This window comes from Triturus cristatus, chromosome 7 (genome assembly GCF_964204655.1).
Source record: "Triturus cristatus chromosome 7, aTriCri1.1, whole genome shotgun sequence".
NCBI classification, from domain to species: domain Eukaryota; kingdom Metazoa; phylum Chordata; class Amphibia; order Caudata; family Salamandridae; genus Triturus; species Triturus cristatus.
Genome location: NC_140590.1, coordinates 222,788,443 through 222,932,621, shown reverse-complemented (window position 1 = coordinate 222,932,621; position 144,179 = coordinate 222,788,443). Strand labels below are relative to the sequence as shown.

General features: G+C 44.1%; 2 protein-coding genes across 2 annotated transcripts; one reads left to right on the top strand and one right to left on the bottom strand.

Moving 5' to 3' along the window:
- The first annotated feature begins 48,254 nt into the window (after positions 1-48,254).
- Positions 48,255-107,505, top strand: LOC146809267 (alpha-tectorin-like). Its single transcript, XM_085616085.1, has 11 exons — positions 48,255-48,286; positions 60,756-60,818; positions 61,876-62,133; positions 64,723-64,764; positions 66,269-66,310; positions 69,968-70,027; positions 80,784-80,914; positions 85,409-85,687; positions 95,936-96,076; positions 105,464-105,623; positions 106,297-107,505. Exons 2-11 carry the CDS (start codon positions 60,782-60,784, stop codon positions 106,467-106,469), a joined length of 1,323 nt encoding a protein of 440 aa, XP_085472211.1. The 5' UTR covers positions 48,255-48,286; positions 60,756-60,781; the 3' UTR covers positions 106,470-107,505.
- A 1,851-nt stretch (positions 107,506-109,356) lies between these two features.
- LOC146809266 (uncharacterized) lies at positions 109,357-117,957 on the bottom strand. Its single transcript, XM_085614328.1, has 2 exons — positions 117,523-117,957; positions 109,357-111,939 (listed from the first exon to the last, which is right to left on the bottom strand). The coding sequence occupies exon 2, from the start codon at positions 111,523-111,525 to the stop codon at positions 109,885-109,887; it is 1,641 nt and encodes a 546-aa protein (XP_085470454.1). The 5' UTR covers positions 111,526-111,939; positions 117,523-117,957; the 3' UTR covers positions 109,357-109,884.
- Positions 117,958-144,179: the final 26,222 nt, after the last annotated feature.

Sequence of the window (144,179 nt, the reverse complement as noted above, 5' to 3'; positions counted from 1 at the left end):
TCACCTGCACTCACCCTCGGCAAGGAACAAAAGATCTCCGCCAAAGAGCCCCATCTCTGGGTGCCCGTCGGGAATTGCAGCGCCGACCCGACGAGGAGCAAAACCCAGATGATGAAGCATGACACCTAGCTTGCTGGGTGTGTGAGGGTTTTAGTTCCACCAATGTGGGTTCCCACACCCCACTCAGTCCTATACTCTCTGGGCTCATTTAACACTACTCCCCACTTAGTCTAACCCTGAGGAGATTACATTTTTCTGACTTAGCCATGATATCCTATGGAAGGAGGATATCATGGCTAAGTTTGCCTGTCCCTATCAACAAGGTAACATGAGATTATCGCTGGGTTTCCAGCGATAATCTCACGTTAGCCTGTTAGCGTGAGGATTTTTATCGCTATTGAGATAAGCGTTGCTAATAGCACGCTATCTCAGCGATAAAAATTCACGCTAGCCGGCGATAATTATCCTAGCGCTAAATGCGCTTTGCGATAATTATCGCCGGTTGTTGTTGATATGCCCCCAAACATGCTTAGGTCAGGTTTTGACCAGACGATAGGATCCAGCGATAGTCGCGGTTAACGGGACTTAATATCGCTTCGCAAGACCAGGGCCGCCTTGTTAATACAGCGCTGTTGTGTTAGCGCCCTCTTTCATGTTATTTTTTTTAAGGAACGCCTACTTTGCATCTCATTAGCGATGTTTATCGCTGGCATGAGATGCGTTACAAAATCGGCTGCTAACATGCACTAATGCATGTTAGCGACACCTTGTAAATAGGGCGATAAAAATATCGCCACTTTAGCGGCAAAAAGTGCCAATAAAGCGGCGATACTGCCCTTGATAATATGCCCCTCTGAGTTAGTGCATGGGCTACAGACATCAAAGCTGAAGAACACAGCAGTAGAGGGGCATAGCTTCCATCGGTGCAGCAAGTGCAGTGCTACCCGGACCCAGAGCTGTGTGGGGCCCCCTGAACCCTGCTTATTGCTGTGTTTCACAATTCAGTCGGCAGCCGGGGAGGGCATTTCCAACCTTGCAATGGGGCCCATGACACACTGACGACAACACTCAGGCAGTAGCTGCCTCTGTGTTTCCCAGCTCTGCAACCACAAAACATGCACTAACTGATACAATTTGTGAGGTAACATACACATGAACGATGCGAAAGAGAAATGCGCAGATCCATTCTGTCATGGCTCAGTTTAGAAAAGGGGATCCCTGCACGGGGCAGTTTCATGACGGGCTGTGCTGGTGGAGAGCAAACAATGACCCTCAGCTCTGCACTCACCCTGCGCAGCCCTCCATGATACCACGCCAGGAGTTTGCTTTTTCTTGAAATACACGGTGAAGTGAACTGTTCACAAACTCATCGCACCTTCCTTTGGATGTTAATTGCTAAAAGTAATTTTGGAAAGCAACATTTTCATAATTTTTAAAGGTCTTTATCAACCTATAATAGTGCTCGTAAGAGACCACGGACCGTATCATGAACTGCGCAGTGATCAGCGTAGAGCCTAGCGCTAGTTGTTTTACATTTGAAATGTCTAAAGTTCACACATATTCCACAGCATTTCTGAGGTAATGCACAAGCTTCAGAAGGCACAAGTAAAAAAACCAGAGGCAATCACTGTTCACCATTTCAGACTTGGGATGTCTGAATTTAATTCATTAACAGAGACAAATTCCGAATTATATGTATGAACATTAGACACTTCAGACACAAAAAACAGATACTCGGCTCTGCAGTGAGCCTGCCTAGCATGTCATCATGAGGCCCCAAATGCAGTGTAAGATATTTGACTTTAAACAAGTCATTAAGCTTAAGCCCTGCCCACTCAACGCCCTCTTTAAGTACCTGGGCCCATGCCCGGGGTGCCCTGCGCTGGGCGACGACACTCATTTAACTCAGTTAAAGCTCACCAGGAGCAGACCGGGTCCGTCACCAGGAGCAGATCGGGTCAGTCACCCTATTACAGTTCATGGTGTGCCCAACTGCAATCTTGACGGTGTGCCTGCCATGGAAGCAGCCGATTTGTGAAAAGCTGACCAGCAGTGTGAAGCAGTGGTCCTTCTTTTCCTTGTAAGTGGCAACGCTGCCTGCCTGTCAAACAAGCATTTACAATGCAATGGTCTCGGTATTGTTAAAGTTTGAGCTATTGGCATTGTTCATGACATTATTTTTGTTTATGTTTTTGTTTTTAAAACATTTAAAGAAACGGCATTGTTATTTACAATGTCAATAGCTTAATCACTCTCAAATGCGAGACCTATTGCATTTGCACCCACACACAGAGCTTCACACACAAAGCCACCCACACACACAGAGCCACCCACAGAGCCACTCACATAGAGCAACCCACACACAAATAGAGCCACCCACAGAGCCACCTACATACACACACGCAGTAGCCCACTGACCTATTTACATTATGTGCACTTTGTGATCTGCATGGTACATGTTCTTTGCTGCAGGCACATTAACGCTATGTGCTACCTTTCCAGGAGTCAAAACTTCCACTAGACAAAACTCCGATCTCTCTCTAGGAAGAACATTAAACACCAGAGTCATCATGACATTTTTATTGTTGCCGAAAATTGCTGGAGGCCAGGAAGGAGGCAGCAAGCACTTTTAAAACCTTAATTTAGTTGCAAACATAATGTCTCCACCCAAAGTCAGTGCACAGTCACACCGGTTGCACTGCCCTAGAGCTGGCCCTTCTCAAGGGTCCTGTGACCTCAGTGACAGAGTCACTGTTGTTCTTGGCTGTGCAGCATCATAGGCCTGCCCGCAAGACTGGAGGTGAACTTCAATATGGATTGTGGTGGACAAACCTTGAAGGTTAACCCAGACTTTCCAGTGCTAGGGTCCACCTGCTGGTGCTAAGACACCAGCGCTTCTAAGGTCTTGCAAAGCCTTCTAAGGTCTAGCATGGGATTGTGCTCTCTCAGGAGAGTCGTCTGGTGGACTGGTTATTAAGGCTGAACCTGGTTCCCCAGTTCCAAATTCAGCAGCTCTGGCCATAGTGCCACATCGTCTCCCCCACTGAACCCCATACTGCCCCACTGAGAAAAACTCACACTGCCTTCAACTACAACCCAATTGCTGCCGGCTATAAACACCTGGATGAGGCTCAATTTAGATAACGCAATAGACAATAGCAATATGCGGCCTACAGAAAAAAGTAACATAATCCTGGAAAAAGCAAACACTCATAGGGGAATGCAAAATTTAGCAAACCATGTGAAATGCAAGCAGGAACAACATTGTTACCTTAACGCTTTTACACTCACGATTCAGAAATCAGTGTGTGCTTTTGCCTGAAAGGGGCCTTGAATGGTCCCATTTCAATGTCCATGGCTGATATCCTTACAAAATGTTAGCAGTATGGTAAAAAGACCACATCCCTGGACGCAGAGCCGCAGTACACATTTGGTTTTCCAATCCACACTTTGCAGTACCTCCAGGATTGGTGCACTAGTTGCAAGCCCCGGGAAAACAAAGACAAGGAAAAAAAAAAATAGCGCTTCACTGGCAAACTCTGTAAAAGTGGCGCTAATGTGTTTGGGTGTGAATAAAATCAATCTGGCCAGTTTGCTACCACTGTCTTACTTTATTTAGTTATTTTTCATATTTTTAACCTTTTATTCCAGATGCTGCACCTTAGAATTAAAATACGACATTTCCAGCAAAAATGATTTTCTTTTTTGGATCCATTTCACAGGGGAGCAAATAAAAGAAAGTAGAGGAAAGAGAGTGAGAACCCCATCTTGAAGCCAAGGTTTTCAGTGAGAGAAGAACTGCCGGGCTAGCAGGCGAGAGGCCTCAGCTTGTACACAGAGCTGCTGTGCCTGAAAGTCTTCTTCGCAGGCATCCCGACAACTCAAAAGATGGCCCCACAACTCGGTGATCAGAGGCAGGCAACCTCGCTCCGCACTGCCTTCGCCCTCCCCCTGCGCCCTGCTGGGTGTCACCCCATGTGAGGGTGTCACCCGGTGCGGTCCACACCCCCGCACCCCCATAGTGACGCCGCTGTGTCCAGGATCCGTGGGAGGGAAGGTAGAAGTTAGTTCAATAGTTAATAACATCCCGCGACCAAGCTCTGAACAAAGCCTGCCCCACCACATCTCCCTGCTCCCTTGTTGAATTCCCTTGGGGAGGGAAAAACGGCATCTCCGGGGTGATGTCACTGGCCGTGCGGGGCCAGGCAAACCCAGGCAGGTAGATAAACTTTTGCACAAACAGGAATTGCCTGTTCTCGGAGCTAAAACTGTCCCTACTTGTCACCGTCTCGGCCATGTGAGGTGCTGGCGCCTGTGTTTGTAGTCAGGGGAATTGTAACAAAGCACAGAGACGTGCGGGATCAAAGCTCTAGAAGACTTATGAGAGGGTGGGAGAGGACAAGTGAGGAAAAGGAACGAGGAGCTAGCGATGTGCAGGGCAGGCCGTAGATTCAGGGAGAAGGTTGGAAGTGGGCAGGAGGGGAGATGGGGAAATGGGGGGAGGAGGGAGGGGATTGGGCCAGGCGAGGGGGAGGAGACAGAAGGTGAGATTTGTGGTGACGGGGCGAGTGAGGTGGAGATAGGAGAGACGGGGTGGGGGAGGCAGAATGAGGGAGACCCTAACAAGGAGGAGAGATGGAGAAACAGACAGGTGGGGGAGGGAGACAAATAGAAGGAATTGATAAAGGCGGCAGGGAGGTGGTCATTGGAAAAAAAGGCAGAAAGGGGCGATGCGGTCAAGAATGGAAGAGAGCGAGGGGCAGCGAAGCGAAGGAGCAAGTGTGAGAGACGAAACCGGGTGGAAGGCTCGAGCACTATGTAAATGACAGGAATGGAAGAGAGCGAGGGGCAGTGAAGCGAAGGAGCAAGTGTGAGAGACGAAACCATGTGGAAGGCTCGAGCACTATGTAAATGACAGGAATGGAAGAGAGCGAGGGGCAGTAAAGCGAAGGAGCAAGTGTGAGAGACGAAACCGGGTGGAAGGCTCGAGCACTATGTAAATGACAAGAATGGAAGAGAGCGAGGGGCTGCGAAGCGAAGGAGCAAGTGTGAGAGATGAAACCGGGTGGAAGGCTCGAACCCTATCTAAATGAATATAATACTGTTCTGTAGTGGCATACGGTTCTGAGCAGCAGCTATATTAGCACACACTGCAGCAAGGAAGAGGCGACCCCACGTCCCGCTCCGTTCCGACCGCGCACAAAATGGCCAAACCTTCCGACGGTAAAAAAATAATAATAATAAAACACGCCCACCATGCGTAAAAGGGGCAGGGAGTAAAAAATGAGAAAGAAGCGAAAAAACACGCCCCCGAATCCGAAAAAGACGGGGCTTGTAATGACGGACAAAGCTCTTCTCCAATGGCTGACCAGCATTTAAGAGGCCAGCCAATGGAGAAGAGGGGCTGTTGAAAATTGAAATAGCGGTGTGAGTAAGCATTTACTAAAGACATGAATTCCCCTTATATGATCGAGTTTCTCTCCTAATGTTGACTAAAGTCTGGACTCCATTTTGTATTGTCATGCCTCCACGTGCGTAGCACGAGAAGAGTCCTATCTTCGTGTTAGTTGCTCTTGCAATCTGCCTAGTAACAGTCTATAAATAGCTCCTTTGTCCGTCTGGCGCATGCCCAGGCTTGACCTCATCTGTTATCAGTTAGTCCTTGCTTGACCATGTTTTCGCGGGCTCAAGGAGTGTGTCGACTCCGCCCACATATTGATTCTGTATTGAAAATGTCCATAAAAGGCAATATTCCTTGCTTCGTGTTGTATCCACCCACTTATGAGCCCCTCCATTGTGTATAAAAGGGGACCGTGTACGCAAGTTCTTTGTGCTACTCTATGCAATACTGAAGGGTGTTGTATGGATTGTAGGACCACCCTTAAGGGTTAATAAACTTTGTCTTTGTACTTTGCAGTTTCCGTGCCAACTTCCTTGTAGATTCCATTTGCAGGAGAGCGAACCCTTGTGTCCTGCTGGCCTAGCTGGGGCCTGTATTCATCAATTGGCGCCCGTCACGTGGGGCTCATCGGCGACTCAGATGCTCGAAGGATTGGTCGTGACGAAGGTGAGGAATTTGGCCGGGGATGTGATCACTGCCAGAGGCACTTTAGTCCTGGCATCCCGGGGTTTTCTTCCTTCCCTTCCGAGCTGACCATCTGGGTGGCGCCGGTCCTCGACTGAGACCTCTTCTGTCGGTCCTGCCGTGACAGCCGTTTGGGCGAATTGTGGAGCTTGGCAGTTGGAATCTGGACACTCTTGATTGGTAAGAACCGCTATACGGTACTTGCTCCGAGTTTTTGAAGCCGGGTTTGGCTATTTGAGTTTGATTCGTGATGACCGGTCATATCTTGTATTGATTATTGTGAGAATATATGCGTTGCAACACATATAGGCAGGTAATGTGGAGATATTTCTCCGGAGCTGTGTAACTTTGAACGGCACAACGTTTAAGTGCCATTTTTTTGATAATACTGCATATTTTGCATTATTCTTGAGCATGCCTGCTTTTAGCGCACTCCGTAAGTGGTGCTGCTGCTTTGGAAACCGGTTAAACCTCGAGGAATCTGCTCCAGCTCCCCCAGAGGGGACTCCTAATAGGGATATGTATGTGAAGCATGGTCTTTCTTCCATAATGTACAGCACAGTATGGAGGAAATATACCAGAAAGGATCCTGAGTTACGATGGCCTTTGTATGGGTCGTTTGATATGCGTAAGATTGAGTATGTGGAACAATGTATGTGTAAACGGCGTGCTCGTCAAGACATGTTTGAATGTGTGCGATTATGGGTGAAGGAAGTGCGTGAGCGAGAGAAACGTGAGAAAGCGCTGTTTGATAAAGAGCAACGGAAGAATGATCATGTGCGAGCACAGGAAGCGAAGCGTCGGGAGGAAAGAGAACAGACGGAGAGACAAGAGAAAGAGCGTAGGTTGCAAGTCTCGGGTCAATATGCTGTCCGTCAGTCACTTTATCCTGTCCTTAATAATCCTGACGATGATTTTTATTTACTAGATCGTTCTCCGCCCCCTTATGTTGGCGCGTCTGCCCCGGGGCCACAGGATTCTGGATCGGCGTCGGGTAAGGTAGACACGTGGTCCATGTTATCGGTTGACCGAATGGGTGAGCTTCGGCAAGTTTCCTATCGTGCACTTAAGGGCAAGTTATCCCTCGCTGAATTGTTGGACTCTTGGGAAACGTGGCAGGATAGAGAGAAGTTGTATTTTTTGGGCCACTTTTCTGATGAAGTGATTACTGTCTTTCGGAAATATTCGGCAGTTTTTGAGCCTGATGATGTAATATTAGATGCTAAAGCATTGCGTAACAGTGTTTTTTCTCCCTCTAAGGCGCCTGATGCGGCTCGACGGCTGTTTGCATTGCGGGACGCAGCGAGTGACCTTAAAGAGAGAGCGCGCCTAAAAGCAGAGGAGGAAAAGCAGTCGGCTTCACGTGTCGGTGATGACCAATCATCTACCTCCCACTCAGATAAGAGCGATCTAGTGCATGCTAAACCAATGCGAGAGGCGGCACCTTTGTATGTTCCTCTTAAAGGAGCGGGAACTAGTGCGGATATTACCTCCGCTGACGCTAAAGGATATTTTGTGTACAATTGGGTTTATACTCCCTGGCATAGGGCTGACGTTATGGCATTAAAGAATGCGTTGCCTGATCCCCGCAAGAACCCAGCGGCCTTTTACGAAGAAGTCGAGGGGGCCTTGAATTCTTGTACTATGACCTTAGCAGATATAGATCTGTTCTTTGGGCTTATTTTACCACCGGATATGTGGCGATCCGTACGGAAGGTGGACGATGTTGCCGCTTTTAAGGCTCGGTGGTCTGAACTTGAGGATGAGGATAGGGAGAGGAAGCCCGCGCAGAAACCACCTCAGATTATCTTAGATCTCCCCGCTGCTATTTTGACCAAATTAAAAACAATCATTCCCCCTAAAAAGATTGACTGGAACATGTTAGCCTCGTGTAAGCAGAAAGTCGATGAATCAGTTGCAGATTTCTTTACGCGCTTTGAGGAGACGTTTCATGATTTTAGTGGTCAGTCACTTACGGATGATACGGGTGGGCACCTCTTTGCTGATAAATATGTGGCGAATTTGTTACCGGCAATAGCGGCCCGCCTAAAAGCGAGTTAAAGTTCTTGGTCCACCGCGTCCCCGACAGCCCTCCTGACTATAGCTCAGTATTATGAACGTCAGGAGCAGGAAGCGAAGGGGCAGGAGGAGAAGAAGTCGAAAGATTTAAAAACGAAGGTGATGTTAGTGCAAGTGTATGGTCCGCCTCGTCGGGGCATCAATAGAGGTAGGGGAGGATCTTATGGTCCTCCTTTGGGCCGATCTGATTTGAATAGGAATCAATGTGCGTATTGTAAACAATCTGGACACTGGGCCAGAGATTGCCCGACGTTGTATGCATCGCGTCAGGGGCATAATCAGGGTGGACCGAGAGGTAGAGGGGGTTTTTCGAATTTTCGAGGGAATTCTAATGATCACGCCCGCTTTGAACCTACCGGGCAGCAACGAAATAGACCTAATGTCTTTGATCGACAGAACCAGTACCAAGTGTCAGGGACCGACCGCTCTGGGTACCATGATTCACAGCATGCATAGGAATGCGTTGGATGGGGGTTAGAATCAGTTGAGGTGCCGGTTGATCAGAAGGGTCCTTATGTATCAGCGGAGGTTTTGGGTTCTACTGATCAGTTCCTAGTAGATACAGGAGCGACTCGTAGTGCGCTGTCTAAACAATTGGTTCCGAGGGCTCCCCCATCTGGCTTAATGGTTACATCGGTAGGGTTTGACGGTACACTCTGCCGAAGCCCTCTTTCTCAACCCCTCACATTTCAGGTTGATTCTTTTTCTGCACCCTGTTCGTTTTTGCTTGCCCCGAACACGCCGGACAACATTATGGGTCTTGATATGCTAAAGCACTTCAGAGCTACGATCCGCTGCTCTCCCGCTGGTGTGCGTGTGATATTAAATGATAATCACCCTCTGTCTGAACGGATGTGTGTGGTTGCAGAGGATACCGTGTTAGCAACTCTCCCCGTACTTTGTGGGCCGTTTCGGATACCGATGTAGGACAGATGGTGATTCCGCCTGTCCATATTAGTGTCAAGGAGGGGGCGGTGTTACCACGCCTCCCGCAGTATCGTATTTCCCAGGAGGGGGAGGAGGCCCTTATACAGATTGTGCAGGATTTGATTAAGGTGGGAGTAGTGGAGGAGGTTCCCTACAACGTCTGTAATAGTCCGATTCTACCCATTTTGAAAAAGGATACGGATGCCAAAATTTATCGGTTCATAATTGATTTGAGGGAAGTAAACAAGATCGTGATACCTCAGTATCCAGTGGTTTCTGATATCACGACGTTGCTTACTTTGGTCCCGCCTACGGCGACGACGTTTTCAGTCATTGATTCGAAAAATGCTTTCTTTTCGATTCCTATTCATCCCGATAGTCGATACCTTTTTGGTTTCACTCTGAATAATAGGTCTTATCGATTTTGTAGAGTTCCTCAGGGCTACACAGAAAGCCCTAGCATTTACAGTCAAGCTTTGAAAAGACAATTGGATTCTTTTGTTCTGCCCGAGGGTGTCGCCCTCATTCAATATGTCGATGACATCTTGTTGGCGGCTGACACTCCGGAGTTGTGTGAGAAGAGTACGTTGTCCTTGCTTTCCTTTTTGGCATCCCACAATCACAAAGTATCGCGGAAGAAATTGCAGTTCTGTAGACCAAAGGTGACTTATCTGGGTCACCTTTTGTCTAAGGAGGGGCGTGCACTCACACCAGATCGTATTCAAGTAATTTTGGACACGCCAGTGCCTTCCACGCAGAAGGATGTGCGTGCATTTTTGGGTCTTGTTTCTTTTTGTAGGCAATGGATACTGGGTTTTTCACATATAGCCAAACCATTGTTAGCCCTTTTGATAAAAGACACACCTATTCCGCTTCCTTGGTCAAATGAGTCTGACGCTGCTTTCCAGCAATTACGACAGGCCCTTTGTTCAGCACCAGTGTTAGGGACCCCTGATTATACAAAACCTTTTTCGCTGTATGTGCATGAGAAAGATGGATGTGCATTATCAGTTTTAGTACAGATGCACGGCGACAAGCAGCGCCCTTGTGCATATTTTTCGGCTGTACTTGATCCTGTTGCCCGAGCATTGCCTGGTTGTTTTCGCTCGGTTGCGGCGACAGCTGTGTCAATACGCCAAAGCGAGGGAATCGTGTTATCTCATAAGCTGCTGGTATTAGTCCCCCATGCTGTTGATGCCCTGCTTAATCAGACAAAGACGCAGCATTTGACCAGTGCCCGTTTAACGGGATATGAGTTGACGCTTTTGGCTCCTCATATTACGTTAAAGAGGTGTGTAACGTTAAACCCGGCTACATTGTTGCCGTTCCCGGAAGCTCAGTCTGAGGCACGGAAAGCACATGATTGTATTCTTGTGACTGAGGAACAAACAAAGGGTCGTATTGATCTCCAGGATACGCCCTTTCCAGATGTAGATGGAGAACTGTGGGTGGACGGATCATGCCTGAAGCTACCAGATGGTACGACTTCAGCAGCGTATGCAATTACCACATTGCAAACAGTAGTGGAGACAGCACGCATACCACAGAAATCAGCTCAAGCAGCAGAACTGATAGCATTAACACGAGCATGTGAGCTCAGTACAGGACTGTGTGTGAATGTTTATACAGATAGCCGATATGCTTTCGGAGTAGCGCACGATTTCGGCCTACTCTGGAAGGAGAGAGGGTTTCTAACGTCGCATGGAGTACAAATAATGCATGGAGAGTTAGTTCACAACCTTTTGACTGCATTGACATATCCGAGGAAAATTGCTATCATTAAATGTAGTGCCCATAAGAAAGTGGTTGATAAAGTCGGAGAAGGAAATGCTTTGGCAGACCGGGTGGCACGGGAGACTGCGATGCAGCCCGGTGCTACTGCCATGTATGTAGTAAAGTCGCAGGTAGAAAGATGGTACGATGCGAAAAGAGAGGTGCTGGAAATACAGAGGACCGCTTCTGACAAAGAACGGGAGCAATGGTCCAATGATGGAGAATTGGATGATGCGGGTTGTTGGAGAAATAAGCAGATGGATGGATGGAAGCTACCCACAGCTTTTGTACAACCTATGGTTCAGATGGCACATGGGCTAGCACATGTTGGAGCTTCCGCAATTGTAAAATTGCTTACCCAAGTCTGGGAGCATCCAGAGATTGCTAGCACGGCAAAGAGGGTAGTGCAGACCTGTATGATTTGCCTGAGGTACAACCCAGGAAAGGGTACTCGAACTCCAGCAGGAGGATTTGCGACACCTACTGCACCCTTTGAGGTTTTGCAGATGGATTACATCCAGCTTGAGCGCTGTAACAATTTGAAGGATGTTCTAGTAGTGGTATGTGCCTTTAGTAAATGGGTCGAGGCATACCCTACAAAAGACAATACTGCAATGACTACCGCCAAGATGCTATTGAAGGAGTTCTTCCCTCGATAGGGCGTTTGTAGACTGCTGTGGAGTGATAACGGACCCCACTTTATAGCGGATGTTATAAAGTATGTTCTGAAGGGTCTGGGCATCACCCAGAAGTTTCACGCAGTGTTTCACCCTCAGTCTGCAGGACTAGTCGAGAAGTATAATGGTACATTGAAGCTCAAGATCGCTAAAATCCAAGCTTCGACGTCTTTGACTTGGCCAGATGCTCTACCGCTGGCATTATTGTCAATTAGATTGATACCGCACTCTCGAACTGGTCTTACACCGTACGAGATTGTCTTTGGACGCCCAATGAATATTTGGGGTCCACCACGACCTAAGGCTGTGTATGATGTACCTTGTGTAATGATGAATGATTATCTGGCACAGTTAACGGATAACTTGGTTTCTATTCATCAACAGGTCCGGGAGGCGCTCCCTGATCGGTCCACCGGCGAAGGTCACAGTCTCCGGCCTGGAGACTATGTCATGGTGAAGATTTTTGAAAAGACGAACAGCTTGGAGCCGAGATGGGTTGGTCCTGAGCAGGTCCTACTTGCAACAAGGACGGCTGTGCGGGTTTCCAACAGAAAGAATTGGATCCATTCCCTGCACTGTCGCAAAGTACCGCCCGGATTGGTGGAGCCTGCTGTATTGACCGACCATCGAGAAATTCTGACTGCAGAGAAAGGCCGTGCTGTGGAACCGAACGACACTAAGGAGCTCTTTCCGGACCACGTGATTCCTGGAGGAAGGCGATATCATCTCAGACCGAGGAAGTGAATTCTTCAGTTTCAGGACACGTTGTCAGAACGGCCCTTGGGTTAGTGAAACGGAGAGCCGATGAGGCAAGGGGGGGGATCAGCCCTGCATTAGTGTAGCGACACCCGTCTTGGCCCGTTGGTGAAGAAATCAACCGCTGCCTAAGGGGAAGAGTTCTGACAACCTTTTAGTTTCAGGAAGATATTGATTTTTTATTCTGACATGGAGAAAAAGAAAATCCTTTGTGCAACAGGTTTTATGTTTACAGTAGCTATTGTTGGGATAACCACATGGTTTGTGGAGGATGTGACTCCTGCTCGAAAGTTACTTGTCTTGACTACTCCAGTCCCTGAGGAGCACTATTTCTATACACTGCCGTATCAAGAGTTGAAGCATCGTCAGTCTTATTTGAATAACACTTTCATCCAGATGTTGCATCACACCCATGTTGCCACCAATGCTACGAACTGTTGGATATGTGGTATGATGCCAGCTCACCAGAAGAAAGGAGGAACTCCGTTCATACCTCTTCCTTTCTCTCATAACGGCTCCTGTAGAGCATGGTACACTTTGCTTTTTGCCACCCGGAAACCTACAGTGGGACGATTACTCTTCAGACTTAATAGGGAATGTCATCAGGCTAAAGATGGATATCCGCAAGCGAATGGGACAATTTGGGAATGGGAAGAGTATCGACCAGACAATGAATCGATTCCCTATATTTTCACGAACACCAGAGACACTGCGGGGAAAGACCGATTTGTGATTCAAGTGGCACAAGCTCAAGCGGACCTGTGTGTCCAGAGTGTGGGTTATATTCCTGTTGGTGTTAGTGATTGCATCACTATTTTAAACATCGACGGATTGAATAACAGTACCTTCTTAGCATCCCATAATACATACTTCGTATGTGGAAATAAAGGTTATGACCGTTTGCCAGCCGGTTGGTCTGGAGTATGTTATGTGGCATTTCTATTGCCTCCCGTATTCTTGGCACCTGCATCTTATCATAAGGATTTGAAGTTGTTAAATAATGTGACTGTAAATAGGTATAAACGTACTCTATCGATTGATGACGTGGACCAGACTGACACCAGTCTGCAGCAGTATATCGATTTTAATTTAGGATTGTTTTTCTTTGTTGGAGCTGCCCTAAATAGTAGGAAAGTTCGAAGGTTAACAAGAGTGGTAGAGGCTGTGACAAATCAAACCGCTGCTGCTCTTGGGAATCTTACGGAAGAATTACAAATTACTAGAATTGTTGCATTGCAGAATCGCATGGTGTTAGATGTTATGTTAGCTGACCGAGGTGGAGCTTGTAAAATTATCGGAAGTAGTTGTTGCGTGTTTATTCCTGACCACACACCATCAGTTTATAATGCTATTAATAAACTGCATAAAATTGCAGCTGAAATCCATACAGAAAATGGTACTTGGACCTTTTCTGGATGGTTCTTGGCGTTGATCACCACATGGGGGTGGAAGGTCTTAACTGGTCTCTGTATCATTGTGGCAGTTCTGTTTTCTTGTTGCATTTGTATTCAATGTGGTCCTTTACTCTGTTCCTTATGTGTGTCACTCTGCGTTCCTGATAATAAAGCTATTGCCAATGTCACCTACCAGAAACATCTGACTAAAGAAATAGAAGAAATGATGAAGATTGATATATACGATGATTATCCTAACAAACCGGATGTCTTCAGTAAATGCTGAAAGGGTCGTCTGTTGAAAATTGAAATAGCGGTGTGAGTAAGCATTTACTAAAGACATGAATTCCCCTTATATGACCGAGTTTCTCTCCTAATGTTGACTAAAGTCTGGACTCCATTTTGTATTGTCATGCCTCCACGTGCGTAGCACGAGAAGAGTCCTATCTTCGTGTTAGTTGCTCTTGCAATCTGCCTAGTAACAGTCTATAAATAGCTCCTTTGTCCGTCTGGCGCATGCCCAGGCTTGACCTCATCTGTTATCAGTTAGTCCTTGCTTGACCATGTTTTCGCGGGCTCAAGGAGTGTGTCGACTCCGCCCACATATTGATTCTGTATTGAAAATGTCCATAAAAGGCAATATTCCTTGCTTCGTGTTGTATCCACCCACTTATGAGCCCCTCCGTTGTGTATAAAAGGGGACCGTGTACGCAAGTTCTTTGTGCTACTCTATGCAATACTGAAGGGTGTTGTATGGATTGTAGGACCACCCTTAAGGGTTAATAAACTTTGTCTTTGTACTTTGCAGTTTCCGTGCCAACTTCCTTGTAGATTCCATTTGCAGGAGAGCGAACCCTTGTGTCCTGCTGGCCTAGCTGGGGCCTGTATTCATCAGGACGGGTTCAATCCCCACTTCTGAAAAACGTTAAATCTCGCGAGCGAGACTGCGCAAGCGCAGCCTTCGCTAGCCGAGACCTAAAAAGGGATAGAGGTCCCCTCCAGACAAGCGCATTGTATAGGGATGCCTGGGGTTCCATGCAATCCCCTTCCACTGTTTTCAGGAAAAGCCTTCAAGAGGCCAATGGACTGTGCGCTGCCTGATAAGAGGAGCACAACCAGTGCATTCCCCGATAACTCTTATGCCTCTGTGCCTGTGTCTATAATGCATTGTGGGTGTTGAGGCAAATTGTGCCCTTATTTGCAAGGGGCCACTCTCCCATGCAAATGAGAGAACACACCCTTGGGTTCAAGGCAGCGCTACATGTCCACCAGCAGGATCTGTATTACCAAAGGGCCTGCATCAGCATCTCTTCTGCAATATCAAAGTGTTCCAGGGGTGCAACAATTTGAGCTGATGCATCCTCGGGTCGCTTTCCATCATAGGGTCCCTAGTGCAGACAAAGTATTATTCTTTTTCTGTGGCATAGAGCACATTAAAGGGTCACAGGAGCATCAGCAATACTTCTCTGTCTTTTTCACAAGTTCAATTTAGGAGCAACAGGAAGAAGTATATGCTTTTGTAAATCTTCAGAACAATTTCTCTTGATAGTTTAACAGAAAAGACAATCAGTTTCCTTGGCTAGACTAAATGTTAGAAATAGTCCTACTAACAAATCTCGAGAACTGCTTGACGTCACACAAAAGATCACAGGGTACGGAAAGTCTATTCAAGTGGCGCTGAGATTCTTGGAAAAGGTTGGCAATAAAATACAGGTTGGATCAATGGTATCGTATCATAGGATGAAAAATACGAAAATATGCTAAAATATCATTGTCTACAAAGGCTTGGACTGGAGGTAGGTTTGCAGGCTACAGCTTAGTGAACATCTCAGGGTAGGAATAGGTCCGTTCAAGGAGAAGCTTCAGCGCATCTAGGATTGTGACAGACCACTTCTGTGAAGTGAAAGAGCTGAAACTGTGCATTCATTCAAGCGTGATAACATCACAGAGGAACACACTCCTGCCCGTCAGCAAGCGAGCCATGGGAGCAAGGTCCCTCTTAAGGTGGTGCCATATCAAATGAACACTGGAGAAGTGTGCTCACTATGGGGCATATCAGCAAGAGCCGGCGATAATTATTGCTCAGCGCTCTTAGCGTGAGGATAGTTATCGCCGGCCAACTCTGAATTTTATCGCGGAGATAGTGTGCTATCAGCAACGCTTATCTCCAAAGCGATAACATTCAGAGCGCAAGCTGACAATTGTGAGATTATCGCTGGAAATACAGCGATAATCCCACAAGGTTTGGCGATAGCTTGCTGATAGGGATAGACATACTTAGCCATGATATCCACCTTACATAGGATATCATGGCTAAATCAGAAAAATACCAGACGTAAAAAAGCAGCGTCAACCGCGGTTAGCGCTCCTTTTTTTATCGCTAACAGGGTTAACGATATCCTTGATAATAGGAGAAATGTCGCTTAGCGACATTTTTCCTAATATTTTAGTCTGGAATGCCCCCTTTGCATCTCATTAGATATGCAAGGGGAAGCGTAGAGTGAGAGGGTGCTAACATGCAAATTTGCGTGTTAGCACCCTGTTGATGATAGGGCGCTAGTTTTATCTCTGCTTTTTTGCCTTTTAAAGCCAAAAAAGCAGAATTAAAGCCTTTGTTGATATGCCCCTATGAATGAGATACCACGAGAGCCAGATGACGTCACCTGCACTGTTTTCTAGCACAAGTGTTACAGTATTTCTACAGGTCGCACCAGTAACCTGTGCAAAAAGACATTTACATTGGCAGACCGCCGTAAAAATATTGTGTACGGTTCGGCCTGGGAGAATGTTGTGTCCAAATCAATGAGCATTTGGCCTGGTATTTTTCAGACTTAGCACCCAACATTTTAGAATTATTGAAAAAGATCATATATCAAAAGGTTGTGTAACACTTGCAACAGTAATCCAGCAACCCTTTGATATCAGTCACAGTTTGTGCCCTTGATGGAGCAGGTAAAGCAACATTTTGTATACCTCCTCTATTCTGCATGAAATTATTAATAATTTAACCAACTTATATAATAACTTAAATTAACCGTGTGCTGTGTTATACTGATAAACTATTTGCACCCTTTTGTAAACACTAATTGCAAATTATTAATAATTATTAATTACACGTGGCACTTATTGCTTATTGCATGTCAGAATAACCTTAATAACTAACTGTGGTATACATATTAATAGTAGTACGTGTGGTAATAGAATATCGCATGATTTATGACGCTTTTGTGATGTTTGCATTCCCGATCTGGACCGAAGGATGAGTTTTGTTGCTTTGAATGTTGCCAGAAGCTAGGAAAACACTAATACATAAAGGGATTAGGGAGGGTATAACATTCGAATTTTCATTTCCGTGTATTAATTATTCTTTTGTGTTTGTTTCGCTTAAGTTGGCATTTGGGCCTTCCAAAAATGGCGTCCAAAATGGAGTTCGGAAGTGGCCACCGTATCGTGAGTGCGATGCCTACTGCGCAGACTCGGATGGCTTCGTACACCTCCCGGCAACCTCCGGCCTGAGGCACAGTGTTCCTGGTCAAGGATAGGAACATGGAGGACTGCCAAACTTCAGTCAGTAAATGCTGGTCTAAATGAACAATTGGGACATACAAGCAAAACTTTTACATTGTTGCATAAGGGCAACATGGTCAGAGGAATTGAACCTGCAAAATCCATGAGAACCCTAAGTAATGTAAAATCGGACGTTTCCTAATAGCCAATCATCTACCTTCTTAGCCTAAGGATGTTTCATGTTATCCCGAAATTCATTATTAAAAGGGCAGTAGAATAGGGAGGAGTTTAGAATGGAGATCGATTGCTGACCGCACATCCCTACCGACCCCGCTTTATTGGGACAATCGAGCAGCTAATTTTGATTAATGCAGAGCCAATTAAATTAGAAAAGTCCCACTAGCCAGAATAGGTAAATATAAAATGTCATGCGATTTGTGCTGATTGATTAAATTACTGAAATATGATTGACCAAAATGCTAATATTAATTGCAAACAATATTTAGATAAACAAATAATTGATTGACCAAATTTATGAGTTTGTGGTTTGTCGACCAGGTGATTATAGGTTTCTGAAGCTTAAATGTGTTTTAGCTGGTTCTAAATCACCATCAACCAGTCCAACTAATTGGTCTGTCGATCAAGTGGTGGAGTGTTTTGATGTTAGGGATAGGATCCTACGGTGATGCAAATGTATATTTTGTAAATAACTTTTCTTCCCTATAGGTGATAAGGTACTCCCCCACATGTCCAGTGCTTTATTATCATCCCTCCTGTGTGCAGACTCGTGAGGTATGACATATGAGTGTTGGTGTTATGGGCCCCACCAATGAATGCGTGAGTGAATTAATTAGTGTGATGGTAGGTCTGTGATGCAGGGAGGATAGTTTGGGTTTTTCCCCGGCTTTGTGCTGGATCAGTTTTTCTGGTAGCAGAATGATGGTTATTATTGGCTAGTTTGGTGATTATTGCTTATTGATTTTTGATTTTTTGATTATTGATTATTGATTGTAGCTGATGGATGAGTATTGATTTATGTACTAACCTTCTATGTTGAGTCGCGTTGTGTTCTATGTTTTTTTTTAAGACTTCTGGGATATAGGAAGTCGGATGGCCTGTGGCAAATTAAGTCACATGGTGAATTGTTTGTTGCGCTGTAGGTACACGGGGAAAACGTGTGACGATTTGAGTCGTACGATGGATTGTCTGGGTTCGATTTGGTAACATTGTCGTGTGTTATCGTTAGGGACATATCTGTATGAAAGAGATGTATGGGTAGCGAAGGCCACCTGTGAAATTTTGGTCTTAAGTAACAGGAGTCCAAGTGAACTCTGATTACGCTTATCACTGGAAAGGTAATAGGTGTTCCCTAAGCTTGCTAGAATTCTGTAGTAGGGCAGAGGTAAGCACTGCTCTAGAGAAAGACAGGATTCTGTGTGAATGTATTACATTTTCCGTATGAATGTGTATAAATGAAATAAAATTCGACTTAATTGTGAAACCCTGGTTTTAATTCTCAGGAGCAGTGCGTCTCCAACAGGTGTTTTATCTCCAGAGAAACGGTTAGTTAATGCTTGCTAGAAGGGTAAGGTAGAGGGAAGTGCTACTTTATCGGCTAATGTAATAATTCCGTAGTAGAGCAGAGGTAAGCGCTGTTCTAGGGAAAGGCGGAATTCTTGTGAAAAAGGTCAATAAGTATTCTTTTGTTAGCGAAACAGATAATGGTGGTGTTTTTATGTCATTACTAACAGTTTTTGAGTAAAAGAAAGCGTAAGAGAAAGTTTGCCGAAAACTTTTGTAAAGGAGGGGTCAGCAGAAACAGGAGTAGCGAGAACAGCTGACATCAGAAAGACCGTGCTGGGATTGGCCAGCTGTAGAGTGACGTAGACGCACAGGATTGGTGCGTTAGTGTACGCCGCGCTAGGAGTGGAGAAGTAACAGGGTGACGAAGACGCTCCGGATTGGTGCGTTGGTGTGAGTCTCGCTGGGATTGGATAAGACAACAGAATAGTCGTAGGGAAATCTAGCGATACACAGAATAGAGAAAATGATGTATTACGAGCAACCAGAAAAAGAGAAAAAGTCCTGGTTTGGAAAAATTAAGAGCTTGTTCAAAAAGGACAAACCGATTGTGACTAGAGAGGTACAGTTGCTTCCTCCACCGAAATCGCCCGCATCCTTCATGGTTGCGAAATACGGATATCATACATGTATTTGGTTAGACAATTAAGTAAAGTACACAAAAGATGATGGAGTTCTAGCATTTCCAGTACATGGTTCATTCAATTTGGCGGTATTAAGGAATTTAAGAGAAAAAATGATGAGATTAGAACCGAGACCTAGACCTACTCAGTTTGAAGCATTGACAGAATGGGAAGATGAAGTGTATGAAAGAGAGCGACAGCGGAGTGGCGGAAGATATAAGTACATGTTTGGTAGACCGTGTGTACAGGAAAATCATGATGACAGAATGAGGAGATGGCGAAGTGCTAATATGACTGATGGGATGTTCCCTATGAGAAATGTTGAAGGAGCCAGTAGTAGAAAATGTACAGAAAAGAAAAATAATACAGGATCAGAAGGTTACAAGTATGGTGTGCATGAGTCAGAGAATGATGTACTGGAGGACATGTTTTATAAAAATCCACCCCCGTATCAACCAAATTCCACGTTATTGACACCAAGTGCCCCAATAAAAGAGACCCCACAAAATATAACATTTGAATCGATGCCACCTGATGTAGGAAGAAATAATCCTTTTAGAGAAGCAGAAAATATACAACCTGGTAAAATTACAAATGAAAATTCAGCTGAATTAGCCAGAACTACTTTAGAGTTAACTGAAAAGATTAGAGAATTGACTAAAAATATGGAAGCTGTAACTGTTCCTGTAACAATAGGACCCGTAATGCCTATTTTTGATAAACAGAAGGATAGTGAGCATTGTCTAACAATTCCTTATAACAGTAATAAGCAAGCTAAATCAGAAAAAAGAGACACAGGAGAAAATCCATGGAGACTAGGCCTGGGCTAAAATTCCGTAAATTCCGGAAATTGCGATAATTTGACATTTTCGCGTTCCACGGAGAGCGCGAAAATGTCAAAATTTCCGCAATCCGCATTTTACCGGAAATTTTTGCTTGCTCGCGCTGTAAAATAATACATTCTCACGTGCGCGCGATCGCCTTACCTGAATCCCCGCGTTCGCGGACAAGTTTTCCTGGTCCGGTCGCGTTCTCCACGAGATGTTGGATTGTTGGAAGCCATTTGCGCTGTCGCGCGACAGTTCGCGCCTGCAGTAACGTCATTCGTCGCGCGATCACGTCTTTCTTCTCGCGATCATGCACCGCGAGACAAGTGAAAACAAGATGGCCGCGCCCGCGAGCAACCGCATGGGTAAGTTGGCGAGCCGCGACCACGCAGAAAATACCGCGAACAGGCGGGAAAAAAGTTCCACATCTTCGCGATATATCCGCGTGTTTGCGGAGATTTTTAACATTTTCGCGATAATTTGCGAAAGTGAATTTCGCAAATTCCGCCCACCCCTAATGGAGACCTGTGACAGGAACTTCTGGGTTAAGTACACCTAAAAATCTGACAGTGAATCCTAGTGAATAAGGCAATAATGACAACAGAATCAGTACCAGGGACACCAAAAAGTTTAGAACAAACAAGAAATGAACCAAATTCCGTAGGTCCTACTTCAGAAGAACTAAGTGAATGGTTGAGGAGTTTACAGCGAAAGGATGCAGAACCCCAACCTTTAGATGTGGCAAAATTAAAAATTGTCTAGGAAGAATTAATAGTAGGGACTATCCCCACGGAAAAATTAAAAGCATATCAGGATGAAGAGCTATTGTTTTTATGTAAAAGTATAACTTGGCGAGCAAGAAATTTGCATGAAAGATTGGAAGAAGTGGCAAGTGAGATGGATATCGAATTTGAAAAAATAAAATCATTGCAAAAGCCATACAGAGTAGATTTTGCCGAGAAAGACATTGAGAATTTAAATACAGCAGGAAGAATAATGCAAATTAAACACTTAATTGTTTTACTGAGAAAATGGGACGATGTAGATAAATGGAAAAGTAGGTGGTTTCGGAAAGGAGACGATGCAACAGATAAAACATTTGCAGCCTTCCCAGTAAGAGAAAAAGAAAAGGTAGTAACTGAATGTCCCATGAGGGAGATTCCAGGTGGAGGCTATGTACTTGTCCCCTGGACTAGACAAGACATTTTATCATTCACCAATGACTTTCCTCGCTTGCGCGAGAAGCCGGTTGAATGGTACAGGCAGGTAGACAGGTTTGTAAAATTATCAAAAGTACTATGGGGGGGCGTGGCCAAGATGGCGGGGTGAGCGGACGCTTCCTCCCGTGGCTCCTCCGGCCCGGCCAAGCTTGAGCCCTTTTCTTACGCTTCTCTCCCCCTGCTGAGGCTCAGCGCGGGAGAGGAGAGTGGCGGAGCACCAGGGGTGCATATTGGTGCTGTTTTGGTTCGGATCGCCTCGGGGGAACCCCCCCAAAAGTTCGATCGAGTTCAAGGGACGACGGCGAGCCCGAGGGGCGGAGCGCATTGGAGTGCTGTCCGGACACCGCGGTTGGGCCTGGTGCTGAAAGTTGCGATTTGGAGGGGATCTGGCCCGCCGCTCGACGGAGATTGAAGGAGCCTTGCGGGAGAGGACCCGATGGTGCGGAAGGCTTGAGACGGGCGCCCCGACACTCAGACTTGGGACGGCGACACCTCGTACTGCGGGGGGCCCTAACTCCTAGCCGAGGTACAGCGGACTCCCTGACGGGGTTGGACCATTTGGGCCCTGTGCGTGACGGACTGGGGCTGGTGGTGGAACTTGTTTGACTGTGGGGTGCTTCAGGGGCCCCGGCGGTGTCGTCGGGCCTGGTCATTTTGGCCTGCTCCGCCCTGCCGCCATTTTGTCCCCGAAGGAGCAGTGGTGGCAGCCTTCGCCGGAGTCCTGGCAGCTGGATGCAGGTGCCCCCGCTGCTGCTGGGCTGACTCTCGGAGGGATGTGCTGATGAGACCCCCCCGCTGCGGCCCCCTTGGTTGTCTCGCACGGGCTCCCGCGGCTGACGGTGACTGGACTGGGCCGCCATTTTGTCACCTGTGACGCAGCGACTTCGCTCGTGGGGGATACCCACGTCGAGGGCTTGCCGGCAGCTGAGCACCCCTGGGGCGCCTGGATCTGTGCTCGACTGCGGAGCTAACGATGTCTGGAAGAGGCGGCCCGAAGAAAGGGGACCGTACCCTGCCGGACATGCTTGGCAGGGCCCAGCAATTGCGGGACAGGACGCAGCCCTCGCCGGGGTCCTTCCGGGCTCCGGCAGATGTGACTGGGGGGGAGCCACCCGTCACGAGGGCCTTTATGGAGGAACTGTTTAGCTCCCTCAGGGAGGACTTCCAGACACTGAAGCGGGAGGTGGCCAGCGAGGTCCGAGAAGTGCGCAGGGAGGTGGAGGGCCTAGGCGAACGTGTTGAAGCGGTGGAGACGGAGGGCCAACATCGAGCGGAGGAGATAGTCCACCTACAGCAGGATGTTCTCCGCCTCCGTGAGCAGTGTGTGGAGCTCCAGGCCCACTCTGAGGACCTTGAGAACAGATCTCGGAGAAACAACATCCGAGTGCGTGGTGTGCCGACTGCGGATGAGGGGTCCGATCTGGGGGGCTACCTGCAGGCCCTGTTCCGAGAGATCCTGGGGGAAGCTGCGGACTTTCCCATCAGCATTGATAGGGCGCATAGGGTCGGCCGGCAGCGCCAGTCATCGGCACCCCCACCGGACATTCTGGCCTTCCTGCCCGACTTTCCACTGAAGGAACGCATCATGGCTGAGGCCCGCAGGAAACAGCCCCTGACTTTCCGGGATCGGCCGGTGGCGCTTTACCAGGACCTCTCCGCCATCACGCTGCAGAAACGCAGGTCCTTTAGGATTGCCACTGACTTTTTGCGCGAACACGAGACGCCGTACTCTTGGGGTCACCCCTTCCGCCTGATTTTTCGGTGGAATGGGGTGTTACACCAGCTACGCTCCTTGCAAGACATTTGTGGTGTCCTGGGGCTCACGGCGGCGGAGGAAGAAGGAGCTACGCCGTCATGGAGGTCCTCGGAGAGACGGAACCGGCGGAGGTCAACGAGGCGGCGCTCAGCGGCCAGCGTGGGGCGTCCGGACTCCCCTACCATCAGGGCGGACATGGCCGACGCTCTGAGGGCGGCGGCCGGGGACTCGACCGGCTCCTCTGGCGTGGCCTTGACGGCCTAACACACACTCCGGGGGGAGATGTCTTTAGCTTCTCTACATGCTTGGTACGGGGCGGGGGGGTTGGGGGGGGGCGGACGGAGGTGAGTGGCTGGACGTCCACTTCGTTTCTTTCTACGGACTTGCCCGTCTTGGGGCTTGACTGAGACAATGGGGTGTTTGAGTTTGTGGGTGGCTAGTTGCCAGGGTTGTGTTTGGGGTGGGGGAGGGGGTTGTTTTGGGGTTGGGAAGGTCCCGTCCGATGTTGTCTATGCCCGCTTTGTTTTGGCTTGTCCTGCGCGGCGGCCCCGCGCGCCCCACCCGCTGATTCCCTGCCCATTGCATGGCGCTCCCGATCCCCGCGAGGAATGCCGGGCCTAAAGGTAGTGACCCTTAATGTTCAGGGTCTGAATAACCCGGTGAAGCGCAGAGCGATCCTATCGTTGCTGGAGGGGACGCAGGCGGACATTTGCCTTTTGCAGGAGACACACTTATTGCCCCGAGATTGCCATAGGATGCGGTCTGCCAAGTTCCCCACCCAGTTCTTTTCCTCGGCAGCGAACAAGACGGCGGGGGTGGCCATTCTCCTAGCGAGCTCCTTTCGGGGGGAGGTTTTGCATAAGTGTGCTGAACAGAAGGGGAGGCTCCTTGCGTATCGCATGCGCCTGGGAGGCATAGCATTTACGGTCGGCTCCGTTTATAGCCCAAATGATCACCAAGAGCGCTTCCTAGACTCCGCGCTGGTGGATGTCACTGCTTCCCCCGACCGCCACATTATCTTGGGGGGGGACCTTAACATTGTCTTCGATTCTGTGATGGACAGATCGGCGCAGCGCTTCCCGCAGACGGGGGAACTGTCCCAGGCTGGGAGGGCCCGGATTGCGGAAATGGACTTGCACGACCTTTGGCGCTCCATGCACCCCACGGATAGGGACTACTCTTATTTTTCGCACGCACACCGAACCTACTCACGGCTGGACTACCTCCTGGTGAGTGGACCGATGCGTGCCGCTGCCACGGCGGCGGACATCGGGGTCCTGACCTTGTCTGACCACTCCCCAGTCACCGGCGTTTTCCAGTGGCCGGCGGCCTGCCCCTCTCGGGGGGTGTGGCGCCTCCGGGATACCCTTCTACACAAGAAGTCGGTGGTGCAACGCATCGGGGAGGTCATACGGGACTATCTCACCCACAATAGCAACACTGACACCTCGCAGGCGACACAGTGGGCGGCATTGAAGGCAGTCCTCCGGGGGGAATTTATCTCTATCTCTGCAGCTGAAAATAAGGAGCGGCAACTGAAGAGGGATGAGCTGACAGCTCAGGTCCGGGAGCTTGAGCAGGTCCACCGCCGCACGGGGGCGCCGAGGGTGTGGAGGCAGTTGAAGGCAGCGAGGAAGCTCCTGTCGGCGCTGGATCTTGACAGGGCGGAGTATGCCGCCCTGCGCTTGAAACATGCCTACTACACTGGGGGGGACAGATGTGGCAAGCTCCTAGCACACCGGCTCCGGGTCGCGCAACAGCGTAGCGTTGTGAAAGAATTAGTGGGCACGGACAGGGGGGTTGTCTCCGGGGACGCGGAGGTAGCGGAATCTTTCCGCGGCTTCTACGAGGCGCTGTATGCTGAGGAGCCCTCCTCGCCACGGGATGCCGACGGCTATTTGGAGTCGGTGACCCTCCCGGTACTGGATCCGGCTCAGGCGGACCACCTGGAGCGGGACATCCATGTTGAGGAAGTGATTTCAGCTATCGCGCGGCTGAAACATGGCAAGGCCCCGGGCCCGGACGGGTACACGTCGCTATTTTACAAGACTTTTTGCACGGCTGTGGCCCCTGTCCTTACTCGGCTATTTAATTCTTTCTCCGAACCGGGAGCCATCCCTCCGGATCTCCTGAGGGCGACGGTCACGGTAATCCCGAAACCTGGGAAGGACCGGGCCCTCTGCGGCTCGTACCGACCCATCTCGCTTTTAAATGTCGACCTCAAGTTGTACACGGGGATTCTCGCGTCCAGGCTGAGTCCACACCTCCCCGGTCTGGTGGAGGCGGACCAGGCTGGTTTTGTGCCCGGCAGACAGACGGTTGACAACACCAAGCGGGTGACGCATGTTCTGGAGAAGGCCTCAAGGATCTCGGGGGAGCGGATGTTGCTGTCCGTCGATGCGGAGAAGGCCTTCGACAGAGTCCACTGGTCGTATCTTGAGCTGGTCCTCAAGAAATTGGGAATCGGCGATAAGTTCCGCACCATGGTATTCAACTGCTATAAGCATCCTTCAGCGTCGGTGCGGGTCAACGGGTGTAGCTCCGGTGGCTTTGCCATCGAGCGCGGCACGCGGCAGGGCTGCCCTCTTTCGCCGCTCTTGTTTGCCCTCTACATGGAGCCGTTTGCTCAGAGGATTCGTAATAATCCGGATGCTGTCGGGGTCCGGATGGGCCAGTACGTCCACACCATCAGTCTCTACGCGGATGATGTCCTGTTGACCTTGGACGACCCTGGGAGGTCGCTGCCTGCTTGCCTCCGGGAACTGGACGCCTTTGCGGGGGTGGCCGGCTTCAAAATGAATATGAGCAAGTCGATGGCGTTAGACGTGTCCCTGGCTGCGGATACCAGGAGGGATCTTCAGCGGCTCTTCCCCATGCAGTGGTCCTCGTCCACGGTGCCGTACCTGGGGATCCTACTGGCGCCTACATTACCGGAGATGGTTACGGCCAATTATGCCTCCCTCAGCAGGAAGATCAAGGACGAGCTTGGCCGCTGGAACAAAGGCCTGCTGTCCTGGCTGGGGCGAATCGCGGCGGTCAAGATGACGGTGTTGCCCCAGATACTATATCTTTTCCGGGCCCTCCCGCTCCAACCCCCGGTGGGCTGGATACGACAAATGCAGGCTGACATCTCCCGCTTTGTCTGGCAGGGCCGCAGGCCACGCATGAAGAGGGTCCTCTCCACGCTTGCTCCGTAGGCGGGGGGTCTCGACATTCCAGACCTCCATAAATACTTTCAGGCGGCACAGCTACGCTATCTGGTGGAGTGGAGCAGGTGGGAGTCCGACAAACATTGGCTCTTTCAAGACCAGGCAGTGGCGGGCCGCACCTTACAAGAGGTTCCATTCCTGCGCCGCGCGCATCGCCCCCCTAATCTTTACGCTTCCTTTGTTACGCGGGTCCCCTTGCGTGTGTGGGACGCGGTCTGTGAGGCCCGGGGCCTTACCACCTTCCCTTCGCCGCTCAAGCCCATTGTGGGCAACCCGGACTTCTCCCCAGGGATGGAGCCGGGGGTTTTCTCCCACTGGGTGCAGGCGGGCTGCAGGGCACTCTTCCAGATCTATGGCCCGGAAGGAGTGGTTCCTTTTCAGCAACTCCGCCAGGAGTTCGGCCTGACGGAGCTGGACAGATTGCGCTACATGCAGGTTCGTCATTGGGCCCTCCAGCCCCAGGTGCGTGCCACCGCCGCCCGTCCCATTACACCGTATGAGAGGTGGCTGGCTACTCGGACCTCCGACGCTAAGCTAATTACCGATCTGTACAAATACCTACAACCCCCGACGTTTCACTATTACAACCCGGGGAGGGAGCGCTGGCACAGGGAATTGGGTAGGACACTCAGCCACAAGGAATGGGACAAAATTGCGTATCGGGCGCGGCACTCTGCATATCACACGGGCCTTACGGAGACCTTTACTAAGGTGTCCACATACTGGTACTACACCCCGGAGAGATTGTATGAAATGCATAAACACACTGACAGGGGGTGCTGGCGGAGCTGCGGGCAGGAAGGTACCCTTTCACACATTCTTTGGGATTGCCCAGTGCTGACCGCCTACTGGAAGGAAGTTCTGGACGAGGTGGATAAGCACTTTGGGATAGAGCTGCCGCGACTCCCGGCGTATGTCCTGTTGGGCCTCCCCAATGACCTAATGTACCCACTGAAGTCCCGTAGGGGTAGGCAGATCGCAATTGCGCTGGGGTCTGCGGTTCAGAACATTCTAATCCACTGGCGCACAGCCACCGTCCCCTCCATCACCGGTTGGTTGCATAGGCTTTGGCATGTGCTGGGGATGGAGAAGCTGTCGCTTACGGTTGCGGGGGAGATAGACCAATTTGAAGAGCTGTGGCAACCCTTTCTAGCGCTGCTGTCCACTGAATTCCGGGAGCTCACCTGCCCGAGGTATCTTAGGCTTCTCAGGCTGACGCCGCCGGTGACCCCGGCGGACTAGTTTACATGTGAGGCGGGGACCTCCCAGGGAGGGGGGGGGGGGTGCGGGGCTTCCTGGTGCGGATTACTCTGGTGCGGGACCATAGGACAGGGGGTGGGGGGTGTGGGGGGGGGGGGGGGGGTTCGTTACCGGGAGGATGGGGGATGGGGGGGGGGGATTGTGTTCTGTTGAGTTGCTGATGGCTTTCATTGCTTAGATTTGGGGTGTTGGATACGCGGGCGGGGATTCCATAGCTTGCATTTCTAGCCTTCATTTACCGTGTTTTTTCCCCTGACTTACTGCGCTACCTATTGCCAACCCTCTGGAGTTGCACCCTTTTTCTTTGACTGTATTCTATGTATCCTGACCTCCTATCCCCCTCCCCCATGGTTTGTTTTTGTCTCAATAAAAACGTTTTAAACATAAAAGTACTATGGATTGATTTCAACAGTTTATTTGACATAATTGTGCCAGCAGATCTATGGGCAGAATGCAAAATTACAATAGGTTGGCCTACTCAAGAATACCCTAGAGATCCAAAGACAGGTGCTCCTGATACAGAAGTAATGAGAAAATATGAACAGGTAGTTACTTTTCTGAAAAATAAAGTGTCCCCTAAAGAAACTGTTTGGGTAAAAATTGATAGAACTCACCAAGAAGTAAAAGAATCTGTACATGCCTATTATGAGCGATTACTATTAGCTTTTAAACAATACAGTGGTGATGAAAATTTGAGCGAAAAAGATTTGAGTCATTTTGTATATCGATTTGTGTATGGGTTGCGTCCTGAAGTAAGTGAAATGATTAAGCAGCATACAGTAGATTGTCAAAATAAAAAGATAGATGAAGTATTGAGACATGCAAAATATTTTAGTGACGAAATTGAAGCCAAGCAGCGTAAATTAAAAGAAAAAGCCATGTGGGCTCAAGTAAAAGTGGCAGAAAGGCAGGAAGCCCAACTGATTGAAGAAGCAAATGGTACAAATATGAAACAAAGACCCAATATTGGGAAAGGGAAAGGACAGATTAGTTTAGAAGAAGCCAAAAAGAAGTGGCCATGTCATAATTGCGGAAGAATAGGGCATTGGAGAATCAAGTGTAAATTTCCTCCATGTGCTAATGGCGATAACGCATCATTGAATCCACAGGTGCAGAATGAGGTGAGCTGTCAACCGCAGCGACAGCAGCAGATTGTTGCCCAACAGTGTCAGGTGCCAAAACCGCCTTTTCCACAGAGTGTAACTCCTCAGAAATACAGTAATGAGACAGGATTCTACAACGAAGAACAGGTAACTAAGCTGCTGTGTGCAAGTGCTGTTTCGTAGTATTGGCTACAACACGATGAGAGTGAGTCAGAAGAAAGCTATTGACGGTGCCGAAGGCAGGAAGAAGAGGGCGTACTTGGCGCATCTCTAGAAGTAGACCAGACAGGCCCTTTTGTGTTTCGAAATATAAATGATGAAAACATTACTTTGCTAGTAGATACTGGTGCTACTCGTTCAACTGTTAGGTCAGCTGATGTCAAAAATCTTCCTCTCTCGGATGAAACAATCCAAGTAGTTGGAGTATCCAACAGACAGATAAAAACGTATCTTACTGAACCAGTTAAAGTTAAAATAGGGAAATTTACCGAAATGCACCGCTTTGTTGTGTGCGATTCAAGCCCTGTAAATTTGTTAGGGAGAGATTTACTGTGCAAAATGAACTGCACAATTTTCTGTACTGCCTTTGAGATTCCTGATGAGGACATACTGTACAAAATGACTATAGCTAATATGGAACCTGAAATTTGATCCTGAGGGATTGCCTCAAGAATTGAAGAAAATAGGGAAAACGGAGGTATGGGATTTCACAGGAGAAGATGTGGGATTAATGAAAAATGTAGATCCCGTAAAAATTTCTGTAAAAGAAGGAGTAAGTTATCCAAATATTCCACATTATAAATTGACACCTGAGATAATTGCCGGAGTTACTCTATTACAACTATTATAGAGTTATTATAGAGTTACTATAATAGACAGGATGATTGAACAAGGTATTTTGAGGGAAATAATGAGCAGTCCATGTAATTCACCAATTATCGGACTGAAAAAGCCTACTGGAACTTTCAGGATAGTACAAGACCTGAGAAAAGCAAATAAAACCGTTGTATCATGTTGCCCCATTGTACCAAACCCTTTTGTGATATTATATCAGATTCCTCATGATGCAGAATGGTACACAGTCATTGATTTGTGTCATGCTTTCTTTTCCATTCCTTTGTACCCTGACAGCCAACAGATTTTTGTGTTCCGGTTTGGCGAACGTACTTTGGCATGGTGCCGAATCCCACAGGGATATACAGAGAGTCCCTCGATATTTAATCAGATCCTGAAAAAGTCCCTAGAAGATTTAAAAATGCCCGAAAGTTCAGTGCTAGTCCAATATATCGATGACCTGCTTATGGCATCGAGAACTCGAGAAGCTTGTGCAGTGGAGACTGTTGCATTGCTAAATCATTTGGCAGAGGGAGGACTTAAAGTATCCCCATCAAAATTACAATTCTGTCAGAAAGAAGTGCAATATTTGGGCCATAAAATTGAAAAAGGGCTAAGGAAAGTGACTGCAGAAAGAATCAGAATACTAAAAGGTATGAGAACACCAATGACTCAGGCAGAAGTGAGGATGTTTCTTGGAATGGTTGGATATTGCCACCAGTGGATTAGTAATTTCTCATTGATTGCAAAGCCTTTAGTGCGCTTAACAAAGAGTGATGTAAAAGACCCCATTGAGTTATATAAAGAAGGGCTGAAGGCTTTTAAACAATTGAGAGATGGTTTGTGTGAAGCACCAGCTCTTGGGATGCCTGACTATGAAAAAGAGTTTGAACTCTATTGCAGCGAAAGAAATGGATGTGCACTTTCTGTATAAATACAGAAGCACGGAAAACTGAGAAGACCAATTGCATATTTTTCAGCTATGCTAGACCCTGTAGCTGTAGCATTGCCTGGTTGTTAGAAAGCTGTAGCTGCCACTTGTAAGAGTCTGGAACAGAGGGAAGGAATTGTGATGGGATACCCTGTGAGAGTGTTTGTACCTCATGATGTGGCGATCCTTTTAACTCAGTTTATGACACACAGTCGTCTAACAAAATATGAGAAAGTCATATTAGGTGCAACAAATGTGAGCCTTGGGAGATGTCTGAATTAGGGGTGGGCGCAATTTGCGAAATCCACTTTCGCAAATTATCGCGAAAATGTTAAAAATTATCGCAAACACGCGGAAATATCGCGAAGATGCGGAAGTTTTTTTCCCGCATGTGCGCGAGATTTTCTGCATGGTTGTGGCTCGCCAACTTACCCATGTGGTTGCTCGCGGGCGCGGCCATCTTGTTTTCAGTTGTCTCACGGTGCATGATCGCGAGAAGAAAGACGTGATCGCGCGACGCATGACGTCACTGCGGGCGCGAACTGTCGCGAGACAGCGCAAATGGCTAAAAACAATACAACATCTCATGGAGAACACAACCAGATCAAGAAAACTTGTCGGCGAACGCAGGGATTCAGGTAAGGCGATCGCGCGCGCGCGAGAATGTATTATTTTACAGCGCGAGCAAGAACCAAATTATCGCTAAGCTGCGGAAAGCGGAAATTTTGACATTTTCGCGCTTTCCGCGGAACGCGAAAATGTCAAATTATCGCAATTTCCGCGAACGGAACTAAATTTTCGCCCAGGCCTAGTCTGAATGTGAACCCTTCTACACTGTTACCTGATGCTGAGAATGTGGAAGTCAGAGATGATGTGGATCATGACTGGTTGGAAGTGCTTGATTTTTGTACCAAGCCACGTCCTGATATAAAAGATGTACCATTGACAGAAAGTGACTACGTGATGTTTGTGGATGGATCATGCCTGAGAACAGACGAGGGAATTTTGAGTGCAGCATATGCAGTATGTATGGTAGCAGCTGTACTGGAAGCATCTTGTCTGAAAGGAGTAAGATCAGCCCAGGTTGCTGAACTTTTTGCGTTGACACGAGCATGCAAGTTGGGAAAGAATCTGAGAGTGACTGTGATCACCGATAGTCAGTATGGCTTTGGTGTTGTGCAGGACTTTGGGCAAATTTAGTCCTAAAGAGGGTTTTTGACATCAAGTGGAACTCCTATAAGGAATGCTGAAGTGGTTGAAAAGTTGCTTGAGGCGATACAGCTGCCTAGGCAATTGGCAGTAGTAAAATGTGCGGCGCACTCGAAGTCTGCTGATTATATCTCAGCGGGGAACGAGTTTGCCAACGATATGGCACAGTATTGCGCACGAAATCAGAACTGTGTCAATCGTGGGAGAGAAAAAGAAATGAATTAATGTCCCTTGCTGTTTACTAACACTGTGAATACATGGGAAGAAGTGAGGCAGTTACAGGAAGAAGCAGGAGATGAGGAAAGGAGACAGTGGGTAAAAGCAGGATGTGCACCACGGGAAACAGATCATGTGTGGGTGTATCGGGATGGAAGATCAGTCATGCCTGATAGCATGGTTTCTACCATGGCACAAATGTATCATGGACAAGCACATGTAGGGAGAGATGCTATGATCAGACTTTTCAAACAGACATGGTATAATGCAAAATTCAGACTTGTAGCTGAGAGCTTTTGTCAGAGATGCCTTATATGTCAGCAATACAATCCCGGAAGAAAAACAGTAGTACGTCTAGGAACGATAGGACGAGAAGGAGGGCCTTTCACAAGAATGCAGATTGACTTCATTGAAATGCCCCCCTGCAATAGGTTGAGGTATGTCCTAGTGATAGTTTGTCTGTTCTGCTAAATAAAGAAGTTCAGTACTTTCATTTTCTTCTTTATATTCTAGCCGTACACTCTCAATCTTTCATCACAACTGTGATGTATTCTCTCTTCGAGAATTCCCCAAGAAAGTCTTTACCAATTGTACTAATTCTGGAAAAAATAGTGTGTTATCAATTGAATCTGTGTGTTCATAATTTTATCTCTCAAGTTTTCCATACTTTAATTATTTGTATGGTCTACATCCTTGAAAACCACCTGTAAGAAACTCAGGGTATTAGTTGGAGTGGAGGGATTGGGGTACATACCCACCTCAAGTTATAATCACAGTGCTTGTTAGGCTGACTCACTAAAGTCTCTAAATAAACCTGTGCTCAACCCCAGAGTAGCTATGGCACACAGCGACAGGCTTAGCTTGGAGGCAATATGTGAAGTATTTATGCAGTGCCAAACAGTAATAAATTCAAAACACAACATAATGCTGTATTGTTCAACTTTTAGACCTTATCACATAACATGTAAAGCGCTCTGATATCTTCGGGTCTAGCTGCTCGTATAAAGCTTGAAAAGAGTAATAATAAGCAGAAAATTCCTTAACCAATTTAGAAAAATAGAGTACATTTTAATAAATAAAATGTCCCTAAAATAACAAACATCCAATCAGTAGAACATTTGGTTGTTCTTGACACGACAGTCAAACATTAAGGCTGATCACAAAGGGGCATTGGTTGGATGCAAGGCCCAGTGAAAAGTTTTACCTTCAGACTTAGTCAAAGGTATGGAAATAGAATGGAGGTCAAACATTGCCAGTGAGGAAAGCAGCAAGTTGTGGCTGAAGTGGGCTCCACAGATAGTTGATGGATGATGTTACAGTGAAGTGGTTGATTTTTTGGCAGGAAAGCTCTGAGCGGGACAAATGTGAATTTCACGGTCAGAGAAGATCCATCATCGTCCGAATTATTTTTACTCATTCGGAAGGTGGATATTTCTACCCTTCATTTTTTTGGGTGCTCTGATCTTTCCAGTGGGAAAGGCAAAGAAGCCACAAGGTCAGACATCTTCTCTGTGAGTTCCTGCTGAATCAGTTTGTTACTGAAGAGAAAAAAGTACCAGGAGCAACTTGAATCTTTGGCCCAGCTGCACTGCACCTTCATGGGCTTCGCTTGGCAGGTTGGACCTGGTTCCCCTCTGGTTCTCACAGCAAAAAGTTGACAAAAGGTTTTTAAATCCAAGGTTTCGGGGCATTTCAAGAGGAGTACAATTTGATACTAGCCAAGGGTCAATGACCTTGGGGACAGCACTTGTGGGTCAAGACACACTGCAGCAGAGGCCAGCAGCAGGTTCCTGGGCAGGTCCAGTTGGAACTGGTCAGCGGTGAACACATAATTAGGGCCTCTTGGAGCTGGTTGCATCCCTGTGGCCCAAACAGGGGGTCAGCTGTGTGACCCGTGGAGTCCACTTTATTGCTCTAGGTACAAGAGGGATAGCAGATCCAGTCTTCAAGGCTCTTCTCGAAACACAGACAGCAGGTCCAGCCCTCTAATGTTCTTCCAAAGGTACAAATGTGTTCTGAGGAGGGTACTGGGAATGCCATATTTATAGAAAGTGCCCTCCGCTGTGTAGGGTAAACACCTAGTGGGGTAAACTCCTGGCCAATCCCAAACCAAGGGGGGAAGAATTACCAGGTCTAACCCTACCCACTTTTGCAGCACATCCTGTGTGTTTTACTGCAAACTATCCCACAGTGCCCCTCTCTACCTAAATGCAACATGGCAAAACCCTTCTTCTCCTGGTCAGGGCTACCTGTGCCAAGCCAGAGGTGTGGCAATGATAATGGGCAAATCCTCTCTTGTGGTCAAACCAAACCTGTTCTGGGGCATCTCCCTTCTCCCACTGGGTTTGGAGCCAAACTGACTAGGCAGACAAAGTGAGCCAGACTTTGGAATGAGCTACATCTGCCAGTGACAGGATGGCACAGTTTGAAGCTCAGGAAGGGGCTAGGCACAACCCACCAAGCTTTCCAGCTCAATTAAGAAAAACACTTCTCCAAACCCAAACCGGTTGTCCACTATCTGGGAGCAATAAACACCCCAGGAGAGCCATTAACAGTCAGGCATCACTGGATAGTCGCAGAAAGGCATATTTGGTTTAGACAGAGGCATGGCAACTTTCTAAAAGTTTAATTTATAAATCAGTAATATAAAACCTGACTTGACCATTAATTTGGATTTAAATTACTATTAAAATGAGTACTAGAATCATGGTTCCAGCTTCTCCCAAACTGAAGCATTGTAAATCTTGATAATGTAACATTAGGACATATTTACAAGGGGATTATGTCACAGGAACGACACGTTTACCTATGTCCCTGTGGTGCAGTATCCTGCTCCTTATTAGAAAGTGCAGATAAGCCACTTTTGTGACTCAACAACGCTTTTTAAATATGGTACACTTTCACACAGTTTTCTGCATGAAAGTGGTGTGCAATGCGTGTTGCTGTGGGTGTTTCACTGCAGGGTCCATTGCTTTTTGATGCTGTTTCAGATTTACAAGAGTGTAAATATGAGGCAGTGCCAAAAACCCCATGAAATAGCTGGCGTTAGATTGGCGCAACTAGGAAATATACTTTTATTTCTTCTAGTTGTTTCTTCTCCATGCGCACTGCATTCTGCAGCACACATAGAAAGATCAAAATGCCATTAAACATTAATTAATGACAATTTTCAACTTATATGTGTGCTGCAGAATGCAGCAAACATAGAAGTATCACATTGCCATTATTGGTTGTTTATGTGCTGCAGAAAGGGACACCTTCCTGCTCATAAACATTCATTCCCTGCAACTCAGGCACCCTTGCACTATGGTGCAAGAGATTCTATGTTGGTAGTAAGCAGCTAATTTTAGCACCAGCACTAGGGAAAACACAGGTGTGTGCCCTTTTGTTGTAAATACGACGCATCCCTGCGTTTTGGAAATGACAGAGCGCGGCGTGGCAAATTCTGCTGCACCTCCGAAATTACTTTGTAAATATGACCCTCGGTGCTTTCTAGTGGGAGGGCTAGCACTACTTCAGTGAAAAATGACTTTTGAAGTTTTACACTGCCAGGACATGTAAAACATTTGTACATGCCTACAATTTAAAGACTGTTCACCCTGCCCTATGGACATTTAGGAACTAGCTTAGGTGTGACCTATAAGTAATAAAAAGGTGTACTTTGCCAGGTAGAATTGGCTGTTTAAAACTGCACACACATTCTGCAGGGTCAGGCCCCCAGACATGTTTTATAGTGCTACATTGGTGGTTACCACAATGAGTGCTGCAGCCTATTAGTAACATTTAATTTACAGGTCCCATGTACATGTAGTATTTATTTATTTTATAGCTTTATAGAGTGTGAACCAGACACGTGAGGGTATCAGAGCGCTTTACAGGATTTAGGGGGAGGAATGCAAAACATCAGGATGGGAGGGATCAGATTGGGAGAGATAGGGATACATTATACAGGAGAAGCACGCAGTCTAAAGTCCAAGCTACATATGGGAGAAAATTAAAGCAGGTAGATAAAAAAATACAAGAAGGCTACCTAATACAGGAGGTAGTTACAATATAGAAGAAGGTATCATATACTAGGGACTTATAAGTAAATTAAATGTGCCATTTAGGTATATGACATTTACCTATGTTTAGAAGGGAGACCTCTAGGACTTTACCTCCGGTGGGAGGAGTAAAGTGCACAGAGTCCTAGGGCCAGCAAAAACGGGTCTAAAACAGCTAGAACATCCCTAGTAACAGGTAAAGTAATAAAAATGACAATCAAACCAGTCCATGAAAATGGGAATTTACAGAACCTATAAAGAAAATTTAAAAAAAATACTAAGAATTTCACATTAAAACACACACACACCCAAATGGGAAACTGAAATAAAATTAGAAGAACATAACTAGGGGTAGCACAAGGCCATTGGGCACAAAACAGCAACACCATAATACTGTGGCTTCCATTTTCCTTTCCCTGAGGGTCCGATAGGACAGGACCATTACTTCCACACTTGAATAGTGAGTTTCGAGCCAAAGTCCTCGAAAAGGCCATCAACCACCAACTCACGGAACACCTAGAGAACAACAACCTTCTGGACACTGCTCAATTCGAATGCCGCACTGTTAGAAATTGGGTCTCTAGTTGGCAGAGGTATGCACCCTGTCCAAGTAGGGACCACAATCATAGTCAGGGTAAGCTAGATACACACTAAAAGATAACCTGTGCTCACCCGCTGGTAGCTTGGCACAGAGCAGTCAGGCTTATCTGAAGAGGCAATGTGTAAAGTATTTGTGTAACACACACACAGTAACACAATGAAGTACACACACAAATACTCCACACATTTCGAAAATAATTTTTTTTATGAGTAAAACAAGACCAAACTGTACAAAATCCTATATATAGAACCGAAGCAATGAATTTGAAAAGATTAAATCACAACCCAGTGCTTAGAGTCAAATAGTGTTTATGGGTTACTTGAGCTCCTTCTGGACCAGGGTGGATCCAAAGTTCAGGCTCAATGCATTGGAGGGCAGGCCGGCTACAGGACTAATTCTGATCCCTCTGAAAAGGTGCCTTGGAAGGAGCAAGCGTCAGCGTCAAGTCTCAATGTGTCGGCTCCGATTCAGGCGTCGGGTAGATGTGCTGTCATCGAGCCTCGCAGTCGGGTCCAGCATCTTTGTCAAACCCCTTGTTGATGCAGGAACTGCATCGTCGTTGAACCTTGCAGTTGGGTCCCATGTTGTGTTCGAACCCTTTACGATGCAGGCACTGTGTGGTCGTAAAACTTCGCAGTTGGTTCCCCCGTCTTCGTCGACCAATGCTGGAATGTCCTCAGATCAGCACTACGTCGGCATCGAAGGGCACTGTGTCAGTTTTGAATTGTGCAAAGTTGTCACAGTGTGGATTTTGATTGTTCTGGATTGCAAAAATCACCTTTCAAGGGACCAGGACTGGACTGACACCACTGGGAATGGCAGGACTCACAGATGGCAGAATCCAGGTGCAGAGTTGTAGGAAGTCTTTGATGGCCCTGAGACTTCAGAACAGGGGACAAGCCAGCAAGCAATTGGAGTCACTCTGGGTTCAAGTGAGATGGGTCCAGTCCTTGCCCTCAGCAGGGTAAAGATCAGCAGGCAGCAGGGCAGCACAGCAAAGCAGAAAAGCAGTTCTCCAAGACCAGCAGTCAAGCAGTGTGGCAATCCTTGTAGCACAGAAATCTTTACTCCTGGTAGAGTTCTTCACAGGTCCAGTAGAGTGCTCTTTTGGTAGGGTCAAAGCCCCAGTACTTATAATTAAATGTGCCTGTGAAGTGGGAGTGACTTCAAAGTAGGCCATTGCCAAACGCCTCCATCTTGAAGGATTCAGCACTGTTCTGGAAGGTTGTGAATCGGCCTTTCTTTTCAGGGTATGAGAAACCCTCCACAAATACTGACATTCCAGTGGAGGCTTGGGTTGCTCACCACAATAGTACATTTAATCCTGATAATGGAACCCCGACTCAAGAGATTGAAGAGATAACACTCGGGTGTAGAGTCAAATCAGCTCTTCCAGAGATGTGAATGCTTCAAATGAATTCCTCACCTCTACGTTGTAGATTGAATTCAGGGCACCCTGGTGATGTTCGTTTACTTTCCTGCGCCATGCAGAAAGAACCTCAGGCCTGTAGAAGTAATCTAAAGGTAATTCCTGGAAATGGATTGAGAATGCTTGCTAAAAAACCTCAAAATTAATCTGGCAGTGTGGGGTGACTTAAATAAAAATATTACGCAAACCTCAGCCACTTCCTTTGTACCCGGACCCCCCAGGGGACCTTCTGACCATTCTAACATCACACAACCACCCCATACCTGACCCAAGCCAATGGGTTACTTTGCCTTTCAGTGCCAAGTGATATTCTCTTTGGATGGATTTTAGGGTTGGTACATTCGTCAGAACTATCACATAGGGGGTACTCTCTGATGGAAGCTGGGTAAAGGGGTAGCTTGTCTGGGCGTGGTTGCGGGCAGAGGCTTGAGGGTTACTCACTTGTTCTGTAAACCTGTCGGGACCTCTTCCCGCCACATTTACATTTGAAATTAGCACCCTTACTTCTGAGGGCCCTGCTCCCTGGGAAGTATGGTACCTGTTCCTAATTGGAATTAGTGATCTCTGGGGGGGTGGAGGCTAAGACTGATGAGGGAAGGAGCTGATCACTACAGGCCCTGGGGCAGAAGGAGCCCCTTTTACCAAAGCCTGTGGCAGCTGGGCAGACAAACATGAACCCAACTTGGTTAATTCACTTCCAATACTCCTCAGACGAGCCAGAATGGAATCAAGTTAGTTATTCAGGAGCTCCAGTACTTTGCTGCGGAGGTTATCCCATATTTCCTTAGTTATGACCCTTTTTCCATACTCTGCTCCAGAGATATGAGTGGAGATGACAAACCTGACCTCTGAGAAATGGCCTGCTTCACCCCTGGGTTTGGCTGAGTCAATGCCCTAGATGAGCAAACCATTGATCCTGCCTCCCCAATTTGTTTGTCTGTTTGTTGAACCAGATTGGGAGCAAAGCCTATGTTGGTGGTCCCTGAATCGCATTGCAAAGAAGAGGACGAGGGAGAGTGTGATAAGCCCCATTCTGCCAGCTCAATTTCCATGTTGACAACATTAACTGCTATAAGCAAGAAACCATCCAGTGTTGTTCTGGGAGTTCTTAGAGGGGGGTCTGAAGGTTTGTTAGGGACCTCCAGTGTCTTGTGCTTCCCCATTGAAAGAAACTTATATACGATAGGAAGGGGAGGTACAACTCAACCTTCTTCAATCAATAGTTTAGCAGAACCTGGCAGAACCTGACTGCACTGCTGAGATAGTGGTCAGAAAGCACAATGGCAGGGATGACAGGGAGCGAGACAGAACTGACTGAGACTGCCTAACCGTCTAGCCAACACAAGTCGCCAGCACCAACCACCAACCGCTCTGCTGCACACCTTAACTCACTCAGCTCCCCATATATTTGTGCAACACTTCAAAGAGTGAAACGCCACACAAAAAGATACCACAGAAATAGCTCTTAATTTAATAAATCAAACAATAGAAAAATAACAAAAATCTGGTAGGTAGATTCAGAGTTATGATTTTTTTTAAATGTCTTGAATGACACCTTAAAAGCAGTAGGTACTAATCGGGTGTATGTGGTTGCGCTAGACCAGATCAAATCCAAAGGTTCGGGCTGACCGCAATGAAGTGCAGGTTGGTTACAGGGACCAATCTTGTTCCGCTGCAAAGTACCTTGTTTGAGTCATCAATGGAGATCTGATGCATGGAGCAGAGGAGGTGATGCATCATCATCTATCATTAGGCTGTGGACGATGCGTCGATTCCAAGGCGCACAAAGTCAGAGATGCGTTGAAAACGTAGGTGATGTGCCACGCCAAAAACAAACATATTTACTAGATCCTTGCAAATGCTGCAATGCGTTATCATTGAAGGAGATGCACCTGTTCTGAGCTGAGCAATGAGGGTAATGCATGGATTTTGGCAGTTGCAGTACTTTATACCACTTCTAAGGCTCCACGACTGTATTAGAACCACTCGGCTGGGCAAGACTCACAGATGGCAGAGTACAGGTGTTGTAGGTGGGTTATTTGAAGACTTTGATGTCACTTAGACTTCAGAACCGGAGGCAAGCGGACAAGCCCTGGGTGTCACTCTGGGTTCAAGTGGTGCAGGTCCAGTCCTTCTCACCCAGGCAAGGAGGGTAGCAGGCAGGTCAGCACAACTTAAAATAAGCTCTTCCAGAGCAGCAGTCCAGCAGAGTGGCAGTCCTTCAGTAGCACAGCAGTCCTTCTTCCTGGCTGAGCATCCACAGGTCCAGAAGTGTACTGAAGTGGTAGGGTCTGAAGTCCAGTTCTTATGCCCAGTGTTGCCTTTGATGTGGAGGCGTCTTCAAAGAGGGACTTTGAAGTGCACAGAGGTCCTCCCTTCCTGCCCTGGCTCCAGACTCACTACAGGGGGTTGAGCAGTCCCTTGGGTGGTGACAGAACACAGCCTAATTAGGTGTCATTGTGAAGCCCAGGATGGCCCATCAGGATGTGGATGGCCCATCAGTCACACATAAGCTCGCTTTGTGTGCAGCTGTCTAGAGGGAAAGCACAAAGTCCAGCTGTCACCCACCCAAGAAGTGTATTGTAGACACACAGGGCTTAGAGAAAAAAAAACATCTTTCTAAGAATGTAGTACAAAAAGGATGTTTGGACGTATAATCAACACATTTTGAATAAACCGCCTTAAAGTCTAAAGCAATTTTGGTGTTTTAATTTCACCTTTTTCTTGATTCATTATTTTAAGAACCAAAACATGAAAACATTAACTCATGGCTTCGAAAAGGACAATATATACAAACAAATTTGTGAAAATTCAACAATACAACATCCTTTATAATTTTACGAAAAAGGACAATAATGACATAACATAATTACACATAACAGACCAGTCCTTATTTAAACAAAGAAACGTGGGGGTACAAATAATTATACAAACTCAAGAGCCCAAACATGGTGCATTGGTTTAGTTATCGAAACAAAACGACTTGCCTCGTGTTATTGGCCAGCAGTGCCTTTCGGTGTGTCCTCATTATTCAATTAACTAAACAAATACACTACGTTTGGGCTCTTGAGTCAGTGTGGCAGTTTTAATGGAACGCACCCCTGCTTTGCCTTTACTTAAAAATCTTTTTTCATGATTTCTGAAAATTAATGCAACTCCGACCCATTGTGGTTTTATTGACTACAACACCACAAGTGCTCGCCTTATTTCCAAACAAGGTGAGATTAAATTACCCGAATGGATGTAGATAGGGAATTAGATTACAGGAAGCTTAAATTGAATAAAACAACTTGTTTATTTTATTATTTTTCTCAGTGTTCGACCACGTCCCGGTCCTGAGGAGAACCCTGAACTCGATTTGGGTTCTGAAACGCATTTACCCCACCCAGCTAGCAGTATCTACCACTAAACCCATAGCACAATTGTGTATACAAACAGATCAATTGGTCTGGTGTAATGAAGTGGTGCTTAGCTGTACATGGCAGGTTGCTTTGGTCAAAAACAAAAAATAATTTGTACCGCCATGTTTCTTTGTTTAAATAAGGACTTGTCTGTTTTGTGTAATTATGTTATGTCATTATTGTCCTTTTTCATAAAATTGTAAAGGATGTTGTATTGTTGAATTTTCATAAATTTGTTTGTATTTATTGTCCTTTTCGAAGCCATGAGTTAATGTTTTCGTTTGTTGGTTCTTACAATAAAGAATCAAGAAAAAGGCAAAACTGCTTTAGACTTTAAGGTGGTTTATTCAAAATGTGTTGATTATAAATATACATCCAAACATCCTTTTTGTACTACATATTTCCGTGGCCTAGTTTGGACATCAATATAGGCCCAATATAGGCCTCTAAGTTAAGCATCTTTCTAAGAGTGGCATTTTTAAAATTGTAATGATAAATTGAACTTTGCCATTAAAGACGATTTATCAGTACAATTCCAGTGATACTAAATATAACAGATCCACCACATTCCAATTGGGAATTACAGCTTATTAAATGTAACAAGGAAACCCAATGTCAACCTATGGAAGTGGTAGGCCGCACAGTAGTAAAAAACGAATTTGGGAGCTTTTCACCATCAGAACATGTAAAACTTAAGCTTACATGTCATATCTTATAATTTCACAGCATCCTGCCCTATGGGCTACCTAGGGCTACCTTAGAGGTGACCTATATGTAATAAGAGGAGCGTTTAAGGCTTGGCAAAGGGCTTTAAATGACAAGTAGATGTGGCAGTGTAAACAGCATACACAGGCCCTGCAGTGGCAGCCCTGAGACATATTTAAAATGCTACTTAAGTGGGTGGCAAAATCAGTGCAGCAGACCCACTAGTAGTATTTAATTTACAGGCCCTGCGCACATGTTGTGCGCTTTACTAGAGACTTAAAGGTAAATTAAATATGCCAATTGTGGATAAGCAATCAAACCATGTTTAGCGAGAGAACACATGCAGTTTTGCACTCGTTGGCAGTGGTAAAAGGCCTAGAGCCAACAAAAACAAATTGAGCAAAAAGGGGAGGATGAAGGCATATATTTTGAGGGTGACCCTGCAGAAAGAGCATTTCCAACAAATTCCAAATCAGATAGCCCCACAACACAGGCCATGAGAGTGACTAGAGCTTCACAGCTGGAGGGCAGCCACAATAATATGTGTATCAAAAGGTTAGCCCAAGGCTTTGACCCTAATGTTTATGATTCTCCAATCAGCCTCATCTCATTCCTGAGATGTGCCTACGCCCCGTTACAGTGGCCTATGCCTGAATCAAAGTGCGCCCTTTGAAGTGTGCTGGAAAGCCTAGCTCTCCTCTCTCCAGTTTGTGCCCCACTCAGCTCACAGGATTGCAGCAAACGGCATATCTGTCTGGGGGAACTGCTCTACCTCCAGTCAACTAAAATGGAACCCAGTATCTTTCACGTATTATAGCAGGCACACATACACCTAGCACATGCTTTCAACACACATGCATTGCACAGCACTACATAGTAACCTGGTGTACGCCAAGGTTGAGTTAAGCGTTTAGCAGTGGAACTTTACATGAGTGACTCTGTAGGCCTCACTCCATTGACATAGGTAAAAAGGCCTCTTCACTTCTACTGATCACTACACGGTATGCTGCCACCACCGTGCTCATGCTGCTTAGCTCCTGCAAAAAGCAGTAGACTTTCACCATGATGAGGGTAGTGATTTGGGTGCCCCTCTTGGTACAGAAAGACTGAAATCTGTGAGACAGGCAGGCCTATGTTGCATGAGAAAATGACAACCAACCTCAGCACCAGGGATCCAGAAATCAGTGCAGTTGGGGCTCCCAGGGTAGGGGTGCACATCCAGCACCATCCAAAAGACTTTCCTGTCCCAGCAGTAAGTTTATACATTGCCCAGACTCTGAGGGTGCTCTTAAAAAGCAACTTACCAAACACTGAGCACTGTGTGCAGTGCCAGCTTTAAGAGTCCTTGTTTTTTATGAACCAGGACAGCTCAGGCTCCTTTGCTGAGAAAACTTCTTTGCAGGCAGTGCTTATAGTAATCACTTTGAAAATAATTATACTTCCAGCCCATGAGATTGTCAAATGATACAAGACTTTCTAGTTCCATACAGTCCTCACAACACAGAATTAGGAAACAGCCACCAGTTTGAGAGAATACGGAATGGGCAAGGAACACAAACTACAGCCCTCTTTACTTTTTGTTCATGGCACTTGAATCTTGCCCCCTGAGATGTTATGTTATGTTATGTTATATTCCACTTGTAACGCGCTCGGCTACTCACGACTATCCCGGCGCGAACCTGAGGCAGACAGAGGAGATCAGACAAAGAGAAATGTTTTCAACTTTCTTTTGAAAGCAGTGAGCTCCTGCGTAAGACGAAGATCAAGGGGGAGGGCATTCCAGGCCCTACTGGCCCTGACCACCAGAGAACCACCTCCCATCCTCTGAAGTCTGAATCTAGGAACCAGGGCCAGTCCCAGAGAAGCCGAGAGCAAGGCCCGAGCGGGGGCATAGAAAGAGAAGCGTTTCTGGAGGTAGAGGGGACCCTGACCATGAAGGGCACGATGCGCCAGAACCAAAGATTTACATTTGATTCTAGCCACTACTGGTAACCAATGAAGGGCAATCAGGTGGGAGGTAACACTCAGTCTAGAGGAGAGACCCAGTAGTAGCCTGGCCGCAGTGTTCTGGACTACCTGCAATTTCTTGATGAGGTATCCCGGGGAGCCAATATAGAGAGAGTTGGCGTAATCCAACCGGGAAAGAATCAGTGCGCAGGTGACTGTGACTCTGGCTGCCTGCGGAAGGAGAGGAAAGAACTTTCTCAGAGTTTTAATAAGTCCGAAGCAGCAGCCAGCAGTTTTCTTAACCTGGGTGGAAAACAGCAGATTCTCCTCAAACCAGACGCCCAAATTCTTGGTGGGCCGACCCTCGGACGAGGGGAGAAGAAGCTCCTGGGGCCAAAGCTGATGACAAAAGTCATAGGGGAAAGTGCCAAAGAGCAGAATTTCCGATTTTTGGTCGTTGCACTTAAGCTGAGCCCCTGCCAGCCAAGCGAAGATGGAACGAAGACACTGTTGGGCATCCAGGGCTGAGCTGGAGGCCTTATCCCAGGTGAAAAGCAGCTGAGTGTCGTCAGCATAGGCCATCACCTTAGCACCGAGTGCTTCAGCCAAGTGGATCAGAGGCGTAACATATATATTAAAGATCAAAGGGCTCAGAGAGGAGCCCTGCGGGACACCCGTAGTGACCAAGCGGGGGGAGGAATAACAAGGAGGGAGCCAGATCTGCTCGACCCTTTGATGCTGGCAATGCCAAAAGGAGCAGAGGGGTACCAATTGTTATTCCTTGTTGCCCCATTCTGGCAACCAGGTTTCATTGCGTTAGATTTTTTTGTTTTTTGGGCACAGAAAGCTTATTTGCCGGGTCTATGGAATTCATTATGGATTCTTTTTGGGTCTACCCTGAAATAGCATGCGTACACTGTTGCGTGATAGACATTTTATTTAATATAATGGGCTTCGAGCACTCCTATTTCTTACCATTTGCTCGCTCCATTCTCACTCTCATTTGCTGCCTAATTGGCCACTAAATGCCGATGTCCCTTCCACTTTTTCCGTTTCTGCCTTCCGTGGAGCATGGACCAAGTCCTGCTTGCTGTCCTTCCGCTGCATCTGCTCGAATTGAGAATTTTTCTTATTATTGCTTCCCACTCCCTGCTAAGCCTATGCTCTTGGTGTTGTGCAAGGCTCATCGCAAGTGCCATATAGCATTTTATGTGTCCATTGCATTTTATCTGTATAATTGCTACAGTACCTCAGTTGCCCTCTATATGTGCTGTGGAGTGTCTCATGTCATGCAACATTGACCAGTGCGAGTGATTAATGAGTGGTATTTCATGCATGTGTCCACATACTTGTGCTGCACAGTGGTACGTTCATCTAATAGAGCAGCAGGTCTGCGCTCGGTGCTGCCCTTTTCTATTACATACCACCAAATTTAATCTGGCAGCAGCATTTCTACCTAGATCCTTTAGTGCATGCACATGTGAATCCTAAATATGGTGTGAGTGAATGCCACCAGTACAGCGCAACATGAGATCAATATGTGCAAAGGGATGTGCACATGGGCTTTACAATCAGGGTGACCAAACTGCTTAGAGGATAAGTAAAAAGAAGTTTACACAGTGTGCAAAACACCCTCATACTCTCTTCCAGTGCACATTTCGGGCCTCATTTATGAGGACTTGGCATGGGACAGCTCCACAAGTCTTCTTGCTGTGCTGTCCTGCGTCAATGTGAAAGGACCGGAATGCACTGTATTTATTGCACCCCGTGCTGCCTAGCACCAACACAGGCATCCTTGCACCATGGTGCATGGGTGCCTTCATTACAGGTAGGATTGTTTTTGTGTAGGAAGGGCGGAAGGGACACCTTCCGGCAAAAAACACAATCCCAAGAGGTATTTTCCTTCTTCTATGCATGCTGCAGAATGCAGCACACATGGAAATAGGAAAAAACAGGGAGAAATAAAACTATTTCTCCTTGTTTCACTGCTCTGGGGAGGCATATGGTTTTGGCGCTGCCCCAGGTTTACATGATTAATTAAATCTGGGGCAGCGCCAAAATCCATGGGTGTTGTGTGGGAAAACCCACAGCAATGCCCATGGAGCGCCTCCTTGGCGTAGAGTAAGGCAAGGACGCAACTTGCACTGCTTTGTCTTACTCCATGTCTATGCGCCCAAGCACAGCCACGCAGAGTGTCTTTGCAAGTCATCATAGGTATGATTGAGAGGCTTGCGCCGCCAGAGCTTCAGAAAAGTGACGCTCCTGTGGCACAAGCCTCTCATAAATAAGGCCCTCCATGTGCTATGGACCTGGGGTGAGGGTGCATAGGAATATAAGTCACTGTGGATAATTCTGCCGCCTGATACAAACCAGGCTTCGTTTACAACGTGTCATGTGAGTGGTGTACAATGAAAGATATAAAATGTTTGCAAAAAAAAGTTGCAAAATTATAAATTCAATAGATACGCCCACATCACAAAATAGAGGCTGACTTAACAACTTACACACTCATTTTAATTACTCAGTTGAGTAATGCTCATCTTAACAATTCTTAGGTGCTTCATGTGTATTCAAGGCTCTCTGTGGTATCCAACTTGCATCTCTTGGTGTGATAGTATGTTCACTTGCTCTTGCTTTGGTGGCTGCACTATGAGCACCCACAGGCAATACCTGTCTAGTGGTAAAACTGACCTCGACAAAGCAGCCCTAATACATCAGTCATCAGTGTTCATCTGATAAAGTCATTCCAGGGCAACTTCCCCCAGCCCACAAAAACCCTGTAATAAGAACAGGCTCGCGCCGCCAGGGAAGGTAAATGCATATTGTATTCCCTGCAGCTGGCTGAAGGGGCAGGGTGGCCCCAAAAAGTTAAGACATAATCACATTTGTATGATCCGTAAAAAAGTGAATATCTTTGCATTTCTTCCATGTTAAGATACTGACCCCGCTCTGATGTGGTCAGTGCTGGCCGTGTCATGGTGCTTTTTCCTCCCTAACTTTTAGCCATGCTGCAGCTACTATGCAACATGGCTAAAAGACATTTACAAAGCCAATAGCACTTGTAGATGAGAGTTACTGTTTTTGCCAATCCTTGTTTAGCCCTGTTGTACAGCAGCACAACTGCATTGTAGCAAGGTGGAAAGAGAAAAACCCCTATTGCGCGGCCCCGCGTCATCGCCCTTTTTAAGACTCATCTGCCGACAGCACATGCGCTGTCACTGCGAGGGGCATTGTTTACCATGAAGGTCTTGCAGCCCACCCATTGCTTTCCATTTATTGGCTTCATTGTCACTTTTCTATGTTGCCGCCTAATTTGGCCAGCTACTGCCGGGCATCACTTCCTTTTCTTTCTGTGAAGCATGGGCCAAGCACAGATTGCTTCCTCTTGATTAGTGTCTGTCCGCTGCTCGTGCTGGGATTGAAGTACTATTTCTTCTTCCCCTCTCACTCTCCTTTCACTCTCCCTTGTACATAGTGCTTCTTCCCCCTCACATTCATCCCGTCTCAGTGTTACTTCTTCCCCCTCCCATTTACCTCTTGTCCATGTTGCTGCCTCATGTCTCCCCACTCCCCCCTTCATTGTTGCTTGCCCATACCCCCACCTACTGCTCCCGGTCTTGCTTGACCATCCTCCCCAGAAAAAGTGCTACAATACGCTGCCTGCTTTGTCCTAACTTTACTTTCCAACTTTGCTGCACAGACACACTGCAATGAAACATGGCTAAAGGATATTGGAAAAGTCAATAACTCTTACACAAGCAAGAACTATTGGCTTTGCCGAAGCTTGTTTTTCTGTCAGCAATGCTGCATAGCTGGCGTCCTGCTGTACAACATGGTTAAATCAAAAAAGAAACATTGACAAAGCCAATAAACATTGTGTTGGTGAGACCTACTGGCTTTGACAGTGTGTGTTTCCTTTTTGCCACGACTGCAGGTATAAGTGCACATAAACCATGGCCTCCCGAGGAGTGTGGACTCAAGCCAAATATGGTCTGGGAGGAGGAGAAAACACCTGCTCAAGTGTAATCACTAGCAATGAACAGTTTACACAGCACATTTACTTTGTGCAAATACATGCTGTATCCGTGATGTCTTCTGAGGAAGGCACTGACACCCTCACCCCCAGGTGTATTTAAGTCGCGGGCTTGGAGAACCAACGCCAGCAGCTGAAAGGGCATTTCATCTGTTCAGAGGTAAGACCACAATATTCTTGCATTTTTGTCTTGTTGGGAGAAAAGGGTGGAACTGCATAGTCTATGCATCTCAGGGATATTGCAAGCATTTGGTGTCCCAAGTTGATACCCCCGCCTGTTGCTTTACAGTCACTACTGAGTTCACGGAATAGCAACTGCTCCCTCGTGCAGCTCACGTAATTCCCACAAGAATGATGGGGTTTGCATGCGTTATGCATTGGGAGTCATTGTTGTTAATGTTGTACATGAGGTATCCGCTGGAGCGCGCAAGGCTCACGAGAGACCAGCTCCAATGAATGGACCAGTTGCAAGAATCGGAGAGGAACTTTGCTGGCCTCACGCAAGTGACCACACCAAACACCCAGGTTCACAGTGACCATGAGAGATTTGTATCCAAACCGCGTCTCCCACAGAGAGATTTACAAGAGAACCGTAAACAAGTAGAAACACAAAAGACATGTTATACAAATGGCCCAATAACTAGGATTTATGCGAGAGTAGGCATGATGCAACTAGGAGCAGTCACAGCTGCTAGCGGAAGACTAGGCTCATTTTGGGGCATATTATCAAGGACGGCGTTAAAAATTATCGCCGGTTTAGCGGCAGAAAAGCGATAATGAGCTTGATAATATGCTCTATGGAATTCCCACAGAAGCCCATGTTCTGATGTGAACATGGGCTTCTATGGGAATTCTCCAGGGCATAGTATCAAGGCCATTATCGCCGTCCTTGATAATATGCCCCTTGGTGACAAGTCAAACACTCTGACAGGAGTTACTCAGTGAACAGGGATCTGAGGACGTGGGCAGGGCAGGCGAACTGTGGAGTTAAGGACAGTAACGCGGTCATTTAATGCCCGCGCTGGTTCAAAATATGCATACACAATACCTGCGTCTGCATTGACCAATTTACAGTTATTTACACGTGTGTAAATTGCACTCACTAATATCTAACACTCAGAGCCTGATTCACAAAGGTAAACTTACACTTTTGTGTAAGTTTGTAATTTTTGGGGTATTCACAAACTGCAAATTTAGTTTCCGTAACAGTAGTTTTACGACTGCTAAGACTTCGAACATGAAAAGACAGGCCTGTCTATCCAGAAGACAAATGCAAACACAAGCAGCACAAAACGTATAAGCCCAGATTTACTATATTTTGTATCAGGTTGCGTCACTTTTGTGGCACAGACTCTACACTTAATCCTTTTTGGCATTTATTAAGCCGCGCATAACCACTTTGCGTGGCTTTGTGTGATTTAGTAACGAGCATATTCCCACGCATCCACCCGTCTTTTTTAACAGAACCCAGATTTACAAAGACCTGTAAACCTGGGGTTTCACCAAAATGGTGCACCGGGAGCAGTAACGAAGAAGAAGATCTTTAGATCCCCTCTTTACTTCCTCTTTCCATGTGTGCTGCATTTTGATGCACACAGAAAGAGGAAAATGCCCCTACGCAATGTTTTGTGCAGAAAGGAGTCCCTTCCTGCCAAACAAAATACTGCCTGTAACGAAGGTACCACACAACATTTCTGCTCTGTATACCTTTCACACTACGTTATGGGAAATAAAAGTAAAAGCACTTGAAAAAGCTCTGTACCACCCCTTGTTTTAGTAGACAGTTCCCAACCATAATGTCATTACAATGCATATGCCTTTACCACGCATGCCTTTACAACAAATTTTGGGGCAGATTTACAAGAAAGTGACGCATCTGTACAGATGCGTCACTTTTCCTGCGCCACCCTTAGAAACCCTTGCGCCACCATAGATGCGCCGTATTTACAATATTGAGCACTATTGCGCAAGAATTGACAGATGCGTCAGAAATTCTGACGCATCTGTTGGCGGAAAAGTCACGCATTGCTGGAGTCGTGTCGCAAGCACGGCGCAACTCCAGCAATGCGTGTTGATTCCTATTCCCACTACAATACGTCACTACTTACGCCTGCTTGAAGCAGGCATAAGGTTTTGACGCAGTGGCATCCTGAAAGTGGCATAGTGAAATCTTGTAGATTTCACTGAGTCACTTTTACGAGGCTTTCCTGCGTGGGAATGCCCATCCTGCATACATTATACCTGACGCAGGTATAATGTGACGCAGGGCTTTACAACGGGACGCATTTCCCTAGATGCGTCACGTTGTAAATAGGCCGCATTGGTTGCGCCACTCTTGCGTTAAAAAAGTGACGCAACTGCAGCGCAAAAGTCATGCAAGGGGCTTGTAAATCTGCCCCTTTGTTGTAAAGTCTTGAATAGTAAAGTCATATGTGTTTTGCATCAAAGTATACGGTAAGTATATAAGGTTTAGTGTGGATATGGGTTTTTGGGTTTATAGGGTAATTATAGCGTTTAGGGTGGGTTTAGGATTTGGGGTGGGTAGGGCAATTTTAAGTTGGGTTTGGGTTTTCAGCTGGGAAGGGTAATTTTAGGGTTTAGGGTGGGGAGGGTAATTATAGGGTTTAGGGTGGGTTTAGGTTTTGGGTAGGAAGGGTAATTTTAGGGTTTAGGGTGGGTTTGGGTTGTTGGGTGGGAAGGGTAATTTTAGGGTGTAGGGTGGGTTTGGGTTTTTAGGTTGGGAAGGGTAATTTTAGGGTTTATGGTGCGTTTGGGTTTTTGGGTGGGAAGGATAATTTTAGGGTTTTGGTGGGGTTGGGTTTTTGGATGGAAAGTGTAATTTTAGAGTTTAGGGAGGTAATTTTAGGGTTTAGGATGGGTTTGGGTTTTTGGATGGAAAGCGTCAATTTAGGGTCTAGGGTGGGTTTTGTTTTTGTGTTAGTAGGGCAATTTTACGGTTTAAGTTGGGATTGGGTTTTTGGGTGGGAAGGGTAATTTTAGGGTGTAGGATGGATTTGGGTTCTTGAGTGGGAAGGATAATTTTAGGGTTAAGTGTAGCTTTGGGTTTTTGGGTGGGAAGGGTCATTTTAGGGTTTAGGGTGTTGAGTTTGGGGTGGGTAGGTTAATTTTAGGGTTCAGGGTGGCTTTGGGTTTTTGGGTGGGAAGGATAAGGGTGCATGGGGTTAAAAGAAGATATTTACTTTTTTATATATATATATTTATATATATATATATATATATATATATATAGTAATTTACCTAGTAATCCTTTTACCAAGTCTTTATCGCGCATGCCTGTGCGCTATAATGGCATGCATGATAAAGGCATAGATATCCGTGGTAAACATTTGCGTTGTAAAGACATTGGCGTAGTAATACCCACGTTGTAATGGCACGCGTGTTATTAGTACACCTTATAACTTCATGCATTCTTCCAAAGCAGTGCTTAATAATGCAGTAAAATGTGCAGTCTGTTAAAACGCGGAACCAGCGTGTTCCACTGCTATTGTTGCACAGTTCAAAGCGATAAACAGAGAGACACACAGCAACAAGTTCACCTATAACACACAGGGCCTGATTAACAAAGGTAAACTTAAAGGGAAAAAAAGTCTCTCTTTTAATGTGCGGAGACTCTCATAAATCCATTTGTGAATTTCAAACAATCGTAAATGTACACGAAAGTGTAAGTCTACCTTTGTGAATCGGGCCCCTAGTGTCATACAACAGGGTTTAGTCGAGAAGCAAAAGGTTTGGTATTTAGGTGATGCAGCCATTGAATGATTCACAGACCAATTCAAGCAATCTTTTTATTTTTGCAGAGTTTTATATTGCGCGAACTTGACCCTAATCCGAATCAGGTATCAGCGCGCTTTACACAGCACCAGTTACGTTACTTGAGGACACACATTCAAGTTTTATTAGGCACGGGGAGATTAAGTGATTTGCCCGGAATCCAAGGATATTCAGTGTCATTACCGAGACTCGAACCCAGTTCCCCAGGTCCGAGGTCGAGCGCCCTAGCCGTTAGGCCAACTCCTCTCCGCCATCTTCTCAAATGAACCAGTCATAGATTTTCATATAGGTAGTGCGTCTATACAGCCTGTAAGTGTATTATCAGGCCAATTCCAGGTTTTGTCCTTAGTTTTGTAAGAGTTTAGATATGCTGTATTTCCTTTATTATGCTGCATGTCTTTAAACCTAATATTGCAGTCAATTTGCCACACGACTGCATTACTGATGTACCCTTTGTAAGGGGTATAAGTAATATTGATAAAACGTACATTTTAGAAGAATTAGTCATTTTAAGCATGTAACAATTCAGCAACTATATGCACTTTTCTGGCAAAAGAAAGTAAGACAAATATTCAAACCTTTACAAGAAATCCAAAGAACTCACTTTAAACTCCTTGAGTGAACATCAATAAAATAAGCAAAGGTACTGGTGATCAATATGTTGATCGATAAACTACCACCTATAGCCATACAGCTAGCAAAATATAAAAATATTAAAAAACAAAAAACTGAATTTCAGATAATAAACATTTATGCAATTGTTTAATAAAGCACTGGCTTATGGCCAGAAGACACTTCTTAGCACTGAAACTTTGAAAGCCACCTTTTTTGTTTTATGGATACTTTTTATGACGTATGTTTCAGCCTTCATTACGCTGCAATATGTTGCTTACTCACACAACCCATGCAAGTACTACACAAGTGACACACATCAACATGCTTAACACCCTCTCAGAATGTTAGTGCAAAGGACTGAATAAGTATATAGAAGCAGAACTTTCCAAGAGTGGGCCAGTAGACCTCCACTCCAGTGACTCAGATATGACCAGACATTTTTCTCTGGTCAGGTTATCAATTCTCACGACAAAGCATGTTGCTCCAAATACTCTAGATGCTAAACCCACGGACAGGGACAGTTTTCAACTGCCAGAAAGTTAAGGCATGCTTGTTGTGACCATCAAGTTCACAGGGTAAATCCAGTACTAACTAATAATCAAGGAAGGGCCTTGGCCTTATTGCACATGCTATATTAGCGTGGCACCAGGATCAAAAATCCTACGTCAGGATATCGGATTCACAGTTAGGTCGACAGGGCTGAAGACCATGCCGGTTTACCGTGCAGGGGGTCTTCCTGTCCCAAGAATCAGGAAATGATGACTAAAAAAGGTTACATCCTTATGTGAATACAGATATATTATAGGGACAGTAGAAGCTGGGGTCAATGTGGGAATTTATTTTACAGGGATTAGTTAGGAGGGTGAGGCTGCACAGGGTATGGGTGGCTGGAGAGCAGGTGAGGCATGCCACCTAGGAATTGTACGCTGGTGTAGACTAGGGCCTCTGAATGCAGAACACAACACAATCTGTTTTAGCATTTGCTTCCCCTAGTGCTAAACATGTGCTGAGCTGCACAGCTTTGCACATCTCCAGTTATAACTTATTTCAGAGCATGACAATCGTAGTGGTTGGAGACTGACCACTCACAAAGATAGAGGAAATATTCTTTTTACACATAAGATAATATTACATTTTGAAATGAAGAAAATTGTTGAAGTCGAGGGTTTCAAGTGTTTTCAAATCAGACTGAGGGGAGGTGCTCTGCGGTGGGTAATCGAAAGAGTGTCTCCCAGGGTTTGATAGTACTGATTGATATCTTCGTCACTGCACAGAAGATTGCATTCCTTCGCTGTCCTATAAGCTAGAGATGTTATGTGTGTTTGTAGGGGCCATTGTGAACAACGGGTAAGTGGCTGGTGTCATCTTAATGCACAAAAAGCAACCTCTAGGTGAAAACCTTGTTTCTGTTCCTAGAAGTTAATGATAGAGCAATGGGGCCTAGTACCAATGCTTGATCACATCTTCATGTTGTTTGAATCTCCAATCAGTGGGCAACTATAATATGGTGAAGACAGTCCTTAACTCAGAGGACAGGTTCAGGAGAATGTGCGCTCAAATATAGACACCCACCATGCATCCAAGAGGAAATACGTCAAAAGCAATATTTAAAAAATACTAAATAACATGAAGAGGCAGGTTGTCTAGCCGCAAGAGGCAGCTAATGACCACTGGAGAAGATAAATCCCCCCATAACTCATAAAGCACTTCCTATCATTTCTACAAGAGGGGAGACAGAATGGGGTATTGAGTCTGCCACCGATGGATCAGCTGCAGGAGGCGAGGTAAGCAATTATGTGTTGCACCGCAATATCATGCATATAGGTACCTATTCCTAGATTATGCATATAATAACACATTTATTGGATTTCTTAACATGGTATCCGGCAGGTGATGCCCTTTGACTTAATGAAAATAATCAAGGAGAACAGCAGACAGCAGGGGAAGCTTTCCCACTGTCACCATGAACCTGGAAGTGGAAAAAGGGTGCACATTTTTCCTCCACGGCTGTGATATTTTTCTAGCAGTCACCAACCCTTTGGCTGTCATTCTATTGAGTAAAGGGACCATGGCTACTGGACGGAGTCACCCTTGCCTTGCGCAAGCCACAGACAAGTCTGGTCTAGCCGTTGACAGAAGGTAACTCTCACCTTCTTTACTACTGCTGATCAGCTTTTCCCAAAGATTCAACCACAGTATCCCACAGCATCTATCAAGCAACCTTGCATCCCAAAAACACCAGGAAAAAGTGAACAGCTCAAGTTATTTGTCCAAACTAGAGCCTTACAAGACGGTTTCTAAAACTTGCAACCAGGCAGCTTTTTAGGATTTTGTTCATGAAAATTATAAAGTAAATTGACAATGAGATCATTGCCCTCCTCCATCATCATGCTCCAGTTGGAGGCAGAGTACTCCCTTTTTAATCAACGCCTAGATAATTGATGACGGTGTTTATGGTCATGACAATGGGAAAAGGGAAAAGTAGCCAGCTGGCTTGGAAGTCCGGTTACTTGGGAGTAGGCGACGTGTATTTGTTTATAGCAAAGTTAAATTTGCCTGTTGGGATAACATGTCTCCTGGTACTGAGATGAATAACTAACATTATTACGAGCAGACCCCATCCCTTTAACTCTACGAATGCTGGATTTAGAAGAACAGTTGGTTTCAGTGGCGAACCACAAAAGTAATTCAGATGGGACAATGCGAAGTTTGTCGATACAGTTTGAATGTCGCATGCAACCGATAACCTGCTTATTTTGCCTGGAACCATGGTGGTTTTAAGGACCTTACCTCTGGTCTGCGTATGGTAATGGTAATGCATCATAGGCTCAGAAGGTATAGCATCTCATACCTATCATAACCAGCAACGGTCTTCTGTAGGAAATCCCATGTTCTTCTGAGTTCTCTCACATATATTTGCTCGGAATATCTGGTGTTTTTGACATCTGCTCTATAAAGAACAAATCGGCAATTTATGTACACAAACAACATCTTTTCCAGTTGTTCATTTCCAGTTGTATAAAGCATAGAGACAGGGTGCACGAAATAGGTTGCCCACTTGCACTTAAACTATAACATTGACTTCAGATGATGGATCTTTCATGCAGCCAGGCTGCAAAGCAAATTCTTAATGAAAGAAATGGTTTTGCTAAGAGCATCAAACGAGTTAAAACCTGACTCTGTGACAGGAACCTTGACTGTTTGAAACACAATTTTCTCGGAATGCCAACTGGATTCACCCTGGACACCAACATTAACTTCCCGGGAAGAGATTGCTAAAAAACACAAAGACAGCCTGGTTTCAGCTCTCTCTTCTACAGAAAATGGACCTGCTTCTTCTAGAAAGCAACTTCAGAACAAGCCCTTGTACTCTCACATCTGGATGCTGGTACCGCTTTTTTTCATGGCCTGCCAGACTCCACACTGCCACTTCTTACGGGCATCTAACATGCTGCAGTATGCCTTGTCCAGGGCCTGGAGAAATAGGATCATATCACCCCGATCCTGATGGAATCCTTTCGGCGTACTTTTATGGCCAGCATTTTCTTCAAAACGAGTGGAATAATTTAGAAAGCGGTCACAGCAGGCACCCTTGTGTATCTTGCAGACAAGCTCACCATCTCTGCTGGTTTGGGGGCACACCCACAGCCAGGACACCGTCATACTACAGACTAAAAAGTGCCAAAAATAAAAACAAGGCAGCAGGCTTTTGCCACTGGATCTCAAACATCTCTGAGACCATCACGATTGTTCCAAAAAACTCCAATTTAGGAAAGATGTGAAAACTCACCCCTTAAAAAACACTACATAACAATGCGTTAACTGTCCACAACTAAGCTATATCTTCTATCAATTGTTGACTTTATGCTTGACTTTGACCCTGTACAGTGTCTGCTGGTTTTCGGCCAGGTTTGGGTATAGGAAAAACATATACATTCATACATACATAAGCATAACTCTCTGTTTAATGCAGAGCAAGTTTGGACATTTTAGGGACAGGGATATATGCTATCGCCTAGGAAGAATCAGATGCTGCCATGTTCTGGATAAGTTGAGGTATAGAAATGTCACTAGATAGGAGATTAAGGTAAAGTGTGTTGCAGTAGTCAATTCACACAGAGATAATAGTGTTCATAATCGTTATGGGGAAAAGTAAACAGATGGAGTATTGCCTTAGAGCCCTCCATAGCGGGCTCTCCCGGCCAGGCCTTTAACAAGGGAGCAGGCCTTAAATGGCCGATAGAGCCCACTATGGAGCGCTCTAAGGCTATTAAAACATTACACGCCTAGAGAGCAGAATGTTCAAATTTGTAAAACAAAGAGGCCTCACCGAGTCGAGGGGCTTCAAATCCCCTCAGGCTATGTGAGTGCTTTCTTCACAGCAACAGCTTTGGAATGTTGTTGCTCTGGGCTTCTGCCAGCCATTAGAAGCCCAGACTTTTCATGGCCTTGAAAATATGGGCATTACTGTGCCTTGAAGGAGGCATTCCATGGGTGTTGCTGCGGGTGTTCCCACATAACATCCATGGACCCTGACACATTTCCAGATTTACAATGTTTTGTAAAGCTGGGAGTGTCAGAATCCGGTGTAGGAGTGGCACAACGAGTAGAATTACTTTTATTTTTCCTCATTTTTTCCTCTTTCTATGCGTGCATTCTGCAGTATGCCTAGAAAGAGGAAAATGCCATAAATGGTTGTTTTTGTGCAGGAACATCTCACTTCCTACACAAAAACAATAATTCCCGCAATACAGGCACCCTTGCAACATGACGCAAGGGTGCCTGCTCATGGCAGCCCATTGTGCATCAGCATAGACGAAAACACACGGATGTGTTGTATTGTTGTGCTTTTAAAATGACTTCGCTCGGCGCAGCACAATGGCTCGTGGCATCACGCTGTGTAATTTTCTAGCAAATCGAAGGACAGAAGCAGATGTGCATTCATTACATACTTTCACAGAAGGAATTGAGGTGTTGATAATGAACTTTCCTATGTGTGGTCTACTTCCATCAATCTTTTATGAGGTTTTCATGGAGTTTGGCTGTCAAAACATCTTAATGCTTACTACAATTTCTTAAGCCCTTCAATAGCTTGCATTTCGTGGACCAGTCGTCTATGCTGTAGTGAAGGAAGAGACACAATTGTGTAATAAAGGCCCCTGGGGCCTCAGCCCTTCAGAGGGCCCTTAAGCAATTTAAAGTGTATGCATTTCTGTGAGTTATAGAATATCTGGGCCCCTTTCAACATTCTGCTGGTGGGCCCTATAATCTTGCATTCTGCCACTGAGGAGGCATGGTATTTCTGGTTATTCAAGGAACAAGCAAGCGAAGGCTTCGGAGAAGAAATATGCAACCCTATCACATTATTTTTTTGTAAATTTGAAGCGGATCAAATTTTGTTAATACGGGATGCCTACTTGAAACTGTGCATCAGCTTTATAATTCCGGTCCAGCTGCTTGCCAGCTCGGTTTTCCCTCCTGTGTATAAAACTGTGGCCACAGGAGCTAGAAGGTCTTCAGTCTCCTCCTCGTAGCATTTCAATCCTAGGTAAATAACAGGTTAGTTTGTTTTTTCTTTTAACTTATAATACTTACAATACAATACAATACAATACTTTGAAATAATGAACTGACCGACACGATCTTCCAGTTACGAACACAAATCTGCTCTTTTTCTGTTAGGTATACTTTTACTTTCTTTCGAAAAAAGTCAAAAGTGTCTTCTATTGAAACAGTTCCATAAATCGATGTAAGTTAAGTCAAGTGTTTGGCCCTTCTGGTGTACAGAACAGAATACATCACCCTTGAGTTATGTAATTAATTCTAAATATTGTGAAGTTAACCTCACTTGTGGTTGATCAAAGTGCACATTAAGGCGTTCCATAAGTATTATGGGGCATATTATCATGAAACTGCGTTAAACTTATCGCCGCTTTAGTGGCAGAAAACCGCCGCTAAAGCGGAGATAATGGGTTGATAATATGCCCTTGAGAATTCCCATAGAAGCCCATGTTCTGGTGTCAACTTGGGCTTCTATGGGACTTCTCAAGGGCATATTATCAAGCCCATTATCGCCGCTTTAGCAGCAGTTTTCTGCCGCCAAAGCGGCGATAATTTTAACGCCGTGCTTGATAATATGCCACTATGTTCCCCGTTGTACTGCAGCTTGTGTATTATAGGCCTTAAATTACGCTGGTTTTATGCTTGTTACTAGGCCTGGGCTAAAATTTCGTTCAGTTCGCGGAAATTGCGATAATTTGACATTTTCGCGTTCCGCGGAAAGCGCAAAAATGTCAAAATTTCCGCATTCCGCAGCTTGGCGATAATTTGTTTCTTGCTCGCGCTGTAAAATAATACATTCTTGCGCGCGCGCAATCGCCTTACCTGAATCCCTGCATTCGCTGACAAGTTTTCTCGATCCGGTCGCGTTCTCCATGAGATGTTGTATTGTTTTTAGCCATTTGCACTATCTCGCGACAGTTCACGCCCGCAGTGACGTCATGCGTCCCGCGATCACTTCTTTCTTCTCGCGATCATGCACCGCGAGACAACTGAAAACAAGATGGCCGCGCCCGCGAGCAACAACATGGGTAAGTTGGTGAGCCGCAACCATGCAGAACATCTCGCGAACATGCGGGAAAAAAACTTCCGCATCTTCGCGATATTTCCGCGTGTTTGCGATAATTTTTTACATTTTCGCGATAATTTGCGAAAGTGGATTTCGCAAATTCCGCCCACCCCTACTTGTTACACGAAATTCATAAAATAATCCCATTACGCTACTTGATGTGATTACACACCACTTGCCATAAACCTTTTCCATGAGGGCAGTATTTGCTGAAAAATGTACAGCAAATGCACAGTAACAAAAGACATGGGTGACTTTTGTTCACTGTGCTTTTTTTTGCTCTGTTTTTTAGCCCCGAAATGAGTTCTTGAATCACAAATATAGGGGGGATTTACACTTTACATATTTAAGTGTAATTTTGATACAATTTTGCATTATTGCTTGCAAGCAAATTTGAAACATTTCACACATCCTTCGTTAAGTGTGCTGATACACTATATGTCATCTCATTTGCAGAAAAAGGTTAATAACTAATATAACTAGTACTACCGCCAACCGGCGGTACACAATAAATATCTTCACATAAGGACGGAAAAGGGCAATTGCCCGAACAAGGTCCTTGAGATGCCTTACAGCAGGGATTCTGGAGACAAGTGCCCAGACAAGGGCCTTGGAATGCCTCATGGAAGGAGTACTGGAGAGCAGACAAAAGGTAAAAAATGGTAATTGCCAAACGGACACGGCACTTGCAGACCAGGCATGGACACAGGACCACGAAGGCCAGACATTCGCTAGCAGGTTGAAGCCCCAACCCGCTGTACCAAGTGACAGAAGTAGAGCTATCACAGCAGTTGGATGAGATTTATGACAACGTTGAAGAGACATCATGACTGTACGGTTGATGCATTGCAGGATTATGCAAATCATGGTTATCAATATTGAATAAATTATAGGGTGTACGCTGTACAACCTGTTCTGAGATGGTTTACGTTGTAATCCGAGATAAGCTAGAAATGAGCATGCTAATGACCAATGCCATCATGCCAAGTGTGTACCAATTTATGATGTGAATAAACTGCAGCCATTCTAACACCACAAACATCTTGGTGTAAATAATTGATGGGAAGGAAGGATCGGCGGGAGGGCCCATGACACGCTCGCACAGCTGGGGGGTGTTCACACATTCCACATTGCATGGCTCAGGCCTGGCCAAAGGCCAGGGCTTGCGCTTGGAGCTCACAGTGCAAAGTCCATGCATAACTGGTTCAGTGGCCTTAGGTGTAGAAAGTGGCCAAAGGCCTGCCATGTACAACTCACAACACACATGCGTCTAGTTCAGTGAAAGAAAGCACGGCCGGCACCAAGACCGGTGCATAAATGGCTGAATGCGTGTTTATTTATTATGAAGTACAGCGGAGTTGGACGCAGCCTGGCCAAAGTCATTGTGTATCAATGCCGGGAAGCGAACCCCAGTGCACATGGCCAAGGGCAGTGTGCACCACTGAATAGGTGCATAAGAGGTTAGGCACAGAGACACACCGCGCCCAACACCCCCACCGCAAATGACTGTTTCCATCATTTCACGAAGTGCATTGAAGATTATTTGTATTTCAATATTGTTTGTGATGTACTATACAATGTTTCTTTTTTTCAGTTCTAGAAATAAAAAACCCAGAGAAAATGGAGGTGCGCCAAGCTTTTCTCCTGCTGGCCCTAGGTATGTATTGCTTTTTGACAGAGACTTTTGTTGTAGCCTGCTCCTTACAAGGACCGCGTTTGAGTGGCTCATGTACATGTCGTTTGAAATGTCCCTTTAAGAGTTAAATTACCCAAGCACACAGACTTGAGCTTGCAGTATGTAAGGAGGTATTAGCATGGGACGACTTGATTACGCATAAGGGACTGGTGCTTAGTGGCAACATATTTCAGTATCAATCCACTGCACCCTTGTGCCATCACTCATTGCGGGCCCAGAAGAAGAACATCTGTTTCAATAATGCCTTTGGGAAGCAATTTAACCAAAGCTTAGGATCTGGCCCTGGTTGCTCTCTTAGCCACCAGCATTCACACTATCCTGAGCATCTCACGCTGCAGCTGTCAAATGCTGCTGGGATCCACTACACAGATTAGGAGTAACCATAAATTGCTTTCCATCTTTCTATAACGAGATACAATCATATCATACGTTGTCTAGTGAAATGCCACTAATTGACACTGTACAATGGCAGTATTTCTGCATTAGAATTACAGGCAACACCAGGTGCATGTTTGATATGGATCGCTTCTCAAGCCCCCTGGATTGCTTCTTCTGCTGCCCATTCAGACTTCCCCGCTTTTCCTCTTGGACCATTAACAGGGTTATTTCTAGATCTGTGTATCCACAGCCAACTATACACAATCGTTAAAGATGACTTAAAGTTCCAGAAACAAAATGTCCGATGCCACAATTAACAATAAAACAGCGGACCTCAATGTGGTGGCGTGACTGTCTATAGCTGATATTATTCCTACCATTACGCGTACAACTTGTTTGTATCTTTCTTCATTTGTGGCTAAGCCTGGTCAAAGTGTGAAATTCTTTTGGACTTTATTTTAGATCTAATTCTCCAAGCTTTGCTGTTTAATGGGGAATGGTAAAGTGCCATGAAGGCTTACAAGAAAAGTATGGAATGTGAGTGTTGAGAGTTGCGTTAAGCTACTCTTGCGGTAGTTATCACGCGTTCTTGTGAATATGCCCCTTAGTGTTTTCCTAACTCTGTCACTTTCTTTTTCAGGCATATTGGGGTCTTTGCCTCAAGGATTTGCAATTGTGGATCTTAGACAACACAGGGACGATAGGCGACTCACGGGAGGATTTCTATTTGGACAAGGAGGAGGAGGAGCAGGAGGATTTTTGGCAGGAGGAGGAAGAGGAGGAGGAGGAGGAGGAGGATTTTTGGCAGGAGGAGGAGGAGGAGGATTTCTGTCAGGAGGAAACGTTGAAAGACCGCCAGATGTGCTGGGAGGAGGAACATGGCACTCCTCAGGAGGCAGTGAGTAAAAGGACTCATATTAGTGGCCTTATTTGAAAACAAATTGCGCTATAATTACAAAAAGTTCTTTGCACACAACAGGTAGATACACCATATGCCACCTGTGGTATTTACATTTCCACTCCCTTGGTGAAGCACTTAGTCAATCTAATAATATACATCTGTGTGAGCATGAACACTTGCCTTGCAGAAGAAAACGCTGTTAATCCTGTGGTACACATGCACATTTACACCCTATGAACTCTACCAATGTACACATACCGTCCATTCGTGCAGTTTACCAGAACTCCTTTATATATGTGCTCTGGAGTAAATTAGTAGATGCCTGCAGCATCTGAGATCCCCAATAGCCATTAAAAAATATATTCACTACAAATGAGCAAGAGGTGCCTGGACAATATTGAAAAAGGCTAATCAGTACAATAGAATGAGACTGATGAGTTGTTACAAAATATTGTTTTTACAGTAGTCAGTCAGTGTACATCTTCATATTAGCACGGTGTTATTGTAAATGTCACGAACAAAGCATTCATGAAATATTGAAATCATACAGAAATGTCTTGAACTGCACACTCTATCCTTTGGTGCAAATTTAATTTGGCTAAATCTGCATTATAATGAGGAATTACCTAAAATGTCTGATTCTCACCAATTCCTCCTTTCTCCGGGAAACTCATTTGTCCACTTATAATACCTATTAATTCTGCCCCCAGAGTTTCTGTTAATCTTTATAACCTTATGGACGAAATTCCACAACGAAAACCTAGAACCTGCTGATGAGGGCCTTAAGACTCTCAGACAGGGCAGTATTAGTAGAGATTTAGGGCCTGATTCACTGACTGGACATTTGGATAAGTATTCACTTTTGGGTAAGTTTACTACTTTTCGGTATTCACAAATTGCACTTTCGTAGTAATTAACACTTTTGTAGTAAGTCCACCACTACTCATGGCTGACCACTGCTACTGCAAAAACCTAAATTAGAAAATAATGGAGGTAAAGTAAAACCCAATAGAAGATAGCAAGTTACCTTTGTGACTCAGGCCCCCAGTGATTTGCATATAAATATTGAGAGCCTCATTTATGAGATTTTGACATAGGGCAGCACTGTGAGAAATCTTGCAGCGCTGCCCTACATCAAAATATTAGGGCAGGAATGTGCTGTATCTATGAGATATGGTACATTTCAGTCCTTTTCACCTGCTCTGGTGCACAATGGGCTGCCATGCGCCAACACAGGCACCATTGCACAATGGTGCAAGGGATCCTGCGTTGCAGGGCTGATTGATTTTGTGCAGGAAGGGACCCTTGCCTGCACAAAATCAATCAAATCAGGCGATTTCCTCTTAATAAGTGTGCTGCAAAAACGCAGCACACATAGAAAAAGAAATAAATGAGGATAAGAAAACATTTCTATTTGTTGTGCCTCCCTAACGCCACCTCTAGGCAGGAGTTAGATTTTGATACATTCCCAGTTTTACGATTTCTCGTAAATCTGGGAATTTGTCAGATTCTTTAAGTGTTGCATGGGAACACCCACTACAACACCCATGGAACGCCCTTTCATGCAGTGTTGTGCATGAAAGGGGCACATATTTACAAGACAATGAATAGCCACGTAAAGTGGCTTTATTTAGCCTTGTAAATATGCCATGGCACATTGTGCCAAGGTAACATAAAAAAAGTGACGTTCCTTCGGCATGTAGAAACAGCATTTTGGTGCAGTTTTCTTTATTTGTAGACAATGTCTGTATTTTCAGATTCTGCGATAGCCTCACAGTTGTTTCCATGCAGTATTTTGTAATATGGCAATAGAACATTAAAATCACTCTGAATCCGTCAGATATATGTGAGGTCCTCCGATTGCCAAATATTTAATGTTTTTGTATACATAATTGAGGCTATTTGTGCTTCTCATTGAACATTTTGTCTGCAAGACAAAAATGTACTCCACCAAAGATTCTTTACACCCAAACACCCTGCTCATCTCTTTCAATTCTCTTGTCCCTGCTGCAGGGGCCTAAAAGAACATTACTGGGATAATGTGCTCCCTTGATTGCCCTTTGCATATCCACAGAGTTGTCCCTTTAATCTATTAATGGACAGAAAATGTCTCATTTCCAGGATATCCACTGTCTATGTAACTTTTTCTTATAAAAGTTTGTCCGAAACTATCATTCATGATTAAATACCACAAAAACAGTTCACTTACTAAAATTAGTCAAGGTTTGTGATATGATAAAAGTAATACGGAAGACTCAATTTGTGGGTATTGGAAGAATGTTGTGTCTTACTCTTTCACCTCACCTTATAACACCACTCCTTAGTGGGGAAGAGTTTGGATGCACTGAACTAGGAGGTGTTCCCATACGCTAGTGACCATGCGGATGGTTTACATGAGATGCAATGCCTGCAGAAGTGCCCCAAAATTAATTTGAACTAGAAATTGAAAACTAAAAGGGTGACAAAATATTACATCAGCAAACCTGTCAAACCTTTTAGTTCTCACTCAATCTGCTGGTTCTAAAGGACATGTGGAGATGCTTTGACGCAGATGTTCCAAACGTAACTTTTCCTTGTGTCTCTTAGGTTGGACATCAGGAGGAAGCGTAACTGGAGGAGGATCAGGAGGTATAAACGAAGAAGTACATTTTAAGAATATAAGGGTTTAGCTGTATGTATGTATTTAGATATGAGTTCAACTGCATTGGTTTAGACAAATGGGAGCCCACAGTGAGATTGTTAAAGATTCAGGAACAATATAAGCCATCATTATGTTAAGAGTTAGAAACAAAAGGCCAGATTTAGAGTTTGATGGAGGGTTACTCTGTCTCAAACATGATGGATATCCCGTACACCTTACGGCATAGCTCAATATCTATCACGTTTGTGACAGTGTAACCTGTCTGCCAAACTCTGAATTAGTCCCAAAGTCATCATTGTTACCAATGTCAAAAGGAATATTCTTCCTTAGTGGACATTACACAATGTATAACGTTGCTGGTCTAAAGCTTCTGAAAAACGTCCAGGTTATTACTAATTTTTGCATATCTTTCAAGTCTGACACCTCACCATCAAAATGGATTCAAGGATGCATACTTTGTTAAAAAAAATCTCACCTTCAAAATGAATTCAAGGATGCATTTTGTGCTAAAACATAGTGAGGGCCACAACAACAGCTACTTGGATTCATCTTCTGTGTAGAGTTCTCATGCTTCTGCAATAGTATTTTACCCAAACTAAACCTTGTTACAGTAACACGGAGAAATAGCGCTTTGGTGCCCTTTTCATTATTTGTGGATAATTTTGGCCTTTTCAGACTCCACAGTAGCTTGACAGTTGTTTCCATGCTGTAATTCAGCATTATCTTTGTTTTGTAATATGGTAGATATATGTGAGGTTCTTCGATTGCCAAATATTTAATGTTTTTGTATACATAATTAAGGTTATTTTTGATTCTCATTGAACATTTTGTCTGCAAGACAAAAATGTACTCCACCAAAGGATTCTTTACACCCAAACACTGTGCACATCTCTTTCAATTCTCTTGTCCCTGCTGCAGGGGCCTAAAAGAACATTACTGGGATAATGTTCTCCCATGATTGCACTTTGGATATCCACAGAGTTGTCCCTTTAAACTATTAATGGACAGAAAATGTCTCATTTCCAGGATATCTACTGTCTATGTAACTTTTTCTTATAAAAGTTTGTCCGAAACTATCATTCATGATTAAATACCACAAAAACAGTTCACTTACTAAAATTAGCCAAGGTTTGTGATATGATAAAAGAAATACGGAAGACTCAATTTGTGGGTATTGAAAGAATGTTGTGTCTTACTCTTTCACCTCACCTTATAACACCACCCCTTAGTGGGGAAGAGTTTGGATGCACTGAACTAGTAGGTGTTCCCATACGCTAGTGACCATGCGGATGGTTTACATGAGATGCAATGCCTGCAGAAGTGCCCCAAAATTAATTTGAACTAGAAATTGAAAACTAAAAGGGTGACAGAATATTACATCAGAAAACCTGTCAAACCTTTTAGTTCTCACTCAATCTGCTGGTTCTAAAGGACATGTGGAGATGCTTTGACGCAGATGTTCTAAACTTAACTTTGCCTTGTGTCTCTTAGGTTGGACATCAGGAGGAAGCGTAACTGGAGGAGGAACAGGAGGTATAAACGAAGAAGTACATTTTAAGAATATAAGGGTTTAGCTGTATGTATGTATTTAGATATGAGTTCAACTGCATTGGTTTAGACAAATAAGATCACACAGTGTGATCGTTATTCATTCAAGAACAAGATAAGCCATCATTAAGTTAAGAGGTAGAAACAAAAGGCCAGATTTAGAGTTTGATGGAGGGTTACTCTGTCTCAAACATGATGGATATCCCGTACACCTTACGGCATAGCTCAATATCTATCACGTTTGAGATAGTGTAACCTGTCTGCCAAACTCTGAATTAGTCCCAAAGTCATCATTGTTACCAATGTCAAAAGGAATATTCTTCCTTTGTGGACCTTGTGCAATGTAAAAAGTTGCTGGTACTAAGCCTCTGAAAAATTTCCATGTAATTATTCCTTTTTGACCACCATGCATGTCTGACACCTCATGTTCTAAATGGATGCAAGAATGCATGTTGTGCTAAAACATAACGAGGACCATGACAACAGCTACTTGGATTCAATTTGGGTGCATTGTACCCAGGCTTTTGCAATACTATTTTACCTAAACTAACCCTTGTTTACACAATGTGTCATAGAGACATAACCGCAGGCATTGCACATAATGATCGTAACATGAAATTCCTGAAGGTATGCAGGATTACACTGGTGTGAATGAAATTTTGGCCGGGCTTACTTTCAACGCTTTTATCTGATATACAGTGTGGCAGAAGTTCTAGTAGTATGTATGTATTGGCATGGTTGATGGGTGAGACGCCACTGGCATTTGGACAACATCATGGCAGTGGTCATGGGAGACTCCAGGTCCATCTGGCCTTCGACCTGGTGGCCTCTTGCATTAGGCCTATCATCAACTCCTGTCACCACAGTGCACAGCCCAGGTGTCTTTTTTGGCGCCTTGTAAACAAACATAGTTCTCTTGTTCCTTAACTGCTGAGTCTCTACTGCCTTCTTGTAGAACAGCCTTGGCTTCAAAGTCATTTGCCTGGTTCATTGATCCGTCAATAATAATGGCCTTTTTGCCTTCATTCTCATTTTCAAGTTAATACTCCTTCCCTCTCTCTATGGTGTTGCTGATCCCACTAGCAGCTGCCATTTGGGCGGCTGCTCCTATTCTTATACATATGCCTCACTCTGGCATGCAATTCCTACAGCACATTGCACTATTTCTGACCACCTAACTTACTGAAAACATCTAAAGACCTTTTCCTTTAAGGCCCTAATATAGAGTGGAAAATATTCGGCCAGAGTTACCAATTAAGGCTTGTATCTTCCTCCCAGTTCCCAGAAATAGAGGGTCATTAGGATGGCGGTGTCGTGGAATGGGACCGCCCGCAATTGGTGCAGGGTTCCCGTAGGTGAAATTAGGATGCGCCCGCCACACTGGCGGGCACATCATGCATTCCTGACATTGCGGCGGGCGGTGCTCTCCGCACCACCTGCCGCAATGCCTAGAAGGCATGTTGTGCACTTCCATGCACAACATGGCAGGCACCGGGCAGTGCCTGCCATGTTGTGCATGGAACTGCAGGGGGGTACCATAGGTACCCCCCATGTGCACCCCCCCACCCCTCAGAATCCCTGGGGGCCCGCAATGGGCCCCCAATGTCAAAAGCTGCCTGCCTTTCCGTGGCAGCAACGAAGGCAGGTCCTCGCCTGCATTGTAATATGGATGGCACCGCCACCATACGAAATGCTTTTCTGCCCGGTAGGCAATCGGGCGGATTGCCTACTGGCAGAAAACCAGCAGACGGTCTTCCCGTCCGCCGGGGTCCCCCCGCCATGGTAATGTGGTGGGGGGAAATTTGAATGCGGACAGTGATTTTTAGCGGGCGGATCGGCAATGCATACGGCCGTTGGCGAACTGCCCGCTATACTAATGGCCCCCATAGTGTTTTTCGGCCCAGAATGGCACATAACATGCTAGACATAGTAAACTCGGCTTTTAATTGCATGCTCTTGATTTAAACTGACATTTTCTAAATACATTTAGCAGGTGGTAGAAGCTAGGCAAAAGATTGTGGCTTTATCAGGTGAAGTCTGCTACACAGTAAAACTCTGTATCGGGCATGGTGGTATCCCTCTATGGATAACGTGCCTCCTTAATCATAATGAGGCCCTTATACCTGTTAATTTATCCTGAGACATTGGTTTGGTTTTACACCAGGACACCTCTGGGTAAATGTGCGCATTTACACACTGATAACTCAATAGATCAATCTAATTGCATTGTAGTTTTGATAAAGCATTTTAGTCGCACTATGGTATTCTGAGGGAAGTCATGAATGTGGGCCCATCTTGAAATGGGTTGGCTTGCCCCTAAAATCTATGCACAAAGAATGAAAGGAGAAAAACGCAAGAAAACATCCCTAATCTGTGCAGTTCTTCAAGGCTTACCTATCATTCAGCTACTTTTCATTGTCTGCTGCCTCTTAGTGATGCAAGGTCAACACAAGCTTAACACGCCATGGGGCATCTTTACAATAAAGTGGCCAAGTGTGCCGTTTAGCCAAAAAGGCTAACAACACACTTCATCACTTTACAAATGCAAGGCTGAACGATATTTATTTGAATAGGGCGCAGCCCTTTGTTTCCTTCTGAGCTGATGCTAACTTTAGCAGCCTAGCGCCAATGCAGGCAACCTTGCACCATAGTGCAAGGGTGCCTGTGTTGGGGGGAAGATTGTTTATGTGCAGGAAGGTCCCACTTCTGGCACATAAACAATCTATTAATGCTGTTTTGCAACTTTTATGTGTGCTGTTTAATGCAGCATACATAGAGGTTGCAAAACAGCATTTTTTTAAATGATTGTTTACGTGCAGGAAGGGGAACCTTTCTGCACATAAACAATCATAGGCAAATTTCTGTTTCTATGTGTGCCGCACAAGGCAGCACACATGGAAACAGCAAAAATGAGCAGAAATTAAGCATTTCCCTTCGTTTCGCCTGTTCAAGACTAGGTTTTCCCTGGTCTTAATTTTTGTGCTGCCTTCTATTCACACTGCCCTTGTAAACAGGGGGCAGTGTCACTATCAATGGGTATTGCGATGGAACGCTCACCGTGACACCCATTGCCCTCCCCTTTCACACCACATACACCGTGAAAGGGTGCCTTATTTACAAGGCAGCGTTAAGCCACGGTAAGTGGCTTAACGCTGCCTTGTAAATAAGGAGAGCCCCTATCGCCATCACAGCGTCACTGAAAATTACATTGTGGTGGCGATAGGGCCTTGTAAATATGCCCCCGTGCAGTCTATGGAAATTTTCACATGAGTATATCACAGCCCAACCACAATAAAACTTCAACATTCTACGAATGATTCTTTTAAACACCCCATTCTCACCTTAGGTGATTCTATTAGAATCAAAAATGGGAATGCACTGAATTCAATTCTGACATGTACATTACAGTTCCCACCACTGTTTGCTTTGAGCAGTATACCATAATGCTAAATAATGTCAAAAACACTTGTGAGTAACCGTTTGTCAGAACACATTATTCATGATTAAATAGCACTAAAATCATGGACTTTATGAAATACAATAAATCAATGTTTGAGAACCAGCTAGAATATGAAAAGTAGGAAGAGGAAGAGCAGCCTCATTGCCGATTTTCCACATTTAACTTTTCTTTGTGTCTTTTAGGTTGGGGAACTGGAGGGATAACAGGAGAAGGAGGGAGCACGGCAGGAGGAGGACCAGGAGGTATAATCTACAGATTATATTTGTTTATATGTACAGAGGTATGTGTGCATCTTTATTCTTATATGAGCTAATTAAGGGTACTGTGCTCCTGGGACTGCCATACTCTCGGTGACAGTCCATTTACCGCCATCCCTGTGTGTCCGCGCCTTCTATTACAAGTGTGGCGGTAGGACCGCCACAGTACCACCGCCACTTCCAGGTCCAGAGTCACCCAATAGTGGCGGTGCAGATTGGAGACCAATCGAATTACGACCTGCCTTTCTATCAAGCATTTCATGGCTATGAGCCCACTATGAAATGCTTGGTGGATAGGTAGGGAAAGGGCCTCCCAACAGGGCCCCGGGCAAATCTGCCCATGGGGGTGGTGCAGGGGGCAAAAGATGTGCCCCCCCAACAAGTCCATGCGCCTGCATGCACTGTGTGGCATGCACCACATGGTACATTCTACACAGTGCACCCAATGTGGCAGCAGTCCCACAGCAGCAGCATGACTGCTAGCTGTAATCCTCAGCCATAGCATGCCACTGCCATGAGACAGCTGCCGAAATGCCCACCCATCTTGGATCCAACTGGGAATCCGGTAGGCAGGTTGCACCACAGGCTTGGCAGTCCTCCTGTGGGGGCAGCGGTGGCGGTCCTACTGGAGGACGGCCAAACTCGTAACCAGGCCTTTAGACAATTAAGCACACACAGTGCGAATGTGTAAATGCAGGAAAAAAGATAAGCCACCCTTAAGCGAGGAGATAGAGACAAAGGGCCTGATTTATGGTTTGGCAGAGGGTAACTCTGTCTTAAGCATGGTTGATGCACTGTCTGCCTAAACACAAGTGGCACAGCATATAATACACTTGTAAAAGGGCAGACCACATATCTGTTTCATCTGTGACAGAGTAACCCGTCCACCAAGTCAGGTCCCTAGGCATTATTGTTGCCAATGCAAGTTGTAATATTCTTTCTTTGTGGCACTTGTGAAAACTATGAAGTTGCTGCTCTTAAGTGTCCATGTGAAATCTAAATTTTCCCCACAATTGAATGCCCACACATTAGTCAAAATTGCTCAATATTGCACACCATGCCAGTCCGACACCTCTCTTCTACAAATGACACAAGACTGAATTTTGTGCTAATTAACTGTGCAAAATCAGAAGTGACGTGGCCACTGGTACTGCAGCAAATGGAGGTAGAGACTTAAAATAACAAGCATTTACAATGCAATAGGTCTCGCATTTGCTAGAGTTAGAGTTAGAGCTATTGGCATTGTAAATGGCAATGGCTTTTATGTATGTGTTTTGGTTTGGAGTGGATTGGATGTATGTGGATTGTAGTGGAATTATGTGTGTTGAATTGGAATTGTTAGTTGTGGAATTTAGGGTGAATTGTGTGGTATGCAGTGTATTTGTGTGAAAATTGTGTGTCATAGTGTGCAGTGGAATTATGTGGATAGTAATAATGTGGTTGTGACTTGTGAGTGTACTGGAATTATGCGGAGTGGGATTGTGTCACGAAGTATAATTATGTGATATGGTTGGGTTGTGGAGTGGTATGTACTGTAGTTTAATTATGTGGTGTGCTGTTGAATTTTGTGGCTTGATGTGGAATTCTGTGGTGTGGATTGGATTTATGTGGTGTCTTACGTATTTGTAATTATTGGTGGCCCTGCCTGCCTATTTTCAGTAGAACACATGCTACATTATACCACCGCCTTTTGCTGGTGTGGAAAAACTCACCTTAGTGAAAAATTATTTGTTGTATGTGCTATAGCAAGATAATTCAAAAAGAAAGAAGGGAAAATGGATTTTTTAGAGAGCGAGGTATTTTGGGAAAAAGAAACGGGTTCCGAAACCGTAATTGGCACACTTATCTTCTAAACGCCATGAAGATGTGTGGCGCAGGCAAAAGCTATAAAGAAGTGCCACGATGCTTAGAAAGATTTCTAGTGCACGTTTAATTTTACTGGTGCAGTCTCAATGTCCCAAAACGCTGACAAAAAGACAGCCCAAAGGAGGACACATTACAGACTGTGTAAAAAAAAATGTCCTGAAAACAATATACAATAACTTACGTTTTGAAGTCATCCAAGGGAGGCTGGTGAAGGTGGACTTGTGTCACAGCCGGGATCCACAAGTCAGCATGAGGGGATACTTAATCACCGACTTAGTAGGTCAAACCAGTCCGAACGGGAAGGAAAAGAATGCAGCTTAAAAACTGAGCAATGAAAAACGCTTCCAACCTAAAATAGGGAGCTCATGTTTCATAATATAATGATGGAATGTAGCGGGTAGCTTAGAAAGTGTGAAGGAGCGACTCACTTAAGGCGCTATATTGGAAATGGCAAAAGCTAAATACATCAGTATGCGGTGAAATAATTTTAAAAATATATACTTTTTGTTGCTCCAGCTGTACAAGGAAGCTCAGGTGCTTCTTGATTACATGTAAGAAAGTAACAATCTGCATAACTAGAGAGATTTCAAACAAAAAAATGTTTGTACTGCAATTTAGCACTTATTACAAGGTGACAGGGGAACAAGGAATGGGATGTATTAAATAGGTAGCTTAGAAAGTGAATTCTCAAAAATATATAGGATGGCGAAGGGTCAAAATATATGATTTTTTTTAAAGAACTCTGATAGTGGCAGCGGTGAGCCAAAAGCGTGAGATGAAATCCTGAAGTGCATGGCGACACCAGAGGCGCCAGCAGTACAAAGTGCAACACGCTGGGCACAAAGCCTCTCGTAGTGTGGCTCCGCCTCCAAGAGGTTTTAGACAAACACCCCCTGTAAGTTTTTAAAGTGCAGTGTTCAGTAAACAACCACCCGTGAACATGCATGAGGAAAGGAACGGCCTCTGTTTACCTGGCTCCGTTTCTTCTGTCTTTCGCCGCTCTGCCATGTTTTTAATGTTTGTCTGGTGAATGACGTGGAGCTGACACAGAGAGGAGGGTGGCCGAAAGTTTTGTGAATGGTCTGCTGCAACAGTAAAGGCGCTTCACCTAGGTCTGAAAAGCACCGCTGATAGGAAATAAATAAAGGCGCTTCGGCACGCTGTATGGGGAGGTGGGAGGGGTCTGAAAGCGCCGCTGGTATGAAATAAATAAAGGCTGCTTCGGCATGCTGTATGGGGAGGCGGGAGGGGTCTGAAAGCGTAGTTGGTATGAAATACATAAAGGCGCTTTGGCATGCTGTGTGGAGGAGGCGGGAGGGGTCTGAAAACGCCGCTGATATGAAATAAATAAAGGCGCTTCGGCATGCTGTGTGGAGGCTGCGGGAGGGGTCAAAAGCGCCGCTGATATGAAATAAATAAAGGCGCTTCGGCGTGCTGTGTGGAGGAGCCAGGAGGGGTCTGAAAGCACAGTTGGTATGAAATAAATAAAGGCGCTTCGGCATGCTGTATGGGGAGGCGGGAGGGGTCTGAAAGCACAGTTGGTATGAAATAAATAAAGGCGCTTTGGCATGCTGTGTGGAGGAGGCGGGAGGGGTCTGAAAACGCCGCTGATATGAAATAAATAAAGGCGCTTTGGCATGCTGTGTGGAGGCTGCGGGAGGGGTCAAAAGCGCAGCTGATATAAAATAAATAAAGGCGCTTCGGCATGCTGTGTGGAGGAGGCGGGAGGGGTCTGAAAGCGCCGCTGATATGAAATAAATAAAGGCGCTTCGGCATGCTCTGTGGAGGAGGCGGGAGGGGTCTGAACGCGTCGCTGCAACAATCGTATAAAAGAGTTCTCCACAGCAACACATTAAACATACAAGCGGACCGAAACAGTAGTTAGGTGCTGCTGCTTCCGGACTAAACGGAAGTCAGTCTCACATCAACAGCCACTAAAAAGCCAGATGACAACAGCTATGCCAACGTTAAACTAATGGCAAGCAGCAACAGAAATACCTGGCAGTGGGCGGAGTTTCAGCCAACATACTAATTACTTGATGCCTCGGAGAGGCAGCGCATGCGCTGCCCTTTGCGAGACCTAAAAAACCATTGATAATAATGTTAAATTAAATAAAAAATTGTTAAACTTATACATCAATATAAATTAATGCAAAACATTAGATAGTATGTATTTATTATTTAATAATAAATGAATAATCCATTTTGAATAAAAAATATGGTGTGGCAAATGTTATGTAAAAAGAAGAAAAATGACTTCTTATTAATTGTATACATTATTTTATCAATTATGAATGCACATCAAACCATGCTTTCCTTTAGGTGGAAATACATTTCTTTAATTTTCAGAAAACTGATTTTAATTTAATTCAATATATTTTCATAAATTAAGCTTTCAAATGAAAATTAAGTTCATAAAGCAGTAACATTTTTACATTATAAATATGTAAAATGAATTTGCATTAGTATTTAACATGAAAATATTTGTAATATTTATTTTCAGGGTAAATAAACATAATCATTTTTCCCTATAGTTTACAGTGCTGGAATCTCAACCACAACTATGGAGTTACCTTATCGCAAATTATAAGAAAAATTGAAAAACAAATTATTTAATATGAAAATAAGCATTAAAAATATTTTATGCTAACTATTAATTGAAAATTCATTTTATATATTTACATTAGACGTGGAGTCAAAGTTCTATTAAATAGTTTTTGAATGAAAACTTTAATTTCTGGAAATACATTAATGTTCAAGTTGTTATTTTGAAGTTTAAAATGAAAAATAAATTCCCACATAAAGAAAAAAAATAATGTACGTTAAAAGTTATTAAACTGGTATATAGAATTAATGAAAATAAAATTTATTTTTAAATAAAATTTATTGTTACATTATTTTTTTAATTTGGAATAGGATTTTAAAATTGTTTATCATTCAAAAAATAAATATGTACTATTTCCATATATTTGTTGTAAAATTTAATTTACAGTTACTTATATTTGTAACTACTATTTTAAATATTTTAATTTAACAATATTTTCAATGAGGTTTCATTTTAAATCTCTTCCTCTATGATTTTCTATGGGAGGACCAGTGGCTTGCCTTGTGTAGTGCTGTGCTCACTATTGTTTTCTTTCTCTTTGTCAGCAATAAATTACATTCAAGGGTTCTTATTCACAAATGTAAGTTAGACTTTTAAGTAAATTCACGATTTGTAGCAAATTTACTACTTTCCATTCATGTTTTCTCACCATTAAGGCAGTAGTAATCTTTAGAGGTGTAGTTTGTGAATACCAATGACTTTACTCGTTCGTGGGTGGGGATTTACAATAGCTTGCACCTTCTTACATTCCTCCATCCACACCCTAAACCCTTCCTTATCCCTCACTAAATATCCTCCATTTAGTAGTAGATAGTTCCCATTCATTTCTATGCCCCCTAGTCCCTTGTACATATACTGCGCACATGTGCAGAGATTTCCTCACAGAAAATATAGGAGAGATGAAGGTAGTTTTTTAAATATTACTTTGTAGTTAGTAATGCTACTTTATGTACTACAAAACACTGTTTTTGAATCGGGCACCACAAGTTCAACTTCCTAAAGATCTATCCTTAGCTGAACACAGCACTGAGATTCAAATATCCCATTTTTGTCAGCAGTGTTATTCTGCATGCAGATGTCCCAATCTGGTGGCCAATGCCACTGCCAGTCAGCACTATAATATGATCCATGTACTACCCAGTAAATTATCAGATTTTTGCACTAGATAGAGAGATCCTTAATTTTTTAAGCATGTTGATATTTAGTTGCTACTTACAATACCTGCTGATTTTTTTTATCATTGCTGACTTGGTGCTCAGGGCCAGCTACAAATTATATGCTAAAGTCACTCCTACTTTTTTAGTACTTCTATTTAGGTAGTATGAGAGCTTAGTCGAAGCTCACATCAAGGCTGTGACAACTTCATGCCATATCCTGTGACTTGTTGATAGTGAAAGTGGTATCCCTGCCCGCATCTTACCTGTACAGACTTCCGCAGCCCTCGCTGGGGTGGGACTTTGTCCCCCAGCCTTCCATGCGAGAAGGAGGGGCCGGACCTAAGCAACGTGCTTTGAAAGTGCCAGTGGAGTCCAGCAGAGCAGGACTCGCCCGGGCATGTGCCCAGGTCAAAACCGGACCTGTCTATGCCTGTAGCTGGCAATAGGAGGCTGCCCCCCCCCCTGTGCCCTAGTACTGATTTACTTAACCCTGGGCTGTAAACTATCTGGCAGCACATAGGACCTGACATAACCCCTTCCAGGAGGCGAGTTGTACCGCCCCCTTCCCCTGCTACAAAAACTGTGTCCATATCAACCCTCAAATCACACCACTGACAACGTGCTTGGTGCCTTAAAAGGTCGCAGTTTATTCAGCATAACATGATTATATATTTGCAAAATCATGGTCAAACCAATTGCATGTCCATGTTAACGGATTTCATTGTCTTTGCAATCATTTTGGTCGCTGTGCAGACTCAGCCTCCTCAATTTCCTGGGCCTCTGATTCACGGGTCTAGGCTTCAACTTGCTACCAACTTGAAGGGTGTCCATCAGGACCTGACCAAGCTACAAGTACTGTCCCGCTAGCCCTGGATCGTTTCATGGGCGCTCCCTGCTCCCAGGGGTCCCTGCCATGTGCCATCCCAAGGATCTTGCTTGAGCATCTACTCTATCCTTCCTTAGGCTGAGTCCGTGCATTTCGTTTCACTCGGTACCCCTGCCGTGAGGCATTCCAAGGGACCTGGGGGTGCATCACATCTATTTCTATGGCGGTACACCGCCCTAGGCTCCCTCAGTACCCCTGCCATGAGGCATTCCAAGGACACTGTGTGAGCCTTCCATCTACCTTTTATTAAATGTTTTCTCTTTTTCTTCCTTTCTTGTGTTCCTTCCGCCACGCTACCTACGGTTTTCCAATCGGAGGGAGCTCCCCCTGCCCGGCCTCCCTTTACTCTTACTTGAAACCCGGCTTTTCCAGCACCCCTACAATATTCAGTAGGAACATGTCCAAACCTACCCCAGTAAGGTGTACCCTATCCTCCAAGTGATAGCCCGGTGACCTCAAGTTTATGAAATGTGTCTAACGAAACCCTACCCGTTCGCCCTACAAACCTTCGCCATGGTGATATTAGGCTTCCGTCTGGATTTTTCCACCACACCCAAGTCCATGCCCCACGCCATGCCTTCTGCACTATTATTTCTGAAAAATACCTCGGGTGGGTGTAGCATTTGAGCCAGGGCTGTGAGGCTTTTGTGCATATTTTCTATGAGGACCCTCCTCCCCAAGGCTGCCAGGTCATTGCCTCCTAGAAGGACCACCACTGCATCCGGTCTGCCACCTTGCCCCATTGCCTCACGCACCGCGGGGAGCAGTTGATCCCATTTCATAACCGACCCAACCAAGCTACTTCAGTGTCCCGCAGCCATATCCTGCCGCTTTTGCATCTCTCTGCCACCTATCTCTGATACCGTCTCATGTAGGAGTGCCCAGGATCCATACCTTCTTCCGTGGTTCGGACAGACCTAGACAAGTGGGGGAGGGTTGGAGACCGGGCTCAGTACGTCGTTGGGCGTATGTAATGCTTAAAAGCGCTGAATGCCCAGCGTCCTATCCCCTTAATTTTCTCGTTATCCAACCCCAGCCCTGCAGCTGAGGTGGCTGCTCCAATTCTGAAGGAGTGGGGCCCAAACTCTCTAATGGGGAGCCCCATTACCTCCAGAGCTTTTCTCATCACTGCTATGAATTGAAAGCCTGAAAAGAGGCCCGTGGCCGAAATCCCCATGTCCCAAGTATTCCTGCAGTAAGCACACTGGGCAGCAGGCTTTGTCCCTGATGCAGATTATTGTAGTCCTCTTCCCTCTGCCTGCCTGGTCTGTTTTAGACCATCACAGCAGGATATCCATGTGCCCTTCACCTATCTCCATGTCCCCCTTGTTAATGCATGCTATCCCTGGGTCACCGACTGATGGGGCTACCAACTCGCTGATCCTGTAAGCCCCAAAGAATGCCACTGTGAATGCTGCCCCAAAGAGCATGGTTTCATGCCCCGAGGAGCATTCAGCAGCCAAGGGCAGGGGCTCCAGGAGATATAGAGGCATTATAACAAGACCACCAAATAGGTGAGCACAACAAAAACGAATTGAAAGTACACTGGTAATGCCCCACAACATAGTAACCTGGGCTGGGAAAGGCAAAGCAGTACCCAATGGGGGTCCGGGACAAACACCGTCCGGGGGCGGGAAGTCCCTCCCCGCTAGATTTACATAGCACGCTAGAGGGGGTTGGATTGGTCACCCCAGGTTTCCCTGCTCTCGCTTCAATGAAGCAAAGCAGTTTGCAATGACAGGGTGGGAGCTGCTATGTACAGAGGGTACAGGCCTTGAACCAGCTGTACGTTTGGAGAAAGGAACTGAACAATGAATGTGATTCTTATATGAGAGAAATGTCAGCATTGTTTGTAAATGGTGCTGACAACGAAGTGAAGAATGTATATAAAAAGCGTTACAAAAAACACTTGGAAATCAACTACCCTCAAAGAGCAAAACTGCTATTAAAGTACTTTAACAAAGGGTGCACATGACAGTAGGGAAAAAATGTGCCTCCGTTGTGGGAGCATGGCACACTTAGGAGATGACAAGCAATGTCCCGGGCAGGGTCAAGTGTATGTCAATGTGGGAGGAAGGGCAATTTTGTCTATGAATGTGAAGTCATTAACAGTGGAAAGGCTGGCAATTACCACACTGTCAAGTTGATTGAAGAGAATAAAGACAAAGGGGCCGATTTACAAGCCCCTTGCGCCACTTTTGCGTCACTTTCAACATGGGAAAAGTGACGCAAAAGTGGCGCAAGGGGCTTGTAAATCTGCCCCAAAGAGTGTGACATCTATGTGCTGATAATGAATGCTCCATTAGACGTAATTTCGCCGTAGTTGAAGTGGAAACTGGGTGGGCTGAACAAAACAAGACCACCATTTTGTGATATTTTGATTATTGGGCGTGAAGTGAGGGTTATGACGCATTCTGGGTCACTTTTTACTTTGATTGTGGAAAAAGAGTTACACACTTTTGGTCAAGTTGAGTTGGAGGAATCCAAAATCAATATTTTTGCCGATGAGGGTAAGAGTAGAGGTCATAGTCAATTTTGATGCTGAGTTGAAATTTGTGTACAGTACAGCAAGGGGCATTGTCTCTCTGGATGACTGTGTGCCTAGCAAGGGAATAGAAGCAAAGATCACGTTTGTGAACCTGCTCCTTTGGACGAAGATCTACTCAAATCCTGTTAAGGGCTAGTTGAATCAAGGTTGTCCCTACTTTTCAAGTAAAAGTGGGGGGGGGGGGTACAGAAACGTCTAAAAAAAAGTATGTATGAAGTGATGAGTGCAATTCCGCTTTTACACAAATTAAGCAAACCATTGTTAATGCCCAACCCATGATAGCATTTGATAATAAACAAAGGAACATGATTCTGACTGATGCAATTAACCACTGATGCATCTTTTAAACTTCTCCATCTTCGAGAAAATGGCAGAGAATTATAAAAAGCTTGTCAGACCAATCAAGTTACAAATATTTTATTGGGCACAAGTGTCTTTTTTGTTGTGGAAATCATTTTAGCTGCCTCATGAGATACTTGGCTACACGGCAGCAACTGCAGGCAATGCATTCGTATGAACAATAGGCCTCTTTTCCTATTGACACTTTGGACTTGCCTTGCCAAATTTAACCCTGTATTACTGTGCCTAAAAAAATATTAACCACATAAAAGAGCTAAGTTCACATCTGCCGAACAGTAAATGTTAAAGTTAGGTCATTTCTGGAATTCACTTTTATGTGGACAAGTTTTCAATTGAAACTTTGCTAGGAAACTAGGGGGCATATCAGCAAGGGCCAGCGATAATTATCGCTCAGGGCTCTTAGCGTGAGGATAATTATCGCCGGCCAACTCTGAATTTTATCGCAGAGATAGCGTGCTATTAGCAACGCTTATCTCCAAAGCGATAAAATTCAGAGCGCAAGCTGCCAATTGGGAGATTATCGCTGGAAATACAGCGATAATCCCACAAGGTTTGGCGATAGCTTGCTCATAGGGATAGACATACTTAGCCATGATATCCACCTTACATAGGATATCATGGCTAAGTCAGAAAAATACCAGACGTAAAAAAGGAGCGTTAACCGCGGTTAGGTCTGCTTTTTTTTTTTATCTCTAACAGGGTTAGCGATGTCCTTGATAATAGGAGAAATGTTGCTTAGCGACATTTCTCCTATTATTTTACTCTGGAACGCCCCCTTTGCATCTCATTAGAGATGCAAGGGGAAGCGTAGAGTAAAAGGGTCCTAACATGCAAATTTGCGTGTTAGCACCCTGTTGTTGATGGGGCGCTAGTTTTATCTCTGCTTTTTTGGCTTTTAAGGCCAAAAAAGCAGAGATAAAGTCTTTGTTGATAAGCCCCAGTATTGGTTGAAATGCACATTTGTTGCTCTATTCTGCATGTTTTATACACGTCTTTTCTACTACATCTCATGAAGATATGGTGTAAAGTTTAGACCAATGTACAGTTACAAGAGGGATCACATTACTCCTAAACCTACCATCAGGAGCTTGGTAATCTATTCACACCTGTATTTATAAAGCGTTTGACAGTGTACATGTCAGTGAATCTAGTCTCAGCCATCTCAAGGACTAGGCCATTGAGAGTAGGGAATAACTGTAGAGCACAAGAATTACACTGACTACTCACATGTGAGCACTACACAACAAGAGGCAATGGGAAGGCTGTGCTAAATAGAGAATATCTTCACTTTCAACAAAACATCTTTTTCTGTGGTCTAGAAAGCATCCTGTATCCCTATGGTCCAGCTGAAAAGGACTATACCACGCCAAAAGAAGACGACGGCTTCTCAGCAGAAGTTAAACTCTCTGTTCCGTTCACCTTCTTCAACAAAAATTACAATAGCCTCTTCGTAAGTATCTCCTCTCACTTTAGCTTCAGCCTCTGTGTTGCCTGTAGGCGAGAAGGTGCAAAGTATGCAGGACCGTTCCTCTGTGTAGAAATAGCAAAAAACACTAATCGTTGCGCTGCTAGTCATAATTTTAAGGTTAATAAAATGGTTTAACATTAATATTCATATAATGCTAATATCTATAGTAATATTAAACAGACGTTGCCTTCTCTTCAGCTGATGCTAGCTTACTTTTTCAGTTTCCTATGAGGGCTGTGTGAAGTGTTGTCATGTGAGAGACATGTTTTTGTGTACCTCTTGATTATTGGCCTGCCTGTAGTTTGTGGAGTTTGCTGCTTTTCCTACACCACAGGTGCAGTGTAATCTGATAATTTTCTGAGACAGTTTGAGAGCAGCACTCTCTGCAGCTAATCTCAGGCAGGAAAATGCAGATAGTTGTGAAGTCAGGACATCAACTGAGGGAGCCACGCGCCAATAAACCAACAAAGGACTATGGAGTTCAGCAGTCTGCAATCAATAGCTGTGTGTCTGCTATGAACCTGCTCTTAGGTTTGATTCCAACTCAAACTGGTAGTTAGGGTATTTTACTCCTCAAGGTACTTTCGAAATAGTGCTGCAGTACTCCGTAAAAATGTTTTAAAAGGTATAGATATATACATTTTCCCTACTACTGTATTTATGAAGTTTTTAAATGTTTAAGGACCTCTCAGTCCAAATAAACTTTACTTTTGAACTGAACTGAACTACTTCTACAGAGTTAGCTACTGGCTGATTCCTTCCTTCGTTACAAACCTCAAAACTATTTTAAGAGCCCCTCTATATTATGTGTAATACATTTGTTTTCTTAATTATTGTGTTTTTGGCTCACCAGTAGAAACTACTTCTTCATTTTAAGACTTGGAGGGGCATATTTACAAGGGCATTATCACCGCTTTAGCTGCACTTTTTGCCGCTAAAGCGGCGATATTTCTATCGCCCTATTAGCAAGCTGTCGCTAACAGGAGTTAGCGACAGCTTTTAGGCGATAGCGACCGGTTTGGGGCCCGCTTTGCATGTCAGCGATATTTATCGCTAATGACATGCAAAGTGGGCGTACCCAAACTGTTAGCAAGGCAGGTGTAGCGATAAAGAAATCGCGCTAAGCGCGATTATCGCTATAATCTAACACCTGCTAAAAAATGACTTACCTGTTTATCCAATGGCAGGTGGATCTTCAGGTTAAGTCCCCATTGGTGTTAATGCGTGAATATCGCTGGATTTCCAGCGATATTCACGCATTTCGCCGCTATCGCTGGATATTTTAGCACAATGGCGAAAAACGTTGTTAATAGCATGTTTTCGCCGCTAAAATATTCAGCGATAGGCAGCGATAAAAATGAACGTGCTAAGCACGTTTTGCATTAAATATCGCAACTTCTTGTTAATATGCCCCTTAATCTCTTGTCTGCAATTTCGCTTTGGTCTATTATGACTCCATGAACACTCCTTCTGCAGTTTTGCCACTTGAGCCGGCAAAGAGTTTCCATCTTGTTCAAGACGTGCTGACTCTAATGTTAAGCTGATCAGAGTGGAGAAACTGAAAGAAGGTAATCTCCGAAGGGTTGGTAACATTCTGGTTCCGTTTCTACGCCAACAATTTTATGGTGCTGTCCATCTGTGCTGAGGAAGTCCAGCATAGTTGGCCAGAGGGGGTTCAAGCATCAAAGACAGCATGATAAGAACTTTGATGTGATTTCTGCACTAGTGATGATCATTAGGTCTCGCCTATGCAGTGCGCAAGCGTTGCTTAGGAGGGGACCACTTGCTATCGCTCAGGACTTTTGCTTAAACCGTGCATGTTTTGCATTGGTTTGTCTTGCAACTCGTGCACGTTTGGTGTTTCTGTTGCGGGAGCGAGCAGTGGTGCCATCTGTTAGCAATTATCGCCCTGCTGCTGCTCGCTCCCTTAAGGTAAACGCCAAAAGTGCACGGATGGCAAAGCAACCCAATTCAAACAAGCACGCGTTCAAGCAAAAGTAAACGCTGTGCGTGTCTGGTACCTGTTACCATGCAGAGACTGCTTGTTTCTTTTCTTTGTGAGCCACTCTCACTGCAGGCACAACGTGTTTTTTTTTATTAATGGAGAATTGCTCTTTAATGCGCTTTAAAAAATGTTTTATTAACGGAGCATTGCGCTTTATATGTTAAATGCAGTACTGGCCTGTACAGAGCCCAAATTTCTGTGCGTGCCCTACATGAACGGATATTTGTTAGTTGTGTAGTGTGCAGTACTGGACTGTACAGAGCCCTCTTTGCTGTGCGTGCGCTACATGAACGGATATAATAGGCTCTTGCTCTATAAGGTCTGCTGGCTGTTTGTTCAGCAAATTCATACAGCGCAAACTGAACTCAAGAGTAGTAGAGACCTTTACAAGACACCCAGTTACATTACATGAGCCACTCTCACTACAGGCACATCGTGTTTTTTTTATTAGCATTGCGCTTTAATGCGCTTTAAATTTTAAATGCAGTACTGGGCTGAACAGAGCAATAATCATGCGTGATTAATCAATCCATCTCCCCTTGGTCCCCCTGTTTACTAAAAACAGGGTGCTAAGGAACATTCATATGCGCTATAAAAAGGGACCACCCCGTTAAATCTGTTTTGTGTTCTATCTAATCGCTGTTTTTTGTTTCGAATATTCAACCTCTTTCTGCTCTCCCATGTGCCCCATTCGAGATCCTTCTCTCCTTCCACATTCTGACAGCACCCTCCTATCCAATAGTCGTCCACCACCACCACCACATCCACCACCACCACAACATCCACCACCATGTCCACCACGTCCACCACCAGCACCATGGCCACCACCATCACCACCATCACGTCCACCACCACCACCACATCCACCACTCCCACCACCACATCCATCACCACCATGACCATGTCCACCACGTCCACCACCACCACGTCCACCACCACGTCCACCATCACCACATCCACAACCACAACCACCAATACATCCACCACCACATCCACCACCACCATGTCAACCGCCACGTCCACCACCACCATGTCCACCACCACCATGTCCACCACCACCACCTCCACCACCATATCCACCACCACCACGTCCACCACCACCTTGTCCACCACCACCACATCCAACACCATGTCCACCACCACATCCACCACCACCACATCCACCACCACCACGTCCTCCACCACCATCACGTCCACCGCCACCATGTCACCACCACCACGTCCACCACATCCACCACCACCACATACACCACCACCACCACGTCCACCACCACATCCACTACCTCCACCACCACCACCACGTCCAGCACCACCACATCCACCATGACCACAAGGTCCACCACCACCACCACCGTGTCCACTACCACCACCACATCCACCACCACCATGTCCTCTACCTCCACGTTCACCACCACCACATCCACCACCACGTCCACCACGTCCACCATGACCACCACGTCCACCACCACTTCCACCACCATGTCCACCACGTCCACCACCACCACATCCACCACCACCACCATGTCCACCACCACCATGTCCACCACCACCACATCCACCACCACCACCATGTCCACAACAACCACCACCACATCCTCTACCACATCCACCACCACCACCACAGCCACCAGCACCACCACGTCCACCACCACCACGTCCGCTACCACGTCCACCACCACCACTTCTACCACCACCACATCCACAATGTCCACCACCACCATGTCCACCACCACGTCCACCACCACCACGTCCACCACCACCACCATGTCCACCACCACGTCCACCACCACCACCACCACATCCACCACCTCCTGTGACAGGTAAATTGTCACTGGAGGGCACGGGTAATAGGAGTGTCAACCCCGCCTGTACATGGGACATTTAAGGATGCATTAGGTGCGAGAAGATGGGAATAGGGGCTAGAAGCATTACACCAGACCCAAGATACATTTTCAAAAGGCGCAATGTCACAGGGGCTCCTGTAAAAGCACTCGCAGCATCTCTACCTCACAGCGGCATACCTGCACGAGCCACTCACAAAAAAACAAGCATTGGCATACCCAATAGGTCTCACCTTTGGGACCTTGTAAGTGTTTAGCCATGCAACCCTTGATGTTGTTGCACCAAGGATATTGTGCTGGATAGCTAAACACTTATAAGGTCCCAAAGGCGAGACCTATTGGCTATGCCAATGCTTGTTTTTCATATTTTCTGCAATTTCACCTAAATCACTGAGTTGGAAGATGTTTTCTTTCACATTGTAAATGATTTACTCTTTGTACTCATCACTTGAAAAACTGCTCTTCATTCACCACTTATATTTTTGTTCTGCCTTCTAGCATGTGTCTGAAAAACAAAACCATTTTGTTATGAAAAGAACTCACAACCTGTAGTATTGACAAGGTGACTTGTAAAGAGATAAATATGTGTCTTTCAAGTAAATAACTCAACTCAATGATTTCATGTGACAGGTGAACAACAATGGAGTCGTGTCATTCGGGGCCACGTGCTCCAAATACACACCAGATGCGTTCCCAATAAAAGATTCTGTTTTTGTGGCTCCCTTCTGGGGGGATGTTGATTTAAGTGCCGGTGGGAAAGTCTACTACAGAGAATCCACTAAACCAAACGTGCTGCAGAGAGTGTCCACCGACATCAACAGCTACTTTCTCAACATCAACTTTCGTGCGACCTGGACTTTTATTGCCACATGGGACAATGTGCCATTCTATGGGACTGTAAATGAGAGGGTGAGTGCTCGATAAAGTTGTTCAATTACTGCCATGTGTTGTTTTGGACTCTGGATATTTGGTATTTGTAGCTCTGGCCAGCTGGTAGCAGGTTTCATTCTATTTCTCTACTCAGATTTGCTGATAGATCCAGGTTTATCACATCAGAGAACATGTTATTTGTTGCATAAGAGGATAACAGAAACTAGAAAGAATAGGGATTAGATGGTCTCAAAGTTCTGGTTTGGGGTATTCCAATAAAAATCCAGCATTATTGGAGATTGCATCGGTCATCTTTAACTGTGATTCATGTCATTCGGGGCCCCGTGCTCCAACTACACACCAGATGCGTTCACAATAAAAGGTTCTGTTTTTGTGGCTCTCTTCTGGGGGGATGTTGATGTAAGGGAAGGTGGGAAAGTCTACTACAGAGAATCCACTAAACCAAACGTGCTGCAGAGAGTGTCCACCCACATCAACAGCTACTTTCCCAACATCAACTTTCGTGCGACCTGGACTTTTATTGCCACATGGGACAATGTGGCATTCTTCGGGACTTTAAATAAGAGGGTGAGTTTATTCTTCTTTTTTTCTTGACGAGGCGGTTGTATTTTTCATAAACAGCTTTTTAACTGTTTCTAACCTTTACTGTTTAGGCACTATTGGTGTTCAACAATGAGACCCTCCACACTTCAAGTATTTAATTGCCCTTCTACTGTGTGGAATTTTTTTACTGTTAGGGGACTACAAGGCCTCTTGCATCATATAAAATTATGCTTTCCTTTCCAAAATTATGAAAATCATCACTTCCATTAATCATTTTATTGTATCCAAGACTGGTGAGTAATTGCAAGCATTTCCTAGTGGGTACCTCTTTAAACATGTCTCAGTCCTGCCATTGCAGCCTGTTTGTGTAGTTTTAATCTGCCATTTCGACCTGACAAAATAAACCAGCTGTAAGGCCTACACCTTCCTTTTTAATACATATGTCACTCCTAGGGTAGGCCCAAAACAGCCCATGGGGTAGAGTGAAGTGTATTTAAAAAATGAACATATACTTTTCATTTTTGCATGCTCTGGTAGTGAAAAACACATAAATGAGTTTTTCACTACTGCTTCCATAGAATAACCCCAGGTTACCTTATTACATTTAATAAGTGATAACTTTCAATTTGGAGCATGTAGGAAATTCTAGTTTGGTCTCTAAAGAATTGTAATTTAAAACCCTCTTTCATGGAAAATTCTGAAAATGCCACTTTTATAAAGCTGGCATTTTCTTGTCATAGCCATTTGGTGCCTGCAGCCTGTATCCTGTGTTACATGACTAGGTATTTGTGGCAGTTGGTCTTTGTGTATTATTCCCAGACAGTGAGCGAAATGGGGAATAGGTATTGGGAAGATGGGTCATCTCTGAATTGATAGATGATTATGATGGTCATTGGAGCAGACTACATTTAATATATATATAAAAACATGTTTTTGCCGAAATGCCATTTTGTAGACAATAGTATTAAAAATCAACAGGAACATTAGATTTCAATTACCTAAATTGCTATGCTAATGTGACTGTGAGTTTCCAAAGTACTTGCAAAAACCTTACCTAGTGCTGGGGAAAAACATTTTCTCGGGAGAACTTTGCCCAACTGCCACACTTAAGAGAGGGAGAACATAGTATTCCAGGAAAGGGTTTGAACCCATGAATTCCAGGAAAGGGTCTGACCCCATGATTCCAGGAAAGGGTCTGACCCATGCCCACATCTGTTTTCCATGTCAATAGCAGCCATAGTACTTTCAAAGGTACTTTCAAGGCCTCTCCTTGGCTGTAATTTTTGACTTTTACTGTCCGAGTGTTAAGTTTACCCACAATGTGAGGTATAGTTTTTATCTGAAGAAGTGTGGGAATGCTGGATGATAGGTGTCTTGCATTCTCCTAATTCAACTTCCCCTCACAGTAGTAGGCAAATTGGCTTTACAATAAGCAATATGTGGGTGAAAAAGTCAAAACTCTGTCCTGGTTAACCTTTGTGGAAAAGGTTTTGTGGGATTAAGCTCAACCTTCCCCAAATGTCAAAAATGCCTAACATTCTAGTGGAAAAAGGCAAATCAGTGAGGTGGCTAAAGTACAAAAACACAGCGAAAGACTTTTCACTCTAAATCACATTCAATGCTACCCTCTTGTGGCTATTCTTGAAACCTACAGCAATCATTTTGCTTCATTTTCCCCTCCCTTCATTTGCACCTTTTACATTATTTCCTTTCTTAACTTAGATACATAGCTGTTTTGTCATTGGCCCAACTGCATTGCAAACATTTACCCTATGGATTACTTGCTTCTTTATCCAGCCACCATGTGTGTTCCAAGTAGTCCTCAAAGAAGCCAATTTGCCTGCCGCTTTGCAGACTGAGCTCTATAGGAGCCCAGATAAACACATGCATGAATACTTTGATGATGAACCTCAGCCTAACAAGCTAACAGAGACTAACAAAAGAATATGTAATTATAAATTCTCTTTTTTAGAAACAGAATATAAAAGATGAATAAATCCACTTGAGCAATCTTGTCTACCTACATTTAGTTTCAGGATATTATGATATGTACATGTGGCAAATGTCCAAACTGTGATGATTTCACTGAGCTTCTGCTTAACATCACAGTAACTATTGCAAGCATTTGGTATTGCGATTCATTCTTTTATGAGGCAGTCAGTGCTGTGTGCTTTTAAGAAACAATGAGGCCTATTCACAAAGGTAATTCTACATTTGTTCACTTTTACACTTTTGAGTGTAGACTTACATGTACCCACTCCTTGAAGTAGGAAATGGAGTCAGTGAAAAAATCAAATATGACCATAAAGTTAGTTCTAGTAGTGATTTTATGTCCATATTTGATGTTCTACAGACTTGACAGAGATTTCCTTATGGTAAAGTATAGTGAAAAGCTTACAAGTTTAATAAAGTATTAAAACAATTAAAAAATGGTTTTAAATATAAATGTTAATTATTTTTATATATTTATTTTGCATGTTGAAAAAATATCATAAATGTTACAGCATTAATAGCTTAATTTTAAACTACATTTTTTACTTCAAAAAATCCTCTGTAGTGTAAATTTGGAGAATTCTAGTAAGGTAAGAAAAAAAAGAAAGAAATATAAATATATATTTATATCTATCTATCTATCTATCTATCTATCTATCTATCTATCTATTTATCTATCTATCTATCTATCTATCTATCTATCTATCTATCTATCTATCTATCTATCTATCTATCTATCTATCTATCTATCTATCTATCTATCTATCTATCTATCTATCTATCTATCTATCTGTCTATCTATCTATCTATCTATCTATCTATCTATCTATCTATCTATCTGTCTGTCTATCTATCTATCTATCTATCTATCTATCTCTATATAGATATGGATACATTATACAGATTATTAAAAGTGATGTATAAAAATGTATAATGAACCAAAAGTAATATTATTATGTTGAATAAATATGAATTATACATTCGTGTTTAAATATAAAAAAGGTTAAAAAAAAATTATGTTTTAGTTATAGACAATTCTTAAATATTGAATACAATTCAGTTATATTTTTAAATAGCTTACATAACTTAATTATTTTAATATTAGTTCCTATGGGGTTTTATTTTAAGTCACTACCGCCATTTAGAAACTATTACACCATTTCAAGAACTCTGCAATAATCACTACTGTTTTAATATAGTTAATCACATTATTGCAGATATAACACAGCAGGCTAAGTTTAACCACAAGAAAGAACCTGGTACAGTTGACAATAATTCAAATTGAGCCCAAGGATGCCCCACAGGAGAATCGCTTGAAGAAGTGGATCTGCAAACAGAGTCAGACTTTAGGATCCTCGTTTCACTGATTTCATCTGGTTCACCGTTACACCCCATTCCCCATGTGATATGGAAAGAGAGGTCGGGCAAACTCCTCCCAATGCTATGAATGATATGCAACCAATCTCTTGCCACCAGGATGGGTCCAAGGGACTGGAAGAAGGATCTGGTTTCCCTTCTATTAACAAAACCCCTGGCAGATATTGGAGAGCCCAGTAATCATCGTCCTATATAGGCTCCACTTTCCAATTAAAATACTGGAGAAATACCTCAGTAAGATTTTGGCAGGTTTTCTTGAAGAAATGTTTTTCCTTGAACCAGAACAGATGGGTTTTAGGCCAGCCCATGGAACAGAGTCTGTGCTAATTATAGCATCCAATGAACTGAGGATGCAAAATGACGGTGGTCATATGACAGTCCTGGTCCTACTGGACCTATCGTCTTCATTTGACACCATCAAACATGAGGTTCTGCTAACACGTCTAAAAAAGATCGGAATAAGAGGTGTGCTTCTCAAATGGTTCACATCCTACCTCTCAGATAGATGACAAGTGGTAACCCTCCCACCATATGTATCAGATTACAAGGAGATTAAGCATGGAATTCCGCAATGCTCTGCATTGATCCCTATTTTGTTTAATATATATTAAAGGCCTCTGCTGACCCTGATTAAATCCTTTGGGATATCGGTTGTAAATTATGCAGATGTTACCCAACTGATAATCTCACTAGAGTAGTTGGACGCAAATCAGATAAATAGCTTCCACTCATGTTTGAAAGAGATGGCACAATGGCTTGACCAGAACATGTTGAAATTCAACGGAGATAAGATGCAATTTCTCTGCTGTACTGCTGAAACTATACGGGAACAACTTCCAATCAACTTTTGGCCTTGGCCAATGAAATCGGCTCCAAAACTGGCACACTTAGTACAAAACCTGGGTGTCCATTTTGAAGAACACCGCTCAATGGAAGCACAGACAAACAAAACAGGAGCTGTATTCTATGATCTAGTAAGAAGCTTAAAGAAAATTGTCACTATGCTTCCACAACCTTTTAGAAGACTTGTGGTAGAGGCCTTCATAATGAGCTGACTAGACTATTGCAATGCCCTACTTTTAAGATGTCCAGAATATTTGCTCCATCGGCTTCAAAGGATCCAAGTGATGGATGCCAAGTTAGCACTAAACAAAAGGGAGAAGGGATTCCGCAAACAAAGTGCTGCCGGAACTTCACTGGCTCCCGGTAAAGGAGTTGTGCTCATTCAAGGCCCTATGTATACTTCATAGGGCATCACATGATGCAGGAACCAGGGTTTTTTAGCAAAAAGTAACACTATACAGACCAGCCGTAAGGCTGAGGTCATCTGATGCACACTTGATATCTGTGCCCCCTTTTAAAAAGACATGACAGGGAGGTAGAGCTTTCCAGGTATAATCTGCTCAAATATGGAACAACTGGCCACTTTATCTAATCCAAACCTACTAAGTTTCAGGCGTGGCTTTTCCCCCAAAATGAAGGACAACTGATAATCAAACAAGTTTTTAGTTTCACTCCTTCTGACAGACTTCCTTTAGTACTGATAGTACTGCAGTGCCAGGATTCCCGCTGGGTGATAGTGTGCTTTAAAAATGACATGATAATAATAATTATTGTATTTGGGAGGGTGTTACAGTACCACTGGTTTACCATGTGGGTGTTGGATTTACTCCAATTCTGAGCTGGAGAACATTTATGAATTCTTTAGGTCCACTCATGACTGTAATAACTAAATATATATTTTTTTATTTTTAATATCTTCACACTTTCTTATCATTACACAAATTAATTTACGTTTCAAAAATAGAGATTGAAACACTCCTACTTAAAACCATACCAGATTTCCTAACTAAAAATGCACAATACATTGTGATGAAAGTGCATTTGTCATTACTATGTAAATGGCAGGAAAAAGTGCATTCTCTTAAATTCATCATTCTAAAATAGAATTGACCCATTTTTTCAATCAATTTCCAAATTCAAAACAAAAGTGCCCTCAGTTCTGCCTCCCCAAAAGTGCTTTCCCTATAATGCATAAAACCTCGCCAGACTTAAAAAAAAACCTTTTTACTCCTTCCCACCCTCTTAGCATATAAATATTCTTTGTTATAAACTTTAAGCAGCTTATTCAACTATGGGCCTTTTCAGCAGTGGCCCATGCAGGTAAGAGCAGTGGGGCCGGGTTGGGGGGGATTTGACAGACGACCACGAGGGAAAATTAATAATTTCTTTAATTTTTCCTCATGGTCATCTGTCGAATCCCCCCCCAACTGGCCCACCGCTCTTTCCTGCACAAGCAGCTGCGGGGCCTTATTATGATGGCAGTCGTTCAGACCACCGACCGCCATTGTATCGGACAGAAGACTGTCCGACAACGAGTCTGCAGTCCTGTCCGTCCAATTTTGATGAGACCACCAGCATGACGGTCAGAAAGTGCATTTTATCACTGGGGCACATTTGGTCCTGGAAAAGCGCAGCAGCACAAGCTGCAGTGGTAAAAAGCACTTTGTGCACATCCATGCACCGTGTTCCAGGCACCAACTGGTGCTGGACACTTGGTACATGGATTTGTGGGGGCACTACATGTGCCCCCAGTGCACTTAGCAGTGGCCCATGGGGGTCCTGCTTGCAGCCCCCTAAGATTGTTTCCAACTGCCTTTTCATGGTGATTGGACCGCCATGAAAAGGCAGTCGGAAAGGGACATCCTAATCCCTACAGCGGTGTATGCGCAGGCACCACCTCAATTGTAGTGATAGGATTCCGACCACCACTCTGATGGGATCTTGGATCCTGTCAGAGCCGGCAGTCTTCACCCCAACCTCTCAGCTCCGACTGCTGGTATTTTAATCTTGTGGTCGGACTGATGGCCTCGATTTCATGCAGACTGCAATGAACAGCCTGTCGGTGGTGGTCAACCCACTATCATAATGATGCCCCATATTTGAAATTCAGAGGGGTCCATATATTTCCAGTGATTAGTTATCACTGACCGAGTTATTAAGATTAATATATACAACCAAACCCGCATGTTCCTAGTCTTTAAACCCAGATGCCTAGAGCTTCTCAAAAGTATAGCTTTAACATGAGGTGCAAATGAAGCAAGCTCCTAAAACCTTCTGAACATATGTTAAAACGTCTTCCAGACAGCTCTAGCTCATGTATGTAACCACTAGGTCACATCTAGGTCAGCGGTTCAGAATATCTACATTCTACTTATGTAATTTCTTAGAGGTGTAATAGACTGTCCACGAAGAGTACATCTGCATCCGTTTAACGTTAGCTCTCCTCAACATCTGGTTATTAAAGACTGAAATGTCAGCCACATTCACTCCAACCTTCTTCCTCCACTTTTCTTGAACAATATACAACATAATATCAGCTTCTTTGTGACAGATATGAAGCCATTTTACTCATTGCCTAATTGTTTTTTTAGTATCTTGTGATTGCATATTACTATCGCTCTTTCCCTTGATTCCTTTATCTAAAGTGGGAGGAGTTGCTTAAGTGCACATTGTATTTGAAGATATTCCAGGATATTAAAGACCTTGGCTGAAGGAGTTCTCATCTGTCTTCTTTTCCGAGGAAAGTAATTCATTAGTATTAGTATTGAACCAATCTCTTACTCCTCCCAAATTATCTTTTTTTCACTCTAGCTCTAAGGGGCTTATGGATTGAAGTGGAAACGATGCATAGACCTATGGGATGGCAAGATATTTCTATAGCTCTTTTTCATCTGCTTAAATAATGGCATTGCTTTGTATCTAACCAGCTTGGGTTTCTCTCATAGGGTTTGAAAAAGTTTTGATATGGTGGAACCTCTTTCAACATCTTCTCCATGTAAAAATTATGTACCACTGACACCTTAGATATATTTTAGATTCTAGTGTGCTTAACCCAAAAAGCTTTCCAATCTGGAAGTGTCATCCTTCCTTCTTCACAGCAAAGATTTAACTTTGATAGGCTTATCTGTGGATTTGCCTTATTCCATATGGCTGTAATAATTATGGAAGGCCAGTTTTTAAAGAGCAATGTGCTTACTCATTTGTGGGTCGGTTCATGTCCCTACCTAAACTTTGATTAACCCCTCTTCACGCCACACCTAATCCCCCCTTTCAGTAGAGGTGCCCATTTTCTAGCCATTCCCCTCTGTCTCTCCCATATTTAATACAAAAATGTATGCATAGTTTGCAAAGAACTCAGCAGTTGCGGCAGAGATTTCTGCACAGAGAAGATTGGAGAGGCAGTGGTGTAGACCTCCACCAATAGGTTTACTAATAGCATTTTGTACTACTATTGTAGTACTACTAAACATACTACAAAATGCAGTTAGTGAATAGGCCCCAACGTGTATTTTCCCCATACAGACAAAACAGCACTGACCATCTCAAAAAGATGTGGGAGAAATATGGTGCATTAACGTAGCTTGCTGCAAATGAGCATTTCAAGAGCAGTGTGTATACCTTGCCCTATATTTACATGTACACTTATTATGAACAAAAAAATCATACAACAGCAAATTGATGGATGATGATGATTTGAGAATGTTCACGGCTCTAACCAATCAAGACCAGCTTTAAGATAATACACAATTGAGGCATATTTACGGGTACAGCTGAGCGGCATTTATAGGGGAAATACCACTCTGCCACAGTATGAGTGGTCCAGGGTTTATGGCTCGAAACGATTAGGGGTGAAAATACTAGACCTAACTTTACATGGTGCAAATCTGGACTGAGTATAAATGTGGATGGAAATGAGCATAGACTGCAGTCACAGACACAACCCAGGGAAGCGGACAACAGCACCCAGCTAGATCACAGCCTCCTTTTGCCCCAAATAATGTCTGCACCCACTTAGCTATCATCCTCGGTCTCTCCCTCAAATTTACCACCTGCTGAGATTGGTTGTAAATTTAAGTAGAATAGTTTAGAGAATCTTGAAAAACATGTACATTTTTCCCTGGATTTCCTGGATTTACATAACTATTCCCCATACCAGGAACTGTAGCCCAAAAATAGCCAGATTTAAGTATAGGGAGTTCAGGCCAAAATTTGAGATTATGTGCTTCCAGTATCCCAAAAACGAAATTAGCAAACTCGCAATAAGGGGTGGGCTTTCGGCTGCAGCTGTGGCAAGGGTATTTGGGGGAATCCAGGGCCCAAAGTTGACACTTATCTTTTTAAAAATTGTGAAGGCTGAGATGCCACCTCCAATGCTTAGGGCACTCACACAAGAAGATGCCTCTGTTTTCCACTGATGCAAATGCAGCAGTAAAGATTCTGTGGCAACACAACCGTATATGCAATGGGAATTGTTTGCCTTTATTTCAGTACATGAACAGTAAGGATATTTATTAAGCTGTGGATGTTTAAAATATGTGCCCGGATCTGTGATAGCTAGAAACAAATCACATTTTGTATTGCAAGTTAAATGGTACAACTGGCTGAGTAGAAGAGAGAGCAAAGAGCAAGAGGTTTCAGGCTCCTTTACCCTCATGACTAGCACTGGATTGAATACAGAAGGGATTTAGACCTGGATTACTAGTTAATACAATGCAGTTGCCAGCCTCCAAGCATGACTTGCAGCCACACTGTACTACTTGACCCTGCATCCATAAATGCACTTTCATATACTTATGTTTTTTTATTTCCTGTTTAACTATTTCACAACTGAAACACAGATTTATGCTGAACTATGCGGTAATAACAACTAGATAATTAAATTATTGTTACAAAACACTTGATTATATGCAAAGAGTTTGTTCAAGTGATCAACAGAGAAGATAGGAAGGATAATTCATGACTTAGATGAAGGCACCTTCTGTATCGCACATTAAAAATAGGCTGTTTCCTATCTAATTAACATTAAACGTGGATTATGTTGAATTTAGATTAATATGGTTTATGGATTTAGACAGTATTATAGTAATATAGTTAATACTTTTGCTCCTTATGGTTTAAAACTAATTATATTGCTCAGTATTTGAAGGACTCTGCTTATATGCCTGCTATTTAGCTATAAACATAGACCCTTTAGACTCATACTCTATCCTTCAGCCTTATCCCCATGTATTTTATATAGTAAATATTGTGGAGTGACCCACTCACTCACACCTCTTACATTCCTATTTTACCAATTATATTTACTGCACAGATGTATAGTTGCACATTATTTCAATTTATCACATATCTAAATATCTTGAGTACCTCCAAAAAACAGCACCAACAAGGCTCATCATTCTCCCGCTGCTACATGTACCATTCCGTTTACTTCTTCACCACACAAGGTGGACCTTTGACCCATAAGGACGGTTTTATTGATATTTGATGCCTTACTTTCTTTATCTTCCTAAGATAACAAACACTTTCCAAGCTGTTCTGGCCGGTGATACAAAGAGGTACTTCATTATCCTGAACTATGCCCATATATCGTGGACGACAGGGACCGCCAGCGGCGGAAGTCCCTTCACAGGATTGGGTGGCATCGCAGCCCAGGTAAGCCAAGTAGTAGATCATTTGTTTATTCACTCATAGCTGCCTGAAGCCTAACCACCAATTATCGATTTAAATGTATAATATTCAGATAGGTTCAGCACTTGTTGCCCTTTTGCCTGTTCATTTGGCCAAGCAAACTAATGTAACAGATGTATGTTACCATCTCGAGAAACAATTACATCTTTTTGACTACCTTAACAGCAACTACCTTATCTAGGTTTTCAATTTTTTTTAACATTACATCTACCAAATAACCCCAACCCTACAACTACCTTGACCTTTGTAAATTGGTTTGAAATGGTTATAACTAGTTTATATTTAACTATATTACAACCCTAACTATAACGCAGTTGTTAATATTAAATATGATGTTTTTTAATTGTTATCAATACCACTATCCCTAGATAAGTTTAAAGTAAATTAAATTAATCAGTAGATATTAACTTCAAAATAAACCTCAGCCTTCATTCACTTAATTAAAAACATATAAATATTCACCCTAATCAGGACCAACAATGCTAACTCTACTTCTTTCTCAAATACGTTTTCATTGATTTAAATAGAAAAAAAATAATCGAAACCTAATGCTAACTCTGATTCTAAAATAACACCCTATGAATAATTTTAAATTGAATTAAAAAAACTTTTCGGAATATATGATTTAAATTGAAATGTATAAAGTAGTAATTTTCCTCATTGTATGAATATTAACTCAAATTTCAAAGCTATTCCTAACTATTTAATTTAATGAAGGTGTTTATATATGCTAGGAGTTTTGGAAAGGACTTTTGGCAGGGTAGAAAAAGCTGAATTTGGGGTACAGAGTCGCCCATGATCACACAGAGTCTCAGAGGAGAAAGGAGATTCAAAGGGGAACCTCTGCACAAGGGCACGAGAAGGATAAGTCTCATTAGGAACAGGCCCTCAAGAGGCAATTTGATATTCAGACAAACACACACGCAGGATGGAAGTACAAGACATATGTATACATATAACAATATTAACAATAAAGGGAATGTGTTAAGCACTCAGGTAAGACTGAAGCTCATTAAGCTTCTCACCCACAATTGCTTTTACAGATACTGACTGCAAATTCCCACATATGGAATATATATGTAAAGCAAGGGTTTGCGCAGCTGATACATGTGGTGATGTTATAAAAGTAACTCAAAGACAATACTTAGAGTGGACAGGAAATACCACCTGGCTGGTATCAGCGGTGCCCTTAATAGACAAGGTGCTAACAAGGAGGAATGCTTAACATTAAAGAACGGAAAACAGGAGAGTAAATAACTAGACACACAAGGAACTGAAAGCTAAGCTAAGACAGCAGGAACGGGAAGGTTGAAAACTAGAGAATTTAAGGGGAAATAGGAGGCACTTGTAAAAAAGGAAATACAGACAAAAAGGATGTTCAAGGGTGAAGGTATAGTGCTGGACCAGAAATCAAGGTGAAGAGAATAGCAAAATCTCAGACACTCAGGAAAGAAGGGTCAGTCAAACAGGCTGCTACAAAGACCAAGTATAGACTGAAGGAACTAGGGCTTAAAAGGGCTCCCAATAGTCACAGGCATCAAGTGTGAGCAGGTTAGAACCTGCCAGACAAAAGTGTGCTGTATACCTCTAGCCATCCGCGGCCTGCAGGGGTGGAGACAAAGCAGTGAGCAGGGAATTTTAGGTGTTTGAATTTTTAACAGAAGCAGACTGGCCTCCACAAAACCTGCCATGGATAAGGAATGCATTGGAATTTCCAAATATTATCCAACAGCCCTTAACTCAGTATGTGGGTATAGTAGAAGGCCTGGAAGCTCATTTGAACACTGAAAGGACCCACAGTTAGGCCACCTGGTGATGGGCACAATAGCACAGGGATCGAATTGTGACAATATAGAGAATACCTACAATCAAATGCATCAGAACATTTCATATGTAACAGATAACACAGATTAGATATTTTGTCTCTCCATAGGGAGTAGAAATAGCAACAATATTTACAGATATGGCAGAACCTAGATTGAGAGATACAGAATTTAAAGGTGGGTATATATGGACTCATTGAAATGACAGCACATTGGTGATCTGCCTAAGGTAGTCTGGGAGTTGGTTTCAGTTTATCTGTGCTGTGCATGATAACGTTTGTTTCATTGTCTTTGTATTTTTGGTTTTTGGGATCTCCAGCAGAAGGCTTTGCCTCTGATGTTCCTCTAACCTACTGAGATTTGTATTTTGCATTAAAACAAATTCTTGCTTCAAAAGAAAGCCAATGTAGATCTCTCAGAATTGGGATAATATCATCTGATTATTTTGCATCTCTGAAGAATTGAGTTACTGAATAGAGAACGGTTTTGAGTGGAGCCAGGGTGGATATCGGACAACCTAAGGGTAGAGAACTGCCCCCTATCAATCTATGAGCGGACTAAGGACTGCACTGTTTTCCTGACATTGTGTGAGTGATGTAAGCTTTCAGTTTAATAGGGAGGAATAGTTGGAATGAAGTAGTTTGTGCATGTTTCTCAAGGTAGTTTTTTCAAGCGATTGTGTTCTGAACCTCATTCACTATTTGGATCGTTGTTGCCTCTGTACTACATTTAGATTAAAATTCTGATTGAATAAGTTATTGTTGTAGATGTATGATAGTTATTGCATAGATACTGCCTTTTGGATGATTTTTGCAAGACAGGTTAGTTTGGAGACTGGTTTCAAGGATAACAGACTTTAAGGATATGAAGGTTGGTTGTGTGAAATTGGACTGCATGGTGGTTTATCCAGTCAAGGATTTCTGCACTGACAAGTTCTATGGGGTAGACAAGCCAGTAAAGGTTGTTTCCCTTTTTGTGTGTCTGGAGTTTGATGAACTGAGAGAATTCATGTAATTTTCTGATTTTGTTGAATATAAGGATAAATATATTTGTATTAATATTTCAGGGGGGGAGGTGTTTGAAGATGTGGAGGGAAGGTAGGGTTAGGTCCCTAGGGGCAATTGATGGTGTGGAACCATAGGTTTTTTTTGTTTGTGTGGCCTGTCTTTGTGCAACAGGCTGTATCCAATAGGGATAAGAGTGTCAAATAAAAAAAGTTATTATTAGATAAATGATCCCAGGTGTGTGTGCCTGAGTAGATCTCACAGCCATTATAATGCTTTTTAGGGTATTGTTTAGGGTTGTGGTTTTATGATGTCCACGGGAGGTGTTCCTGTGAATTAAGTTTTTGAGGTTCTAGTTTTCCCAAGGGTTGATTGTAGAATGGGTGGGTTTATCATGCAGTCACAAACATGTTATTGCAGTTCCTAAGTATTTGGAATTTCACATTTAATAGTATATTGTATATATTTTACCAAAATATTTAATTTAATTAATTTACAATCCCCTACGCTAATATGTATATAATTTAAATAACAAATAATTTATCATAGACATTTACTTAATGAATGTAAATGAACTGCAATCAATAGCCTCCAATTTCAATCCTTATATCTTCTTAATTACATACACTGCACCACTGTTCAATGAAAAATATTTGCACTTTCCTAAAATAATTGAGTGTTATCCTCTGTAATTGCTGTATTTAATGAGGAACCTTTAGCTATAGAGAGGATACACTCACCGTACCACTCTGTTTATTGCAAAGATACCATGATTACCGACTTTTTCCAATAAATTGGTGGGAAATCTTTGGTTTTAGGTTATGTGCTTCAGTATGATGTGAATGGACTCACTGTTCTCACTTTCCTTGAAGTATTTATGTTAACATGATCTTGCCAATTTCCCTATCCCCTAATTTCAGTACTAAATAGTTACCCATGTTTTATTATTTTTCTGACTTTGCTACATATTAACTTAATCTCCAGCTCTCTGTGGCAGTCACAGATGCTGCAAAGAAAACTGAGGTTGTCTGAATGTATTGATAATCTCAGGCAGCAAAAGGGGGGGCTAGGTTATCTGTACACTCAGCGAATCATTGAGAATGTCTTCCAGATAACAAAATCAGAGCCACTTGACTCCATATGCCTTTAATGCACCCTTCTATACAACATCTTGTATGCCCAAACATTTATCATTGAGGGAGCTTTTTTTCTCTTTAAAACATCATCATGTTTTTTCAATTAGTGGTCGGCATTCTGTTGACACTTTGCAAAGTATCTAAACTTCCTAGATTACTACACTGGGAAAGCCAGTTACTGGACTAATTTATATTTTGTTATGTAGGACCAGAACAGAATATTATTAGTTCTCTTATACATCTTACTTAATTATCCTCAGAGACAGATTTGCTGCTAAAAGTATTACCAACTGCATTTATATAGTGTACATTGTCAGGAACTGCATCATATATTCTATGGATTGTGATTAATTCTGTAGTTGTCTTTCAATTAATCATTCAAGTTATTTGTTCTTTGAAGAACCCACCAAAGGAATTCTCATGTGTCTGCAGTATTGTCTTGAAATATGCCTTTAGTGAGGCTGAACAGATCTGGAAGAATAATATCAGAACCTTCAACTATGTATGTGCACAGCATAAATTACCAAACTTACAAAACTTTGGAATGATTTTCCACTGTTTATTAGGGGTTTCCATCTGGTTCTTTGAAATCTACCCACTTGACCTTTGGTGCTTTAAGTACAGAATGCCCAATTGTTTCCCCTTGGCTTTTCTGCTACTTTTTACTATTGCTCATACAATCCTTATCTTAATGTTAATTCTTCTTATAAGGAAATGTAAATCCTGTCAAAAATCTCTCACCTAGTGTTAATCGTGCTTCTTTGGAAGGTCTCTGCAATATATGACTTTTGATTTTGTTTCTCCTTTCCAGTATCATCAAATCATATGCCTCTTAATGCAATCTTTTTTTTTCTTTTACCTTTAAGCATCAGTCTAATCTCTCTATTACTTTCCCTTTACAATGTATTCCTTTATTCTACTGTTAACGGGCATCTCACATGTTTTTGAACTGGACCCTGAATCTCAGTCTATGTTGGTCTCCCTGATGGGGTAAAGGGTTTCAGGCATCCACTGCTGTGGAAAAATGTGTTAGTGCATACAGGGCATCATAACAAAAATGTCGCAATTTAGCACTAACTTTTATCGAATGCATTTGTATTCTGTGAACTGACCTATGTACTAACAGGTCAGTGCACAACATGCTGAATAGTAGTGGGTTGCAATTAGAACTATTGTATGAATATTAATGAGGTAGGTATTAATGAGGTTGATATCCACAACAATTTGCTGCCATTACAGGGATGGTGGCTTTCTGGGGTCAGCAAAACACCATGTCTGTGATTGCTTTTAAATAATACAATCTTTTTTTTCCTAATATAGACATTTTCTTTTTTTTTTAAATGAAAACTGGATGCCTTTAAAATCACATGAACAGTTTTACAAACGTGTTTGGTAAAAGAATAATGTTGTGCAACTCGATTTTTAGAAACAAAACAATAATGTTCCATGAGCAACTGGTATTTGGAAGGGACTCCCTTAATATGTACCTTCCAAATAAAAGTTAGTTATTGTTTCCTAAATCCATTTAATGATTTGGAAAATGATAGAGGGATGGAGACGGCGTGAGGTCGGGTAGGTGATCGGGCCTCTCATACTTACAAGAAACTGTCTTGAGGACACCCACAGCCTCATCTCATGGGGTACCTTTCCCTTACTATCTAGAAAACGATATCTCTTTTCAGTGGCACTAGATTAATGGCTACCGGCCATTTAGTGTTCTTTTTTTTTATTTTTTTTTAAAAATATTTATAAAGCGCACTGCAACCCTATGGGCATCCTGGCGCTGACGACAGAGTGAAGGGAAGGAGGACGAGAGTTTATGCTCTAGGGAAGAGCCAGGTCTTGAGCTGCCTACGGAATGATGTCACTTCTTGGACCTGTCTGAGCTCCAAAGGGAGACTGTTCCAGAGACGAGCTGCCGCAGCACTAAAGGCACGTCCCCCCAAGGTAGATCTCTTTGTCTTAGGAATTTTGGCCAGCCTGGCTGCCGAAGAGCGCAGGCTGCGCATGGGAGTGTACCAACCAAACAGATTTTGCAGCGGCCCGGGGCCAAGGCCATGAAGAGCTGTGAAAACTATGCACAGAGATTTAAACAGAATTCTCTGTTGTACCGGGAGCCAGTGGAGATCAGAAAGTGCCCTAGTGCTAGAAGAGATGCGAGGTCTCAGGAGGGCAAGTTTTGCAGCAGCTGACTGAATACGTTGGAGTCGTTGGATCAAATATCCTGGGGACTCGAGCATCAGGGAGTTACAATAATCCAGCCGGCTGAGAATTGTGCACCGAACCACTGTTCCTCTAACATGGGGAGGGAGCAGTGGTTTCCACCCACTGCACTCCTTCTGGTCCTAAAGAAGTGCTTGGGATCTCCTCCTGAGATCAATAAGTAGCACAAAACATGTTGACCATTAAACATGTACATTAGGGGGATGCTACATTCTTCCAGTTACTGAGGGCCATTATCTCCCTCTAAGAAGCACAACCTTCTGTTTTTTTACTGCTGGCTGAGGGACATTTTCTCTACTAAATTGTTTAACCACCCCTCCAGTCATCTTTTGGATTTCACATTAGGACATCACTGCCACTCATCCCCACGCACCCATACGACTTTATCTTGAAAAGAACTCCGATAAAGTGACCCTTCGGGGAACCCGTAGGGCATTGCAGTGCTAGCCCGACAAGGAGCATTGCCCAATGATGAAGCATGACATCCTTTGGGGTGTGTGAGGGCTCCAAGATCAGGTCACACTGTCCCCAGTAAACATAGTATTGGAAAGACCATAGTATGTCTCTCTTTATTACTTTTTCATAGGAACAGTGACTCCTATAAGATTTAATCGCAACGTTCAGGAGCACGAGTCACTGGACCTTTATTACTTTGTATCTTTACTTTAACTACATTGCCTTCCCCATACCTGTATCTTTTATTTCGCCCATCTTTATCATTGAAATTACCTTTATTTTGTCTCATTTATTTCATCTACCTTTCACTTTATCCCCAATCCCTTAACTTTACCATGATGCTAACCATTTGCCAGTTCATTATTCAAATGCAATATATATATCTTTGAAGTACTAGAAACCTAAACCCTGGATCTATCTGAAATTAGTCCATTTAATACAATTTGTGTTGTGAAATTAAAAGTTTATGGGCTCGATTTAAATTTCGTGGGATAGGTTAGGCATATCCATCAAGTTTGTGACGGAGTACCCACCAAGCTCTTAATCAGGGCCTCTGTTTATTATTTGAGACACCATCCTTAACCCAACCATAAATGTAATTATTTTGTATTATAATCCCTAATATTACTTTATAATAATTTTACTTATATTGAAAATATTGAAAATATAAAATTAATGTATTATGAAAATTAAGTAACAAAAGTGAATCAAAGGCGGCGCTCCCCGCCATGGGTGGCAGGATGGAAGAACGGGGTGTATGTGGATATGAAGCGAGAGGTTGCCCACATAAACACATCAAGATATGGAACGGATGGGCTGACTATAGAAGTATAGATCTGGGCCCAGCACTTCAAGTCAGCTACTCACCTGATGACAATCATCTGAACATTCCAAGAAGGGGGGAAGGCCGAAAAGGAGTGGGATGATCGGTCTATTATTTCGACTCTCTTTGGTAGCGGCAATGAGGGAGGGGGCAGGAGAGGGCTATAATGGGCAGGTATTTTTTAATGTGTCTGTTTTCTTTCTACTTTTCTGTCAATTTAATGTTCAATGTAAGCCACGTGGGCCAAGTTGCATTCTCACCACAAATAAAACGTGTTTAAAAAAACAATGAAGTAATGAAAATCTTACCCTATCTATAATTATTTTGTTTCTCATTTACTTATATTCAGTTATATTAATACTAACACTAACCGCAAATGTTATGTAATTAAAATGACTATGTCACATAAGTAAAATGGTAACCCTATCTGTCAACTACATTTTTCCCTAAAACTAAATTAAAAATAATTTTAAATTATTATTTTAAAATATTTACGACAATGCTTGTGTTCCTTACGCTCTGAGTGAAGTAATACATTAAATAAGTAAACACACACACACACACACCGACACATACACACACAGTTATATCATTGACAGAACATTTGAACAAAGTAATCTGGTAAATTAAAGGTTGCTGCATGTGGTGGGTGAGACTGAAATCAATAGTGAAAAACCTTTTTGATTGTATTTGAGCACTTTGGGGCAGATTTACAAGCCCCTTGTGCCAACTTTACACTGCTGTTGCGTCACTTCTGTGACGCAGCGACGTCGTAAACAGTGGCCCACAATGCAAAATATTTACACGTGACGCATCTAGGGACATGCGTCACGTTTTAAAGCCCTACGCTATATTATACCTGCATCAGGGAAAATGTATGCATGGTGGGCGTTCCGTCGCAAGTGAGCCTCATAAAAGAGACTCAGTGAAATCTACAAGATTTCACTGAGTGACTTTTACGACGCCACTGCGTCAAAACCTTGCACCTGCTTGAAGCAGGCATAAGGAGTGACGCAGCATGGTCGGAAAAAGCATTCCTGACCATTGCTGGAGTTGCGTCGTGCATATGACACGACTCCAGCAATGCGTTGCCTTTCCATAAAAAGATGCGTCACGCATCTGTCTGTCCTTGTGCCATGGTGCACCACATTGTAATTGCGGCGCAACCAAGGTGGCGCAAGGCTATTTTTCAGTCACGCAAATGAACTGGCGTATCTCTGCAAATATGCAGAGATGGGCCAGTTCTTGTAAATCGGCCCCTACCTCTCCAGCCTCTTGACTGCAGAGAACGCTGAAAGCTTTATAAATGATAGCTGCTTCACCAGTGGAGAAAACTCTATTGTAGAGGAGGTAAATGCTGAAGATGTCTCACTTTTCACTAAATAAATTAAAAAGTTGGTGCCAATAAGACAATTTTCAAAATATGATAGTATTAGGCCAAACCTAAGGAACCCAGGAAATTCATTTTTACCACTGAAACGAGAATCCGTCGGAATTTCCATAACTGAGTAAGACGGGAATTCCATATGTTATGGTGGAATTTTCTCTCTCTCTCTTTCTCTATCTCTTTGTTTCACCACTTTGTTTTTTCTCACACTTCCCACTTATCTTGTAAATTCTCTACTCCTTTCACTTTTTATATTCTTAATCCCTCTTCTCCATTGCTCCAGTTTTTGTTCCTCCTGCTTTTCTTTTCCAATCTATTTTACTTCCTTTTCTTAACATGTATTTCTTTCTGTGTCTATATAGCAGGTATTTCTGTCTTTAATGTTTCTCGTGAATTCATGATTCTTCATTGGTATTCATGTATGTTGCTATCCTTCTTAGTGGAAATCTTCTCTTCCTTGAGTTCGTGTCACTTATTCATGGAGTTCCTCTTCCTGTAGGCTGGATTCAATACTGGAGACTTGGAGCACTACTTCAACATCCCAGGGTCTAGGACGTCAGACATTGTTAACATTGCATCCACGTCCAATGTCGGTACTCCAGGCCGCTGGGTCTTCCGGGTGGATAGATTTACAGTGCCTGGTGGCTGTGTGGCTGGTGGTAAGCAACCAATAAGACTGCTAGAAGTGAAAGTTGTGCTTCATTGCATTGAAAATGTGTTACTGAAGTAATCTCAGTGAGGAACAGTGATCCCTACTAAGGCAGCTTTGTGACCCATTTCGACATTGGTCCTTCAGTCTAGTAGGTGGTTAAAAGGACCATTTATTGTTTTAATTCTTGACATTGGAGCACATGTAGACATAAAAGTGTCATCACTGGTGTGGATTAGTTTTTGTTTTTAGTGATGCTGGCCCCTTTTGTACTTAAGTCCTATAAAGAGTGCTGACTTCAGTGCTCCAACACATCTTATCTCAAAACAATCTAGGCATGCCTGAGTGGGCAACAGCTCCTCGTATAGCCATACTGTAAAGAAAAAGTGCAGATTTCACTTAACCCATCCTTCATCTCCTCAACTGTTCCTGCGGGTCCTCTTACCTTACACTCTCTTTCCCACCTAACACCTCTAGGTCTTTTTCTCCTTTACCCTCACAAGCATCCACTCCCTCACAGACATCCTCTGCAGTGATTTGCATTATAGAAACTTACCTTTTTGTTGTTGAATTTTTCCGTTCAGACTTCAAGCTTGCCACACCACTGCTTCTTGCAAGAGAGGTATTTGCTGCATCAATCCATCAAATTATCTATTTCTTCTCTCCACCCCTCCCCTCAACAGTCAACTTTGCAAAATTCGGTGACATCTTCTGGAAAGACGACTCGTGCGAAGAGAAGTGCACCTGTAATCCTGATGGAGAGACAAGCTGTGCCAAGAACGAGTGCTCCATTTCTGAAATCTGCAAGCCAACCAAATGGTTCTTCGTTTGTCAGGCCCCCGAGTCCTGCATCTGAGCATCAGATCGAGCCCCGCTGCTGAAATAATGCCCGCAACCTGAAATAAATAGAGCTTTCCATATTTTATGGCATTATCTCAGTACAACCATAGTTTGCTTCATTTGCATATCCCCATCCACTGCAACCTACCATACTAGGGCTTTGGCTCCTAGCCCTACAGTTCCAAGTAGGTTGTTTTCCAAACCCTTGCCTTCTTTTCATGCAACTTGTACATAATATCAAGACAAATACAAGGAAACCACATTAGTTTGTTTTCATAGGCTTACCTTAACCCACATAAAAGCTGTGTTTCTGCTGCTGTGTCCAGAATCATCCCAAGATGAACACAGGTTCCTCTCCAGTAACACACCTTTTGCTTATGCTCATTGTCTGGAAGCAATGCAAAACTTTGTACAGATAAATACTGAACATCTGTAATTGACACTGCTCCATCATGCTGTATAGGTCAGAACAATGATCGGTTTTGAAGATCACAGCGGTCTACTTCTGCATGCAAATTGAATTTAAATAACATGCTCAAATGTACACAGTGTTCTAATAAATTGCTGCCAAGTGAAATATTGTCGGTGAAGTAAGTCATTGAAAAATGTCTAGGAAGAAACAGTAATTTACTGATTCTCCCCCAACCTAAACCAGTACTACGTGTCTGCATGCATCATTCACGTGAATTCTGCGTTCATGAGTGTGGTTGTCGAAGGAGGTTGTATTGCCTCCCATCATGTGCTTGTTGTTAATGTATGGATGTCAAGCTCCTACAGGTTGAGTTATAAGGGCCATAGTTATTAGCCCTTTCAGGCTGCCACCCCAGAGCGAAACCATATGGATTACTTCCCATCTTATCCTTCGTAAAACCTTTTAGGATGCTTTGTGTTTAGCGTTTTTAGTATTTAGAGTGAATTCATCATATTTTCTATTGCTAATATTGATATAGATGACATATCCATGTCCATCTCCATCACATCACCAGGGAAGTCTGTAACCCTCTGACTATCAGGAGAGCACACCATCAAAATTAAATAAATACTGCAAGAGACTTACAAAGTGTCCTCGTATGTTTTTTGTGGAATGTGGTTCCCAGCTGTTTTAAAATAAAAACAACTGGAAAGAGCATTTGGGGTTAAAGGTTCTATTAATTCATTTGGTCAGTATGTCCCTATATTATTGCACTAAGGGATGCGCAAACCTACAACTAAATGGAGCTAAATAGTGGTTTGTCATGAAGATCCTACAGGAAAATAATCCAATGCAAGAACTCCATGGACACCAATTAAATTGAAGAGTCTTCCCTCCCCAGTAGTAGTATTTACTGTATATTCCTTTCATCTGAGGTACATTTACAATTATCTCAAGTGAAAGAAACCTATGACAAAAGGAAGGAACCCATAAAATAGAATGCAATTGTGATGTTGTATGCAACTGAAAGTCAAAATATGAGACATATTTTGAAATGTATTAGAGCAGAGTTCTTCACCATCCTAGGGGGGGCGCTCACTTCACTCTAATTTTACCTTTGTTCCCTGCGTCGCAAGTCTTCTTAGAGAACTCCGGTATGGTTGGAAGGGGAAGGGAGGGGAAATCGATGGGGCACGACGTGCCCATGCTTTTGTTATGTTAACCGTCCCAGGAGGGGGTTAATTCATAGAGATGAAATGCTTCAGCTGCAGTGAGAGGCAGGAAGTCTCCTCTGCTAAAACCGAAAGCGGACAGACAGTCCTGTTCCTTCACATTTGATATCATAGCAGAGGAGACTCCTAGCCTCCCACTGCAACGGAAATGACTGTTTGTTTGCTTTCAGGTTCAGCAGAGGAGACGTCCTGCCCACTCTCCCCCGCTGCAGCTGAAGCATTTCAGCTCTATAAATTAACCCCCTCCTGGGAGGGTTAGCTCTTCCCAGAAAGGAGACAAAGTTTCTTTTAAAATTACACAGGCAGGCGCGCAAAATGCCAGCCAGCCATGTGTTGTCTCAACAGCCTGCCAATTGCTTGTCTTGACACTAAATATGGTTATAATTAATTTGTAATGTGACTTTTTTGTATTTGTTCTCTTTTTTATCAGTCATAGATTATTCAGGCAGCCCTAGAACACAAGTAAAAGTTCTTTCTATTTATATTTGCTGTTCAAAGTATGAACAGACAAGGACAATACAGCTTTAGGTGACTGTTAATTTTTGTACCACCTGGGACATCAAAATAATGAGCTGGCAACCCTAATCACAAGACTGGGAGTTTGTTGCAGGATCAGCACATTATTTATTTCCTCCACCCTGATCCCTGGTTACTGCCATATTAGCAATAGTTCAACACATTTGAAACCCTACGCTGCCGTCAATAACATTCTGAGTTACTTCAAGTGTCTGGGAATGCACCTTGCATTCAGGCAACTCGATCCTCATTCTCGCCCTCACTTTCACGCTCACCCTGCACTCACAGTGATCACAATGCACTCACACTGATCCCTTTGCACTCACACAATTCACCCACTTATCCTGCACTCACAGTGATCCCTCTGCACTCACAATGCACTTGCGCTGTTCACCCTGTACCTCACCCTGGAGTCACATGAGCACACTACTCAACCTGCACTCATGTGACACTTCACTCAGCTGTCCCCTCACTGCTCAATCTGCAATCTCACTCAAATAAGCCCACCACTAAACATACATTCATTCGTACCACTCTGCACTTACATCTGCACCCAAATTCATATGGTCACCTCACTCACCCTGCAGTCACTCCTCTTACCCTACTCACAAACTGTTGCATGGCTCACCATGCACTCATATTGTAGAAGTGGACCTCAGCTAGGCCTACCAGTGCAAGGGGTTCGCCCTTCTCTGCACAGAGTCCTCAGACCAATAGGAAGAAGTTGGCACAGAAACTGGAATAGAAAATACAGAGTTTAATAAACCTCATGAGGTGGAACTACATTCACACAGCACCCTTCGGTATTGAATGAAGTAGCACACCAAACAGAAGGAGCATGGTCCTTTTATACCCACACAGGGGCTTAAAAGAGGGAGGTTCAAGTAAAGGACAAGGTTTTATGTACATATAAGGTCATATAGAAATGCACAGTCGACAAGTGGGAGGAGTTAACAGTTTGCCAAGGCTAGTAAACACATCCTGACAGTTACATACTACTAACAGCTGCAAGGACAGATGAAAACTCACTGGGCATGTGCGAAGGTGGAAGCTGCTAAATATAGTTCGTTTCTAGGCAGATTACAATAGCAGTCAACACTGAGGGAGGACAAAGCACATGGTGAGCACATGGCAGCACATGGCAAACAAAATGGCTGCCAGAAATACAAAATGGATTCCACAAAATGGACAAGATAGCCTCTAAATACAAGATGGATTCCACTAATGCTAAACCAATCGCTGCCAATTTACAACAGACGACCCTTTTAGCATTAGCTGAAGACATTTGTTCCTCTGGGGTTATCTAAATATGCATCCCGTACATCTAATTGCATTATTTCAGCCACCTCTTTATTCAACATTTGTTGAGCCTTTGTTTCTTCAACATTCCTTTTGACAGGTATACAGCCAGAGATGCAAATGGAGCAAAGCATTGGACCACATTGGATACATACACAGCATGTAAAAAGTATTGTAATCATTACACACAGGTTAGTCAGGAGCTTCCAGCCCCAAGCAGAAACAAGAGTCCAAAACCATCCAGCAAAAGTACAAGTACCAGTCTCTGGATGAATTTCTGCAGCAATTTTATGCAGTTTTGATATTGCGTCGTATACTGAAGGTGAGTGATCCGGTATGAATACGCAACAGCTGCTACCGATGATGCGACATGCACCACCTCGATCAGCCAGAACCACATGTAGAACCATTCGGCTCTGGAGAGCTACAAACCTTGCAATTTGCAGCTCCTCCATAATGTTCCCAAGTGCCATAGCTGTCTGATTGGTAACAGCTTCCACAACTCTAGTCAATCGTCTTATTTTCCTACTGTTTAATGCAGCACCCACAAAGAAGAACAAACCTAAATTAAAATCGACATATTGTTGCAGAGTGGTATCAGTTTGGTCTACTTCGTCAGCACTTAATGTCCTTTTATATCTATTTCTAGAGATATCGTTGAATAATTTAAGGTCCCGGTGGTATGATGCAGGTGCCAGAAACACAGGGGGCAATAGAAAGGACACATAGCACACACCTGACCACCCAGCAGGTAGTTGATAATATCCGTGGCTACCACAGACAAAGTAGGTATTATGTGAGGCTATACAACTACTGTTTACACCTTCAATAGTCAGGATTACAGTACATTCGCTTTTCCCCACTGGAATTCTCCCAATACTGCGTACACATAAATTTGCTTTAGCTCTAGTAAAAGAAATCCCAAATTGTTCATTACTGGTAAAAGTTCTCATATTTGTGAAGACATATGGTGTTGAAATATTGTCCGGTTGATACTCTTCCCATTCCCATTTGGTCCCTTTGGCTTGAGGATAACCATCTTTTTCTTGGTAGCATACTTTATTAAGGCGAAAAAGAAGCCCGCCTACTGTACGTTTTCCAGATGCAAACAAAAGCGCATACCAAGCTTGACAAGAATCATTATGAGAAAAGGGAAGAGGAATAAAAGGTGTTCCTTCCTTCTTTTGATGTGCAGGTATCATCCCACACACCCAACAGTTGGTAGTATTTGTGGCATTATGAGTATGATGCAACATCTGGATAAAGGTATTATTTAAATAAGATTGTCGATGCTTCTGCTCATGGTAGGGAAGTGTAAAGTAGTGGTGTTCAACTGATACTGGAGTAGTGGCGATCAAAAGCTCTCGAGCAGGAGCCACTTTCTCAACGAGCCAGGTTATTACTGCTACAGCCACCATAGCAACAGCAAACCCTATAGCACAAATGATCTTTCTCTTAGCAACAGTTGATCTCATTGTGGACATGATCAGCTTGTCGTTGAAAACAATCGTTGGAGCTCTTATCCCTGGGCAGCCGTTGGTTTCTTCACCGAGGGCCAAGACGGGTGTCGCTACACTATACAGGACTGATCCCCCCCCTTGCCACATCGGCATTCCGTTTCACTAACCCAGGGCAGTTGCTCAAGCAGTCTATTTCGACGATGCAAGCTCTTTCCAAGGTCTCAGTTGGTATTGGAATACTCCAGGAATCGTGTGGTCCGGGAAGACTTCCTCAGGTTCGTCAGGTGATATGGCTTGGCCTCTCTCTGTATCCAGGATGTCCCGATGGTCGATGAAGGCAGCAGGATCCACCAAGGTAGACGGCACTTTTTTGCAGTGGGTGGAGTGCACCCAGTTCCTCCTGTTCGTCACTCAGACCACAGTTCTCGTTGAAAGGAGCACCTGCTCTGGGCCGCGCCACCTCAGTTCCAAGCTGCTCGACCTCTGGAATGATCGGATCATCACCTGGTCTCCAGGTCGAAGTCCATGGCCTTCACCTGCAGACCTATCAGGAAGAGCTTCTCGAACCTGTTGATGAATAGGAATCAAACTGTCAGTCAATTGTGATAGGTAGTCACTCATCAATACACATGGTACATCATGTATGGGATGTGGTTTAGGAATTCCCCAAATATTCATAGGCCTTCCAAATACCACCTCATATGATGTAAGACCAGATCGCGAATGTGGCACTGTTCTAATGGACAACAGTGCCAAAGGTAATGCGTCTGGCCAATTCAAGGATATGGAAGCCAGTATTTTCGCCAGTTTCAATTTAAGTGTGGCGTTATACCTTTCCACTAGCCCTGCTGATTGTGGATGGAAAGCAGCATGAAATTTCTGCTTTATCCCTAATCCCTTCAGGACATATTTGACAACTTGCCCAATAAAATGGGGTCCGTTATCACTCCCTAAAAGTTTACAAACACCAAATCTAGGGAAGAATTCCTTCAAAAGCACCTTTTCTGTAGTGAGAGCTGTACTGTCCTTTGTAGGGTATGCCTCTATCCATTTACTGAAGGCACATACCACTACCAAAACATACTTTAAGTTGTTACAGCGCTCAAGCTGGATGTAATCCATTTGACAAGACTGCACCATCTTTTTAGCTGTGCCGGCAATTTCTGGATGCTCCCAAACTTGCGTGAGCAATTTCGTGATCGAGGAGGCTCCAACATGTGCCGGCCCATGTGCCATATGAATCATAGGTTGTAAATAGGCTGTAGGCAGTCTCCACTTGCTCATCTCTTTATTCCTCCAACAGCCCTCATCGTCCAATGTTCCCTCCTTAGACCATTGCTCAATTTCTTCTGCAGAAGCAGATCTCTGCATATCTAGCACTTCCTGTCTGGTATCATGCCAACGTTCAGCCTGTGACTTCACTACGTACATAGACGTGGTGCTTCGCTGCATGGCAGTTTCACGGGCTGTTTGGTCTGCAAAAGCATTGCCTTGTCCTATCTTATCAATTATTTTCTTATGTGCGCTACATTTAACAATTGCTATTCTCTTCGGGTATGTCAAAGCAGTACTAATTCTCCATGCATTATTTGCATCCCGTGGGATGTAAGAAAGCCCCTCTCCTTCCAGAGTAGCCCAAAATCATGAGCCTCTCCGAAAGCATAGCGGCTATCTGTATAAATGTTCACAGATAAGTCAGTACTAAGTTCACATGCTTGTGTTAAAGCTATTAGCTCAGCTGCCTGAGCTGACTTCTGTGGAATTCGAGCTGTCTCAACTACCGTCTGAAGTGTTGTAATTGCATATGCAGCTGACGTTGTACCATCTGGTAACTTCAAACAGGACCCATCAACCCATAGTTCCCCATCAACACTTGAAAGGGGAGTGTCTTGCAAATCGACACAACCCTTTGTCTGTTCCTCACTAAGGAATATACAATCATGAGACTCCTGTGACTGAGACTGAGTCACCGGGTATGGCAACAAAGTGGCTGGGTTTAGTATCGCACATCTCTTTAGTGTAATGTGAGGGGCCAACAATGTCAATTCGTATCCTGTCAGACGAGCACTAGTTAAATGCTGCGTCTTCGTCTGATTTAAAAGGGCATCAACTGCATGGGGTACTAGCACCAACAGCTTATGTGACAAAACTATCCCTTCACTCTGACGTATTGACACAGCTGTTGCTGCAACTGAACAGAAGCATCCAGGTAACGCACGAGCAACAGGATCAAGTACTGCTGAAAAATATGCACAGGCACGCTGTTTGTCACCGTGTGTCTGCACTAAAACTGACAATGCACATCCATCTTTCTCATGTACATAGAGTGTAAAAGGCTTCATATAATCTGGAGTACCTAACACTGGTGCTGAACAAAGAGCTTGTCGTAACTGTCGCACAGCAGTCTCACATTCATCTGTCCATGGGATGGGCATTGGAGTATCTTTAGTCAAAAGTGCTAGCAAGGGTTTAACAATGTGTGAAAACCCTAATATCCATTGCCTACAAAAAGAAGTAAGACCAATGAATGCATGGACATCTTTCTGAGTACGGGGCACTGGTGTGTCTAAAATAGCTTGAATGCGATCTGGTGTGAGTGCACGGCCCTCCTTAGACAGAAGGTGACCTAGGTAGGTTACCTTCAGTCTACAATATTGCAATTTCTTTTGTGACACTTTGTGATGATGGGAAGCAAGAAAAGAAAGCAAGGACAAAGTACATTTTTCACACTGTTCAGGGGTATCGGCTGCCAACAAGATGTCATCGACATATTGTATGAGAGCCACACCTTCAGGCAAAACGAACGAATCAAGCAGTCTTTTTAATGCTCAACTGTAAATACTAGGACTCTCAGTATAGCCTTGAGGAACTCTACAAAATCTATACGATCGATTATTCAAAGTGAAACCGAACAAATATCGGCTATCAGGATGAATAGGGATTGAAAAGAAAGCATTCTTCAAGTCTATCACAGAGAATGTAGTTGCTGTCGGAGGAACCAAAGTAAGAAGTGTCGTTATGTCAGAAACCACGGGGTATTGTGGTACTACAATCTTGTTAACTTCTCGCAAATCAATAATGAATCGGTAAATCCTAGTGTCAGTATCTTTTTTCAGAATAGGAAGAATTGGACTGTTACAAACATTGTAAGGAACTTCCTCAACAACCCCCACTTCAATGAGATCATGGACAATATGTATGAGTGCTTCTTCGCCTTCCTGTGAAATTTTGTATTGAGGCAAACGTGGCAGCACAGCGCCCTCCTTGACACTAATATGTACTGGTGGTATAACCATTTGCCCTACATCAGTGTCTGAAGTAGCCCACAAATTACTAGGGAGTGAAGCTAATGCAAGATCCTCTTTAACAAGGCAAGCTCTCTCCTTCACAGGATGGTTGTCATTTAAGATAACACGTACACCTTCTGGAGAACATCGTATCGTAGCCCTGAAATACTTGAGCATATCAAGACCCACAATATTGTCTGGTGTATTCGGGGAAAGCAAAAATGGACATGGAGCAGTAAATTTACCCACATGGAATGCAAGTGGTTGTGACAGTGGGCCAAGCGGAGGGGTTCCATCGAAACCTATCGATGTAATGGTTAAGCCAGACAGGGGAGCCCTGGGAACCAATTGTTTAGACAAGGCGCTACGAGTAACTCCTGTATCAACCAGAAACTGATCAGTAGAACCCAAAACATTTGCTGTAACATAGGGACCCCTCTGATCTACTGGAACTTCAACTTATTCCTTATCCCATCCTAGGCAATCCTATGCATAAGCAGAATCTTGAGAATCAGACTGCACATAGTCGGACATTTGATATTGGTTCCTTCTATCAAAAGTGTTAAACCCATCCTGCCCACGTATATTAGCATCAAACCAAGCAAGATCACCTGTGCTTCCTCTAGGCCCTGAATATCCTGAACGATTTCTCATTTGTCCCCGACCACGTGGACACTGCTAAGCACGCAGTGCTGGACAATCAGAAGCCCAATGCCCAAATTTCTTACAGTACGCGCACTGGTCAGCAGACAAATTCGAACGAGTATAAGAAGTGAAAGACGAACCATAACATCTCCGTCCACCTCTATCACTACCTCTAAAAGGCGGACCATAAGCCTGAGCCAACATAACCTTCGTTTTTAATTCTTTAGTCTTCTTATCCTCATTACCCTTTGCTTCTAATTCCTGGCGTTCATAATACTGAGCCATAGTCAAGAGAGAAACCGGAGAAGAGGTAGTCCATGAACTCTCACTGGCTTTTAAGCGACAGCTATTCCTGGCAACAGGTTTGCGACATATTTATCGACAAACAGATATCTGCCCGTGTCATCTGTCAATGACTGGCCACTAAAATCGTGGAATGCTTCTTCAAAGCGTGTAAAGAAATCAGAGACCGATTCATCTGCCTTTTGCTTACAAGACGCTAAAACAGTCCAATCTATCTTTTTAGGGGGAATAATCGTTTTTAACTTAACTAATATAGCTGCGGGAAGATCTAAAATTAACTGACATGGCTTCTGTGCGGGTTCCCTTTCTACATCCATTTGTACTAAGTCTTTCCATAACGCCCCAAAAGCTGCACGATCATCAATTTTACGAACAGTTCTCCACATATCAGGTGGTAATATCAATCTGAAAAATAAATCAATATCAGGCAAAGTCACAGTACAAGAGCTAATAGCACCCTCAACTTCCTCATAAAAAGCGGCTGGATTTTTCCGCTGATCAGGCAATGCAGTTTTAAGTGCCATGACATCCGTCCTATTCCACGGAGTGTAAACCCAATTATAAATAAAATAACCCTTAGCATCGATAGAAGCCTTATCATCACTTGTACCCTGTCCTTTAGGAGGAACATACAAAGGCATAGGTTTCGCATGAACTATCATAGTCTTATCTGTTCCGGAGATAGAAGCTTGTGCCGTGCCGGTCTGAGATGTCTGTGCAGCTATGTCTGCAGCCTTTTTCTCCTCTCGCAAACGGACTGCATCAACATGCAGTTTAACCAAACGCCTGATTGTATCATTCACCTGAGGGAAAACAAAAAGACCATCACGCATTTCCTTACAATTAACTGCTACATCGTCGGGCTCTAACTCCTCAGAATATTTCCTAAACAGCTCAAGGACCTCTGCGGCAAACACCTCAGTAAAATACAGCTGCTCCCTTTCCTGCCACCCTTTCATACTATCTAGAAGTTCAGAGGCGGGGGCAATGCTACAAACTGTTTTACGAGCATCAGATCTAAGCTGGGACGAACGTGCAGCGGTCAACATAGAACGAGTTTCTCGTGCCTTGTGTTCCTCCGAACCGGAGTCCTCATCTGACTCATGAGGGGCAGAAGGAACAGTATACGGATCTAATAATAAGAAATCATCTTGTGGTTTATTAAGTATAGGATAAAGGGGGCGCCGAACAGCGTATTGGCCAGTTAACTGTAAATTGCGCTCCCTGTCTTCTCTCTCTTTTAACTCTTTTATTTCTTTGTTTTTCAGCTCTAATGCTTTCGCATAAATGTTCTTTTGCTGTTCTTTTTCAATCAAGGCATGCTCACGCTTCATCCGTTCACACACTTCTTTCTCCCACATTCGTGCACAATCAAACATATCTTGCCTAGTCTTTCGCTTAAACATACATTGTTCCACATACTCAATCTTTCGTAAATCAAATGACCCATGCATAGGCCAACGCAACTCAGAATCCTTACGAGTGTATTTATTCCATAATGTGCTGTACATTATAGAAGAAAGACCATACTTAATATACATATCCCTATTAGGTGTCCCCTCTGGGGGGGCCGGTTGTGCTTCATCGAGTCTCAAATTGGTACCACTACAAAAGCAACACATCCTACGAAGTGTGCTGAAAACAGGCATGCCAAAAATAGTGCAGAATATGCAGTATTTTAATCAAAGTAGCACTTAAGGTACCTTTAGTACAATGTGCCGTTCAAATCAATTCAGATAGAGAAAATTCTCCTCATTACCTGCCTATATAAATTGCAATTTATATATGAATCAAATAGAAATCTAAGTTGGCCAAAACAAATTCCAAAATACAAAAGCCGCAGTAAGTGTTACTAAACTACCTTACCAATCCCAGGCATAAAAACCAACAGCAAGCGCCACAGAATGACACTTACCAATCACTTGGTGTCCAGGTTCCAACAGCCAAGTTCTAAAATCGACCAAATGGTCACTGCACGGCAAATCAACAGAAGAGATCTCAGTCGAGGACCGGCACCACCTGGATGGTCAGATCAGAAAGAAAGGAAAAACGCCGTGGTTGCCAAGACTCGGGTCTCATCGGGCAGTGATCGCGTCCAGAGCGAGATTCCAATCCTTCATCACGACCAATCCTTTTTGCATCCGATTCGCCGATGAGCCCCACTGGTTGGGCGGCAATTTGTAGAAATGGACCTCAGCTAGGCCTACCAGTGCAAAGGGTTCGCACAGAGTCCTCAGACCAATAGGAAGAAGTTGGCACAGAAACTGGAATAGCAAATACAAAGTTTAATAAACCTCATGAGGTGGAACTACATTCACACAGCACCCTTCGGTATTGAATGAAGTAGCACACCAAACAGAAGGAGCATGGTCCTTTTATATCCACACAGGGGCTTAAAAGAGGGAGGTACAAGTACAGGAGAAGGTTTTATGTACATATAAGGTCATATAGAAATGCACAGTCGACAAGTGGGAGGAGTTAAGAGTTTGCCAAGGCTAGTAAACACATCCTTACAGTTACATACTACTAACAGCTGCATGGACAGCTGAAAACTCACTGGGCATGTACGAAGATGCTAAATATAGTTCGTTTCTAGGCAGATTACAAGAGCAATCAACACTGAGGGAGGACAAAGCACATGGTGAGCACATGGCAGCACATGGCAAACAAAATGGCTGCCAGAAATGCAAAATGGATTCCACAAAATGGACAAGATAGCCTCTAAATACAAGTGGATTCCGCTAATGCTAATCAAATCGCTGCCAATTTACAACAACATGAGCACTCCTGCCACTCACACAGTGCAGAGGTTTAATGTGCCTGCTACAAAGAACTTGTACCATGCAGATCACTGAACTGATAGTGAGTAAACAATGAGTAGCGCTATAAAAAAAATGAAATGTTTGCCAGAAAGGTGCTATAGAGAGATGAGGTGCATCGTTAGTGAGTGGTAGTGAGGAAATCCATGGAGAAAGAGGAAATGTGGAAGGAGGCGCCAAAAAAGACTGTTGCACTGTGTGGGAGTCTTAGCCCCCACCCGAAGTTCGGGTCTAGTTGCGCCCCTGTACACGAGAATGGGCATGTCGTGCCTCATCAAGGTTTTTGTCCTAAATTACAAAAGGACACATTTACATTTCCAAAGGCCGCTTGATTGAGACAGCTCTGTTTTTGACCTGATGGCCTGGAATAATTCCTAAACAGATTCTTGTAAATACAGTGTTGTTTCATTTCTTTTTAACGTGATTGATATAAGGAGTCTATTACTATTTGCAGAGAAATGTATTTGTTTCATGCAACAGCCATAAAAAAGTTTATTTTAGATCCAAGTGGGTTCTCACATATGAGAAATTGGAGGATATCACAGATATTATTCGCTGTAAAATTTGTGGGCTGCTGCTTTGTTACAACAGTGAAAACACATCACTATCTCTGAATATTAGATGTAAATGCTTTTAGAATTTTGCACATAGTGGCCGTGCACCATTAGAGGGTATGGCAGAGCTGAAAGTAAATCATTTAAACTCAAAGCTGTACTGAACAGAGGCCACCAAAATAGTTTTGGCCCAGGGCACCCACAATCCTTAACATGTCCCTGCCACCACAAAGTCTGTCAGACAACATTGCTCTGAAGTAAAATAGACAACATCATTAATTTATTATTAGTTTATGTTTTTTAAACATAAGCCCGACGTGTCCTTAACCCCCACTGCTTCAGGCAACTTATCGTACCACTAAGGAATTCTCAATTAGGTGTTTGTTCATCACCCTCTCTGTGGACTTTCAACTTTGTCTTCGGGTCCATAACAGGTTGGTGGCAATTATCTCATTATAATGCTGCCTAAAACGTTTGTTAATGATTTCTAGAGAAGATTTGTTTCTCGTGTACCAGCTCTGAGCTAGAGAGTGCTCAAGAAATCTGACAACACTGTATCCCTTACAGTCCATGTTTTGGCTGAAAATGTCTGAAGAATATTCAGCTTTGAGAGAAACTGCTATCAAAACTCTCTTGCCTTTCAGCTCATCCTAGTTATGTGAGATTGGGGTCTCAGCACTTGCGGTATTAAAGACTAAGTACCATTCAAGACTGGATGTGGAGCACAACCTGAGAATGGCAGTAGCAAAAATCCATCCACAGATTGACCCTCTATGTGGCGAAAAACAGGCACACCCGTCACATTTATGTTGGTGGTGTTATTATCAATCTATGTCATGTGTAAAACAAAGCATCCTAGTAAAAACAATAAGCGCACATTTTATCTTGGAAAATTAAGTTTTAAGCTGTGTATTAAGATTAAGCCTCTGTCATTTCACCACACCCACTCACAAACCTGCCCTTTACTAAACATTCTTATTGTGTAGAACATTATTTGCAGGATATGGCCTGGGATATGCGCTTGGCGGACGATTATGTAGAGTACCAGATTTTAGAAATTTTGGTCAGGTGGTCGGGGGGGGGGGGGGGGTCCAACATCTAAAAAAAATGAGCTGGGGGGCTCAACCTACAAAAGTTTGAAGCCCTCTGTATTAAAGGGTAAATTAGTCATAACACTAAACCATAATAATAATTAATCATGCCATTTTGCTTCCACAAATGGTTTTTTAATGTTTGTTTATTCTGATTTTCTAAAGTTTACAGGCATTAATTGCCATCATCCCATGACATGTACATGCATTAGAAAGTATACTACAGAAATCGTTGTTAGAAAAATCATCAGTACAAGCCAGCAATAAGCAAAAACAAATAGATGAGTAAAGGAGGATATACAGCAGCAAAAGGAGAGGAAATCCCCTATCCAAACAGGGTGCTGCGCCAAGCAACACGCCCACCATTGTCCTGCTAAGGAATAATCCCAAGCGGACAACATCGTCACATCCGCACACCAGCCCAGCAGCACCAGGCTCATGCCACCATTCTCACACATACCAGGTCACACAGTCGGGTCCCAACAGCCATCCGTGAGTCCCCTCCAGCACCTCAGAGGGCCAAGCCAGGCACAGGAGTGCCCCTCCAGTAGAACCAACGTATAAAACCATGTTGAACAACCCACCTTTGGAAGGCAATGGAAGGAGGAAGAAGGGATCCCAGCTCCCAGTGGAACAGGTGAGAAGCGTAATTCCCTGCAGCCCAAAATCAGAGTCAACCTAAACGTAGGTGTTGTAATCGCCTACTTGGTACGTTCCTTTCCCCCCCCTCCTTCCTCCTCCCTTGGTTCTTCCCTCTCCCTGTCACCAACATTCCATTGCACCCTTCCTCTGACTAGGCTGGATCCTGTGGTGGTGTATGACCATTAAAGAAGAGTTCTTACTTACCTGCCTTTTGGTCATCTTTATAACACTGGCGACGCATTGCTGTGTGGGGACGGCTCACCATCACCCCCAATTGCTTCTTCAAATCCAGCTATCCTGTGTAGGCGGTCGTGAGTACCTTGCTGCCCACGGAGGCTCTGCTGCTTCAAAGTAAGACTGAGGCTGTGCTTAGAATGGTGCTTCCACCTCCTTCGTTTTATTAAGCTATTTTGCTGCTGCATGCTTGTGGCTGAGAGAAGGATTAAACTGTGCCACGTTCGTTTCGCCTCCGTGGTCTTATGACACTTGCTCTGTGTGTGGGCCTCTTAGCGCTGCTTCTCCCGTCTTGCCGCGGCTCCGTCTGTGGTCCTGGAGGTGAAGGATCGCTTCCAGCGCTGGTCCGCCTTCGCCTCAGTGACGAGGCTTCTATTGTCATCTGTCCCTCTGGTGACGCTTCGGCCATATGGCAGGTGACTCCCTTTTGTCTCCTCAGTGCTGTCCGGAGTGAGGCAGGCTGCTGTCTGAGGTGCTGTGTGGTCGCTCTATTCTTCGGTCGGAAGGCAGCTTCTTGGAAGTTTCTCTGGGGCATTCCCTGTGTGATCTACTCTCGGCGCCACTTTCCAACATCCTCACATGAGCGGCGCATTCCATTTCGCACGCCTTCAGCTGATCGTCGATGTTGACTTTCCTCAGCTGAGGCGCTCAGGGTGCGCTGCCGATTTTGGCCTCTGGGTGGCAGTGTGGTTCAAGTTTTCAGTCCGGTTGTGAGGAGATCGTCTCCAGCGCTTGTACATTTTCCATCCACGTTGTGGGACCCTCTATCAAGCTAATTTTTCTATTTAACTGACTGTCTGGCTAATTTTTCCTACGTTCGCTGATGGGCACAGCTCAAGGGATCCCTGCCTATCATATCACGCTGACGGGCACAGCTGCACATTGTGTTAATCACTGCTGGGCACAGTCATACCTCTTAGGACGTGCTTGTCTGCTCACGCTGACAGGCTCAGCTGCTCCTCGCGAATTGTTGCTGTCACACGCTCTAAGGGTCATTTTTTCATTTTGAGGAGATTTCCATCATATACTGCGGAGTTTAGTGATTCTTTTGCTTATACGTCATGGTTACTGCACATTGGTGATTTTGTTTCTTATACCTCATATTGTCTGTACAAGCGTATACCTTGGATTTTATGTACTGCTTCATTCATGTATTGCAGTGTACAAGGGGGTTGTGCATGTGGGGGGTTGTAAAGCAAAAGTAGAAATTGTGATTGCTTGTCTGCATTCTTAGCAACGTTTTGCATTGTGTGGGGTGCTCTTTCCAGTCTTTGTACATAATGGCAGCCGCTAATATGTCGCAGCCTCCACCATTCCTTAACGAGGCAGGAGAGCCAGTTCTGCCTTGGAAACAATGGTTTGGGTTACTGGAGTCCTATTTAATTGCTATAGGGGAGGAGAAATTTTCCCATTTACGTAAATTACACACCCTGTTACACAATTTGGGTATTGAGGGACGTAAAGTGTATGATGACATCTCCACTAATGCAGAGGGTGGAAGTGACAGTGATGACGATGAGAATGTGTATATGGTGGCAGTAAATAAACTACAAAAACATTTTAGTAAGAAAATAAACGTAGTGTTAGAGAGACACAAATTCTTCTCAAGAACACAGGGAAAAAATGAGAAGGTTAAACCGTTTATTGCAGCCTTAAAGGGTTTAGCGAACACATGTGAGTTTGAATCCCTTCAGGATTCCCTGATTAGAGACCAGTTGGTCAGGTGCACCAACAATCATAAGATTCAAGAGAGGCTGCTTGTGGCCAATCCTAACCTCAAGGAAGCCATAGATATAGCGGTAGGGATTGAGCACACGGCAGATTGTATGGTTGAAATGAAAGGTGAAGGGGGCAAAACCATGGAGGTCAATGCCATAAGCAAAGATCACAAAAGTAAGATAGCTAACACCCCACTTCAGGGAAATAAATTCAAGTGTTATAGATGTGGGAGCCCTACGCACTTAGCCAATAACCCGATTTGCCAAGCACGTTCTGTTGTCTGCCACAAATGTGGGAAAAATGGACATTTGTCCAGGGTATGTCATGATCAGCGCTCTAAAGCGGTGTTGGAGATTGAGCCACAATTATTTCCTGATCCCAAGTTAATTTTTCAACTTAAAGACAAAAACAATACCGATAAATTCCCATCTTGCAACATTACCCTGGATAACAAAACCCTAACGGTCTTTGCTGATTCATGTTCCCCTTACACCCTGGTTGATGCCACCATGTTTTCTCAACTGTTTCCCTCATGGGAAGAAACTGTACAACCTCCGGACATACAACCAGGAGGCTACAATGGGGACCCCATACCCCTATTAGGCATGACCACTAAGGAAATAGGGTTCAAAGGAAGGAACACGGTGGGCAAGATATACATTACCCAGAAGGGGTCCAACTTGTTGGGATGGAAACACCAGAGGGAACTCGGGATTAAGTTAGACCCCAACAGTCCCGACCAAGTCCTCTTAGTGGATCCCACGGTGGGAGGGATGGATGTTTGCAATGATTTCCCCAAAGTGTTTTCTGATGACCTAGGATTACTCAAGAATTATCAGCATTCCATCAAATTGAAATCCAATGCCAAACCGGTAGCACACAAAGCCAGACCCATACCACATTTAATGCACGTGCCTCTTCAAAATGAGCTAGACAGATTGCTGTCGTTGGGGGTGATCGAACCCATAGAGTGTTCACAGTGGTTGGCCCCCATTGTTCTTACCACCAAGGCTACCAGTAAGGACATCAGGCTCTGTGTGGACCTCAGGGACCTTAACCAAAACATATGGGTAGACAGGCACCCCCTTCCACGCATTCATGAGGTGCTTACCCTCATTAATGGTGCGAGTTGTTTCAGCGTTCTCGACTTATCCTCTGCCTATCACCAGGTGGAGCTTCATCCCAACTCACGACATCTCACCTCCTTTGTGACACCCCTAGGAGCCTTCCAATTCCGTTGCATGCCTTTTGGGTTGGCTTCTGCTGCGGCCGCCTTCCAGAGGATCATGCAGCATGTCTTGAAAGACCTTCCCAGAACACTCTGTTTTCAAGATGACATATTAATCTACGGGAAGGACTTAAACGAGCATAACGTCACCCTCAGGATGGTCTTGTCCAACTTGGAAAAATCAGGGCTCACTCTAAAAAAGGAGAAATGTCGTATAGGGGTGGGATCGGTTGAGTATCTAGGACACACCATCTCTCAAGATGGGATCAAACCCAAAATAGACCTAGTTAAGGCGATTAGGGACACTGAGGCCCCTAAAGGTGTTCAAGACCTTAAATCATTTTTGGGCCTTTCCGAATACTATTCAAAATTTGTGAGGAACTATTCCTCAATAGTGGAACCTTTACGTAACTTACTCAAATCCAGAACCTTGTATGTGTGGTCCGATGCCTGTCAGAAGGCCTTTGATCTTGTCAAAGAAAGCATAATTTCTGCACCATCCCTGGGTAGGTTTGACCCGAACAAAACCACAATCCTTTGCACTGATGCAAGCAATAAAGGGTTGGGGGCCAGTCTCACCCAAATGGGGGAAGGCAAGGAACACATTGTGGCCTTTGCATCTCGAGCTCTTAAGGGGGCAGAAATCAACTACTCAGTGGTGGAGAAAGAAGCACTAGCTTGTTTCTGGGCGATCAAACACTTCCGCTTCTTTTTGTGGGGTATCCCTTTTACTGTAAAGACGGACCACAAACCACTGATGTTTGCTTTCACCACCAAAGGGGCTAACAAAACCACTCCCAGAATTGCTAGATGGATTTTGGGACTGGAAGGATACAATTTTTGTGTGAGATATATGCCAGGTCATCAAAACACGGTTGCTGACTTTCTGTCACGGTCTCCCTCAGAGGGAGAAAGTACTCCTGTTAGCTGTGAATGTGATGATGTGATTTTGCAACTCACATGCCTAAAAAAAGAAGAATGGAATGACAGTATGCAAAATGATGCAGAGATGTGTTCAATTAAAGAGTTCATCAAGAATGGTTGGCCGGAAAACAAGAATGATATTCCTATCAGTTTAAGTAAATTCTGGGATGTCAGAGTAGAACTCAATATACAAGGCAATGTAGTTTGCAGAGGGGAGAAAGTGATTCCACCGGAGAACCTGCGAGAAAAGATTGTGGGGCTTGCGCATGCAGGACACTTAGGGCGAAGCCTAACCAAGAATAAAATCAGACTGGAATATTGGTGGCCAGGTATGGACGCCATGACGGAACAGGTGGTGAGAAATTGTGTAGACTGTAGCCGGAGTGACAAAATTCACCAGACCCGCAAGCCCCCCCTGTCACCTGTCGAAGTGCCTAATCGACCATGGTCAAAGTTAGCCTTGGACATCATGGGTCCCCTCAACCTAAGAACATTAAAGGAACGGTTCATTCTGGTGCTAGTGGACTATCACTCAAGGTGGTTGGTCTACAAATGTGTCCAGCAGATAGACACAAGAGTCCTCATACAATTCTTAGAAAGTGTGTTCTTTGAGGAAGGGTTACCTGATACTCTTATAACAGACAATGGAGTACAGTTCACTTCGGACAAGATGAAAGAATTTCTGTATCACCGGGGCATCACTCACCTCAAATCTGCTTTGTACTGTCCCCGTGCTAACGGGTTAGTGGAAAGGATCAACCGGCTGTTCAAAGAGTGTTTGCAGAGAGCAGAAGTAATGGGGACACCAGCAAGTTCAGCGTTAGTGGAAACAGTATGGGCATATCGCACTTCTCCAAACAGTGTGACTGGCGTTTCTCCGTTCACCTCTCTCAAAGGAAGGATCCCGAAGACCAAATTAACTCCACCGGTAGGGCCAAGGAAGGACGCCGGTGTAGTAAACAGAGGTGAAATCTCAAGGAAAGTGGAGGAACACCAAGCTAAATACAAAGTCAGGTATGACCAGACCAAACATGTAAAAACACAAATGTTCAAAGAAGGTGATTGGGTCCGGGTGGATTTACCTAAAGCACGCAGGAAAGAAGCGTCAAGATTTTCGGATCCTTACAAAATAACTAGTGTGGGTAGGAATGTAGTCCATCTCGACAATGGCCAAACATGGAGCATGGACAGAATCATTCCTCATTGACAAGGGGGTGACTTGGACAACGGAAGTGACCCGGAGACAGAGTTGCAAACCCTCAGTCACAGAAGGTCTATGAGAGCAAGGAGCTCACCTGTATGGACCAGAGACTACTGTGTTAAATGAGAATTATTGTCAAATGTTCCTTGTGGTTCTTTACCTAGCTTTTTTGTTCTACTGCTTACATGTTCTGCAGTGACCTTTCGCTGCTTGTTATATCTGCTATGTCTCTCTTTGCCCTATGCAGGGAGGTGTGTTGTAATCGCCTACTTGGTACATTCCTTTCCCCCCCCCTCCTTCCTCCTCCCTTGGTTCTTCCCTCTCCCTGTCACCAACATTCCATTGCACCCTTCCTCTGACTAGGCTGGATCCTGTGGTGGTGTATGACCATTAAAGAAGAGTTCTTACTTACCTGCCTTTTGGTCATCTTTATAACAGTAGGCATTGGCCCCACATCAACGCAAATACAGACAAGCGATCCTGAAGCTTATACCTACGCCTCTCATGTGTGGCCAAGTGGTAAAATTCTATATACTATTCCTAGGAAGTGGGCACCTAGGGAGAACGCCAATGTTAGAGGATGCATATCTAGGCCACCATGAGGGTTGTCCATCAGCCATTGTTGCCAATATGAGGGCACATCATCTACACATGTAAAGATAAGTTACATGCAGCAGAGGAGCAGCGCCAATAGCTATTAGTAGACAGCAGTCTTTACAGTTTATACGATATCCAGTACCAAATATGGAAAATCTTGAAGTAGGAAAACTTCAGACGCACTTCCATGAGAGATTGATCATAACAATCTAAGACCTCCCTTCATTCCTCATCTGGATATTCAGCACCCAGTCAAACTGGACTACGGCAATGCTCTGCTCACCAGTGCAACAAAACACAGCATACAAAAATTGCAGAAAGTACAGAATGCTGCAGCCAAGGTACTCCTGGGAATCCCCAAATTTGACTCTGTAACACACAGCTCTGTCTCAGCTCCACTGGTTACCGGTAGTAAAGCAGATTCAGAATAAATCTCTCTGCATTGCTTTTTAAATCACTGAATAATCTGGGCCCAACTCAGCTATCAAATCATCAAAAACCTTTACTCCCTGCAAAGCCCCTTAGGTCAACCGAGCTTGGGAACTTGATTGTCCTTAGAGTAAAAAAGGAGTAAGAGTTTTACCACCACAACAGCAAAACTGTGAAACTCTGTACCAACCTCTCTTAAGAAAGAAACAAATCTACTAAAGTTCAGAAAGGATCTAAAAACGTGGCTTTTTCAGGCATACCTTTAACTCCCGTAAGTCAATTCTGCATGTGTTATAGGGTAGCACCTAGACACTTCAGGGTATTGCTGTGCTTTACAAATTAATCATAACCATCAGACACTTCTGCCAGTAGGGTTCTGATGAAGCATGTCACGATAAGTGAATGAGGTGTCTGGTCCAATATCTTTGGATACCCCATGGACCAAAGAAATAGCGGAGGGAAACCTTCAGATCCAGATAGAACCCTGGTTCCTTGTTCCCCTTTCTTCTATAAGAGGCCTAAATTCATTCTGGGAATTTGAATGGCAGCAGTTGCTTATATGTGATAAGACTGTACTTGGGAGATTGCAACTGATCTGCTTCTCTCTCATTCTCTCTTGTGTAAAAAAGACTTCTGCCAGAAGACCAGAGATGAGGCGGCTGTGTCCTGAGAGTAAATACTGTCAACAATTAGAGAGACTCCTGCTAGAGAGACCCCACAGCCTGAGGTAATCTAGCACTAGGGAGATGGGAAGGTGGATAGGGAAGTCCACGGAGGCAGCATTTCAACTGCCAGTAATGCCAGAGCTGTGACTGGGTAGGTGGAATATTGATTTAAGCCCCTCAAAGGAATTAAATGATTTGCCTTCCAGTAGGTCCCCCGCTGACCTAATACACCATTCAGCAACAGTGTCCATGTAAATGGGTTCATGAGAAATAATTGCGAAGGGTTTCAGGTTTCTGGTATGCAGTGGCGCCCACTGGTGTGTACGTTTTAGTCTAAAAGTGAAAATATAACGGTGCAAAAAGGGCGAGGGGAAACAAACCCTAAACCCCTCAAGTAGACCAAGGTCAAAAGCAGTAGAACATAAGATGCCTTTGCACACGTCAGCAAGTCAATTATGTAAGTACATATAGTAGTGGAGAGAGCACAAGTACAAGAAACACTTAATAAGTCCGATAAGGGGAATATTTCTTGGTTTAATATGGTTCCGTTGCCCAGCCAACACGTGTTTCGTCCGGGTATGAACCCACGACTTCTTCAGGGCTACAAAAACATATAAGGGTACAATGTAGATATGTTTGTAATCTCAACATACAATGGTTGTTTACAACGTAAGGAACACCAGACACCGCGACTGTGAGTATATAGATAAAACACCCATGAAATGGAAAATCTATTAAAAGGATCCAAAGAAAGAGACGGCACCTGTAAAGGATAGTAGACCCTAACATGTGATACCATAAAATAGGTGCATGACAGAATAGTGCAAAAAAGACCCATAATCAAAGGCAATACAACGAAGATCCTATACAGGCTTGCACAGTGTAAATTATACATCAAGAATGGATGAATCAATCTAATAGTGGAGGTAAGGTCATAACGGACCTTGGTACATTTAAGGCTATCAGTATTCAAAGCATATTGGTTGAAGAAAATGTCTGACCCAGTAAACATCTAACTAATAAGAACAAGGACACATAGACTACTTGTGGTAAGGATCCAATAGGATCACCTCCACAGAACGTAAAAAAGGTAGGTGAAAGAGGGAAAGAACAGAACAGTCAGTAGAAAAAGGGTGAAGTGAACTTCAATCCGATCGTGCCTAAGGGTAAACAAAACAGAACCAAACAATCTTACCTAATAGGCGAACAGGAAAAAGGTAACTGATCTACTATAATAAGCAAAATAGTGAGCTAGATTAGTCACACAATTGGCATCTACACGTGTCAGGGTAAAAGTTATTTGTCATATGAAAGTGACCAGCTCACCTCTCCGCCGGATATAATTCCGTCCCGGCTTCGCGGGAAAAAGTGAGTGATGGAGACTTGATGAGTGTGAAACCGGGGGAGTACCCCTTCAGAGTAAGGACCTACGAGAATAGTGACAAGACGACGTCAGCACTGCGAGAGAAGCTCCATTGTGCCCGACCACACGTTCGAAATATAGAACAGCAAAAACGGGTCTAAAGTTCCAAGGTTCTTAAGGATCTAACAGAAACAAAAGTATATAAGTCCTGCTAATGTGGACATAGTTGATAAACTCCGAAGTCATGATAAGAATGAGCTAAGTAAATGTAATGCACCATGTTAATCAAAAGACCACTAATATGAGCCCCAGAAGTAGGAAAAACCTATTCAATGGCGTCGGTAACAAAGTAGCATAAATCTCACACTCTCCCGATCCCCGCCTCGGTAAGGCGTAACCAAGAAGAATCCAAATGAACAATTATTAAAACGAGTGCCACGTCCCTATCCCTGATGATGACGAGTAAAACCAATGTAAGGCCATTCTTATCTTCAAGACGAGTACGCCACAAAGTAAGTGTGATTCAAATTCGTAAGTGAACCGGAAGTGACAAAAACTGACGTTATAACATCAGTCAAAAGCGGACAACTAGACCGCAGAGCGCAGAAATGCTAACAAATCCCGGAATTAATAGAAGTAATACCTCAATATCTTTAATAACTAGGGTAACTAAGTAGAACTAAAACGATAGAGTCAGATACGAGTACTGTTGCTCCAACTCTAAAATTCCAATCTATCACAAGAATAAAAATGGACTTAATGGTATAGGGTGCATTATAATACAAGGTAAAACTGCTCCTGAGTAAGAGCCAAAATTAGTAATATAAAACTATTAAGTACAAACTCCAAACTAGGGGCGTTACCCACAGTGCATGATCGGATTGAGAACCAGGTGGTATCAACCATCTGGGAAGAGAAAATGCCCTCCAAGGCATAAAAAGGATGAGCAAAGAGGAAAAAGGAAAATAGATCAATAGAAAACAGCAAGAAGCTTGGGATCGGAATAGAAACACCAGTATTCCGAGGCAAACCGACATGTACTGATCAGACAGAGAAAGCCCGTCAAGGCTCATTAATATCATGAGCGTAACCTAAAAGTATGGTTAGGACTCCAAACCGTTTTTTACAAAGAAACAAAACTAATTTTGGCTCTTACTCATGAGCTGTTGTACGTTTTTTCTATGGCATCTCACCCTTGAATTGTGCCGATCGGTTGGTACCAGCGGGCTTTCAACCCGATCCTGGATTAAGGGTACGCCAATTGTCAGGGGATGTTTGGACATATAAATTTGGATTTATGGACTTATGGCTCTTACTCAGGAGCAGTTTTACCTTGTATTATAATGCACCCTATACCATTAAGTCCATTTTTATTCTCGTGAAAGATTGGAATTTTAGAGTTGGAGCAACAGTACTCGTATCTGACTCTATAGTTTTAGTTCTACTTAGTTACCCTAGTTATTAAAGATATTGAGGTATTTCTTCTATTAATTCCGGGATTTGTTAGCATTTCTGCGCTCTGCGGTCCAGTTGTCCGCTTTTGACTGACGTTATAACGTCAGTTTTTGTCACTTCCGGTTCACTTACGAATTTGAATACCACTTACTTTGTGGCGTACTCTTCTTGAAGGTAAGAATGGCCTTACATTGGTTTTACTCGTCATCATCAGGGATAGGGACGTGGCACTCGTTTTAATAATTGTTTATTTGGATTCCTCTTGGTTACGCCTTACCGAGGCAGGGATCGGGAGAGTGTGAGATTTATGCTACTTTTTTACCGACGCCATTGAATAGGTTTTTCCTACTTCTGGGGCTCCTATTAGTGGTCTTTTGATTAACGTGGTGCATAACATTTACTTAGCTTATTCTTATCATGACTTCGGAGTTTATCAACTATGTCCACATTAGCAGGACCTATATACTTTTGTTTCTGTTAGATCCTTAAGAACCTTGGAACTTTAGACCTATTTTTGCTGTTCTATAATTCGAACGTGTGGTCGGGCACCATGGAGCTTCTCTCGCAGTGCTGACGTCGTCTTGTCACTTTTCTCGTAGGTCCTTACTCTGAAGGGGTACTCCCCCGGTTTCACACTCATCAAGTGTCCATCACTCCCTTTTTTCCCGCGCAGCCGGGACGGAATTATAACCGGCGGAGAGGTGAGCTGTTCACTTTCATATGACAAATAACTTTTACCCTGACACGTGTAGATGCCAATTGTGTGACTAATCTAGCTCACTATTTTGCTTATTATTGTAGATCAGTTACCTTTTTCCTGTTCGCTTATTAGGTAAGATTGTTTGGTTCTGTTTTGTTCACCCTTAGGCACGATCGGATTGAAGTTCACTTCACCCTTTTTCTACTGACTGTTCTGTTCTTTCCCTCTTTCTCCTACCTTTTGTACGTTCTGGGGATTTGATCCTATTGGATCCTTACCACAAGTAGTCTATGTTTCCTTGTTCTTATTAGTTAGATGTTTACTGGGTCCGACATTTTCTTCAACCAAAATGCTTTGAATACTGATAGCCTTAAATGTACTAAGGTCCGTTAGGACCTTACCTCCACTGTTAGATTGATTCATCCATTCTTGATGTATAATTTACACTGTGCAAGCCTGTATAGGATCTTCGTTGTATTGCCTTTGATTATGGGTCTTTTCTGCACTATTCTGTCATGCACCTATTTTATGGTATCACATGTTAGGTTCTACTATCCTTTACAGGTGCCGTCTCTTTCTTTGGATCCTTTTAACAGATTTTCCATTTCATGGGTGTTTTATCTATAGACTCACAGTCGCGGTGTCTGGTGTTCCTTATGTTGTAAATAACCTTTGTATGTTGAGATTACAACCATATCTACATTGTACCCTTATATGTTTTTGTAGCCCTGAAGAAGTCGTGGGTTCATACCCGGACGAAACACGTGTTGGGTGGGCAACGGAACCATATTAAATCAAGAAATATTCACCTTATCGGACTTATTAAGTGTTTCTTGTACTTGTGATCTCTCCACTACTATATGTACTTACATAATTGACTTGCTGACGTGTGCAAAGGCATCTTATGTTCCATGTAAATGGGTGCCAGGCAACCAAAATGCCCGCATTATACCACAGCAGAGTCCCATAGTGGACCACGGGATGAGCTCCCAGGAACCGATGCACCTCTTTCCACATCGCCTAAGTTTCCCGCAGAGTCGGGGACAGTGTGGGGACCCTGCCTCCAGTGTATTGTATAGGAGCCCGGGACCGTTGGGGGCATGTGCCATGGTGCGTTCGCAGGAGGGCCACTGTGAAAGGGACTCCCTGGGGCCAGGAGGTACACCAGCTGAGAAAAATGGTGCACAAGATAGTACAGGTGCATATCTGGAAGGAAGAGTAGTCCAGCCCTTGTATCGGCATGCAGCCTCGAGAACTTTAGTTGAGGCTTCCTGCCCACCCACACAAGCAACTTGATACATTAGGTAATGGCGCAGAGCTGTGTAGCCAAGATCTGAAGAGGCAGCATGCCAATAACATAATTGAACCAGGGAGATGTGACCATCTTTACCATTTGGACTATCCCCCACAGGGAGACCTGCACAGCAGACCACTGAGCGAAGCCCTGCTCCATGTGGTCTATAAACAGCTGGATATTATCCTGCACCACATTAGAGAGACCTCAGTTGATCAGGAGGCACAAATGTTTCAAAACCTTTGGTATCCAGGTGAAGCCATATGTTGTCAAAAAGTGTCGGAGCATACAAAGTGTCAATGGGAGTGCCCCACTCTTGGTCCACTTAATCTTGTACATCAGTCTTGAAAAATCAGAAAATCATTAATCAAGGAGATATGATGCAGAACCGAAGACCCTGAATCCCTCAAGATCAATAAATGGTGGCTGGTAAGGGTTCCAATGCCAAGGAAAACAGGAGAGGGGATAAAGGACACCCCTGCCTTGTCCCAGACAAAATAGGCCACTGCAATCGACCTGTGCAGTGGGGGAAGTGTAAAGCCACTTGACTTTGGTCAAGACTTTGTGACCCATGCCTGCCCTGTCTAGTGTGCGGAATAAGTATCCCCACTCCACCCTGTCAAAAGCCTTCTTGGCATCCAAAGACAGGAGATATTTGTTGTCCCTATCATCATGGACATGCCAAAGTATGTTAGCCAGGAGGCGCATGTGGTTGAGATTGAACCGATTGGGCATGGAACCCACTTGGGAGTCAAGGATAAGATTCAGAATAACCTACTTGAGAAGAGTTGCTTGGACCTTCAAAAGCACCTTCATGTCTGAATTGAGAAGCCAAATGGGACAGAAGCTCGCTCAAATAGGAATGCCTTTTTTGGGTTTCAAAATGAGAATATTGAACGCTTTGTTATATTCTGAGTGTTGGGCATCGGGGTCCTCCACCTCTTTAGTTCGTAGAGTGGAGGGACCACTGGACCCTTATTGATCTAATAAAACTCATCAAGGATGATTATCTCATCCACTGTTATCTCGCCCTCTAGAGTTGATGGCCTGCCTCCGACATTGTGGGCAATTGGACAGCCCAGAAAAAATCCCACTCCAAGATCTGACCAGTGAGAGCCTCTGAGTAATAAACCGCACCAAGGAAGCATGCAAACACCTCTGTGTTTTCCAGAGGTGCATCAGGAGTTCCTCCTTCTCTCTGCAGATAGACAGAGTGGCACTACTAGCCTCCAATTGGTGCAGCTGCATGACCAACAACCTGCCCACAATCTACCCTTGTTCATAGTGCCACCACTTCAGGCGAAGCTGGGCGTACTCTGCCTAAAAGGTGAAATGGGTATTCAACTCATATTTAGCATGGTCCATGCAGCTCAGGAGATCCAGGGTGAGACACCTCCTGTAAGTCTCTAACAGGGACTGAATGTCGCCCTCCAACTTAGTCTGCTTGTCCTGCTCTAACCGTTTGTGAATCGCTGTGTTTTGCTTCAGAGCCCCCTCACTGTGGCCTTTCCCGCCTCCCAAAGAAGCTGTGCAGTAGCTGAGGAAGGTTCATTATCGCTGAGATAGCTGCAGAACGTTCTTCTGCAACTGTCTTTTGACCACCAGTGTACAATAATGGTAAAGGTTCAATCTCTAGAGCTTAAAGGTAGGGAATATTTGGCCAAAAATATATGACAGCCTTGCCAACCCATTAAATGTTCAGGCAGCCAACTACCAATCTTCCCCTGTGGTTGAGACAGTGCAGTCCAAGTTAACTTGTTTCAAACCCCTTCTTGCAGATGATGTAATGAACCTTTTAAAATCGATTAAATCTGGGTCATCCAATGACCCCTGCCTCACCGCAATTATGCACTTGGCCGCTGAGAGGATTAGTGAGACTCTTACTTCCCTGATTAACCAAGTCCTGGCATCAGGGATTTACCCTGCGGCCTGGAAGACCGCGTGCATCACGCCAATTTTGAAGAAGACCACATTAGAGCCTACCGAACATAAAACCATTGTCCGATCTCGGGTTTACCATGGTTTTCGGCCAAGACATTCCACTGAATCTGCTCTGATTGCAGCCTCAGAGGGGGCAGGGCAACTCTTGTTCTCCTTGACTTGTCAGCCGCATTCAACACCGTGAATAACACGGTGTTGGTGCGGCGACTACGGGAGAAAGGAATCGGGGATTACGCTTTGGCCCTCCTTTCCTCCTTTTTTAGAGGATAGGAAACAGAGTCTGAGTTGGGACGGCTTACAATAGGACAGTTTTAACTTGCACTGTGGTGTTCCGCATGGATCAGTTCTGTCCCCGATGCTGTTTAACGTCTATGTGAAGCCACTGGCAATACTTGTCAGGAAACATGGTTTCACATTTGTGTAGTATGCCGACGACTCACAATTGGTGATATCCCTGTCGGATAGGCCGGAGATAACAGCTGCCAGCTTTCACTCCTGTCTAAAGGACATCATGAATTGGATGAGTTTAAGTTTTTTGAAGATTAATACAGAAAAGACAGAAGTGATTGAGTTCGGCAATGGAACATCATTATGGAATAATTCCTGGTGGCCGGCGGAGGCCGGGGAATGTCCGCACCCTGTTAGGAAGGTTAGGAATCTTGGAGTTATTTTTGATGATAAACTTAATATGTCGGCACAGGTCAATAGTTTAACGTCTGCCAGTTTTTTCTGTTAAAGACCCTTCGAAAAATGTTCCGTTTTATTAGGGGTGGGCGGACTTTGCACAAGTGACTTTCACAAATTATCGCGAAAATTTTAAAAATCTCCGCAAAAACGCGGAAATATCGCGAAGATGCGGAAGTTTTTTACCCGCCCCTTCACGGTATTTTCTGCGTGGTCGCGGCTCGCCAACTTACCCATGCGGTTGCTCGCGGGCGCGGCCATCTTGTTTTCACTCTTCTCGCGGTGCATGATCGCGAGAAGAAAGACGTGATCGCGTGACCAATGACATTGCTGCGGGCGCGAACTGTCACGAGACAGAGCAAATGGCTACCAACAATCCAACATCTCGTGGAGAACGCGACCGGAACGGGAAAACTTGTCAGCGAACGCGGGGATTCAGGTAAGGCAATCGCGCGCGAGAATGCATTATGTTACAGCGTGAGCAAGAAACAAATTATCGCTAAGCTGCGGAATGCGTAAATTTTGAAATTTTCGCGCTCTCCGCGGAACGCAAAATTGTCAAATTATCGCAATTTCCACGAGCGGAACGGAAATTTAGCCCAGGCCTACCTTTTATCCCCCTTAAATTACAGAAGACGTTAATGGTTGCCCTTTTTTTGTCCAAATTGGACTATTGTAATGCGATGTTTCTGAGCATTGATAAATACCAGATTAGCAAACTGCTTTCACTGCAGAACACTGCGGCAGGAATAATCCTAAAGCTTCCCAAGGGTCATCCTACGTCACAGGGAATAAGGGCACCACACTGGCTCCCAGTCCAGCAGAGAATCAAATTTAAGATGCTCTGCCTGGTGCACAAGGCACGATATGGTGGGGGTTCAGATGACTGTGAGGAAATGTTTAGGCCCTACACCCCCTCACGAAAGTTACGGTTGGCCAGGCTTGGCCTAATCTGTACCCCAAAGTTTCAATGGGCCAGATAGTGGGCAGGTCCTTGTCCAGATGTGCAGCAAAATTGTGGAATAAACTGCCAGAGACTGCAACCTAACCTTCTATCTTTCAGGAAAGCCTTGAAACCCCAGCTGTTTACCCCCGAGTAGATCTAGCTCAGTCCCTGCCCCTGCGTACACACACCAGCGCCAAGACGCCTCTGCATTCGAGTGCTTAATAAGCCCCACATCATCATCATCATCATCAAGATTGACCTCCAGGAGGACCCACTCATGGTGCGAGATCCCCCCACCACAATATTGCAGACGCGCATCAAGGGCAAGGTAGAGTGGGAGAGAAGTAAGGAGTCAATCCAAGAATGAGTCCCATGTACACATGACAGAAAAGTATATTCTCTGTCCAGAAGGTGTGTCAAACACAAGGGGTCATACAGCCCATGCTCTTCCATACCATGATGCAGGACCGCTCTATTCCTAGGTTGGCTCTATCCAGAGGACCAGATTGGTCGAGGAGGGGATCCAGTGCCACATTGCAGTCCTCCCAATAATTACCCTAGTGGTGCCAAACTCCGCCAGGAGATGCAACAGTGAGAAGAGGACAGACGCACAGTCATGATTGGTAGCATACATGGAGCCTACGATGAAGGTCTGGTCTAGGATGTTACATTTCACTAATACATAGCGACCCAGGGGATCCGTCCAGGTTTTCAAAACTGTATAAGCAACATTGTGGAAAAGGATTGAAACTCTTCACTTTTTTTGAGAAGTAGAGGACTTACAGGACTATCCGCCACTGCTCTGGCAGGTAGAATGCTACAGCTGACAACCATCCCCACTCAATCACTCCAAAGTTTGTCAGACACAGAAGGCAATGAATGAGTCAGCTGCAGGAGGGCAATGTCAGGGGAGTGTGTTGCTACATATGTACGAGTTTTCTTACGCTTAATGAAGTGGGTAAAGCTATTCACATTAAGGCAGGCATTTGGGTCTCAGTTGGGCGGTCATGTGTGTGTTTGTGACTGGATGGACATGTGCAACCGAACCGGGAGCAGCAGGCACACTCAGATGGAAGCCACTTACAGCAAGGAAAGGGAAAGCAGCCCTAACGCCGGGGAAAGGGACGAAATCAACAGTGGAGCAACCACCAGTAAGTCAGAAAACCTAGAAGGCCCAGAAAAGGTGTGTATAGATTCATAGAATAGGCACAACGGTGATAAAAGCTACAAAGACAAGCAAATGGCTCCGCTGCAAACCCTGCAATTCATTCAATCATGCAGCAAAGGCATTGCAGTACAACACTGTAAGAGAGAAAGCAAGAGGGCAAACAGCTGCTCAGAAAAGACGTGCCTTTGAAAATGCCATGGCCCCTCATAAGTCCAAAGTAGAAACCCCATCACCATCCAGAAGTGACTCATGATAGTCCAACATGTAAAGAGTTCCTACTCCCAAAGTAGAGGGTGGGTGGCGAGAGAAAACTCCCAGCAGTCCGCATGAGGGTCTTGAAGATCACAACTTGATTGGGGAGCACAACTTGTCTCACCCCCTATCAGCCACATCCGTGCTGGCCCTGGGTACTCTACCCTCCATCTTTTGAGTATAGAGTCCAATCTCAGTCGTTCAGTGGATGTGGAGGCCACACTCCACTGGGGTGCAGCAGGCAAAGGTGGGTCAATCCTGGGAGAGGAGTTGTGCCCCGTGGGTGTGGCATAAATGTCCATTTACGAGAATGCAGTCAAATACTGTTGCAGCTCCTCTGGGTCATCAAATTCCCGGTTCTTCCCATTGATAGTAAACAACATCATGGCAAGCTCCAGTTTATGCAGCAGTGGCCGGAGCACGACAAATTTCTTCCAGCGCACCAGCGTGTTAAGCGAGAAATCCACAGTCACAAAGGCATCACTATGGAGGGAGGGGCCATTCTGCTGCTTGGCTTCAGCAATGACCTGTCATGCCTGAAGTCCACAGTAATCGGCCTGGAGGCATTGTGGTGTGTGCCGCCCCTGAGTCATACCTAGTGTGCCCTTTGGAATTCCAGTGGTAGGGGGAAGGTAAGCCCAGTAAGGGCCGAGAGGAAAGTGGTCAGAAATCCAGACGTGTCTTCCGAATGAGATGCCACACTTCACCACAGACGTCTGCGTTGGTCTCCAAAACTATGATACGATCATTCAAGTACTCCACTCTGTATTCTCTAGTGTCAAGGCATTTGTTAAAACAGCACAGATCAGTGTGGAGGGATTTAGAATAGGCGGCTGTCAAGGTGGTAGGGACATGTCCAAAGTGGCCTTAATGCAGGTGAGCTGCTTCATGACGGTCACCAGGGTGATGCCCACCATGGCTGCTCGGGGCTGCGCAGTTTGCCTGGCACTATGCTTGTTAAGAAGATCTGGCAGGTGGTCTTTCCTCTGGGCATCAGGGCTTGGCAGCCTAGAGTGGGCAAAGGCTGCAGAGGCCCGTCGGGCGGAAAACAGGCAGATACTGAGCTGCAGTACCCAGGTTCAAGGTCCCTCAGGCAGTGCCACTATGTTCAGCCACACTAGGGACCTCCAACAACCACCAGGACAACAAGATTGCCGTACCTCTATAGCACAGGGCACCAGTGCCTTAGGTTGCTCAGCCAGCCACCAGGCAAAGAGATGTTGTAGGGCAGTACCACGGTGGCTGTCATCCACCACCGACAACGTGCAAGAGGAACTAGGTGCAGATCGCAGTCCTCACATATCAACAGCCAGTGGCAGCATCCCTAAATATGGCAGAGACCCCCAGCACATAGGGCCAGAGAGCAATGAAGGATGGGCCCTCAATGGGTCAGCTCAGGACTGCCGGGTCGTGTCTACAGTGGGGCAAACACAGGGCACCCATCAGGGTACATTTCGTGGCCTCGAGGGCAGGTACCAAGGCCACACGACAATTCCAGCCTGGGTAGTACAGGGGTGCATCAGGCAAGTTCCAGGGTTAGGCTGGTGGGCGAGTGGGAGCGATGTTGCTGCTTGGGGGAGCACACCTTGCCCCGCATGCAGCCTGCCGCATTGCCACTTGGGGCCTCCTTGGTGGAGCGCAGCTCACTCAAGATCTGTGGTGTATCAGGCAGCACGCACCTGCAGGAGGAGGGCTGCGCAGCTGGGCCGGGTCCCATGCCAGGAGTAGGGTTCCCAGAGCCAGCCGGTATCATTCGTGGAGCGTTGGGGTGCCCAGGAGCTCAAACAGGAGCCAACCATCTTCCTTGGCTGCTAGGCTTTGACTGCCCCCAAAATCTTGGGCCATTCAATAGTACCAAGGTGGAATTATTTTACATAAAAATCGAATTAAAACAGCATAGAGCATTAATTTCCAATTTGTAAGTTGACAACAGCTTTTAGGGGCATATTATCAAGCACAGCGTTAAAATTATCGTCGCTTTAGTGGCAGAAAACTGCCGCTAAAGTGGCGATAATGGGCTTGATAATATGCCACAGAGAATTACAATAGAAGCCCATGTTGACACCAGAACATGGGCTTCTAAGGGAATTCTCAAGGGCATATTATCAAGCCCATTATCGCCGCTTTAGCGGCAGTTTTCTGCCGCTAAAGCAGCGATAATTTTAACGCCGTTTCTTGATAATATGCCCCTAAATGTGATATATTTACCAAAATTATTCACTGCTTTCTCAAAGGCCATTCATGACAATTATGTTAATGTTAATGAAATTTATAGCGCACAAACAAATACCCGGAGGTGTCCTGGCACTGACTGATTCCCTGAGACTGATATCTGCTAAAATTAGAATGACGCCTACTCTTTAGAGAAGAGCCAGTTCTTTATTTCTTTACGAAAAGGCAGGAGATCCGTAATGGTCCTAAGATTACGGGGCAATTCGTTCCAAGCTATTGCTGTGCCATGAATAAAGCTTTTGCCCCCCCAACAGGCTTTCTTTATACATGGCACCTTAGCCAAGAAGGCATCTTTGGACCGCAGTGCTCTTCCTGGGACATACCATCGCAGTCTCCGCTGTAAGAACTCTGGACCCGTACCGTGTAAAGCCTTAAAAGCTAAGCACAGCACCTTAAAACGTATTCAGCTTTTAACTGGAAGCCAGTGTAAAGCGTTCCTCTCCTTAGAAACCGAGGAAAAACTTGAGGAGCCTGTGAGCAGTCTAACTGCCGCATTCTGTAGTATCTGCAATTTATTTAACCCTCTCTGTTGTATATTGAGGCAGAGTCCAATACAATAGTCCAATCTGGCCATCAAGAGAGCCTGGACTACCGTTTGTATACTTTCCCTGGGCAGCAAGGGCAAGACTTTCCTCAGCATTTTAATGATGTAGCTGGTTTTGGATGCTACCGCATTTACTTGAGGCCCTAAGGTCAATCTATCATCAAGTAATATTCCCAAATTCTTTACCTTTCTCGATGGAACGGGGGGAATGCCCATAGAGTCCGGCCACCAGGAGGGGTCCAAAAAACTCATGCCATTACCAAACAAAATCACCTCAGTTTTTTCCGAATTCAGCTTAAGGCAATTGTTGGCCATCCAACTGCCCACTGCCAGCATGCACTCTCGAAAGCGTCCTTCCATATCAGCCTCTCCCTCCGGTGTCAGAGATACCACAATTTGTGTATCATCCGCATATGAAGTGAGGCCAAAGCCAAAGGCATCTATAACTGGGGCAAAAGCACTAACATAAATGTTAAAAAGATTCGGGCTGAGCGAGGATCCCTAAGGGACCCCACAAGGTAGTGAGAAGGGTTTGGACTGAAAATCCCCCAGGGCAACAATTTGTTTCCTGTCTGCAAGGAAGGACCTTAGAAGATCCCAGGCCTTCCCATAAATTCCAAATGCATTTAATCGGCTCAGCAGTATAGAGTGGTGAACCGTATCGAATGCCGCTGACAGGTCTAACAGAATCAGTGCTGCCCTCCCTCCCTGATCCACCGCAGCCCTGATCTCTTCCGTGGCTTTTATAAGGGCCGATTCCGTGCTATGCCCCGGCCTAAAGCCATACTGAGTAGGGTCAAGGACTTGAATCTCATCCAAGAACTGGCTAAGTTGCCTATTCATAGTTTTCTCCACCAGTTTTGCCGGTAGGGGGAGTCTGGAAATTGGACGAAAACTATTAGGGTCATTAACCTGGAGGTTTGATTTTTTTAAGAGGGGCAAAACCGAGGCCAGTTTCCACTGACTGGGAAAGTGTCCAGTTTCAAACATTAAGTTAAAAATTATGGTTAGAGATTCCGCTATTGAACCCGAAGCCAGTTTCGCTACCCTAGCGGGGCAAGGGTCAAAAGGGGATCCCGAATTAGCCTCCAAGAGAAGCTTTTGGATCTCCCCGGGAGGTACTGGTAGGAAATTCTCGCACACCGGGCTGTGCGCCCCCTTTGGAGTGGGGGTCTCCATACAACCGTCTGAGTTCCCCGCACTTAAACTACTAAAGACCGTGTAAATGGATTCTACTTTAGACAGGAATAATTTGGCCAAGTCCTCACAAAGTACCTGGCTAGGCTGGACTACCACAGGCTTCGGCATTATGCTTGCAATTAGGTTGTGTTATCGCCTAGAGCTACTTATATTACATTGTGGTACCCTAAATTCTTAAAGTGACGCGTCCATGTCTAAGAAACAACAGTAAGCTTCATTTAATGCTTCTCAGCGAAATATGCAAATGGAGCTAGAACCTTGTTTTCCGATTTGAGGATTTACTTCTGTATTACTTGCTTTTGTTACCCCGTACTGGGAGAAATTGTTGGGCCCGATTCACAAAGGTAAAATGAGACAAAAGTCTAACTTTAGGACTTTCGGTATTCATAAAGAGCATTTACTACTTGTAAATGCCTTTTTTGAATACCGAAAGTCGTAAAGTTCAACTGTTGATATTCACAAAGGGCATTTACGAGCAGTAAATGCCCTTTGTGAATATAAAAAGTCGTAAAGTTAGACTTTTGTCTCAGTTTACTTTTGTGAATCGGGCCCAACATGTTTGCACAAGAACACCGTGCTATTTGCCTCTAAACTGGCCACACCTATTTCCAAACTATTTTTAAGTCAAATTGTTATGGAGTGTGTCTGTAGTATGTTGATGAATTGTCCTAAAGTTTTTTTCATCGGATTCCTAATGCAAGGACAGCTATAGATCTTTCAAAAGTCAATTTGTGAGCAGTTCTTCAAGGTTTTTTAATACTTATTTTGGTACCAAGTGCAAGAAGGTCAGTTTTATGTAGGGGGATACCGTGTGGCCGGGTATAATGCTTGCAGCTGCCGACTTTGGAGCTGGGGAACTAGCTTCGAGTCTTGGCTCAACGTCCAGTCATTCTGGGCACTTATCTCCCCATGCCTACCAAAATACAAATGAAAGTGTCCATGTGTAATGTAACTGGTGGTCATGTAAAGCGCTCCAATACCTTCAGAGTGAGTTCACGCTATATAAAACTGCAAAAAAAGAAATTTCTATTATTTGTCATCGTGATTAGGGGAATAACTTGGATCCCAAACTATAATGTTCAAATTTGCATGCGGTGTTCCCATTCCAAGGCCTAATCTGCTTCTAATTACCAACTTCTCTGAGCAGGTGGTCAATGAAAGTGGGGACCAATGGGTTCCTGACTGTGGGGGGTTTGGTGAGGTGGTGATGAAATTGAGTGACAAGAAAATGTTGACTTGCAGGAGGAGCATTCCACATTCCCCCATGCAAACGGAGGAGTTGGGGAGGGGCCATGGGCCAAAGCCAGACTGGGCTTGCAGCACAAGTCATATTTTCTGCCCTCTAAAATTATGTCAGGTATTACCCCAGCAGGTAAATCCAGCTGCAGGAGTGCTGGGCCGGCTATAATTTGCTGGAACAATATATAATATATGAGCCTGGCATACCCCTCCATCTTCAAATGGGATGGGTCTTTTGCATGTCAAGACTCTTGTCTGCCTTCTTTTCAGTTATCAGATACATAGTTACTTCGGTGGTCATAGTTTCACAGAAATGCAGTTGCGGCTGGCATGGTTTGCGGGTGGGGGCAAGGGGTCACACGGGGAGGGAGGCTTTAATTTAACAATACATTTTAAAAAATCACTTTCCTTTCGGCCTGCGTCTTCTCGGCTCCTGTGGTGCAGATCGGAGCTTCCGAATCCCCTCTACTTCCACGGACGGAGTGATCTCACAGTCACACACGCACACACACATCACACGCTGGTGGGGCCCATTACACCAACATTCATCCTACCACCCTATCAGTGCTGTACCCTGAGGTCAATGGCATCAACTAGTTGCTATAGATCTGGTGAAAACATTTTTACAATATGCTAATAAATTCAATAACATGACAATAAAATAACCACCCGACACAGAGATTCAAACAGAATATTTGTTTAACTAAAATTGTAAGAAAAGCCAATTAAATGCAAATTCATTTCTCTCATATTTACCTATTCTGGCTAAATGTCAGATCCTAAGTCAGAACCGGTCTTCAGTAAAGACAATCAAAGTTTCTAGCCTGCATTGTAGAGTCACCGTCCTCTCCGTCAGTATCGGGACCTCGGATCATCAGTTTGGGAAGAGGTGGCACTAGACCTCTCTAGTCTACTAATATTTATACTAAAATTACATTCTAAAATGTTACAATCATATCGTACAAAACGGATGAATGGCGGAAATAATGTTGTCTTGGTACATTGAGATACAGTGCAAGATTTTCTCACACATTGATCGTCTCAAATAATGAATAGAAAATAAGGGGTCCATCACTAATTCGTTACTTCTACGGATGTCTCTTTTGGATAAAATGTATCTCAGTCGTGGGATCATTACAAGTTCATAAATTCAATATTTCGGTTTTGCAACAAATTCCATGTTCAGGGGCACTTGGCAGACTTCCTGGGCTTGTCGTCATGATCATGGCTTTTCAGTTCGTCAAGAGGGCAAGGTCACAGGCAGCGCAAAGCCTCTTTGTACTGCACGGAAATGATTATACAGTGTTATTCCCTTGCTAATACCCTTATGTGTATGTATTTATCTAGCCATTTGCGACATCAAAAGCTATTAATGCATATTAATTATAAGCGCAAAACACAATAACATCACATAAGCAACATCTATTTCGTCAATTTGCTCATCAACTTAG

Bases quoted from the DNA above. Each gene is read 5' to 3' on its own strand.
- LOC146809267 (XM_085616085.1), top strand. From the start codon at position 60,782: ATGGAGGTGCGCCAAGCTTTTCTCCTGCTGGCCCTAG. The intron at 62,134-64,722 runs GTGAGTAAAAGG...TGTGTCTCTTAG, and splicing joins ATGGCACTCCTCAGGAGGCA to GTTGGACATCAGGAGGAAGC. The intron at 96,077-105,463 runs GTAAGCCAAGTA...CTCTTCCTGTAG, and splicing joins TGGGTGGCATCGCAGCCCAG to GCTGGATTCAATACTGGAGA.
- LOC146809266 (XM_085614328.1), bottom strand. From the start codon at position 111,525: ATGCCGATGTGGCAAGGGGGGGGATCAGTCCTGTATAGTGTAGCGACA.